This window comes from Arvicanthis niloticus, chromosome 27, assembly GCF_011762505.2.
Source record: "Arvicanthis niloticus isolate mArvNil1 chromosome 27, mArvNil1.pat.X, whole genome shotgun sequence".
In the NCBI taxonomy this organism is placed as follows: Eukaryota; Metazoa; Chordata; class Mammalia; order Rodentia; family Muridae; genus Arvicanthis; species Arvicanthis niloticus.
Window position 1 is genome coordinate 9,605,737 of NC_133435.1, and position 134,607 is coordinate 9,740,343.

The following is a 134,607-nucleotide window of genomic DNA, read 5'->3' on the forward strand; positions in this document are numbered from 1 at the left end:
ATGGGACTGGAAGAACTTGTTATTAAATGAAATAACCTTAGCATTAAAAAATAGACATGTGTCTTCCCTAGACATGTGTGCAAACTGAAATCTGACTCCTAGAAATAGAACGTAGAATAGTGATCACTAGAAAAATGGGAAGGGTAAGTAAAAATAAAGACTATATAAGTCCTAACGGGCAGTTAAGGGGAAAGAATAAGTTCTAATTTTGTATGGCACATAAAAGGTGATTACAGTTTACAAGAATCTGTATGTCCAAAAATAACCAGAATAAATAAATCCAACCATCCCAATACAAAGAGAGAGTAATTATCCTGACTTTAGCATTATATATCCTATGCATATACAAATGCATCCTATTAATATGCACAAACATTAAGAACAGGTAATTAGATAAAGCTTCTATTTTCAATGTTTTCCATAAGTTGTCTCTATATAATGTTATGAAATGTTTACTGTGGAGCTTGAAAAAATAGGATTTATATTTCAGAATGACATACACACAAAAAAATTAACCTAGTAGAAAATGTATTTGTGTACATTTTTAGAAATAATAATGAAGTCAGCATACAAGAATGTAACGATTCTCACAAAATATCAAAAAGATGTACTATCGATATTTTTATAACTCAGAGAAGAGACACCACAAAGAAGAAAGACAAACCTTGTTCTTCCTAGTTTTATACTTACTTTAGAGCTAAAGACACCTAATAGTCCCATCTTCCTTCACTAGTTTCTAACAAAAGCTAGGGCCCTGGAGAGATGAGGCAGGGTAGAGGCACAGGGTTCCATTTGAGGCACCATTAGCAGGAGCCTGGAGGAGGCATCAGCACATACTTAGGATGGATGCTGGAGAGAGTATGGAGCAGGCGATGGTTGCTAGCCAGAATTCGTGCAACTCTCAATGGAGAAAAGAGAATGTCAAGAAGATGACTCCATGCCCATTGTATCTCTGCATGCACCAGTGACAGCTGGATCAATTCCTTCTGAGTCCTGATCATTCTCTCTCAGACACCTACAAAAGTCCATCTTTCTCCCATCACCTTTTCCCCTTCAAAGGGGCAGCTTGAGTATCAGCACTGACAATCCCTTACAATCCCTCCTCCTGGGGACATTTTTATTTTAACTTTACTTTCATTATCCTTATAGCTTCCTTATTTACCACATAGAACTATAATAGAACTATTATATTTATATAATATGTAATATTATATATGGTAGTTTGTCTATCTCTTCAAATTTTTTTATGATAAAGAAAATATTTGGGGGGCTGGAGAATTGGCTTCACAGCTAAAAGCACTCCCTACTCTTGCAGAGACCTTGGGTTTGATCCCTACCACCCACATGATGGCTGTTCACACATCTATAACTTCCATTCCAGGGGAACCCAATGCCTCCTTCTGGCCTCTGCAGGCACAAAGCATATACGTGGTACAGAGATATACATGCAGCTTCAAAGTGCTTTTTTCCAGCACTTTGAAGTGGACACCACACTGGTGGCATGGAGAACTTCATTGCAGTGCAATTATGCTGCTCTTGTCTTTAAAAAAAAAACAGGCCTGTGTCATGGAAGACATAGCTTGGGGCCCTGCAGCCTGGGCTATGCACGCCACTCAGCATCCTGTGTATTACATGAAACAAGAAGTCACCAAACATACACATGAAGCAGTGCACAGAGAGCAAACCAGAGCTCCATGGTTGTTTTGTGTTAATCTCCTGAGTGATGTGGTACGTTTTGTCTCTCATTAGATCCCAGTGTATTCTAAGAGCTGCTGAAAAGTTCTGTATGTAAATTAAAACCTAAGGCTGGAAGGTGTTCTTACACAATGTCATAAATCCCCCAGGACTAGGCACTTGAACGATCTTTGCAAGGTGCTTTCTACTTAAAGGAGCTTTCTGGGTTTTCTGATAAGAAACTAAAATCCATAATAGGTGCTTATTTAAATAGAACACTAATTCTGATTTCTATCCTTGTATTCCCTCTCTTATGCCATCTCAATGAAGCATAGTAAAAGTTACTTGAATGCCTTAAGCATGACCTCTCTGGAGGTTAATAATTTTGCTGTAAAAATCTCCTCCATTACTGTTCCCATCACTGAGAATGTTTTTAATTCTTTTTTTTTTATATTTGAGAACAATCATGTTTGAAAATATAAATTGTAAATACAAAAAATTACAAACACAATTAAAGGCATCTTTTTTTTCCTTCTAAATATTTTGCATAGCGTTCGAAAATACTTTATAAAATGTATTTTTATAATTTTTTTCTTTTTTTCTTTTTCTTCTTTTCTTTTTCTTTTTTTCTTGGATATTTTGTTTATTTATATTCTGTATTTTTAAAAGCCAAGGAGCAAAACCTCTAAATCAGTGACTTGGTTTTTAAAGTACATACATGCACGTGCCTACACCTGTGCAGTAAAACTGTGACATGTGCTTGGGGAGATAGCTCAGGTGTAAGAGCTTCCACTCTGTAAGCATAAGGAACTGAGTGCAGACCCTCAGCACCTACGTAAGATCTGGGTGCGTGCACTGGCTGCTGTGCTGCAGGGTGGCAGACACCATTCTGCTGCCAGACTCACAAAGTTCCAGGTGCAGGGCAGACCCAGATCAAGGGAATGAAGAAGACACTGGTCATTCCCTGGCCTCCTCATACTCACACATGGACTTTCATATCTACATATACATATGTACATGTGATGCACACACTTAAGCCACATTCTCTCTCTCTCTCTCTCTCTCTCTCTCTCTCTCTTTCTCTCTCTCTCTCTCTCTCCATCTCTCTTTCACACACACACAATTCAATTTTTAAAAATGTAGATGTAAATCTTGAAAATGATGGTAGAGATTCTATAGGCACAACAGACCAGAATCCTATGACGGACAGGAGCCAGTTGTATAAATGAGCTTCTGAGTCCACTCCAATCTAAGCTTTATGATTCTGTAGTTAAATCTGTTAATTATAAAAAGCTAGATTTTTGTGGTTAAATATTTCATAATTATAATGGATAAAATGTAACACACATACTATTTTAAACTTCAAAACAGGACTGAGAATAACTTCTATTTATAAGACAATACTAAAATAAACATTTTTACCCTTTCTGGCCTCAGGTCACTGCATTTTGGAACTGAGAGAAAAGAATGAACTTTATCTTATAACAAGCAACAGCATAGCCTAGGTCACAGATGTCCTTGGTGTCTAGGAAGGACCACATCTTCCCTTAGCTCAGTAAACAACATTTTCCAACCGTGGGCATCAAAGGCTGTGTGCCACCTTTTATAGAAATGCTCTTCCAGTTAGTAGTAAACCATTCTCATTTTTCAAAGGCAACAGTACCAGGCACAGTGACGCACATCTGTGGGCCCAGCTACTTCAGAGGTTGATGGAGTATGATCACTTGAGTCCAGCAATTCAGCACAACCCTGGACAGGATACAAGTGAGTGGGAGGGCTGCTGTAATCAATTAGAGTATTTGACAGCGCTAGGATATAAACCAGGATGAAACTAGAGATGCTCCCTCTGCTTTGGGCAAATTGTTCAGGCTTGTCCAGGAGAGGAGGAAGGGCTTGGGGGGCACGGATTGGGAGGAGGAAGGCTTCAATTGGGATGTCAAGTGAATAAATAAATTAATGGAAAAAATAATCTGAAAAAATATATATTCACCTAATGAAGTAAAAAAAATAAAATTTAAAAAATGAAGTAAATTAAAAATGGATATATCTAAGAATGAATTTTTCTATGTTCATATTTTTATTTTGTTTGTCATCTGAAATGATTACATGAGATAAACAAAACCAACACATGATGCAATGGAATCTACAAACTAAATTTTTCTTAACCTTTGCAGACTGGTCTACTAAAATACCACAGACTGGGTGATTTAAATCATAAATATTCCTCACAGTGTGGGTGCTATGGATTCTAAGATAAACATATTGATAGATTTGGCCTCTGAGGAGAACTCACTTCCTGAGCCACAGATGATTGTCTTCTTGTGTCTCCTCAAGACAATGAGAGAGGACTTCCCAGGGTTGTCTTTAATAAGAGAGCCACTCACTCACCCTGTAACTAGTCATCCCCCAAAAGCCTTCTAACCATGTATTAGAAGTTAGAATTTCAACATGTGAACTTAAAAAAAAAAAAAACATGACTTTCATCTTATAACATTCTGTCTTTAACCCCCACAAAGCACATGCAGAGTGCATTGATCTGATCTCCAAAGCCCCAAACTCTCAAACCATTTTTAATGTTTATTCTAAAATCCCAAGTACAATGTATCACCTAAAAACTAACTAAGTCCATGGAAAGATGATGGATAAATAGTATCTACTGTATGGTGCTATGAATAAGCCAAGTCAAGATAGGAAAAAAGAGTCTGCATTCCAAAATAAAGAGAAATGGGAGGTATCAGAAATCACAAGGAGAGTAATAAACGAGCTGGAAAGCAATGCAGCAAAAAGGAGCACACAGCTCCCCTGGTTAAAAAAAGTGAAGGATGGGGGAGACTGACACCCTGTCCTCAAGAAAGGACCGTAGTTCTCACAAGCTTCAAATCCAGTTGGCAGTTAATGAAACAATGACTCCTCCAATGTGATGAGTCACAAGTGGAAAGGACATCTACTTTGTTACAACCCAATTCTCTGGGGGCTGTGGCTTGGTGCTATCCTTAGATGGAACTTATTGTACACTGCACTCCACTGGGGGTTGAATAACAAGGAACAATCTCAAATCAGGGAGCCTAACGTAACCTGCCAGATGTGATCCCAATGTGATCACAAGCCATAGAGGTCAGTCATGGAGAAGTACAAGTCATGATACAGACCCACAGAAAACTGTTTGGTGACTGGAAGCTCAGTGAACCCTCAAGAGTAGGCTAAGATCCCCAAATAAGACTAAAAGAGATATTCAAACCAACAAAAATGAAAATCATAACACAGAAACACAAGAAAAATGAAAAAACAGGATAACACAACTCCTCTGAGGGATTGTAACTCAATTATATAATCCCAGGATACCGATACTTCTAAAACTAATCAGAAACTTCAAAGAGTAAATAGATCTTTAAAAAATGAAGGAAATCAATTTAGGTGGCACATAAGAAAGTTAGCAACATGATAACAAAGTCAGTGATTAAGATCCTGAAAAACAGATGTCAGAAATAAAAGTCAGTCAATCAAATAAAAAATATGGTGAAAGGCATCACCAATGACTAAACAAAGGAAGGATATCAAGACTAAAGAACAGAGACAAGGAAACACTACATCAATATAGGAATACCACAGTATTACCATAACATTCAGTAACTTGGACAAGATCAAGATGCCAAGACTAAGAATTCACTAGGTAGAAGTAGCTAAAATAACAAATTTCAAGGAAATGTATTAAATAAAATTATAGGCGAAATTTTCCCAAATCTAGGGAAAGAAATGTCCATTCAAACACAGAAGGCTTTTAAAACCGCAAAAGACATGAGCAGAGAAGAATTTTCCACAACATTGAAGTCAAAATGTCAGAACTACAAAACAAAGAAATAACAAGAAAAGATGTGAGGGAAACGCCTATACAATCTGCAAAAAGAAACCATCAGAGTAAGGCTGGACCTTCCAGCATGAAGTCTAAACCCAGAAAAGTATGAAATGTCATCAGTCAAGCCCTGAAAACAAGAACACAGCTGCAGTAATCATCAGCAGAGAAGATAAGCACAAGCTAAAGGACCTTGTGACCACCAAGCCAGCACTGCAGAAGATACGTGACGGAATCCTAGCCCCGAGACAGAAAAAAATCATCTCAATCATGGTTGCCCAGGAAGAAATAAATTTCAAGAGAGGAAGATGTGAACACAGAAAAACTAGGAAAGAATAAATCATGTCCAGCTTCGTAAAACAGCAACTCTTAACATGAATAGGGGAGAAAGAAAAAACACAAAAATCATATCCTCAAGGGAAGGTCTGTCAAGCTCTCTCTATCCCCTAAATAAACTGACTAGTGACTGAATTAAAATGTAAGCTCTATTTCTTCTGCATAAGAAATGAACCCTGGCAGAGACATGCATAGACTGGATGTGAATGAATGGTTGTTCATCAGCATATCAAGTAAGTGGAAGCCAAAAGGACTAACTAATAGCCCTGTTTGCATCGGATAAAGCAGACTTCAAGCAAAAATAACTACCTAAGGGTAAAAATACGGCAAAGGATGTCATAAGCAAATGGAACCAAACAGTTGTCACTGTTCTAATATCTGATCTACTCCAACATAAACCAAAAGTAGTGAGAGAGCATAAAGAAGGTAGAATCACACTTGTTAAAGGAACAGTTCATCTAGAGAATACTATAATTCTAAACATACACAATAAGCACAAGTATATCCAACTTCACAAAGACTATCAGATATAAAGCTACAGATTAACTCCTAGCATAATAGTGACTTCAGCACCCCACTCTCACCAGTAAACATGGTACCCAACAATAAATAAACAGATTATCAATAAATTAAGTGATGCACATTGGCTCTAGGACATAGAGCAATCAATGTCAAACTGACCAAGACACTTCCTTCAAGTTAGTTAGCTGACAGGTGCTCTGCAGGGTGCTGGGAGAGAAAAGCCCATCGATGGTCTTAACAAGCACTGGACCCTGCATGCTGCAAGACCAACCTGCCAAGCAAGATGTGCCCACTTGGTCTAATAGCAGCAGCATGGCTGTCGTAGTGTGATGTTAAGACCTACTCTACAAGAGGAAGTGTCTTACCTGATAATGCAATCCAAGTCAAAAAAGTCATAGGCCCTAGATCATGCTGCCACTGTGCGTTCTAAATATTTATGTTTATAACCATGCACCTGGGCTGCTCTTGGTGTTTGTTAGAGAAGCTTATTTTTGCAGTGGAAAGTGGTCAATTGAGAGAATAAGAGGCCTGAATGCTCATTCCTAGGCAGAATACCTATATCAACTCACACCCAAGGCTCAGGGAATATTGAGGAAGAAGGGGAGGAAAAAATGTAAGAGCTGGATGATGTTGGGAGGAACTCTGTCAAATGGTGTCTTCTGGACATGAGGAGGCTACCACACTATGAACTCACAACATCTGGAGTTACCTATACAAGATCAAACCAAAACAAGATGCAAAATTCTGACTATCGTATCATAAGTTTCTATGCTGCCTTATACATGTAAGCTGCACACACACAGACACTTAGAAACACGTTAACCTGAACATAAATGTACACATATACACATTCACACACAAGAAAAGAACACATCAAAAAGATATTCAACGTGACCAAGCTCATTTTATTATTGAGATGCGAAGATAGTTCAACACACTTAAGGAAATAAATGTAACATATCAGATAAGTGACTGGAAGAACAGAAATCACATAATAATTTCAAGAAATGTAAGAAAAGCTTTTGACAAAATCCAACACCCCTTCATGAAAAAAAAGTCCAAAAAAACCAAGAATATAAAGAATCTAATTCAATATAAAAAGCTATATGCCACAAACCTATAGTTTATTAGTTTTCCTCAGTTAATAGAGTAGGGGAAGAAGGGATCCAGGAGTGGGAAGATCATAACAGAGAGTAATGAGGCATGAAGACACTCAAAATACATTGTAAACATATATAAAACTGTGAAGAAAGTTAGTTTTTAAAATGGATATATGTAAAAGAATTGCTGGATTACTGAAAATGTGCAAGCTTTCCTTAACTATCCATAATGATTTAATTCCAGTAATTTTATATAATTTGAGTAAAATAATTTCTAACTCTGACTTTCAACACTAAGAAATACTGTTTGGCCACTTTGCTACCTGTCAACTATTTTGTTCATAGATTGATTCAGCAAATATTTATTCAATACTTTCTTATTATGCCAGCCGTTCATGTATTCAAAGCTTGGCGAAAATGTCCAAACGATGTTGAGGTTATGTATAAAGTTCCTATGGTATTCTCTATCATCACTGTATAATTCAACCAACTGACAACGTGTCTATATACATAATAGATTGAAGGTACGTTTTGCTGGGTCCCTTTATAGAACTATTATACTAAGCCCCTGTGAAGTGATACATTCAAATATGTTTGCAAAAGGTTTATATATGTTTCCAAATACATTTCTGATCTATGGTTTTAAAAAAAAAGTATTCTGTAATAAAAATTAGTACAAACAAGCAAGCAATCAGGAATTTAAGTATTCAAATATTATGTATTTTGACACTGGAACTGCTGGATACTCTGGGAAGAGTCCTAAAAGACAGGCAAGGAAAAGACTGACTAGAGGTTTTCTAAAAAGAATAGGACAGGAAAAAAATCTTCAGATTGTGATACAGTTTTGAAACTTGAAAATCAGGAAAAAGGAGGGACACTGTGTAGTAAAAGCTATCGAGATGCAGAAAGCCTCACACTGCCTCTCAGCTCTGCAGCCAGGATTCCTGATGAAGACTAGGCTGACAGGGCCATGCTCTGTTGTTGTCCTCACAGGGCTCATTGCTATGGCTGCCTAATAAAACAGAATGCCCATGTGTCCTACCCGCTTCTCACCTGTGTTATAAATATCAAAGCTTCCAAACTGAGAATAATACAAATCGCACCATTTCTTTGTCAACAAATTCAACCACAGTTCTTTCAGGATAGATTAGCAAGTCTTTATCACACTATAAAATGCCTGTGTGACTTGACTTTCAATTCTTTCCACTCTTCTCATGAAACAGCTCAAATGTTGTCAGTGGCAGCCTTTGACAATGCGCAGGAACAGTGACTGGGGTGGCAAGACACACGCATCATCTGGAATCCTGGAGCACATGTAACTGCATGTAGCCATTTCACTATGTCCTCTTTTCGTGGGGCAGACAGGAACTTGCCCCATTTATGAAGACACAAATGGACATACTTTATCAAATCAGGGCTTGCCATGAAGATAAAAAGGAATATGAAAGGTAAATCTGATCAAGGGAGTTTTCCAAGGAAGAAAGAAAAACAGAATCATGATGAAACTCAGCTTCCGGCTTTAATCTTGATACTGGAAGAGGAAGCGCCGTGAGAGGCACTTTGAAGGTCAACAGGAGGAGAGCCAACTGTCCATGAGGTGATTTTCACAGAGCACAGATTAGTCCTTGTTAGTTCGGGGCAGGATTTCCACAACTGGAACCAGTGGGGTGACTTTCCAACCAGGAAGGAAAGTGTCAAACCTGGTTGATCAACTTGTGGCCAAGTGCAAGGTCACTACTGAGAAACAAACACCTCCAGTGTAATCTTGGGCACCACTAACCTATAGAAATTCTGGGTATCTTGATCAGCCATTTTCAGCTGTGATATACATCAGGATCACCTGGTGTAGGGATAGTACGTGAAAGGTTCTCTAAAGTACAGTAGGGTGTGAGCTAGTTTTGACCAATTAGTGCAGATGATACATGAACAATTTATTTTAGTTGGACTTTCTTTTAATCGAAAAATAGACTTTTCCATACAATATAAGCTGATTACATTTCCCCTCCCTCTTCCACTTCCAATCCCTCCTACCTCTCCTCCCATTCAGATCCACCCCCTCCTTCTACCTCATATTGGAAAATAAAGAAACATCTAAAGGATACAGATAAGATTAAATTAAACAAAAACCAATAGAAGTAACAGAGCCCAAGAAAAGGCACAAGAAACAGATACAGATGCAAAGACCTACTAGTTCACACACTCAGAAATCTCAAGGACCTGTGTGGGAGAAAGAAAGGGGGGAGGAAGGAGGGAGAAATAAAAATAAAAAAAATACATAAAATTTCAAAAGTAAAAGTTTAAAATTTTTTTTTTAAAAAGAAAAGGTCCTGATATTACATTATGAACAAGAACTTCCAAAGATGCCATTGAGATCACTGTTGACGGCCATCAACTTCTGGGCACGCAGCCTACTCTTAAGAGTAGTTTGTTACCCAGTGGTGGTGGTGCACATCTTTAATCCCAGCACTAGAAAGGCAGAGGCAGTCATATCTCTGTAAGTTCTAGGAAAGCCAGGGCTACACAGGTAAGCCGTGAAAAAAAAAAAAAAAAAAAAAAAAAAAAACAAAAAAAAAAAAAAAAAAAAAAAAACCAAAAAGCAAAACCAGAAAAAGTTCTTTGTTTCCTCGGGGAGACTCTCTGAAGAAAACTAAATTTTCATTTGCAAGTGGTTATCACTTGAAGATAGCTTCAGGGTTGGGGACAGGGACATGTGTCCACTTCTTTCAATTCTAGGACCCCATCTGCTGTAGACTTGTGCAGGACCTATACATGCTAGCTACTTCCAATTCTGTGACTTCAGATGAACTTTGACCCTGTTGTATCTAGATGTCCTTGTTTTCTTGGTGTCCTCCATCCCCTCTGGCTCTTACACCCTTTCCTTCTCCTCTTTCATAGGGTTGCCAGGGCTCTGAGAGGAAGAATTTGATGAAGACATTTTATTTAGAGCTGTGTGTTCCAAGGACTCTCATTCTGCATATTGTCTGGCTGTGGATCTCTCTGTATCTCTTCCCATTTACTACAGAAGGAAACTTCCCTGATGATGGCTGAGCAAGACACTGATCTATGAGTATAGCAGAAAGTCATTTTATTGCTATGTTTTTGGTTTGGTTTGGTTTGGTTTGGTTTGGTTTGGTTTGGTTTGGTTTGGTTTGGTTTGGTTTAACTGTAGTATTTGGGTTTACCTTGGGTCTCTGAGCTATCTAGTCTTGGGTTCCTAGTCACCCAAGCAGTGTCAGGTATCCATCTCATGAAGTGGTCCTTAAATCAAATCAGATATTTACTTCCACAAGCTATGTCCCACCGTTACGTTAGCATATCTTGCAGTCAGGATACCTTTGTGTCAAAGGTTTGTACCTGAGTTGGTGTTTATGTTTCTCCTTTGGTAGCATGCAGTGTACCTTCTGGTACCTAAAACACTTGCATAGAGATGCAGGAATTGTTAAACATATGTAAATTGATGAGTGGTGTTGCAGGTATAGCTGCTATGTCGAATGTCAGTAGATGGCAGAAAGGGAAAAGCAGTGTCTATACTCAATGCTCTGGCCTGTCAACATCTGAGCAATCTGAGATGACCACCAGTCCTGTACCAGGCAGGCCCAAACAGGCTCCCAGGATGGGGAGCAAGCTGGAGACTAGAAGAACCCTGCCTGTAGAGGCCACTCAGGTTGGCCAGGCAAGGAAGGAGCCCAAGAAGACCACCAGACTGGTACCATGAGGTTCAGACAGGGAGCTAGCCTGAGATGACCAGCAGTCCAGCACTGTGCAAGTGGGCAGATAACGCATGAGTGGGACATAAAACTCCTGAGATGAACCCAGACACTCAGACACCTGGGCACCACTACTAAGAGGAGCAAGTACGTGATAGAGAAATGGTAGAGAAAGACACAATGAAAAGAGGCAGAACTAGAAACTTGAGGGTAGTGAGAAACAGCCTGATGTGAGTAGCCAGTGATGCCACCCGGGACCACATCTGGATCCATGGCCCTGTAGCACCTGTCTGTTACCACCAAAGGCCAGCCAGATGTCCCTGGTCTAAGCTGATACCCAGAGACATATTGACATCTGAGGAATGCGCAAAACTGACCCCACCCCTCATCAGGGCATCTTGGGCCTTGAAGGCATGAGGGCAGGAGAGCTGCCACAGTACTCAGGAGAACAGGTTCTACACACTGTGGGAGTTGCAGGTAAGCCAACCTAAGGATATGAGCATAGGAGAGATAGCCTTGCCACTCATCTCCCATATGGGGCATAGACAAGAAAGAGATGCTCTCTTCTACTCCTGCCCATCGATACCTGCAGTGGTCGGGAGACCTGGTACTGGGGTTATAAGAGCAGAAGAAGTGACCCTGACCCTCTCCTGGACAGCCCAGTAGAGCTGGCCCTGGACATGTGTGTTTCAGGAGAGCTGGCCCAGAGGGAATGAGCATGGGAGAGTAGACCCTGCCTCCTGTCTGCTGTGCAGTGGCATCAGCAAGGGAGAGATACCCTCCCCTCTCTTTTGCTCTCGCCATTGGTGGGAAGCAAGAGAGTTGGCCCCAATGGGGTCATGAGAGCAGGAGAGCTCGCCCTGCCCCTGACCTGCTGTAGCACTCAGAAGAATAGACCCTGCACCTCACCTGGGCAGCACAGTAAAGAGGACCCTGATGCCAGGGGTGCAGGTGAGCTGCCCTTGAGGGTCAGCTGGCCTCTTAACTTGTCCGCCATGCAGCAGTTGGCAGTGTGCACAAGAAAGAGATGCCATTTTGTACATTATAAGTGTAGCTTACAGGAGGTGGCATTAGAGTTTAAATAATTTAAAATTATATCATAGATGGAAGCTCTTCTGGTTACACAACTGTTCAGGTCTAAAGGCTAGCATCTGCTTGCCAAAAGTCCCTTAGAATGGTTTAACTGCCTAGACAAGGCATAGTTTTAAGATTCCCCTTGCAAATAACATCCTGACAATTAAAAGAATATTTTGAAGCTTATGAATTAGTATTACTTATAGACTATATGTGCATAAGCAGTTTAGTTCAATTTTACTAAATTGTATGTTAATAGTATGAGTTTTCTAAGTTATAATTTTCATTATAGTACTGGAACGTCACGTGAACAAAGCTGCATTTAATCTATGGTGTTAACTATTTCCAGCTGGTGTAAATTATGTCCCATTAGCAGCAATATTTAAGACTGTGATGCCATCTGCTGGTAAACCTTTTAAGAATGTCATTTAATGTAATGCTTATTTTCTTTTAAATTAAACCTTTTGCTACTAATTTCAATGATGCACGTTTCACTTTTTTTATTGCTTAGTTTATTTTTAAACAGAGCCTCACTTAGCCTCAGCAGGCCTCAAGTTCATTACACAGCAGAAGATGACCTTGAATTTCTGATTCTCCTGCCTGAACCACCCCTGTGCTGAGATTAGAGGACTGTTCCACCAGAGCAACCAGAACTAGACTGATCAATCAATTGATAGGTTGATCATATTTCAACTTAAAATTTTAAAACTCATAAAACAAAAACACCTAACCATTAGATAATTCTAGAACAGAGTTAAAGCCTGTGTCAACATAGACTTTGTGGCAATGCCTGTCTTAGGGTTCTGTAAGGAAGGTCACACAACAGATTGAGATTATTCTTTCAAGAAGGCCTTGAAGACAAAGGCAAGCAAGCTCAGCTTTTTTGAGAACCTTAAAATTACCGCAGTAACATAAAAGCAACTGTTTTACCTAGAAAAGAAGAGGTCGACACAAAAATCATTTTAATATATGTATGTATATAAATGTACAATTATACATATGTACATAGAAGGAATATTTAGAAGTTACTTACATTAGTACAAACAGAGCACTCTGCCCTTTTTGGTGTGGTTCAGACACCATTCCTCAGAAACAATAAAGAGAATCCACAGAACTTAAAACATGTCCCAACTTCCAACCATGTGTAAGCTCTTGCTGGCTCTGACATGGTGTTGCTAGCATGGGGGTGTGCAGCCACACTTACACTGGACTGCATCACCTGCTGTGGCTCCAGTGCAATGCTGGATTTACTAACCTCAGACCTGAAACATGGGAACAGGCTTGTGACTATTGCCAGCACGTAGATATATGTTCAAAAAAACAAATTCATAAATGTTGGTTAATAGAAATATCACATCTAATTAGCATAAATTTAACAAAGACAAAACCTCAATAGGCAATGCGCTAAGAAGTGTTACCTCATCAGCTATGGGGGGTGGGTGGGTATTCTTGGTGTTTTTTATTATTGTAATGAATGGGTGTCTGTATGATGTGTGTGTGTTCCTATGGGCATATGTGCGCTTGTCACAGGGTGCGTGTAGAAGTTGCAGGGCAACTTTCAGGAATCAATTCTCTTCTCCTACCTTGTTTTTGAGGCAAGGATGCTCTTCTTATTCCTGTTGGGTTGTAGCTGTCCCATGAGCTTCCAGGAAATCCTGTCTTCACATCTCGTATCACCGTAAGAGTGTTGGGGTTACAGATTCACACCAGCAAATTAATTAATTTCACCTCATGAAAATATCTACCTGGCTGGAGGGATGGCTCAGCTAATTAAATTTTTGCTGCTCAAACAAGAATCTGAGTCCAGTCTCCAGAATGCACGAACAAAGCTCGGTGTGGTGGCGCACACTTTGGATCCCTAGTGCTTGATTTCCAGCAGCTTGGCTTAATTGGGCAAAACCAGGCCAATGAGATAGCCTGTCCCAAATCTGCACCCAACTGATGCCCTCCTGCCTCCACACACATAAACATATGCATATATATGCACATATACCTATACAAACATTCAGACCTGTGAAAACAAATACAAACAAACAAAGACAAAAATTAATAAATAAGAAGGTGAGGGTACCCTGAACCTTGGCAAAATTTTTAAAATAAGTAAATCTGATCCATTTTACAGACCTACCACACGATGGCAGAAGAGGAAACTCTGAGCTTAGCTGTAAAAAGTGAAAATTCATCCAACAAAACAAGGGGAGGAAACATAAACTGCTACTTAAAGTTTAAATACGGGACAGGAGTAAGAGCTGCATCAGAAAATAGCAGGCTGTGAACCCAAGCATGTATTAAGTCTTGACACAAGCTCTATTTGGTGATGGGGTGTAATTACCACATTACAGATTCAACTATAAAAGCAGAAGCAGCTGGAGACACTTTCCTGCAACTCAGCTTCACTTGTAGAGCCTTACACTCAAAGGTGGCCTGAGCTACCTCTGCCTTCTATATTGGAAACAATGACTGTGTCAACCAAGAATTTTTCAAAATAAAAATTGTAGAAGTGGTTTGTCACACTGGAATCAGACCTCCAACTCGGCATACCTTCTTTATCATGGCGGAAGAGAGGCACATCTTTGCAGTACCACAGGGGTGGTTCTCTGGAGATCAGAATACTGTGGGAGGGTGGAAAGTGGATGGCCTCCCTCATATTCATGATAAAATGATTTTGACATCGAGGAGCAAGAATTTAACTGCTCTATAACTCAAACCATTCTGTACTCTGCTCTCCTTTGTAAAATTATGAACCTTCGTCTGCTAACATGCTATTGAAATATGGTATATCTAAGGCAAAAATACATTAACAGTCCACTAATGTGTGACTTTGTAACAAGCATCCTGTATATTGAGGATCTGACCAAAGCCCCTGAGAGCTCCACAAGCCTTTCCTCACCAGATTCCTATGAGAAGTTCTGTTCCTGGGCCAAAGCACTGAAATTTCCTGTTTTACATTATTTGTATTATATTTATTTATTTTCTTGTGGGAGTGGGGTGCACATGTACCAGTGTTTAGAAGTCAGAGGATTTTTTTTTTTTTTTGAGACAGGGTTTCTCTGTGTAGTCCTGGCTATCCTGGAACTCACTCCGTAGACCAGGCTGGCCCGAACTCAGAAATCTGCACCAGGCTGGCCCGAACTCAGAAATCTGCCTGCCTCTGCCTCCCAAGTGCTGGGATTAAAGGTGTGTGCCACCATTGCCCGGCTGTCAGAGGATATTTTATGTGCATTGGTTTGTTTTTTTTTTCCATTCCACCATGTGTATATGCAAGATCAAATTCTTCTTACCAGCCCATTTTTTTCCTAAGATATCATCTTGCTGTGTAGCTCAGGTTACTTCAAACTCACCTTTTAGTAGTAGCTTCAAACTCATAATCCTCTCAGTGCACCCTCCTGAGAGCTACGATTGCTCTGGAGCCACAATACCTAACTAGAACCTATTGGATATAAGAAGACACATACAGATAACCAAATATCATTGCACAGCCTCAGAGAGTATCCCTCACCATTAGGATAAGTTTCCAACACAAAACAACAAAGCACCTGGAGGACTGGGGATTTTCTCACTTGTTCAGAATTAGTGCTGAAATTCAGAAGAACCCATGGAGAACCTCACCTTAGTGTTTCAAGTGGAATGGTGATCTTGGCATTCCATCATGGAAAAATACTGATATGTTCAAGGCTAACTGGATTGGAGAGAGAGAAATGTCCCAACCTTTCAGGGATTGTTAGACCAGATGAGACTCTATCATAGGATCCTCTGGATTTCCTCTGACAGAATCTCCACAAAAAAAGCCTACAGAGTAAAATAATAATCAAACCAGTCTCATCTATATTAGTGCTACATCTCTAAAGCACTGAAGGAATTTCAGTCAAGGATTCAAGGCCCATCCCACTTCATTTTCTCATTTAGCCACAAGACAAGAAGACAAACATTTTAAGCTTACACAAGTGAACATGCCCCTTTTTACTTTTTATATGAAAGCCTAATAGCAAATTAAGATTTTATCTGAGGGATCCCTCTGGGTACCAGAGCACACTGGGTCAAGAACAGAACCCACAACAATGAGAAAAGGCCTAATTTGCCATGGAGCAAACATCAGTTGAACACACTCACAAAAATCCTTGGTTGGAATAACTCTGAAGTGGCCACTTTGCTCCCTTGCAGAGCTTCCAAGAGGAATAGTGACACAGTTGTCCCCAAGAGCAGCATGTCTGGTGGTGTGGTCCCTTTGGGTTTGCTTATCTTCCTTCTGTTACCACCATATCCCCTTGCCAATGCTCCCTGACATTCTTTTCAAAATAAACGCTTTGTAACCACACTGTGTCTCTTTCCAGTTTAAAAAAGAAAAATCCTTCAGTTAGAAATTATGGGTTGTAAACCAGTTGCTCTGCAGTCACAGAAAAGATTCAGGAATAAAATCTCAAGATTTATATCAGAGAATCAATTCATTACAGAACTGCTATAATGGCATCAAGGCAACAAGCATGAAAAGATAGCTCACTCCCCTGAACTTGAAGTCACAGCATATGACTTGTAAGCAACATTCCAAGTGCAGATAGCATGATCTTTTTGGTTACTGTTGTCAATGGGATCACTCCCATTCCCAAATACATCAAGTTCCTACTAAAGCTATCTTGCCAGATGCCTTCCTTGAAAGGCATTTGAATCTCCATCTGGTTATATTTAGTGCTACCTGCACTCACTGTCTCTGACTGGTGACTGTCTTTCCTGTTATCTTGGTTGTGTCAGAACTCCTCAGAGTCCAGCCATCTCTGTGATCCTGTGATCCTGGGTGTTAAGAGCTCCTGGGAGTCAGGATTTGACTCTTACCAAAGTACTACATGGTCCTCACCTTTTCCGTTAGTTGTGCCCCCTTCTATTCTGTCAGAATCCAAACATGCTATATAACACCAGCCACTCCATAACAGGCCACATTCCATTGCCAAGCACAAATGGCTCTAATCCTGATTTTGGAAGCAATTTGAAAGTCTAGGAATTTGTATCCACCCACTCACTACCAGCTCCTCCACGTGGGATAGGAAGATGAATATAAAATATACACACACACTAAACAATTAAAAGATATATCATGTATTAACTTTAACATTAAGAAAAGACTACTGTCCTTCTGGTCCCCACCGGAGCACTGAGCCAATCTTGAGTCTCAGCTCTGCACCCAATCAACAAAACCCAGAGGTGGTTGGACTCCCAGGAGTTCTAACCAACCCAGGATATTTGGTAAAAGGGCAGCAACACCCACCCCAAACAGGGAGTAACTGGGACCCACTGGAACCCAGAAACTCACTTCTGGACAGAAGTACCAGTTCGTTCCAGTCTGCACCTGAGCACCGAATAGATCTTAACAGTCAGCTCTGCAATCAATCCCACAAAACCCAGAGGAGGCTGGACTCCCAGTTGCTCTAACATGCTCAGGAATATAGGATAATAGGATCAATGGATCTAAGGAGACTGGTCACACCAGGATTTCTGGATCCCAGAGGCAGCCTGACTCCCAGGAGCTCTTATACCCAGGATCACAGGATCACAGAGACAGCTGGACTCTGATGAGTTCTGACACAATGAAGATAACAGGAAAGACAGGCATCAGTCAAAGACAGTGAGTGCAAGTAGCACTAAAGATAACCAGATAGCAAAAGGCAAGCACAAGAACATAAGCATCAGCAACCAAGGGTACTTGGTATCATCAGAACCTAGTTCTCTCACCATAGCAAGTCTTAAATACTCCATCACACCAGAAAGGAAAGCTTCATATTTAAAATCACTTCTCATGATGATGATAGAGGATTTTAAGAAGGACATAAATAACACTCTCAAAGAATTTGAGGAGAACACAGGTAAACGGATAGAAGCCCTTAAAAAGGAATCACAAAAATTCCTTAAAGAATTACAAGAAAACACAACCAGACAGGTGAAAGAATTGAACAAAACCATCCAGGACATAAAAATAGAAGTAGAAACAATAAAGAAATCACAAAGGGGGACTACCCTTGAGATAGAAAAACTAAGAAAGAAATCAGTAGTCATAGATGCAAGCATCACCAACAGAACACAAGAGATAGAAGAGAGAATCCCAGGTGCAGAAGATACCATAGAAAATATTGACACAACTGTCAAAGAAAATACAAAGTGCAAAAAGTTCCTAACTCTAAACAACCAGGAAATCCAGGACACAATGAGAAGACCAAACCTAAAGATAATAGCTATGGATGAGCGTGAAGATTCCCAACTTAAAGGGCGATAAATATAAATCTTAAACAAAATTATAGAAAAAAATTCCCTAACCTAAAGAAAAAGATGCCTATAAAAATACAAGAAGCCTATAGAACTCCAAATAGACTAGACCAGAAAAGAAATACCTCCTGTCACATAATAATCAAAACACCAAATGCACAAAACAAAGAAAGAATATTACAAGCAGTAAGAGAAAAAGGCCAAGTAACATAAAAAGGCAGACCTATCAGAGTTACACTAGACTTCTCATAAGAAACTATAAAAGCCAGAAGATCCTGGACAGATGTCATACAGACCATAAGAGAACACAAATGCCAGCCCAGGCTTCTATACCCAACAAAACTCTCAATTACCATAGATGGAGAAACCAAGGTATTCCATGACAAAACCGAATTTACACAATATGTTTCCATAAATCCAGCACTACAAAGGATAATAGAGAAAAAACTCCAATACAAGGAGGGAAATTATGCCCTAGAAAGGTAAATCGGGACCAGATAAATCATCTAAACACTCCCATAACCCTGAAGGGAATAGCTGCAGTCATTAAAAATCTCCCCACCAAAAAAGCCTGGGACCGGATGGTTTTAGTGCAGAGTTCTATCAGACCTTCAAAGAAGACCTAATACCAATTCTCTTTAAACTATTTCACAAAATAGAAACAGAAAGAACATTATCCAATTCATTCTATGAAGCCACAGTTATACTGATACCAAAACCACACAATGACCCAACAAAGAAAAAGAACTTCAGACCAATCTCCCTTATGAATATCAATGCAAAATACTCAGTAAAATTCTCACAAACCAAATCCAAGAACACATCAAAACAATCATCTATCAGGATCAAGTAGGCTTTATCCCAGGAATGCAGGGATGGTTCAATATACAGAAATCTATCAATGTAATGCACTATATAAAATAATTCAAAGGAAAAAATCCACATGATCATATCACTAGATTACTGAGTAAGCATTTGACAAAATTCAACACCCCTTCATGATAAAAAGTTTGGAAAGATCAGGAATCCAAGGCCCATACCTAAACATAGTAAAAGCAACATACAGCAAACCAGTAGCCAACATCAAACTAAATGGAGAGAAACTTGAAGCATTACCACTAAAATCAGGGACTAGACAAGGCTGCCCACTCTCTCCCTACCTATTCAATATAGTACTTGAAGTCATAGCCAGAACAATTAGGCAACAAAAGGAGGTCAAAGGGATACAAGTTGGAAAGGAAGAAGCCAAAATTTCACTATTTGCAGATGATATGATAGTATACTTAAGTGACCCCAAAACTTCCACCAGAGAACTCCTAAACCTGATAAACAACTTCAGTAAAGTGGCTGTATATAAAATTAACTCAATCAAATAAGTAGCATTCTTCTACTCAAATGATAAACAGGCTGAGAAAGAAATTAGGGAAATGACACCCTTTACAATAGTCACAAATAATATAAAATACCTTGGGGTGAATCTAACCAAGAAAGTAAAAGATCTGTATGACAAGAACTTCAAGTCCCTGAAGAAAGAAATCGATGCAGATCTCAGAAGATGGAAAGATCTCCCGCATGCTCCTGGATTGGCAGGATTAATATAGTAAAAATGGCTATCTTGCTGAGAGCAATCTACAGATACAATGCAATCCCCATTAAAACTCCAAATCAATTCTTCACACAGATAGAAAGAGCAATTCTAAATTCATTTGGAATTAACAAAAGACCCAAGATATTGAAAACTATTCTCAACAATAAAAGCACTTCTGTGGCAATTACCATCCCTGACCTCAAGCTGTACTACAGAGCAATAGTGATAAAAACTGCATGGTATTGGTACAGAGACAGACAGGAAGATCAATGGAATAGAATAGAAGACCCAGAAATGAACCCACACACCTATGGTCACTTGATCTCTGACAAAGGAGCTAAAACCATCCAGTGGGGGAAAAAACAGCATTTTCAACAAATGGTGTTGGTTCAACTAGAGGTCAGCATGTAGAAGAATGCAAATTGATCTATATTTAACTCCCTGTATAAAGCTCAAGTCCAAGTAGATCAAGGACCTCCACATAAAACCAGATACACTGAAACTAATAGAAGAGAAAATGGGGGAAAGCCTCAAACACATGAGCACAGGAGAAAAGTTCCACAGAACACCAATGGCTTATGCTCTAAGATCAAGAATTGACAAACAGGACCTCATCAAACTGCAAAACTTCTGTAAAGCAAAGGACACTGTCAATAAGACAATGTGGCAATCAACAGATTGGGAAAAGATCTTTACCAATCCTACATCTGATAGAGGGCTAACATCCAATGTATACAAAGAACTGAAGAAATTAGACTCTAGACAATCAAATAACCTGATTTTAACTAGGTATACTTATACCTAGGTAAAAAGGAAGGATCCACTTACTGGAATATGGCATGATCCCAATCAGGTATTTAACATGGGGAAGAGGGCATGTTTGTGTTTTTTTCTGCAGGATACTGAAGGAGCATGGTGGCTGCCAGAATGATTAGTGAGACATGCTGTTGCTGAGACAAAGGATGCTGACCTATGAGCTGAGTGCCCTGACAAGGGTGACTGGGAAGCTGTATTGGACATGTGTTCCTGACCCATCTTTGTTTGACTATATCCCAGATGGGACAAGCTGCCTTGCCTCAAGATTTTAGACCATGGGGGACACAGAATCAAAAAAAGAAATTATAATGTCTCTTGTATTTTTCTTAAAGGTTACCAGCTATTAGGACTCAATCATGTACTGGTCTAGAAATTAATCCAATATTGGAAATAACTGTCTACATTTGGAAGGCTGGATCTGGACATTTTCAGAGACATATTTGAAAGTTAGCTGTAGTTCACTATGATGTTATGATAGCAAGAGATAAAGTTGGGACAGGATCTGAATTTCAAACAAGAGTTAGTGCATGTTTTAAGGCTCTTTTGATTGTCAAACTAAAATTGGTTCTGTCTCTTCTACAGTATTTATTGTAAGTTGCATTGACTGTATAATTTCCAATTGTGTTAGTGTGTTGAAACCTGGCATGTCTGTTACGGGAGGGGGGGGGGATCTATCAACCAGCTCTTGTCTCACTTCCCTGAGTATTAGAAAACCTTGATTCTCAAAAAAAAAAAAGTGCTGGAAAAAGTGGGTTAGGCTTTAAGCAGAAGCAAGAGGGTAATGGATTGATTATTGCTGGTCTAACAGCTTTAATTACATTAATTGCTAGCACCACTGCTTCTGCAATAGCTTTGGCACAAGAAGTTAAGACAACTACTTTTGTTAATCATCTAGCAAAAAAAAATGTTACTAATGTGTTGAATATACAAGAAGATTTATATAGGTGTTTGGAACAATGGATTGATGCTCTATATCCTATTCAAATTATCTGAAGGAGGTTCAGGGTTTAAAAGTTAGGAACAATCTCAAGTGTCATGACAAATACCATTGGAGTGGTGTTCCTTCTAAAATTTACAATGATAGTCATTATAATTAGAAAAAAGTTTAAAGATACCTGTAGGTTATTTGGCATAATTCTAATACCTCTCTGGATGCTTTAACTTTGCATAGTAAGATTATGAATTTAAACAATGCTGCTCTGTTGAGCTTTGATGCTGCATATAATGCCAATAAAATTATCCATGGTTTGAGGTCACTACTTCCATTTTGGTCAAACCTTGGGATGGCATATATAACTTGATCAGGGTAGCTCCTTTTGTCCTGGGAATACTTTAATTCCTGCCTATTGTGTTAAAGCTTGTCTCTAACTACATCAACAGGATGGCAGCCAAAGTACATGACTTGAAACTGAAAATGGACCCCCCCAGACAGAGTTATTAATTTAACAGACTGGTAAGCCAAGGACGGGTAAGATTCTGCACAGAGCCTTACCAACCTAAGACAGAAGTACATTGCTTTTGATAATGTATATTCCATGATGGGTAAGGAAAGCTTTCTTGTCAGAACAACCTAAGACAGGCTCAGTCTGGTTTATGCAATAAAAAGGGGGGAGATGTGGAGAGCTTTGGGGGCTGCCTGGCAGGAATCTGACATAGGCCAAGGACAAAGAAATGGACTGCAGGCAGGAATCTGACATTAGACTAGAACAAAGAAGTAACTTCAAGCCAATATATAAATCTTAGGCTAGAACAAAGAAGTAATTACCAACAGGAATCTAAATCTTAAGCTAGAACAAAGTAGTAGTTTCAGGCATGAAAATGACTTTGGGCTAGGACAAGGAAGTAGGCTCAGATATTTTGGTTATCCTGATAAGCCCTTAGAAATAGTGATCACAGGAGTGATTACAGGACTCTATTTATTGTCCTGCACATTCTTTGACTATCTGGGTTTATACTCTTGCTTGTTCCTTTACTATTTGCATATATTGTATTGCTTGTTTCTCAACCTAGAACTGACCTTAATAGTTGCATGTAATTTAAACAGTATAAAAGCAAAAAAGGAGGAGGAGGGATAGGGGATTAATAGGGGCAAATGGGAAAGGGGGAAAGGGGATAACATCTAAAATTTAAATAAATAAAATATCAAAAAAGAAGAAAAGACTGCTTTTTACCAGTACATACTATCTGAATAAATCAAATGCCTGTTCTCTACTCCACTGGGGCATAGGAGCGCAGTGGATAATATTGAGGAGTTTTAAATAATGTAATTCAACTATAGAAAACTATAGTCAACTATTTGCTTGGAGGATTAACAATATGAAGGGAAAGACCAGACTCTCTTAAAATTGATGGAATTTTAAGCTCATTCAAACTCAATAAGGCCCTTCCCCTTTAGGCTATATGGATGGGCCCACCATCACAAAATCATACCTTAATATTTGTAAACATGTCCCTGTCACCCCATTTCCACTTAATGAAACAACACTCCTCCAACAAATTGTAACCATAAAGCCTAGACTGATGTTGAAAATTGCCCTTATAAGAAAGCAAATGGAGAACTCATTAATTTCAAACTCCAAGTGTACTGTGCCACACTGAATGCTTTCCATTGCCAAAATAATTTGAAAGAACACAGCAATAAAGAAATTTTTAATTCAATTCAGAGGATAAAAAAGAAAAGAAAGCATCTCAAGGTCAAACTGCCAATGTCTACAATAAACAGCAGGTCTTTGGGAGAGAGGGGGAAGGTCTTAAGACTGTGAGGTATACTGAGACTCTGCAAGAGGGAGCATAAGCAGACTTGTGATAAATTCTGTAAATGACATCTATGCTGAATATTCTGAAGTTATGGGGGCCGAGGGACTACAGACATGGAGGAAGATATTAGATAACAGAGAAAAAGTCATAGAAATGTGAGCTCTGGAGATGAAAGAGAAGGTACAAGAGTAAAGGTTGCAGGTTCACATGATGAAGCTGTTGCTAAGAAGCCAGTGACCATTCTGAAAGCAAACTCTATAAGGATTGCATTGATATTCCCAGTCCTCTGAATCCATTCAAGAAGGAAAAAAATCCATGAAATTTGGGGTCTAGATGTTTAAGGTATTAGAGAGAGTTTTTATAAGTCATGTTTCTTTTCTCAAGAGAGAGGGGAAAGCAACTTTAAATATAGTGGACAGCATATTTAAGAATGCAATACATGATTACTATGAACTGGCTGACCATAATCAGCCATGACACTTCTCTACCCATGGCTTTTAGTCCAGTTCCTTCTAGGCTGCTATTATCTTTGATAGCAATTTGATATTATTTCTGCATATAACCATGGTCCATAGTGTCACACGATTTTTAATTATAACCATAATTTGTAAAGTTGTAGTCTTTACAATAAAAGTCCTTTCTAGATAGCTCTTAGAAAGATTTGGAGAGACGTTTGCTATCCTTCCTTGGGTCCACAGTCTATACAATTAATCCAGTTCTCAGGATCCTTGTTAAGTATTCCTACAGCAGAAGCTTCTGTCTGTGCCCACAGAGCCTAATTCATTGTGAGCCTTAATAGAGAAGATCATTTGGAAGAGAAGATCATTTGTAATCTGACCTAGCATTTCCTCAAATGATATGAGTTTCTAGGGGAGTGGAACTTGGAAATTTAAGACATTACCACCATCAGGGCACTATACAGACAAGGATATGAAAGAGTACAGAGAATATCCTCTACCACACTCAGCACTTTCCCAGCAAGAAATGTGAATGCAATTGTGGGCCAGCAAGAAGGCTCGGCAGATAACAGTGATGTCAAAAAAAAACCCTTCTTGTTCTTTACTAATATTCTCTACTTGGTGGCACATATTCCTTAGGCTTGCCTTTAAGCATGTAGTCTTTCTTATAGGACCTGTAGGTCTTACATGACAGGTCTCCTTATCTTCCTGCATATATCTAAGTAGCCAACTTAAAAAAATCTGTCCCATAAGTCTATTATCTGACTTTGATAGGAACAATTTCTATTCTCTTTCTCTGCTGGCTTTTGACTTTGTTTTCCACAACATTGTAAAGTATATAAAGCCTACAAGAATTAAACTCAAGGCTGCTGCAGTACTGACTGGACAACCCTCCCGGTTTCTAACCTTTGTCTCTGAGTCTTCTTTTCTGTCTTTTCTTTGTCAGTCTGTCTTTATAGAATCATCCTCATTCTCCCCTCAGAGGACTGCTTGACTTTGTACCAGCTAGACCAGTACACTCCTTCATAAAAAAAAAAAATTGTACTAAACTTCAAAACACACATTGAACACCACACAATAGCAGTGGGAGACTTCAACACTCCACTGTCACCAATGGACAGGTCATCGAAACAGAAACTAAACATAGATACAATGAACCTAACAGATCTTATGCAACAAATGGCTTTAACCGATATCTACAGAACCTTCCACCAAAAAACAAAAAATATATATCTCCTTCTCAGCAACTCACAGAATCTTCTCCAAAATTGACCATATAACTGGACACAAAATAAGCCTCAACAGATACAAGATTAAAATAACACATTGCATCAGATAACCACAGATTAAGGCTGAACTTAAACAACAACAGAAATAACAGAAAACCCATATACTCACAGCAACAGAACAACTCTCAGATTTTCTAGAATTCAATGAAAATAAAGGCAGAACATACCCAAATTTATGAGACACAATGAAAGCAATGCTAAAAGGAAAATTCATAGCACTAAGTGCCTTCATAAAGAAATCGCAGAGATCTCGTACTAGTAACTTAACAGCACATATGAAAACTCTAGAACAAAAAAGAAGCAAACACACCCAAGAGGAGTAAACAGGAGGAAATAGTCAAATTCAAGGCTGAAATCAATCAATTAGAAACAAAGAGAACACAAAGAATCAACAAAACCAAGAGCTGGTTCTTTGAGAAAATCAACAAGATAGATAAACCCTTAGACTAACTACATAAAAAGACACAGAGACAGTATCAAAATTAACAATCAGAAATGAAAAGGGAGATATAACAACAGAAACTGAGAAAATTCAGATAATCATCAGGTCTTACTTCAAAAGCCTATACTCAACAAAACTGTAAAATCTAAATGAAATAGATAATTGTCTAGATAAACGTTGAGTCTCAACCAAAAAAACAAAAAAGAAAAGAAAACCAACCCAGGGAGATAGTTTTAGTGATGAATTCTACTAGACTGTCAAAAAAGAGCTAATACCAATACTTCTCAAACTATTCCACAAACCAGAAAGAGAAGAAACACTACCTAATTCATTCTATGAGGCCACAGTTACCCTAATACTTAAACCACACAAGGATCCACCAAAGAAAGAGAACGTCAGACCAATTTCACTTATAAAGATCAAAAAAAAAAAAAAAAACAGTAAAATTCTCACAAACTGAATCCAAAAACACATCAAAACCATCATTCACCACGACCAAGTAGGCTTCATCCTAGGGATGCAGAGATGGTTCAATATACAAAAATCCATCAATTAATCCACTATATAAACAAACTCAAATTAAAAAAAAACACATGATCATCTCATTAGATGCTGAAAAACCCTTTGACAAAATCCAGCTCCCCTTCATGTTAAAAGCCTGTGAGAGATCAGAGACTCAAAGCACATACCTAAACATAATATCTAAACATAATAAAAACAATATGCAGCAAGCCAATAGCCAACATAAAATTAAATGGAGAGAAGCTTGAAGCAGTCCCACTAAAATCAGGGACTAGACAAGACTGCCCACTCTCTCCCTATCTATTAAATATAGTACTTGGAGTTCTAGCTAGAGCAGTAAGACAAAAGGAGATCAAGGGGATACAAATAGGAAAGGAAGAAGTCAAGGTATCACTATTCACAGATGATATGATAGTATACATAAGTGACTCCCAAAGTCTACCAGAAAACTCCTAAACCTGATAAACAACTTCAGCAAAGTGGCTGGATATAAAATTAACTCAAATAAATCAGTGGCCCTTCTTTTTATACATGATAAACGGGCTGAGAAAGAAATTAGGAAAACAACACCCTTCAAGACAACCACAAATAATATAAAATGTCTTGGTGCAACTCTAACCAAACAAGTGAAAGATCTATGTGAGAAAAAACTTCAGGTCCCTGAAGAAAGAAATTGAAGACCTCAGAAGATGTAAAGATCTTCCATGCTCATGGATCGGTAAGATTAACATAGTGAAAATGGCTATCTTACCAAAAGCAATCTACAGATTTAATGCAATTCCCATCGAAATTCCAACATAATTTTTCATAGAACCTGAAAGAGCAATTCTCAAGTTCATATGGAAAAACAAGAAAACCAGAAGAGCCAAAACAATCCTGAACAATAAAAGAGCCTCTAGAGGAATCACCATTCCTGACCTCAGCTGTACTTGTAATTAAAGCAACAGTGATTTTAAAAAAAAAAATGATAATAGTGAAGAAACAGACAAGTTGATCAATGAAATAGAATCAAAGACCCAGAAATAAACCTACACACCTATGAACACTTGACTTTTGACAAAAAAAGATGAAATCATTCAGTAGAAAAAAAAAAGAAAGCATCTGCAACAAATGGTGCTTGTCTAACTGACTGTCTGCATGTGGAAGAATGCAAATAGAGCCATATTTATCACTCTGTACCAAACTCGAGTCCACGTGGACCAAGGACATAAACATAAAACCAGATACACTGAATCTAATAGAAAAGTGGGAATAGCCTTTAACGCATTGGCACAGAGGAAATTGTCCTGAACAGAAGAACATCAATGCCTCAGGCTCTAAGATCAGCAACTAATAAATGGAACCTCATGAAACGGAAAGCCTTCTGTAAGGCAAAGAATACTGTCAATTGACAAAACAGCAGTCTACAGACTGGGAAAAGATCTTCATCAACCCTACATCTGACAAAAGGCTAATATCCAAAATACATAAAGAACACAAGAAGTCAGACTCCACAAAAACAAATAACCCAATTAAAAATGGTGCCCAGAGCTAAACAGAATTTTCAACAAAAGAATCTCCAATGGTCTAAAAGAAATGCTCTTACCTGAGGATCCAGCTATACCACTCCTGGGCATATACCCAGAAGATGCTCCAACATATAACAAGGACATATGCTCCACTATGTTCATAGCAACCTTATTTATAATAGCCAGAAGCTGGAATGAACCCAGATGTCCTTCAACAGCGGAATGGATATAAAAAATGTAGTACATTTACACAATGGAATATTACTCAGCTATTAAAAATAATGAATTCGAGAAACTCTTAGGTAAATGGATGGAACTAGAAATTATCATCCTGAGTGAGTTAACCCAATCACAAAAGAACACACATGGTATTTACTCACTGATAAGTGGATGTTAGCCCAAAAGCTTGGAATAGCCAAGACTCAACACAGAGACCACATAAAGCTCATGAAGAATAAAGACCAAGTGTGGGTGCCTCAGTCCTACTTAGAAGGAGTAACAAAAATACTCAAGGGAGCAAATATGGAAACAAAGTGTGGGACAGAAACTGAAGGAGCCATCTGGAGACCATTCCACCTAGGTCTTCATCCCAGGTACAGTCACCAAAAGCAGACACTGATGTGGATGGCAGGAAGCACATGCTGACAAGAGCCTGATATAGCTGTCTCCTTAAAGTTCTGCCAAAGGCTGACACATTCAGAGGCCGATGCTCACAGCTAACCACTGATCTGATCAAGGAGTTCTCTATGGAGAAGTTAGAGTAAAGACTGAAGGAGCAGAAAGGGTTTGTGGCCCCATGAGGTGGGCCAACCAACCAACCAGAGCTCCCCAAGGTCTAAACCACCAGCCTGGGAGCACATAGGGAGGGACCCATGACTCCATCTGTACATGAAGGGGAGGATGGCCTTGTCTGGCATAGGTGGGAGAGGAGATTCTTGGTCCCATGAAGAATGAACACCGAGTGGAGTGGAGAATTCCAGGGTGGGGAGGTGGGAGTGGGGGGAGTAGGTGGGGGCACATCCTCATAGAAGCATGAGGAGGGGGGATGGGATAGGAGGTTCCTGGGTGGTGGGGGGAAGGGGAGTTAGGGGATAAAATCTGAAATGTAAATATAATATCCACTTTTAAAAAAAAAAAAAAAAAAGAAATGTTCAACATACTTAGTCATCAGGGAAATGCAAATCAAAATGACCCTGAAATTCCACCTTACACCAATCAGAATGGCAAAGACCAAAAACTCAAGTGACAGCACATCCTGGTGAGGATGTGGAGAAAAGGGAACACTCCTCCATTGCTGATGGGATTGCAAATTTGTACAACCACTCTGAAAAGCAATCTGGCAGTTTTTCATAAAACTGGAAATAGATCTACCTGAAGACCCAGCTATACTGCTCCTGGGCATATATCCAAAAGATGCTCCACCATACAAGGATATGTGCTCCACTGTGTTCACAGCAGCCTTATATGTAATAGCCAGAAACTGGAAGCAACCCAGACATCTCTCAGACAAAGAATGGATACAGAAAATGTGGTTCATTTACACAGTGAAATATTATTCAGCTATTAAAAACAAGGACATCATGAATTTTGCAAGCAAGTGGATGAAACTAGAAAATATCTTCCTGGAAAAGGTAACCCAGACCCAAAAGGACATGTCTGGTATGTATTCCCTGATAAGTGGATATTAACCAAAAAGTACAGAATAGTGACACACCCCACAGACCCAAAGAAGGTAAAAAAGAAGGAAGATCCAAGTGAAGATGCTTGAATCCCACTTAGAAGGGGGAACAAAATAGTCATGGGAGGCAGAGGGAAGGAAGAGGGGAACAGGGAGACAAGATCAGTTATGAGGAGAGACAGTTCAGAGGCCCAGAGGGCCAGAAGAATGAATGAAAATATGCAGCTGCCAGGGTTTGGGGCTGGGGAGAATCTCTAAGAAGTCCCACAGACCTAGGATAGAGGAGGCTCCCAGGAGTCACTGAGGGTGACCTTAGCTGAAATGACCAACAATGGGAAGATAGAACCTGGAGAGACCACCTCCAGTAACCAGACAGAACCCCCAGTGGCAGGATGGAGACATCAACCTAGCTACAAAACGTTCAATCCAAAATTGGTCCTTTCTAAAAGAAATGCAGGAACAAAGATGGAGCTAAGACTGAAGGAATGGCCAACCAGAGACCAGCCCAACCCGAGACCCATGTGCAGGCACCAATCCTTGACACTATTAGTGATGATATGTTGTCCTTGCAAGACAGGAGCCTAGCATAGCTGTCCTCTGAGAGGCTCTACCAGCAGCTGACTGAAACAGATGCAGATACTCCAGCCAACCATTGGACTGAGGTTGGGGATTTCTATAGAAGAGTTAGTGGAAGGATTAAAGGGCAACCCCACAGTAAGACCAACAGTGTCAACTAACCTGAACTCCTGGGAGCTCCCAGAGACTGAACTACCAACCAAAGATCACACACAGGCTGGTCTGTGCCCACAGCATATATGCAGCAGAGGGCTGCCTTGTCTGGCCTCAGTGGGAGAGAATGCCTAATCCTGTAGAGACTTGATGCACCAAAGTGGGGGGATACATAGGAGAGTACCCTCAGAGACAAAGGGGGGGCGGGAAGAGAATGGGGAAGGAACTCTGTGAGAGAGGACCAGGAGGGGGCAGTATTTGGGATGTAAATACATAAATATTTTTTTAAATACTAAAAATGTCTTTAAAATTATAATGGCGTTATATAATGCTGCAGTTATACTAAATAACCATTGACTTGTCCTGTTCCTATGAGCACATTGTATGGTGAGTGATTTACTTCTCAGTAAGGCTAGTTTTAACTCATTTTAAAGGGGTTATGATGTACTGCTTCATACTGGAACACAAACATCCCTCCAAAACATTCTGCTAGGTAAAAGACATCAATTATAACACCAGCCAAGAAAGCAGGTGGGCTAACTGTAAATCTTCACCTCTCCCTCCTTTTTTACAAATCTAAGCCCCCAACTTTGCCCCACCCCCCTGCTCTATAGTAGAACATAAGCTGCAACCTCCCCTCATTTCTAGTGGACCACAAAGGTATTCTCCTCCAACCTTTATTCTCTGCACTCCTCACTTTATCGTAGTCCTAACCGCAGCATGCATTACCTGGGAGCCAGGACACAATGGCCACAGAAGCAGGTAGGCTAACTGTAGGTCTTCAACCCCCGCAAAATCCATTCTCCCATTCTCATGCTCAACTGTGTAGCAGAAAACTTTGCAGCCGTTCCCCCACAGAAAGACTACGAAAATCATGGAGGAATACCCTAGTTTCCTACCTCCAATGCACTCTCTAGACCTCAACCCTCCTATCCCATACCCATTCCTAAGTGTCAGCTCCCAATATCTAGAAAGACAATTTACCCAGAACTCTCAAACAAACACACCCAGCAGTATCCCAGAATTCCCTACCAGGCAGCACAGCCAAAATGCTCTCCTAACAACCAGAGGAGGGCAATAGAAACCCAAGTAACAAAACACTCAACAAAGACAAGACCAAGTATCAGCACCTGGAATTAAAATCTTCCCAACCCAGATGCTTTGACACGGATGTAAAAACACAATCAATAATACCCAGGACAATATGTCTCCACTAGGGGCCAGCAGCACATCACAGTAGGCCCTGTATTACAGCATGACAAAGACCTTAAATAGCATTCATGAAATGTTAGAGATTCTTTTAAAAGATATGAACGACTCCTGTAAAGAAATCCATGAAAACAGGAACAAGCAGGTGAAGAAAATGAATAAAAATTGTTCAAGACCTGAAACTTTAAATAAAGTAAGCACAATTTGAAGAAAATTTGAAAATTAAAAATTTAGGAATTGAAGCAAGACTTTCAGAGGCATGCCTCACAAACAGAATAAAAGACATGGAAAAGAGATCTTGGGCATTGAAGACATGATGGGAAAAATGGATACCTTCATCAAAGAAAATGTTAAGTCTAAAACACTCCCAACACAAAACATTCCAGGAATCTAGAACACTATGATAAGACCAAAACTAAGAATAATAGGAATAAAAGAAATAGATGAAACCCAGGTCAAAGGCCCAGAAAATATTGTCAACAAAATCAAAAAAGAAATGTTTCCTGTAGGAAAACAGTCACAATCAAGCAATTTTATCCCCTGCATTAATTTGTGTCTTTTTTTAAACATATACCAAAATTTTAATTTCTTACTTGCAATCCCCATCTATAATACCTGGATGCACAATGAATCCTTGAGAAGTTAATCCACGTCTTCCCAAGATCATCCCTACTGTCTCTGAAGGCAAAGGACCATAAACACCAGTGGTCATTTTATAGCATTGAATTGGGAGAGATTACCTTGTATATCCCTCCTGGACCTGCACTCATTAGTACAATGATGCCCCTTACCACAGCATCTACAAACACCAGTAAGCCTAGGCATTCTTTTAGAGAACCCATTGCCACCAGAAACTGCTTGTTCATAGAGGAAGGTACCATATTCATCAGAGTTAATATACCAACTGTTTTGAATTTTTACATGGCTTCTCCAGAGCCATATATTATCTTAGTAAATGAGGTGGACCTTTTCCCAAGTTCCTCAACCTTGCCCCCCAAGGTCTTATGAGAGAGTGAACTTAAGATTTGTGATATGCTGTCTGGTATTCAGATTCTCCTGGTTGCTTCTACCTAGTAGTAGAACCAAGACAAAGAGAAAAGACCTTTGTGGAAATCCTAAGTACCTTCCCCACCAAAGACTCATCATCACATATTTCTTGGCAATTCAACTTGGATTCAACATACCTTCCTTGCAGAAATCAAGAAGATACAACCTGTGCCTGGAGTTTCTAGGGCTCCGATGCTCCTGCTATACCATATCATTTGCATTAAATGAATACACTCTAGGAGGCTAAGTCTTTCTGCTACCTAACCCAATACATTTGTTTCTTAAATAATGCATACCACACTGCAGCTCTTTTCCACAACAGATAAATGAGCAGCAGGCTCAGAAATCTTATTCCAGCAAGTCTCTCAAACTCTTTCAGTAAACACACAGCAAAGTATAATTCCATCCCTGAGTCATGCCAACATTCCCAGAAGTTTTTCATGAAAAGAGATGCCAACACAGTAGCTGAAAAACAGAACCAACCCAGATTGCACCAACAGATGAACGGATAAAGAAAATGTGGTTCACATGCACAATGGAATCATTCCACCATTAAAAAAAAAAAAAAATGAAGACGGGACATTTGCAAGAAAGTGGATAGAAATTGGAATACATGCTTTTTCTCACAGGTAGAATCTAGCTTTGTGTATGTGTGTGTAATGAAATTAGAAAGGGGATCATGAAAGGGAAGAAGAGGTCATGTGGGGATGACATAAAATCCAGAAGGACTATTTAAGGGGAGGAAGGGAACCAAGGAGAAGAGATAAGGGGGAGCAATAGAGACTGAATAAGAACGAAAATTCTCTGTCTCTCTCTGCCTCTCAGCCTCTATCTCTCTATCTCTGTCTCTCTGTCTCTCTGTGTGTGTGTCTCTGTGTGTGTGTGTGTGTGTGTGTGAGATGTATTTTTGTACATCAAATATCTAGTCAGTGTATCTTTGATTGTATTGTATTAAAACGTTTGATTTTTAAAATGCCCTGACCCTCACTGGCTGCAGCACTCAGAAGGGCAGGCCCTGCACCTCATCCAAGCAGCACAGTAGATCTGACCATGGGAGCAAGGGCACAGGTGAGTTGCTTGAGGACATAAGGTGGGAGAGCTAGCCCAGCAAACCCAGGGCTGCAGCATTCAGAGGAGCAGGCCCTACACCTCACCTGGGCAACACAATAGAGCTGGCCTTACTAGTGTGGGCATGGTTAGCCATCCCCCAGGGCATGACGGCAGGAGCTGGCTCTACCTCTTAACAGCAGTGGCACTGGGTGAGCTGGGGGGCAGGGGAGGAGTGCTAGAGAACTTGCTCTAGTGGTGAGGATGCAGGAGAGACCTTAAACCAGATGAGTGTCTCATTGCAATGAACATGTGGAAGTAAAGAAATGTGGACAAGAGAGTATGCTTTGGCACACACTGTTAAACACTACAGCTTCCACAATGGTATTTTTATTTTGGAGAAGAGGCTGCAAAGGCAGAGGGTGGGTACAAAGGTATGGGGAGATGAGTGGGATTGGGGTACAAGGTATGACAAAGACTCAATGAAAAGGTAAATAAGAAATATTGTTTGAGATACTGGTTTGAGTTTTATACAAGGTCATTGAATGAATTTTGGAATGGGATTAGGACAGAATTTCCAACAATTTCTGAAATGTCTCTAAACATACTACTGCCGTTTGTACTGTGGTTTTGTGCATAGCAGCATTCTTGAGTTTGATGATTAAGAAACCAAAATATTGATCAGCTCTGAAAAAGGTTTAAGGTGTTCTCCAAATATTCAGCCAAGATTTGATTCTTGATGTAAAAATAAACAGTAAATCGTCTCTTTAGTATTTAGTTAGTTTTCTTTAATAAATTACAAAACTATATGTATGCTGAAAAGTGTTTCCAAATAAAAATCCTCTAGTTTTTAGAGGCCATTTTTCTGGTTTTGTATTGGTTTTGTTTGCTTTTGTGAGCCATTATATAACCAAGGATAATCTTGAACTCATGGCATTCTTCCTGCCTCAGCCTCATGAGAACTGAGCTTACAGCTTTTAGCTGTTTGTAAACTGCTTTGCCAAGACCATTGAGCAGTTAGTGTTTCTTCAAGAAGCCAATTTGTCTGATGTTAAGTCCTTATGAACTTCTATGGATAATTCCAAGTAAGACACTGGGTAGATGCTTAAAAATTATTTAGAGTTACTGACTCCAAATACTGGCTATAAAGAAAAGCTCAAGTTGAACAACCTCCACTCCGAACTTCAGTAACCAGAGGAAGACATGAGCTCACAAATTGAGCTGATCTATGTCTTGTCCTGACATACAAATCAAACATGCAGGACAGTTGTGAATCCTTGAATACTGAATATAACTAAATAATGATTCAAACAAAAGCTCATATATAAAAATATTAATAGCTAACAAGTTTATACAGAGATTGAGGGATTATTTTTTTTTAATGAATCTAACCAGTTAAAGAAAAATTCCACTTTGTTTTTGCCTCCAACCCAGTCTTGAAGGTGTTCAGGAAGCAATGTCCGAACTTAAATCCCAAAAAGCACAGAATAAAGTCTAGGGCCTGAAGGCCTGGAATATAAATGAATTATTTGAATTATCACTGAGCAGAGGTCTGTCTTGTGGCTTTAGGTGCAAGAAAAAGAAGGGGGAAAAAAAAAGACTAGGATGCTGTACCCACAGGTAAACTCTGTGTCCTGAAAACCAAACTGCCAAATACATACATATCCACCTTCAGAGCAAATGGTCAGAGATATGGTATTCTGGCTGTAAAACTCTCTAAATAGAACCCCTCAAGTGTCCCAAGGAAAATACTTGGAAATGGCTTCCAAGACTGGAAGAAGCAGTCTGAGTTCTAAGGAGTTGCATCAGCCTTTGTTAGTTCAGAGCCTTTGTAACTGGCAGCCACAAGACTTTCCATCAGCCCTTATTCAGCTCAGTGAGCAAACATCAGTCTTTCCCCTGGAAAAGATGGGTGAAAATATGCCATAGACAAATCATACCTTAGTAGCACAGGGACTTGGAAAGAACAGATCTAATGATTATACCACAGATCTAGCTATTTTAGAACTATGAGGCTAATTCATGGGTTTATAATAAGGATGAGTCCTACAGCTGGGGTCTGTGGTAATTTAAGTAGTCTGAGTTACAACTGAAGGCCATGCAGGTGTACATGAGTGCTGCCCCCTGAATCGATGGTGATGTCCGAGTTCTCGCTGCCACAATGGTCACTTTCTAAGTCCATGGTCCTGCTGCAGCAGGAAGCTATGTCCATGGTCTGTTCTGCAACCAGAAACTATGTGTTAGGCTCATGATCCATACTTCTGGTGACTATAAAAAGCAAGGAGGCTACTTTTGCTATGATATCAGTGACTACAGATGCACAGTTGAGAGGAAGAAGCATGAAAGGCTTCTGTGACAACCCCTACCCCATCCCACTCCCCAAAATAACAGCCTAGACAGGAAACCCCAAAAGAGAACCATAGAAAGTGTAATTGAGACGCTGAAGAGTAGCTCTCCACAACCAATAGCTTCTGGTGGAGGTATGGGAAGAGAAGGCTCAACTCCATCTAAGGGGCAGGCCATTGAGAGGTTAACAGTGCTCTCGTGAGTATAAAGTGGATGGGGTTTTTTATTATTATTATTTTTAGTGTTTACTTCTTTTAGGATGGAAGGTTACAAGGGGTTGGTGGACATGGAAGGACCAGGAAGGAATTGTGATCGAGGTGCATAATGTAAAACTCCCAGAGAATCAATAAAAATGTTATGTGGAAAAAAATTAAAACACAGAATAAAGCTTATCTCATTCCAGAACAGGTGGAAGAGGAAGAGGAGAAGACATAGGGGGAGGAGGAAGATGAGAAAGAGGAGGTGGAGAAAGAGGAGGAAGAGAAAAGGAGGAAGAGCAGGAAGAGTTAGTCATGAGAGGCCACCAGTGAGGCAGTACATTATTTGAGTGCATTGAATAATAGTGGACCCCTTGCCATGGACCTCCTCAGGCACCATCCCAAACATTGAAAGCAAAGAAAATGGGTCCTACCAGTATCTGCCTGAGAACAACAATGCTAAAACAGGGGCTTCACCTACTTTTTGTCAAACACCTTCCATTCATGCAGTACGAAAGCTTACTGTGCTTAAAATCTGACAGGAACTCTTCAAAACCTAGGTGTGTGAGGTTAAGAACTTTCATAGTTAAAATACACACAGGATACTCACAGAAATATTGATTACCATCACCCAGGTTCACTCTCTCCCATCTTTCTTTAAAGCTCTGCTGAACACGAGTCCAAGCCTCTTGACACTTTCCCCTCATGTCTCTGGGGATCATGGCTACTTACTCTGCAAAGAACAACAAGGATGGATAGATTCTCCTCAAACACAAATACAACTGCTTTCAAATTAGAATAGCAGTTAATAGCCATGGGCAGTTTTTGTCATCTACATCACATTTGTTTTTATGACTAAATCTAGGTGCTTTCCATATAGAAGGCTAAAATGGGCATCCTTGTAAGGAATCATCAAGGAGGAGCACCCAAGAGTCACGTATAGGGAAAACTAGGAAGTGGGAGATCCAAAACTTTTAGCTGAACACAGACGAATCCCAAGACCTACCATGTCAAACTTCTCCAGAATCAACAGAAATATAAACCTAACTTTTATTTCAGTGTAAAAATTCCACCTGAAGACAGTAACAGGGGGAGGTAGAGGTCAAGGCTGAAGAAGTGCCAATATAAACAAATTCTGACTCTTCAGAACCGGTTCAGTGTTACAGCAATATAATACAAGGCCTACCTTTCTGTGTTCACCAGCCTGAGCCCCTTAAAGCCAGATTAGAACAGACCCAAGTCATAGAACTCGTTGACCTTCAGAGAAGCTTATCATTATTTGTGTGTGTGGATACTATATAGGCTGCCTATTTGAATGCTGGCTGTTTTTTTTTTTAATGTCCAAGAACTTAAAGCCAATTCTATTGGTATCAGGGGGAATATAAGATACAAAACAATCCGATGAAGCCATTGCCACTGTCCAGGAACATTCTCTAGAAGTCACAGCCAACTCTGTAAAAAACCTACTGGATCTTAGTTGCAAGCAAGTCTTTCTAAAGATACCATAAAATCATAGCAACTAATCTTGAAAAGATCTTAAATGTCTGTAACTTGCCTCTGGAGCTAAGTATATGATGTGCCATACTTGGAGAACAGATGGACCCCTTGATTTTCTTGAAAAAAAAAAAAAAGGAGAAGAAGAAGAGATTGGGCAAGTGTAACTTTGCTGTGGAATAAGACTTGAAATCCAGGCTGAGATTGACAAGTCCTTTTAGCATATCCTGGGATTCTCTATCAAGATCCAACTATATATCCATATAGAGAGAGGTATAGAGCTCTTCCTTGCCCAGTGACCTTAATCACTGATGACTCCTCTTCCCATCCCTTATCTTAAATCTTATAAAAGACTTGTCTAACTCCTCATCATTATAAAAGAGATGTGACATTACCCCCTTTAGAATGCATATAGTCTCAATGAGTGTTCTTCAACTCCACTCTTGAAGCATAAAAGAAGATACAAACAAAAATGAATAGCCATGGCTGCATTCCAGTGAAAGCTTACTGACCAAAACAGCAGTGAATGATTAACCTACAAACACTACTTTAGTATCCCCTGATTTTAACAACTCTCACTTCCAAACTTAGATCTGTCTAGACAGCAGTAGGTCTGGTGTTTGCATTTACATATGTATGGTAGACGTGTGATAAAGTACTTAACTCCCAGGCTATCTATCAGCTTCTCTGGTTCTTCCTGTGTTACTAAGTCTATGATGGGTATTGCTTTGGGCTGTCTGTCAATCATCCATGCTTTTTATAATAACACGTACATACAAGTATGAAATTACAATATTATTAAGGATTAAATGTTTTCAAATTGTGTTTTTAGAAAATGTATATAGCCTTAAAGTAATCAAGGTTTTTATTATGCCATTTATTGCTGTTTCAGAAACCTAGGCTGGCTGAACGAAAACCCTTTCACATTTGTGGAAAATTAAATGTCTATAGTCTCTTCACAGCTGTGTAATGCATTAAATTCTTAAGTGCCCCTGAATGAATATTTGATTTCTTAAATTCAGCATTTACCAAAAGCAAAGGCGTCACTACACTAAACTAAAGGTAGCCTCTTGCATTTTTTTTTTTTTTTTACATTATCAATCTGCTTCTGCAAATCTTCTGAGTGTACTTATTTGAAACTGAGGCACAGGTCCCATGACCCTCTCACATCATTCCACAAATAGTGAGCCACAGGGACCATCAAAGCAAGCCTGATTCAAGTTGATTCCAATCAACTATTACATTAGCACATGCCTTTCTAAACTTTTCCTTCACAACATCATTTAAAAGTTGTTTCATAATGGACTTAAGGATCAATGTATTCTCTATATAGAAGAATACTCAATGAATGATAGCACAGCATAAAGGAAAACATAAAAACAGGACTATACATATGTGAGCATTTACATCACCCGCCTCACAAGAGTTTCAGTGGAAAGGACAAGGAGATGAAATCAATTCCAGATCACTAACATAAGTGATATTGCTGTGTCTACACATAGTTCAGCTGCCTTGATCACCCTAACTTCATAGAACTTTTCTAAGAACTGAGATCCATGCATGCCATGTCAGATACCTAGCACACACTAAATGTCATCTCTGATCAGATATTCGTAACCATGTGTGTAGATGTGACACATAAAATCAAGATAGATAAGCTATTTCCTCTGACTACTCCTTCAGCAAGGATGCATCAATTTATATTACAAAGGTATGAATGATCTCATTTCTCAGCTTCTGTGCAACTATTAGGTAAAACAGGTACACATTTTGTGATAATCAATGACACGATTCTGTTTATTGACTAGTTGTATTATTAGGTTCACTGCTACTCTTGACATGTGCCTATTTTATAAGGAAGTTCTTGTATTGTGTTACATCAAATAAAAAAAAAATAGCCGGGCGGTGGTGGCGCACACCTTTAATCCCAGTACTTGGGAGGCAGAGGCAGGCGGATTTCTGAGTTAGAGGCCAGCCTGGTCTACAGAGTGAGTTCCAGGACAGCCAGGGCTACACAGAGAAACCCTGTCTCGAAAAAAAAAAAAAAAAAAAAAAAAAAAAACAAAGCAAAAAAATAGTTTGCCGTTTTCTACTTTCCCTATACCTACCTCACTTACAACTAACTGATGCCTGGTCCAGAATGTCCCCCGCTGTCTTCTTCACAGTACCTTTCCCATCCATATCCTTTCAACTCAGAATACATGAAGAAATGGGATTTCTCCCAAGCATGTCTAGACTTACCATGTTCTCCATGTACCTCACTTACAGATCACGTGCTTGCTTTAAAAAGAGCCAAGATCCAGATGTGGTGTCTCAGACCTATAATCCTAGCACTCGAGAAGTTGGAACAAGATTGCTCACAAGTTCCAGACCAGCCTGAACTGGATGGTGAGTGATTTCTAAGACAGCATGGGCCATATAGTAGTTCTAGGCATGGCTGAGCTACCAAGTAAATTTTTTTTTAAATATTAAAAATTTAAAAGATTTAAAATACAAGTGTTCTAGAGTGTAACTGATCAGAACATATGTATAGAAAATATACTACAAATAAAAACAAAATTATTATTCATGATAAAATATGAAGGATTTTATTTTAGCAGCAAATTCTTACTAGTTTTAAAATATTGTGTTATCACTTGATAAAAATTTTAACCTTGTGGTGTTGTCTTCAGCAGAGACTATCTGTAAATTACATAAGCAAGCATAGGGATATAGAAGTATTTAAGATTCTCTCCTCAGTTTTCCTAATAGCTTACTATAATTTATATGCTCAAAAGAGAAGGCAATTTCCTTTTAAAACACTATGCAACTTGCAAACAATCACATGATATTAGTATAATCAAATAGGAAATACACCATGATGTGCCATGATTGCTTTTATAAAATGCTACAAAATTGAAGTTTACTAATTAAACCATAACACTAACATGCCATCTATATGCATCTTGTAGCTAAAATATTAAACTCTAGGATAAAAAAAACTATGTAAAAAAATTAACATGTTTTCAAAAATAACTATGGAAATTGTACTACAATTTAAAATACAATTACTTAAAATTTGGATTGTAAGTTCTTCTAATTTTCATTGAAACAGATTTAATCTTGACAGTTGAGCTGTTTTTGATCCATGTGCCCCACTGAATTCCAGTTGCACCCAGTTTGCCAGGACTGCGATGGATGCCATTTAGGTTTGTGAGACCGCATTGGTTGAACCACCAGCCGGTGTCTTTATGCAAGTGACTGCAGCTCTTCACTGACTGACTATTGAGCAGGCAATCAGGGCGACACCCATCATTATCAACATCTGAGGTACTGAAAGGCATTGTGTTCTGATTATCATCTTCTCTGAAGCCCCGGAATGCATCACCTGCATAAAATGAATTATTTTCAAATAATGAATTCAGAGAAATTTTATGATTTTAATCATTACTATACAGTTATACAGAAATACTGTATTTAGAAACAGATTTCAATTATTTTTTACTATTTTTCCTGTTAAAATTTCTCACACTCAATGTGCCAAAACCTTGATATTACCAGTATCTTTAAATGAACAGACCAACAAATATGGAAGTTTGACTATACACACAAAATCAGATTATGGTTCATGTGCCTGTCATACTTGAAGGTGATCTGCATGGTAACTGATCATTTTTTAAAAAACAAAATACACATCATACGTTTTCTGTTTGTTACACAATGGGTTTTTCATGTTTTTAATTTTTTATTTTATGTGTGTAGTTGTTTGGCCTGCATGTATGTCTGTGTATCATATACATAGAGTACTCGTAGAGGGTACAGTGTGTGCTAGATTCCCTGAAACTAGAATAATAGACATTTGAGAACCCCCATGTGAGTTCTGAGCATTGAACCTAGTCTCCTGGAAGAATGGTAAATACTCTTAACCTCTGAGCCATCTCTCCACCCTCTACAGCAGGCTTTCAATTTAGAAAGACAATTATAACTGAAAACAAAAAATTTACCCTTAAGAATATTAGATCTGTAGTTGCAACATGGTCCACTTTCCTTTAGGGGGTAGAGTGTTCCTGTGGCATGCCTCATGTGCGCAGGACAAATTCTGATGTACTACTAAGCTGTACTTTCATCACGGTTCTTGACATTCTGTGTAGACTATTCAGTATCAAAGAGCTTACACTAGACAACTATATGAACAGCATGCCTGATGTTCACTAGATCCCTTCAAAGATTACGTTTCCTGGCCAATACAGTCCAGCTAACAAACTCCAGGATCATGAGTTGTAGTTTACTTTATACTTTCTGTAGCTCCATGAAAGACTCTTATTGGACTCATGCCTATATCCCACCTACAGGAGGGTTTTGACTAATATCTTTAAAGCATAAGCTAAAAGAGAAGTTATGTAAAGGGAGCCAAGACCTGCATTTTGTCATGCACTTCTGAACATTTGAGATCTCTTTACATAAGTATTTTAAGGAGCCTGAAGAGTTCCATTAGTGTGATCTATCTGAAACACAGCTCAACTGGTTAGTGAAGTCTCTGACTCTGCACACTATGGCACACAAAGACACACACTGAAATATGCATCTGCAAGGGCAATATAATTTTCAGCATCCAAGCTATGCAGTACCTTTCAGAATATCATCCAAGAGACTGGAGAAATGGCTCAATAGACAAAGGCACTTGCTCCCAAGCCTGATGACCTGTATTCAGTCTCCAGGACAAACATAAAGAAAGGAGAAAAACGAGTCCCCAAATTGTCCTCTGGGCTAAATGATACACTGTGGCAAGCATGTGTCTGCACACACACACATGTACAAAATAATTTATAAAATGCATTTTTTAGCCTTCTAGTCTACGCCCAAGCATTGAACAGATATTGGGCTTCAGCTCTGCACCCAATCCCATAAAACCCAAAGAAGGCAGGGCTCCCAGGAGCTCTAACCCTGGTAGTATCTTAGGTAAAGAGACAGCAACAACTGCCCCAAATAGGGAGTAACTGGGACCCACTGGGACACAAGAATTCACTCGTGGTCAGGGGCACTGGTTCCTTCCAGTCTGCGCCTGAGCACTGAATGGATCTTAGGCTTCAGCTCTAATTCGAGTAGTAATATCCACCTCAAACAGTTCTTACACAACCAAGACAATAGGAAAGACAGGCACCAGTCAGAGACAGGGCAGGTAGTACTAAGGAGATCCAGATGGCAAAAGGCAAGCACAAGAACATAAACATCAGCAACCAAGGGTACTTAGCATCATCAGAACCTAGTTCTCCCACAATAGAAGGTCCTGAATATGCTATCTGACCAGGAAAGCAAGATTCAGATTTAAAATCACTTCTCATGATGATGATAGAGGATTTTAAGAAGGACATAAATAACACTCTCAAAGAATTTGAGGAGAACACAGGTAAACAGGTAGAAGCCCTTAAATAGGAATCACAAAAATTCCTTAAAGAATTACAAGAAAACACAACCAAACAGGTGAAAGAATTGAACAAAACCATCAAGGACATAAAAATAGAAGTAGAAACAATAAAGAAATCACAAAGGGAGACTATGCTAGAGATAGAAAAACTAAGAAAGAAATCAGGAGTCATAGACACAAGCATCACCAACAGAATACAAGAGATAGAAGACAGAATCCCAGGTGCAGAAGATACCATAGAAAATATTGACACAACTGTCAAAGAAAAATGCAAAGTGCAAAAAGTTTCTAACCCAAAACAACCAGGAAATCCAGGATACAATGAGAAGATCAAACCTAAGGATAACAGGTATAGAAGAGAGTGAAGATTCCCAATTTAAAGAGCAGATAAATATCTTAAACAAAATTATAAAAAAAAAAAAAAACAACTTCACTACTTAAAGAACAAGATACCCATAACACTACAAGAAGCCTACAGAATGCCAAAAAGACTAGACCAGAAAAAAAAAATACCCCCGTTACATAATAATCAAAACACCAAATGCACAAAACAAAGAAAGAATATTAAAAGAAGTAAGGGGAAAAGGCCAAGTAACATATTACACCAGACTTCTCACCAGATACTATAAAAAACAGAAGATCCTGGACAGATGTCATACAGACCCTAAGAGAACACAAACACCAGCCTGGGCTACTATACCCAGCAAAACTCTCAATTACCATAATGGAGAAACCAAAGTATTTCATAATAAAACCAAATTTATACCATATCTTTCCACAAACCCACCACTACAAAACACAATAAAGGGAAAACTCCAATACAAGGAGGGAACTTATATCCTAGAAAGAGCAAGAAAGTAATCTTCCAACAAATCCAAAATAAGATTGACATACAAACAATGCCACCACAAATAACAAAAATAACAGGAAGCAACAAGCTCCTTTTCTTAATATCAATGGATTCAATTCCCCAATAAAAAAGACATAGAATAATGGACTAGATACATAAACAGGACCCAGCATTTTGCTACATACAGGAAACCCACCTCAGTGACAAAGACAGATACTACCTTAGAGTGAAAGGCTGAAAAACAATTTTTCAAGCAAATGGTCCTAAGAAACAAGCTGAAATAGCCATTCTAACATCTAATAAAATCGACATTCAACTTAAAGCTATCAAAACGAATAAAGAAGGGCATTTCATGCTCATCAAAAAAACTCAACCAATATGGACTCTCAATTCTGAACATCTATGCGCCAAATGCAAGAGCACCCACTTTTATAAAAGAAACCTTACTAAAGCGAAAAGCACACATTGCACCTCACACAATAATAGTGGGAGACTTCAAGACCCTACTCTCAGCAATGGACAGACCATGGGAACAGAAACTAAACAGAGATACAGTGAAACTAACAGAAGTTATGAACCAAATGGATTTAAAAGATACCTTTAGAACATTTCATCCTAAAACAAAAGAATATACCTTTTTCTCAGCACCTCATGGTACCTTCTCCAAAATAGACCATATAATTGGTCACAAAACAGAACTCAACAGATACAAGAAGATTTAAATAATCCCATGTATCCTATCAGATCATTATGGACTAAGGCTGGTCTTCCATAATGACAAAAACAATGGAAAGCCCACATACACATGGAAACTGAACAATCCTCTACTCAATGATAACGTGGTAAGGGAAAAAATAAAGAAAGAAATTAAAGACTTTTTAGAATTTAATGAAAATGAAAGCACACCATACCAATGGGACACAATGAAGGCAGTGCTATGAGGAAAACTCATAGCTCTACGTGCCTACAAAAAGAAACTGGAGAGAGCATACACTAACAACTTGACAGCACACCTGAAAGCTCTAGAACAAAAAAAAAAAAAAAAAAAAAAAAAAAAAAAAAAAAAAAAAAAAAAAAAAAAAAGCAAACACACCAAAGAGGAGTAGATGGCAGGAAATAATCAAACTCAGGGCTGATCAACCAAGTAGAAACAAAATGAACTATACAATGAATCAATTAAACCAGGAGTTGGTTCTTAGAGAAAATCAACAAGATAGATAAACCTTGAGCCAGACTCATCAGAGGGCAGAGAAACAGTATCCAAATTAATAAAATCAGAACTGAAAAGGTTAACATAACATCAGAAACAGAAGAAATTTTAAAAAATCATCAGATCCTACTACAAAAGCCTATACTCAACAAAATCTGGATGAAATGGACAAAGTTCTAGACAACTACCAGTTACCAAAGTTAAATCAGGCCCAGATAAACCATACAAACAGGGGTTTCCATAACCCCTAAAGAAATAGAACAGTCATTAAAAGTCTCCCCACCAAAAAGAGTCCAGGACCAGATGGTTTTAGTGTAGAGTTCTATCAGACCTTCCAGGAAGACCTAATACCAACTCTCTTCAAACTATTTCACAAAATAGAAACAGAAGGAACAATACCCAATTCGTTCTATGAAGCCACAGTTATGCTGATACCAAAACCACCAAAGACCCAACAAACAAAGAAAATTTCAGACTAGTCTCCCTTATGAATATCAATGCAAAAATACTCAATAAAATTCTCACAAACACATTAAAACAATCACCTATCATGATCAAGTAGGCTTTATCCCAGGAATGCAGGGATGGTTCAATATACAGAAATCCATCAATGTAATCCACTATATAAAATAACTCAAAGGAAAAAAACCCACATGATCATATCACTAGATGCTGAGAAAGCATTTGACAAAATTCAACACCCCTTCATGATAAAAAGTTTGGAAAGATCAGGAATCCAAGGCCCATACCTAAACATAGTAAAAGCAATATACAGCAAACCAGTAGCCAACATCAAACTAAATGGAGAGTAACTTGAAGCATTACCACTAAAATCAGGGACTAAACAAGGCTGCCCACTCTCTCCCTACCTATTCAATATAGTACTTGAAGTCATAGCCAGAACAATTAGGCAACAAAAGGAGGTCAAAGGGATATAAATTGGAAAGGAAGAAGTCAAAATTTCACCATTTGCAGATAATATGATAGTATACTTAAGTGATCCTAAAACTTCAGGCTTAGACTCTAGACAACCAAATAACCTGATTAAAAATTGGGGTACAGAGCTCAACAAAGATTTCTCAACTTAGGAAACTCAAATGGCCAAGAAGCACCTAAAGAAGTGTTCAACATCCTTAGTCATCAGAGAAATGCAAATCAAAACAACCATGAGATTCCACCTCACACCAGTCAGAGTGGCTAGGATCAAAAACTCAGGTGATAGCAGATGCTGGCAAGGATGTGGATAAAGAGGAACACTCCTCCATTGTTGGGGGGCTTATAAGTTGGTACAGCCAGTATGGAAAGCAGTTTGGGGGTTCCTCAGAAAATTGAACATAGTATTCCCTGAGGACCCAGCTATACCATTCCTTGGCATATACCCAAAAGATGCTTCAACATACAACAGGGACACATGCTCCCCTATGGTCATAGAAGCCTTATTTATAATAGCCAGAAGCTGGAAAGAACCCAGATGTCCTTCAACAGAGAAATGGATATAGAAAATGTGGTACATTTATACAATGAAGTACTACTCAGCTATTAAAAACAGTGAGTTCATGTAATTCTTAGGTAAATGGATGGAACTGAAAAATATCCTGAGTGAGGTAACCCAATCACAAAAGAACACACATGGTATGCACTCACTGATAAGTGAATATTAGCCCAAAAGCTCACAATACCTAAGATACAACGCATAAACCACATGAAGCTCAAGAAGAAAACGGAAGACCAAAGTTGGGCACTTTGGTCCTTCTTAGAAGGAGTATCAAAATACTCAACCAGAGCTCCCAGGGTCTAAACCTCAAGCCTGGGAACACAAAGGGAAAAACTCATGGCTCCATCTGTATAGATAGTTGAGAATAGCCTTATCAGGCATCAGTGGAAGAGGAGGGCCTTGGTCCCTGAAACTTTGGATGCCCTAGTGTTGAAGAATTCTAGAACAAGGAGGCAGGAACGGGTGGATAAGTAGGGCACACCCTCATAGAAGTAGTAGGAGGGGTCATGGGATAAGGGGTTTTGAGGAATGGGAGAGGGGATAACATTGAAAGGTAAATAAGTAAAATATTCAATTTAAAAAACAAATAATGGATCTGGCAATTGTAGTCAAGCACTTGAGATTTTGTCAACAATTTATTACGGGTTTCTGTATAATCCTCAAGGACAAGATATCGTGGAAGAGGCCCATGGAACTTTAAGAAGATTGGTGAGACACGCTGTTGATGAAACAAAGAATGATGCTGACCTATGAGCTTGCTGAGTGCCCTGACAAGGGTGACTGGGAAGCTGTATTGGACATGTGTTCCTGACCCATTTTTGTTTGACTATATCCCAGATGGGACAAGCTGCCTTGCCTCAAGTTTTTAGACCTTGTGGGATGCAGAATCAAAAAGAGAAATTATAATGTCTCTTGTATTTTTCTTAAAGGTGACCAGCTATTAGGACTCAATCATGTACTAGTCTAGAAATCAATCCAATATTGGAAATAACTGTCTACATTTGGAAGGCTGGATCTGGACATTTTCAGAGACATATTTGGAAGTTAGCTGTAGTTCACTATGATGTTATGATAGCAAGAGATAAAGTTGGGACAGGACCTGGATTTCAAACAAGGGTTAGTGCATATTTTAAGACTCTTTTAATTGTCAAACTAAAATTGGTTCTGTCTCTTCTACAGTATTTATTGTAGGTTGCATTGACTGTATAATTTCCAATTGTGTTAGTGTGTTGAAACCTGGCATGTCTGTTATGGGGGTCTATTAACCAGCTTTTGTCTCACTGCCCTGAGTATTAGAAAAACTTGATTCTCTAAAAAAAAAAAAAAGAAAGAAAGAAAGGAAGGAAGGAAGGAAGGAAGGAAGGAAGGAAGGAAGGAAGGAAGGAAAAAGGAAAAAAGAAAGAGAGAAAGAAAGAAAAGAAAAGAAAGAAAAAGCTTGAAAGTGCTGGAAGAAGTGAGTTAGGCTTTAAGCAGAAGCAAGAGGGTAGTGGGATTGATTATTGCTGGTCTAACAGTTTTAATTATATTAATTGCTAGCACCACTGCTTCTGCAATAGCATTGACACAAGAAGTTAAGACAACTATTTTTTTAACCATCTAGCAAAAAAATGTTACTAATGTATTGAGGATACAAAAGGATTTACATAGGTATCTGGAATAATAGACTGATGCTCTATAACCTATTCAAATTATCTGAAGGAGGTTCAGGGTTCAAGAGTTAGGAGCCATCCCAAGTGTCATGACAAATACCACTGAAGTAGTGTTACTTCTAAAATTTATAATGATAGTCATTATAATTAGAAAAAAGTTTAAAGACACCTGTAGGGTATTTGGCATAATCCTAACACCTCTCTGGATGTTTTAGCTTTGCATAGTAAGATTATGAATTTAAACAATGCTGCTCTGCTGAGCTTTGATGCTGCGGATAATGCCAATGAAATTATCCATGGCTTGAGGTCAGTATTTCCATTTTGGTCAAACCTCAGGAATGGCATATATAACTTGATCAGGCTAGCCCTTCTTGTCCTGGGAATACTTTTATTCCTGCCCATTGTGTTAAAGCTTGTCTCTAATTACATCAACAGGTAGACAGCCAAAGTACATGACCTGAAACTGAAAATGGACCCCTCAGACAGAGTTATTAACTTAACAGGCTGGCAAGACAAGGACGGGTAAGATTCTGCACAAAGCCTTATCAACCTAAGACAGATGTGCATTGCTTATGATAATGCATATTCCATGATGGGTAAGGAAGGCTTTCTTGTCAGAAGAACCTAAGACAGGCTCAGTCTGGTTTGTGCAATAAAAAGGGGAGAGATGTGGAGAGCTTTTGGGGCTGCCTGGCAGGAATCTGACATAGGCCAAGGACAAGGAAATGGACTGCAGGCAAGAATATGACATTATGCTGGAACAAAGAAGTAATTTCAAGTTGAAATCTAAATCCTAGGCTAGAACAAAGAAGAAATTTCAGGCAATAATCTAAATCTTAAGCTAGAACAAAGAAGTAGGCCTCAGGCATAAAAATGACTTTGAGCTAGGACAGGGAAATAGGCTCAGATATTTTGTTCAACTTGATAAGCCCTTAGAAATAGTGATCACAGGATTGATCACGGGACTCTGTTTCTTGTCGTGCTTGTTCTTTGATTATTTGGGTTTATTGTCTTCCTTGTTCCTGGAGTATTTGCATCTATTGTATTGCTAGTTCCTCAGCCTAGAACTGACCTTAATACTTGCATGAATTTAAACAGTATAAAGGCAAAAAAGGATAGGAGATAGATGGGTGGGGGGATGGAGAAGAGGGATGGCATCTGAAATGTAAACAAATAAAATATCAAATAAAAAAGATTTTAAAAATGCATTTTTTAAAAAATATGTAACTCATCTAGGAAGCAATGCTAAATTCTAAGACCATGAATAGTCTCCATTGCAACGTCAACATCAGGAGAGTCTACACCAGATGACTTCTCAATGTATTATACCTAATCACTCTTTTTAAATACACACATACACACACACACACATGCACACACACACACACACACATTATTCCTAGAAAAAGTCATTAGAACGTCTCCACCATATTTACTATGAGCGTGGCTCTCAGAATTTAACACTGTGACTGAACACTGACCTTTATTATCTTTAGATATGTGATTAATGAAGCACACTTTTGTGTGTGCCTAGGATGGCATTTCTGGAGAGCCACATCCTGAGGGCTCTGACCTCAGAAATAGGTGGTTCCCTTGGTGGAGCCATCACACAGAGACATTACTGATAGATAGTGAAATAACAAGGAAGTACAGGTGGAAGTAGGTCACTGGCACATGACCTTAGAGATGTCTTGCCTCTGCCCCTTTTTGCATTTCCCTTCTTTATTTAGCCATAAAAATGTAAACTGCTCTCCTCCATCACAACCTCCCTGCCTTAAGGGAATAATAGCGCTGAAGCTGTCAGCCAAAATACTTACAGCCTGCTTTTGTAAGTTGTTTCTGTTACATATTTTAGTCACCCCAATGACAAAGTTACAATGCCACTTTCTTGAGAACCCACAGAAATTTCTGTCAAGCTTTACTATCAGGAATATTTGTACTGTGTTTGTGTGCGTATGTGCATGCACGCATGTATACACATGCATATACCTAAGGTCTCGTTCCTTGATCACTGTCCATCTTTACTTTTTGATTCATTAGGCTAGGCTGTCTGGAACAAGGATCTATCTGTCTCCATGCCTGTCCCCAATGTTCCAAGGCTAGGCTTACAGGCTTGTGCTGTGATACTCAGTTTCCCCCATAGGCTCTAGGAATCTGAACTCACGTTCTTGTGTAGTAAATACTTTGATGACTGAGCAATCTCCCTAGCCCTTTCCTATTTCTTATGAAACAATGTTCTTGCTCAAATGTTCAAGTTAATATTTATATTTTTCCCCAAGCTCAATGTCAAATTTGTGTCTGATCACGTTTTATCTGTATATCTACCTTACACTGTACCTTTTTCCTTCCTTAACTGTATCATTTGATCAACAATTGAAAGCTAATTAATGACCATGAGAAATTTAAGAGCTCTATAATGAAAATAAAGCACCCTCCAACAAAAGCATAGTCATCTTTTGGAAGACTCTACAGAAGCTTCCTGATATGGCATGCTCCATGTTGAGGCAATTCTTTGCACTTTTGGAGGTAAAACACACACACACACACACACACACACACACAAAACTTATATGTAATCCTTTAAGCTTTTGCATATCTATCAATACTTGAATTCTAATTTTCTCCTATTTCAAGGCCAACCCTCCAATATGTCCAGCCACACCATGCAGCCCCCTGCCTGCCATCTCTTCTATGCTGTGACACAAGCTGCACCATTTGCCAATATTCCCTTGCCAAAATCCCATTCTTTCTTCCAAGACCAAGTCAGCAGTTCTCGGGATGCCAGACTGTCCATCTGATCTGAAGTGACTGACCTAGATTCTGAAGAAATGTCCATTTTCAAAAAGCTTTAACATTAGCCTCATTTTGAAGCCTGCCCTTCCTCCCACTACAACCAAATCTCCTGTTTGCAATCACTCCTATGTTCTCTTTAACCTAAAGATCCACAAGTCTTCTGTGTTTTCAATGTCATTTGTGCTTCCCTTTGTACCATAACCAGTTGACAGCCAAGATGTATATAGCATCCATTGTGAATGTCTAGCACTAGTACAGATAGCCAACAAGTATACAATCAGAAACAACAGGAGGATGAACTTAAATGTCTTTAAAAGTTCAGCAGCAAAACACAAATGTATCACCAAGTATTCTAACGTTTTAGTGAGTTGAAATTATGAATATGCACGAATGCATCAAGGAGGAGTGAAAAGAACTCATGTCAGTGTCACTGTGAACTGGGGTTGAGTGGAAGAAGTCACAGGTCAGACACTTCCTCTTTGAGGTTTCTTCACTGACAAAGTTAAAAGGCTCAATGATGACCTCTGACTCCCTGAACATGAACATGAATGCTGCTTACCCAGCCTGACCCCAGGGTCTCCATCCACAGGGCCCCTGGGGTACCAGTCAACCACTTTAGAGGACATAAAACATTTCGGGGTCACTAAGCAAACAGTATCCACAACAGACTTTCAGACTTACACATTATTCTCTAATTTATTGTCATCAGCTATATGTAATCCATGTATGTCTTACACTAATTCTATTTTTGTGTAATACTGGGTTTTTCTATCCTTTTAGTAATTAAAAACTTACCAACATTTCCTGAATATCGTCCTAAGTGTATTTTAAAAAATTTTGTTTCATCCTCTAGCCAAAAATTATCATATGAAGCATAACCAAGGGTGCCATCTTCAGATTCCAGGGCCACATGAAGCATAAAACTTGAATCTTTCTGGTTCACTATGTAAAAAATCTTTTTCAGTCCTAACCAAAATTCTCCTGTAAGAGAAATACTTTGTTTTAATACTTTTAGCTCAGATGAGAACAATCTCTTAATAGTGCATGTCAACGCTCTTCAGTGTTTCCATTACTGAGGAGACTCAGCATTAACTGTGGCACGGGCAACTTGGCCCAACTCATCAACCAGCTGGTATTTAACTTACTTATTTTGCTAATAATTGTTAGTTCACTAGACTGAAAAGAACCAGACTAATTCATTTTTGTCTCCCAAATTCAACTTAAAGGTATATTTAAAGATTAAAGAAAAAAGCAAGTTTTACCATTAGGGCACGTCGACAGAAGACTTGTTGAAATTGTATGGCAACTAACAAATGATACAACCCCATAACTGTAGGAGTTTTAGACCCCAGATCAGCTGCTCCTAAAGAAACATTTCCCAAAAGCATTCAACTAAAGTTGCTTTTTCTACCTTGAAAAATACTTATGAATAAATATGTCTTTGTTTAAAAGCAGCTTGCCATCTACCTATGAGAAGAAACAAAATGTGGCTACAGAGAGGCCTCCCCAGATTTAAGTCAATATTTCTAAGACAACTATAGCTTGAAGGTGGATTACATTAACAGAATGCCCTAACTGTGTTTCTTGCGTGTACATTTCAGCCACTGGCTTTCTATCTCCCCATATCCACCGTGGATTACGGCAAATGTGGACATTCCTGAAATACAACCTACTCAAATTATGAAATTGCAGGATATAAAATTTCAGAGGGCTCGGACATAATGAGACAGACAGTATTGAAACTCAGGAAACTATGACTAAGATATTAAGTTCTTTTCCATGGATATTTTAGCTACCACCCTATTAGAACTAAAACGAATAAGTACAAGAAAAAGTGGACACATTGTAGACTGGGCTCCTACAGGACCTTTTAGGTTTATCACCTTTACATGTTTTAAGCTTCTTTCAGCTTCACTCCAATCTCATGTTTAAGAGTTAACAGCACATTTTATTAAATCCCCAATATAGTTTAATTGTACTAAGCATATAACAGTCTCAGTTTGAAAAAAGTGTCTGCCTGTAGATTTTCTTAGTCAAAACCTTTACCATCTCCCCCTAGGAAATAATCAGGAGGTAAGGTGACATTTAATGTTCTTTGAGTCCAGAGGATGTTCTCAAAGGGAAACCAGAGATTATGCTGACACAAAGCAAATACTTAACTGCCTGAAGCTCAGTGGTTATGTCGCAATTGACCAAATGTCTTCCAAAATCACTGGTATGCCTAAAGCCACAACTGACCAAATCCTTGGATAGCATTATGGGATGTTAGGTATTTAAAATTATAACAAAAACTATAGTTAAAATAGCATAAAAAATATCAAAACAACTTTAGATATTTTAACTAACGTAAAATCTGAAGGGTTCAAAAACATTAGCCCTCCTGTTTGCTATCTTAAGTGATGCTGCTTCATTGCCATAATATAATATGATTTTATAATTCACCCAGGATTTATAATATTCAAATTTAAAGAACAGTGGTGTACTATTACTATTTTATAGTAATAGTTTTATAAAATTACATTCACTTCAAATCAAACCATTTGAAATGAATGTAATTTTATAAAACTATTACTAGAACCAAGGTCATATGCTTTGATTCTACTTGTTTTATTATATTTTAAGTCTATGACTGCCTGGTTTGTTTTTTTTTTTTTTTTCATTCTAAGAACAATTGAGAAGTACCTGCCAGACAACAAATAGACCAACAGGTAATTCTCACTCAAATAACATTTCAATTCATCTCTAAAACAAATTATATCTTTTTTAAATGTGTGTTTATAGGTGTTTTGCATGAATGTGTGTCTGGTGAATTTGTGTCTGTGTACCTTGTATGTGCCTGGTGCTCTTGAAAGCCAGAAACGAATTCTGGACCCCCTAGTGCAGGAGTAACAGACAGTTGTGTCTGCTGGGAATTGAACCCAGGTCATCTGGAAGAACAGCCAGTACTCTTAATTGCTAGGTCTTATCTCCAGCCCAGACTTCTAGGCTGTACCTAAAAAATTTTTTTTAATAATTTGACATAAGAAAATAGAATTTAAATCATATTTTCATGTTCATATAAATTTACCACTATAGATTTACCAATGCTGGTACAATTTAAACATAAGACACCACAAAGGAAGAGAAAAGTAAAGCAGAAATACATAAAGTTAGACCTAAAAGGTCTCCAAATCCATCCAGGTAATCACACCACAGCCTTTGGAAGTTGGTTGTCCCATCGAGCCTTCTCTGAAGTACAGTCCATCCTCCTCCTCTGAAATCCATGTCACATGTCACCTACAATGGGCCAAGAAAACACACCATTGTTTTCATTATCTGACATTATATAACTCATTCATAACCTATAAACAGACAAACACAAGAAAGTTTCAATACCATGCATTCATATTTTTAATTCTCTAGAGATATTACTACTTAGACAAACTCATAATTAACATAACTACAGCCCTGTGTGAGATACTTTTTAAAAGACATAACTGTTTGTAGTAACTGTTTGTAGTATTTATTTTTCCTCAATATGTTCAGGAATAACAGCGCTGCTGTGATATGCCAGAGTGATGGCTCACTCTGCAAATGACCTTGTTCTTTCAGTTACAGTGCTGGTTTTTAATGTGTTAAATATAGGTGCCTGCTTGCCTCCCGTTTCTCATTTCTGAACACTCTAGTGTTTCTCAATCTGGTGTTCAGATCGACATTTTAAGACAGAAAAGCATGATCTGAGCCCAGACAGCAGGTGCTTACAGGTGCCTCGGTTGACATTGTGTGACATGTGCCTGCTGGGTTACATAGAAATGACAGGGGAAGAAACCAAAGTAATTCCCTCGACCGGAAACTTCCCACTCAGCAACAGAAAAGAAAAAGAAAGCCACATGAGGGAAGCAGCACCCGCACGCACGCCCACAGGAGAGGTGGTCATACAGCTCTCCCAAGCTGAGAAGCCCTCCTCCTACCACAGCTCACAGCCAGCAGTGGGCGTGTGGGCAGAGTGACTTAGGTGGTTTTAAGAGTACTTCTTCCCACCTAATTCCCAATTTTTTTTGACATCTTGTTAATAGAATCTTCAAGAGAAATCATGGTAATACCTTCAGGAACAGAAACTGGTTATATCTACTTAGAAAAAAAAAAAAAAAAGGTTGTTGTTGTACAATATAGACTATTGATAAATTCCAAAGGATTATAATTCTTTTATACATTGAGAAAGTACCTAGAAAAAATGATGTACACACACATATATCTTTTCTATTCTTAAGTATCATGTGCAGTAGGTTTCTACTAGAAATACAAGCAAATAAGTTCTAAAGATGAGCAAAATATAATTCATATTATTTAAATTCAGCATGGATCAGTTGTCAACATTCCTCATGCTCAAGTAAAATATTTTTCTATTAATTTTTTTTAATTTTTGAAACAAAGTCTCACTCTGTAAAACCATGTATCATCAAAAGAAAGTATAGCCATGAGTAAAAAGGAAAGCCCTGAGTCATAGGACATCTTTATTGTCTAGTCTCCACAGTCAATTAAAGCAAGGACTTATACTGCATAGTTCTGCCTCCATATGGGTAGCACAAAACCTTGCAACAAATAGATTTACTTTAAATAGTGCAATTATGGAAACTTAGACAGGAAACTGAAGTTCATGGTCTAAGCAGAAAATGTAAATGAAACCAAGCTTTAGAAACTGTAAATATTACTTACTAGCTTGTTTAAAATTTCAAGACAAAGATTAATAACAAAAAATAAATATTAAGACTATTATAATTTTAATATTAATTAAGTTAGATTTATATTTACTTTATTCTGTATAATAAAGGAAAACTTTACCTCAAATGGGTAGCCAGATCCTTCTGGAAAGATTACATATAAACCACTAGGGGTTTTACTGACAGAGCCAATTGAATCTTTAATATCAGTGCAATCCAAACCTAGGAAAATAAAATTTAGTGCACATTCAATTGTACCCAAGAGACTCACTTAACAGCAGAAAATTGACAATGCTTGCTGAAATTGTTGCTACAACTTTTAGTGTGATGTCATGAAAAATTGCCACAGTTTTAGAATTCAAGAGAAAAATATATGAAAAAACAGTAGTTAAAGAATTTAGGCTACAATAAATCCTCACAAAAAGCATCTATTTTAGTGATTAGTGTTTAAAAGTCTCATATTCTGGCGGTGGAGAGATAGCTTAACAGTTAAGAGCCCCGACTGCTCTTACAGAGGATCTAAGTTATGTTCCTAGCCTCCAAGTGGTGGCTCACAACTGTCTGTAACTTCAGTGCCAGAAGATCCAACACTCTGGTCCCCTGCACACATGTGATACACATAAACTCACACCGGCACACACACATACATGTAAATAAAAATCAAACAAATCTTTAAAAGTCACATTTGAGACTTTTAAACTTCCTTATTGTATAATTATGTGTGCTCTTTTCCAGTGGATCTAAGCTAACCCACGTTTCTCTTGACTATAATGAGTAGGGAGGAGAAAACGTAAGGAATAAGTCGGTTAACTATAATTAATACAACATTGTCCTCCAATGCCAATAACAAAAAGATGAAGAAGTCAGTTTCGTCACCAACAAGAAATAAAGTAAGCCCAGTGTATGCTCTATCTACACAGGTTAAAGCTGTAGCGCCCCCCACCAACGCCCAAAGCAGTCATTTCCACAAAGGATTATAAATATATGTATGTGATACCAATGTGCTGAGGAGTAGTGCATCCTATTTGAAGATATTCTAGCATATATTTTATAACTCCAATTCCTTGATCCCAGTTACTTGGGAAACTGAGGCAGGAAGGCTTGCCCTGACTACATAGTTCAAAGCCCTTGAGGAACTTATATAAGACCCTGTCTCAAAACAAGAAGTAAAAAGAGGGCTGGGGGATAACTTACTGATATCTCATTTGCCTACCATGCATAGACCTCTGGGCTCAGTCACAAAAACCACCTCCTCACAAAGCCATTTTCGGAGCATCACTTACTTGGGTGATTTGAGTTTGAGGTTAACTATTTCCTAGCCAGAAACCACTGACTAACCACTAGAAACCTTAAAATGTTTACCTAATATAGGAATGATGACAGTGCTAACTGATTCATAGCATTTTCTGGAGTGTAAAAAAGCAGCCTACCATACATTAACCTGTAGAACACATCTCAACAAAAATCTCGGCATAAAATGTTGTTCCCCTTCCCTTTGTTTCCAGATGTGGTTTTGTTGCTTGATTCTGAACTGTGAAGAGACATTCTTATAATGGAGCCATGCTCAGAGGGGTGGGAGAAGCCCACAGTGAAGGCCAGACCTACAGCACAGCATGTGCTTTCTCATCTCTCCTTAAGTGCGAGCAGACTTCTTGGGTTTGGGGGTTTGTGTGTCATGTTCTCTACCTGATGCTGATGGCATAAGGCAAGTCTCTATGTTTTTCTTGCTGTGCATCACACAAACTTTCTGAACTTTTTGTGATTTATTCATTCACCCCTCACAGCAACTCTGTTAAGACTGCAAAGTTAACTAGCATTTATGGTAACTTGTCTGGCTTTAGAATTACCTGAATTCAACACTTAGGGATGTGTACATGAGATAGTCTCCAGAAGGTTTATGAAAAAGAAAGATGCAGCTGGAAGTTGGGTAACACCATGTTCACATGGACTGGGATCCCAGACTAAATAAAAGGGAGGAGGCCAGCTGAGCCCCAGCACCCCTCTCTCTTCCTGACTGCAGATGCAGTGTGGCCAGCTGCCTCACACTGCAAGCCTCTCCACAACCGTACAGTGGATGTTCCAACTGTGAGCCCTACTATAAACCTTTCCTTCTTTGTTTTCTGTCTGGTATTGTGACTGCAATGAGGAAAGACAAATAAGGACTTTCAACTTATTGATGAGGAAACTAATAGCAACGACTCAGCAGCATGGAGACTCGGGCCAGCCTGACATGAGAGTTTATGCCCTGCTACCCTTTGCTACATTGAGGAGAGGTGTGGTAGAGGAGGTCATTGTAAAGAAACATGTGACAGTGCTTGTCCTCATAACAGAACAAAGAAGAGGCTCAATCCCTGCTGCTCCCTCCCCCTTCTAAGAAAACCTAGGAATATATATTTGAGCCTTAGTAACAATTATTTGCTTGGAATTTTTATATAAATTCATATTTGTAAGACTTACAAAACATTCTTAGAAGCATAAGATGTAGGAATAAAGAAGTTACATTTTAGTATAAAAAGTTAACTTTGTATCTATTTCTGCATTAAATGTCTTTTTCCTTTGTTATATCCCAGTTTGAAACATGTGGGGGAAAAAAATTTTTTTCACAAGTGGGAAGAGCTCTGAAGCTTCTCTTCTGAGTGAAAAGTACTTATTAACAAAAGGTCAGGGCGGGGCACTCAGGATGAAGCACCTACAGTTACTTGATGGTCAACAGATGTGAAATATTACTTTACAGCTATGGCTCCAGACAGTGGAAAAGTACCACGGCCTAGGAAAGGACACGTGGTATAACTGGGTCAATGGCAGATACCAGTCTTCCAGGCTGTTAGGAAACAGTGTGAGTGGTGTGTTCAAACGCTTTTCAATGCACCAAGCTGTCCAGAAATTGTTGAGTATTAAAACAGAAGTGTGAAGGCTGAAATACCAGTACTCTTACCATGTGACTGAACAGCCCTGGGAGGAAAAGGATCCAGCTGTTTTCTAAAAATTTCTGTAGTCAAAAGGAGAACTCGATTCATGAGCTCATTAACCTAAACACAGACACATGAGGCACAGTTATACTTAGCTAAATTATATAAATGCTGTCTCTAAGCCTCTCTAAACCAGCAGAGGGATGCCTTCTCTTCTTCTAAGTTGGATTCTTAGTGTTTTAACACAACAGAGACATAAATAGCAATTGTTCACTCAGTAGTGTTGTCTGCCCCTGTGGCTCTGTTCTTACTGTGTCTGAAGCATTGCTGGGTTTCTTACTCCCTCCCTTTGCTCTTCCGGACTCATCCTCCACACCAGCTGTTAATGGGATGATGTTGTTTCCTTGCTCTTACACTAAATGGCCCATAGTGTAGCAAGACTTAGCTCCTTATTCTTTTAGTCAGAATTCCTTACACATTCCCAACCTCACCAGCCCTCCTACCCTTGTAGCAACACATCAGTACCCTGTGAAGGGAATGTTGTCCTCTCCTTACCCAACCTTGTAATATTTAAAGCATTAATTCATCTCTCACTGCTCAGCTCACAGGCTCTCTCTTGTGAGAGTCTTCCCATGTCATTCTGATGGAATTCATATTATCTCTATTTTTCCATATTTGTTTTCTCATTACCCTTTGAATAAGGCCACTGCTTCATTGCAATGTGTTACACTGCTTCTCAGATCATAGCTGCTGAACATTAATGCATAAAATGAAATGATTGTACTTCCTGACAGCTATGTCAGTGTGCACATGAAATGTAATGAAATGCTAAAAGAATTCCACACCTGGTGAGATAAGTAATCCAAAGATGCTTGTTGTTCATCCATTACATTTCTTATTAGTTTTTTGGTACTTCTTGTATAAGAAACAATAGAATTTTGCAGGTTTCCTTAATGAGAAAAGAGAATGACTGCTAAACTTTACATTGTTGTATAAAATAATTACAGGGAAAATAATGAATTTCATTGATTTGGGATAAATAAAGAATAGTTTCTCAATTTATCTAAGTATATAACTATATATTTTAGTTAGTATATATTTATTAAAATAGGATCAGCCAAAAACAATTGTGTCAACATTCTTAATGAAATTATGCTTCCTGATAATATAGACTTCCTCAAATGATCTATTTATTAAGAAGCAGCATTCTTAATGCCTTCCCTCACTTTTAGAATAAGAAGTTTAGAGGCAGGATATAGGGTTCAATTTAATTTGGGAGTGGAAGACGGGATCTCAGGCTCACTCTGGACTCCTTTCAAATCCTCATGCTTCCATCTCTCAAACTCTCAAAAGCTGGGATTACTACACAGGGGGCCTGTGTCAACTTGCCTAGCCATTAATTAGTATTATACAATAAAGTAAAATGCAATTATAATTTTTTTGCAAACAGGCCAGCTAATTTCAAAAATAAATCTTTGTTTTATTTTTCTAATACTACATTTTATATAGCCAAGTTGCTAACATACACAAACACATCATTAATATTAACCAAAGCTTTGGAGGCCAAAAGATAGCTCAGTAGGTAAAGCACCTGCCAGAAATTTGAAAACCTGAGTTCAATTCCTAGGACCCACATGGTAAAAGGAAAAAACTGACTCCTGAAAATTGTCCTCTGACCTCCATATGTGTGTCCAGGTATGTAGGTGCTCATACACAGACACACATACATACACACACACACACACACACACACACACACACACTAAAAAATAATAAGTAAATAAAAACATTAAAATTCAAGTTAGTTTCTGTCTGAACTGAACTTGTTTATTACATTTCCCTTTGATTGACTGACTGACTGACTGACTGATTACTTTGTCATGTGGTTTTGTCCTTGTGATTGTACACTTTACTTGGGTGACTTTTCTTAACCCTCAGGGTATAAATTGTCTGATGTTCTAAATAAAGTTAACTATCACACACACACACACACACACACACACACACAAAGGAAAGAAAAAATATCCAATATTCCTTATTTTTAAAAAGGCTGCACAAACACTACAAATACTTTCCCTTCAGGCATTTGAGATCACATTGCCATTCTGTCATAGTGCCCTAATATTTTTAACACAAGAAAACATCCTCGGGGCTGGAGAGATGACTCAACTTCTTTTGCAGAGGACTCGGTGGTTTGTAGCCAGATGTAACTTAGGTTCCAAGGGATCTAACAGCTTCTGGCCTCCTCAGGTACTGCATGCATGTGGTACACACAACATACACTCATGTAGACAAAACACACACACATAAAATAAAGATAAAATATTTTAAACATCAACAATAATAAAACTATGATAACCAGGAAATAAACATCAACTACAAACTGCTTCCCAGACTGAGACAGTCTCACCAGTGACAACAACGGTAATGATGTCCTCTTTATCAAAAGGACCCATATTTCACAGACGCATTTTGAAAGGGTGTATATTCCTATGCTTATTCACCCCAGCACTAGAATGGCATTAATAATTTCTAACAGTGCTGAGTCTATTTCATCCAGCTGTATCTCTCATTCGTATTTCCAGTCTCTTGCTTTCTCTTAGTTCTCCCCTGAATTTCCACATCTGTCTTAATAGGACCAACATGAATTCATGGTTAGAGCCTGGGACACTAATGTTATACAGAAACTAAGCACATTTGGTCTTAGTTTTTTTGCACTCCCTCACCTGTGAACGACTGTCCCATAGGAACTGAATCAAATATCAGCTTCCTTACCCCAGTTGTCTTTCTTCCCTGCACTCTGAACCCCATGTACATAGCATAGGAATTACTGCACAGTGACTACAGCACAAGTACAATGACTAAAACCCTAATTGTGACCCTTTTCTACTTCAAATGACTACATTTATACTATATTTATTGCATTCATTATTGTAGTTTTTCAGTCATAATGTGTTTTTAGAAACATCCTCAGTGGGGTGAGTAAATTAAAACAAAAACAACCCCTAAGGTGAAATTTCCAGGGTTCAGATGTAGGAAGTTAAACAGCCCCTAGTAAGTTAGTGTGTCCCTATTATCAGAGCCTTCAGATTTGCCCTTCTTTCGGTAGTGTGTAGATACAACTCCCTGGAAGGAAGATTTCATTGACTTACCAAATATCTATAAATTATTTAATTATTACATAAAACATCTGGCCTTGTGTGACAAGAATATAAAATAACCCTTATAAAACTAAGGCATATTTTTTTCTGTCAAAGTTTGATCTCATTATACCTGAGGTAATTCTTTTCTTTCTTTCTTTTTTTTTTTTTAATTGGATATTTTCTTTATTTACATTTCAAATGTTATCCCCCTTCCCAGTTTCCCCTCTGGAAATCCACTATCCCATCCTCCCTCCCCCTGTTTCTATGAGGATGCCCCCACCCACCCACTCCCACTTCCCCACCCAAGTATTCCCCTACACTAGGGCATCAAGCCCTCCCAGGACCAAGGGCCTCTCCTCCCATTAAAGGCCATCCTCTGCTACATATGCAGCTGGAGCCATGGGTCCTTCCATGTGCACTCTTTGGTTGGTGGTTTAGTCCCTGCGAGCTCTGGGGAATCTGGTTGGTTGATATTGTTGTTCTTCCTATGGGTTGCAAACCCCTTCAGCTCCTTCAGTCCTTTCTCTTACTCCTTCACTGGGGTCCCTGTGCTCAGTTCAATGGTTGGCTGTGAGCATCTGCCACCTGAGTTAATTTTTAATACTTACTGCACATAAAATGTTTTTCTTCTCGAGTTGTTTTGGTCTTAGCATCACATGATTCTCTACAATTCTCCTTGTATACAGTATCATTACTTTGACTTTTCTCTTTGAGTTTAGCTTTATCTTCCACATTGTTACCTACTAAAGAATCCTTCAGGTTATAAAACAGAAACAAGAAAAATGCATGAAACTATGCCGTCCGAGCTTCTACACAGTATGAAGACTGTAGGAAAAGTTAGAATTTGGAATATACAATGAAGACAACCAAAGCGAAACTGATTGTTTTAAATCGCCACAAATAAACCTTACAGGTACAATCTGGTTTGGGTCAATACTTGCATTGTCTCTTTTTCTTTTCTGACTCTAAACATACTTGCTTAGGGTTTGCTTCCACTATGACTTGGCAGTTTTGATCTTTATTTTCAACACACTTGAATGTGACAGGACACACAATCCCTTGGAAAACCCCTCAGGTATATCTCCAGTACTTCTAGCCAAATGAAACTTTTGCTACCAACTGTTTAACATTGTAAGAGGAATGTGTAGAAAGATTTGCTTTCACATAAAATAGTTAAAGATTTGAAAGAATAACATAGATTTTAATATTATCATTAATAAAATTAAAATATGGAATTTTGCTTTGTAAAACTTGGTGATATAACATTAAAAGGATAACACCTCACATTAATAAATACTTCTGTTTGCATGCAATTAGTGTCTTAAATATCAAGACATACTTTGATAAAATTGTGCCTATTTAACAGCCCTACCAGAAGCTGTAACAAGTTTGTCCTGTTCGAGACACTGAGAGACTGATATATAACTAACCATATTACAAAGATATTTGCCCTTATAAAGAACTTATACTTTGCTACACAAACTATTCTAAATTTCTTTCTCTTTCTCTACACCTCTATAATAACTGACATAATTGATGTTGTTTTTAAATGTATTATAAGCCGGGCAGTGGTGGCTCACGCCTTTAATCCCAGCACTTGGGGAGGCAGAGGCAGGTGGGTTTCTGAGTTCGAGGCCAGCCTGGTCTACAGAGTGAGTTCCAGGACAGCCAGGGTTACAGAGAGAAACCCTGTCCTGAAAAACTAAAAATGTATTATAGATATTCTTTTTTTTTCAGTAAGGCCCTTATATTTTAGTATATTAAAAAATTAAATCATTAGTATATATGCAGCTGCTTTAGAATTTTTTCTTGTTTCAACCAGAGAATCTTGGAATTTATTTGGTTATGATATGATGGTAAATACACTATTAACATTTAAAAAAATGTAAACCAATACTTAAATATACAGGCATTCAAATCCTCAGTTATTCATAACATTGCATACCCTATATAAGCTGTCGCTCTGATTTTGTTTTAGATAAGATATTCTTACATCCTGTTTAACTACATGCAGGGCTTAATTTAAAACCTCAAAGTTGACAGATTACCTTTCTTTGTAAAGAGTGATTTTTTTTTATTACCCATCAGATGTCTTATTATCAAACATACTAGGGAAGCTGTCAATTAAAATATATTTAAACAATTGAGAACTTTCTTTAAAAGTTGATCTTAAATTTGATCATATAATTTGTATTTCAAGCTTCTATATATCTTGAAAGCTAAAACAGCTTTCTAAGCTAAAGTAATATTGCTAAATTCTTACCGTAGAATGAGGAACGCAGCTGCCCTGTACAGCTTCTCCACAAATGAGAAGACACACATTTAAGAGCAAGAGTGATTCTTGGGATGTATACATCATCTTTTTCTTGGATTAATAAAAACACTTCCTCAAATATCAGCTCTCTGTGGAAAGAACAGTGCATAGAGTCATCAGTTAAAAATTTCTGGAAGTTGTACAGCACAAACACACGTGATACTAGCTTCCATGCCCTTTCTGGAAGTTATACAGCACAAATACATGGCAGTACTTACTAGCTTCTAAACCCTCATCTGAAACAACATCCCTGCGTAAACCTGAAGGCAGCTCACATATTAACTGACACAAATCCTTTCCATTGCTTCATACCTACAGTGCAAACCTATGTGTCTTATAAGGCCATCTAGTTTTTATTTATTTACTTTATATCTTGATTCCCCCTCCCTCCTCTCCTCCTAATCCCTCCCTCTCACTTCCCCTCAACCATACCACCCTACCTTTATCCTCAGAGAAGGGGAGACCTCCCATGAAGAACAAACAGGCCTGGCATATCAAGTTATAATAAAACTAGGCATATCTTCTCCTACTGAAGCTAGACAAGGCAACCCTATAGGAGGAAAGGGGTCCAATGGCAGGCATTGGAGTCAGACTTCAATCTCTTCTGACAGCCCTTCTCCAGTTGTTAAGGACAACTGTTGAAGACCAAGATGCATATCTGTTACATATATGTAGGAGGCCTATGTCTGTACCATGCATGTTCTTTAGTTGGTGGTTTAGGTTCTGTGAGCCCCAGCGAACCCAGGTTAGTTGAATCTGTAGGTTTCTTGTAGTGTCCTTGAGCCTTCTGGGAAATTAGAGAAAGGGGCTGATGGAGTTGAAGGCTTAAGTTGGGATGGGGGTGGCAGAATGAGAGGTATGGTGGTAGTAGTGCAGTAACAAAATTATGGAAATATAAAACAGTCTTTAGAAACCCACTAGTTTGGAGGCCAATTTAAAAAGAAAAAACATTTAAAATGGGAGTTTGAACAAAGCTATCATCACTGGTTGCATAAAGGTTTCACCCAGAAGACATAGGTTATTAAATGAAAATCTCAATGCCAGGCATGGGAGATACTTCCTATGAGTTATTGATCATGGTAGCCCCAGCCAACAAAACAACATAGGTTATTGCTATTGTTCTTAGTTTCCTACCAAAACTAGATGATAAAACTATATTGCTGAAAATATTTGGTTACAAGGCATAGAAAAATCAAGTTGAAACTGACCTGGGAACATCTCTCCTGCTGGCTAAACTTCATAGAACTAGAATGTGCTCCACTAAGGCAGAAAAGTCCTCAGTGGACCTACCCAGTGTGTACTCTGCATGCTACAACCTTGACCTACCAGACAAGATTTATCCACAGGTACAATAGTGACATGACATTACAGAGGTACACAACTGCTTTGGATTTGAGGCCAGCTCCACAGAAAATTCATACTTGTTACTACAACCTGGTTAAAGCACTGTGTCTGGAGGGGTCTCTAAAGCAGGGGATCTCCTACTTTTCTTTTACTACGTGGACATGCCAAACTGCCTTCAAAAATATCTACGTATATAGCCATAGATCAGTGCTTGTAGCTCAACTTTGGTCAGAGAAGCTTCTTTTTGCAGTAACCGTCAATAAAGAGGCTCATAACTGGCCAAAGTCCTGAGACTCTTACATGCTCAGCTCTAAATGGTACATCTATGTCAATCCTCTCAAGACTCAAAGAACATCACAGAAAAGGGAGCAGAAAGTATGGTAAGAGCCAGAGGATGGGGAAGAATCTGTCAAATTTTGTCTTCTGGACAAAGCATGGCTTTACCGTCATGAATTCACAGCAGCTGTGGTTAGACACGCAGGATCAAGCCAGTCAAAATTCCAGCTGGGATAGGGGACAAACCAATTAGACTCCACCGGTAGCTAAAGAGTCAGCTTCTGGCTATTAATGACTGCTGGAGAACGGGAGTAATTTTTCTTCAGAGATTTGGCTGCTGGTAGTTTATCCATGTTCGTGCAGATAGCAATAACTGAACTGAACTGTTATTTTTTAACAGATGTGAAGGTTCCCACACATTGGGGGATCCCTGAAGGAGCTGATCTGTATACAAGATACATTGTATACATATGTGAAATTGTCAGAGAATGGATTTAGGAGAGTGTGGACAGTTGGCTCAGTGGCTAAGAGCAATTATACTTTGTGACAGACCTGGGTTCAATTCCCAGCACCCACATATAGGCTTACCACTTCCTCAGGAACCAGGCATGCCTGTGGAACACAGACATGTGTGAAGGCAAAGCACTCATGAGAAAAATAAATCTTTTTAAAAAAAAGAAAAAATGAACTTAAATATTTTAAATAAAAAAAAAAAAGATCATTTCCTGAAAGACTCGTGTCTGAATCTTAACTTTTTCCTTTACAATGGCTTTTTCTTTTCATTCTGGAAACATGTTTAAAACTTCACTAGTTTCCAAAATACAAGGCAAAGTAAATTTCCATTGGGCCTTGGCTTCTCATCTGAGATGTTAGCTTCTCCACCTCCTTTTGGAATCAAAGTGGCTCCCTTTGATGGTGGTGGTACAGTAGGTGCCCAAATATTTACTTAATAAAGAAGTATCTTAAACTAATGACCTCTTTTCTGGCTTTATTTTCTCACTACCAACTGTGTAAACCTAAACACTCTTATCTATTGTTTTCTGAAATTACTTTCTCAGGGGTTCCCTACCAGAGCAACGAGAATTTGGAAGTGTGGACTACCTGGTTTACATCTTGACTTCACCGTTCCCTTACTCTTGAGCCGTTAGGAATTTCCCCAATATTGCAATAGCTCAGTTACGTCTTTTGTAAAACTGGAGTCATCATGTGGATTAAGTTAGGAACATAATGTCTCTGCACTTACCACACTATGCTAGAAGCAACAAGCAATCAAACATGTGGCACTGCCACTTTTTTATTCTCATGTTCTCTATACACAGTTCCAACACTATTGACAATCTGACTAGACTCAACATTAGCAGATGAGTATGCACCTTTAGTTTTAAGCCTCTAGTTAAATTACTATGAAATTAAATGAAGAAGAGATGATCTTTAGTATTCTAAATCAGATAGAACTTAAATACTTTGTTCTTTCCAAACCTTCCCAGAGATAAATCCAGGAAAGTCTCGTTTGTGTAAGAAAATACTTCTGCAGAAAAAAAGGGAAAAATATTTTCAGGCAAGATTAAAGTGAAAGCACAAAACCTTGCCCTTCATAGGCTGTCACATGACTTGAAAGTTGGCAACGGCTGGTAGATTAAATAAGCAGGAGCCACTGGTAAGGCTGACTCATACTTTGAGAATTCCTCTGTTTACAATACCATAATCTACCCTCTGTTAGTTTGAGCTCAACTCAGCTTCAGCCAATAGCAAATATCCAACAGATCAAACCATGAGCAATATAACAAATGTCTAGCTAGTACTGGAGAGATAGCTTAGCAGTTAAAAACACTTGTTGCTCTTATAGGGAGCCCAGGTTTTGTTCCCAGAACCCAAGTGTTGGCTTGTAACCATCCATAACACTGTGATCCAATGCCCTCTTCTGGCCTTCATACACACTACTAAACACATGGTGCACATATGTGCAAGCAAAACACTTAAACACATAAAATAAACCTTTCATTTTAACTTGTTTTTAAAATGCCTAGATGTGCAAGTCAGATTTCTCTATTTTGTTTCTGTGTGGAGTGTATAAAAGCCTGTGGCTACATTGCTGCCTGAAGCTCTCTGAGCTGCTCCTGATTCTAAGGGCTGCCTGATTCAAAAATTACTCTTTGCTCAATAAACCCTAAATTTAATTTGTCTAAAATTTTCCTATTAATTAGAACAGTATTCCACTGAGATAGCTTTATAACAATAAAATGGCTTTTGGACCTTTTGTAAGTAGAACATTATTAACAGTTATGAGGTAGTGTTAATGAAGTTGAAGCTTCTTATTACTTTCTTTAACCCTTGTTTCCCTTCGTTCGCAGCAGCTGGACAGCTCACACAGGACTGATCGGCTCAACATTCCAGAATAGATGGGGCTGATAAGGCCCCACCCTTCCCCTACTGTTCTTCCCCATTATAGTAAGTCACAATGCTTATTATTCCAAATCTGAAGGTCATATTTTAATTTTATTACCTCTGTGTGTGTGTGTGTGTGTGTGTGTGTGTGTGTGTGTGTGTGTACACCTACCTATGCAATGCCCTTGTATTCCTAAGGAGGCCAAAAGACAACTTTGAGGACTTGGTTCTCTGCTGCCACCATGTGGATTCCATTCAGGTCCTGGGAAGTGGCAGCAAATGACTTTACCTGCTAGGCCATCATTCATGCCCTGAAGGTCATATGTGACTTTTTCTCACACTTCCTACAACCATCTATCAATACAATTTATTGGCTAAAGCTTCAAGATTTCAAGCTCTTCTTGTCATCTCTCTACTACTGCAATCATAATTCCTAACCCACGTCCACCAGACAGCCTGTGTTCAGGCTATTCCTGTTTGTTTCTAGCTTGTTTTCTTCTGAACTATGGCAACCACGAGGATCCGTTCTAAAAAAGGTAGCTGATATTAACTCAAAACTCTCAAATGGCCTGCCCTCCATAAAAGTTGGCTCTACTTTAGGCCATTGTAAGACCCACCAAATTTGAGTTATGTTTTTCTTTATGCTCATTATCAAGATATCTGAGTCACAATCTCCTTCCTTTATTCAAACCTAATTTCCCATCTTTCAGAGAACATTCTTGAGCAGCCTACCTTACTTAGATACCCATCTCTCTATCTCTGTCTCTGTCTCTGTCTCTATCTATCTCTCTATCTCTGTCTCTATCTCTCTATCTCTCTATCTCTATCTCTCTATCTCTCTCCACAACTACTTTTTTTTTCTAAAGTAGTTTTGGGTACCTAATATATTCTACTGGGGAAGAAAAGTCAATGAAATCTTCAGACCCATAGCATTTTCAAGGTTTTTTTTTTCTTTTACTTTTTTAATTTTGTGGATTCTGTGCTGATGCCTGCACAGAATAAGACCTCCCTTGAACTGGAGTTACAGGGGCCTATAAACCACCAGGAGTGGATGCGGGGAATCAAATTCTGGTTCTCTTCAAGAGCAGTATGTGGTCTCCACCACTGAGGCATTTCTCAAGGCCTTTTTAAAGTTTTATTCACTGCTAAATCCCCAGTAACTATAAAGTATTTGACATATAGAAGATTAGATGTGAGAGATAGATACATAGATAGACACAGTTACATACAAACACACAGAACCTTAATAAGTGACTTGTATTGCTAGGAAATATAAAAGAATTAAATATTATATTTAATGTATGTCTTTTATGGCAAAATACTGGTGTTTTAGTTTTATTCTTTATGTGTGGGTTTGGCGTGTGTTTGTTTATGCACAAATGCAGGTGCACAGAAATGTTTGCAGTAGCCAGAGGTTAATATCAGGTCCAGTACTTGCAACCTTAGTTTTTGAAACAAGCATTTCTAATTGAACCTGGAGTTTGCAAATTCAGCTAGATTGGCTGGTGAGCAAACCCTACCTGTCTCCACTTTCTCAACACCAGCACTTCCCCAGTACCAGGACTATAGCACATCACACCCGGCTTTTTTCTGTGGGTGATCATAATCACCTTTCCTGGCAAAATATAAACATCCTAAATATAATATAAAAAAACATAAAAATATAAAAATCCTAAAATTATCAATTATCCAAATATTTCAACTTTAAGTTGCTTCCCAACTCCATGGTTTTTAGAATCTAGGATTAAATCTGTTAAATAGGATGTAGAAAACTTGCTTAATATTTTTAAGATAGGGCTGGAGAGACAGCTCAGCGGTTAAGAGCACTGACTGCTCTTCCAGAGGTCCTGAGTTCAATTCCCAGCAACCACATGGTGGCTCACAACCATCTGTAATGGGATCTGATGCCCTCTTCTGGTGTGTCTGAAGACAACTACATATACATAAAATAAATAAGTAAATCTTTTTTAAAATTTTTTGAAAATAAAGAATTGGAAGTCAACAAACCTGTAATTTTTAAAAATAGATTAATAACCTTAATTTAAATCTTTCTTTTCTTTTTGGTTAGCTTTGTAAAGCAAAATTTAAATGAAAAATAATTACATAAGCAAGCATTTGTAAATGATTAACAAGTCATGCCTCTTTTTTCTTTGTGGGTTTTTTAGACAGGCTCTCGGGTAGCACAGGCCAGTGTCAACTTTACTATGTAGCCGGAGATGATCTTAAATTACTGATCCTCCTGGCCCCATCTCCCAAGTGCTGGGATTACAGGAATAACACCATTTTAATATGAAGCCATGGCTTTTAATATTAATTGCTATATCATGCAGAAATACAGTACTATGGCTAGGGTTTTCCATTTACTAAATAATACAGTCTAAGCAGAACTTTGAGGAAGGCTAAAATGCACATATTGCACATAACAACTACAAACTTCTCAGTTTTCTTTGCCTTTTGCAGTGCCTGCCCTACTTTGCTCAGGTTCAAGCTAGTCCTGGTGAGACCGAGTTCTAATGATAGCATTGGGAATAGAATCAAGGCCGACGCTTAGGGCTAGGACATTCGAAAAGGTGCCAAGACAGCTAGCTGTCCAAACGTAATTGTCCTTTCTTCATCAGGATTATGTTTTGCTTTGTCCTCGTGCCATGATATTGAGTAAGACAAGCACTTTACATTTAAAATCAAAACTGGACTTGTAGCACAATAAAAAGTTCAGTCCCCTGAACACATTCCAATTTGAATCACTATATCTCCATTTTTAAAATGGCTGCTTTTAAATAGTTTCAATTGGAAAGTTTATTATTTTAATTGCTACAAGTTCACAAAGTTGAAGGGTGAACGGGTGATCTTTCTTTGGTCTGTACATTCTGCTGGCAATTTGTAAATTTTTATACACAAAAATATAATTAAAATGTAAATCTAAGGTCCAGTCCAATTTTATGTTTTTACACTGAGATCCAACAAAAAGGCCCAGCTTTGTTCCAGATTTTCATTTATATATAGCCATTAACCTAGTGGCTCAAAACTGTTTAATTTTCCATACAGAAACCATTAGAATACACGGATCTCTTTTGGCATATCTTCCCAGGAGATTATTAAGCTAAATCTGGACTTCTTTTCAGGCCACTTTTGCTGTGATGGTCCATTTGCTGACTCTGGCAGCCAAGCAAGGACCGTAAGGATCTTTTGAAGTGAAGTAGGACAGCAGAGAGAGAATGGCCCAAGTATCAAGAATGGATGGGCGCAAGGAGGAAAGAAATTTTCCACTTTGCAAAGCTTTTTTTTTTTTCTTTTCCTCCTCCCTCTCCTCCTCCCCCCTCCTCCTCCTCTTCAAGGGAAGGTGATTTTGAAAAGAGTGATAATGGGAAAGGTCTCATCCTCTAAAAGTTCACCACAGGATTCCATACCTAACAAATTATGCCCCGAATAATCATTTCCAGACTGTCTGTAATATTTGCCCATATCTAGGAATTTTCCGCTCACTGTCTTTCATCTGTTAATACTCTCAAGAAAACACTCATAAAAGGGGAGAGCAGAATCAAGCGCTAAAGTATAGTTCAGCTGTGCTCTCTCACGGCTGTGAGTCATCTGCCCAACTCAACTTGCCTTAACTTGCCTCAGTTTACTTCAGTTCTACCCCAGCTTGCTTCAGTACATCTCAGTTTAACCTCAACCCACCTCAGGTTACCTTAGTCAAACCAGTTTAACTCAGCTAGTATCTCATTTGACCTTGGTAAATGGTAACTTGCTTTAACCTCCGCTTGGGTTAGTTTGTCTCTGCTCAATTAGGTGTAATCTCAGTTTGCTTCAGCTTGACTGTAATTCAGTTAAACCTCAGATGGCCTCAGTTTACCCCATCACACCTCGGTGTATCTCAGTTTACCCCATCACACCTCGGTGTATCTCAGTTTACCTCCGCTTTCCTCCGCTTAATTAGGTTTAATCGGAGCTTGCCTCAGTTTACCTCATCTCATCTCAGTATACCTGTTTAATTCCGCTTGCCTCGGTTTATTTCAACTTTCTTCCGTTTACCGCAGTCTCCCTCGGCTTACTTTATCTCACCTCCGTGTGCTTCAGTGTACTCCGGTTTACCTTCGCTTGCCTCCACCTAACTCGGTTTAACCTCGGCTCGCTGCAGTTTACCCTCCACTTGCCTCGGCGGCCTTTGAGCGAGCCGGCCTCTCATTGGCCGCTTCCCCCCGCAGCCCCGCCCCGCGTTCCGCCTGGTTTCCGTCGCGAAGGACGCGGCGTCGGTTGGTTGCCAAGATGGCTGCGGCGGGGTCGCGGCCGCCACCTCCGTCGACGCCCCGCGAGGTCGCCGCCCTCGCCGCTGCCGTCGCCACAGTCGCCGGGGCCGCTGCGAAGCCAGGACTGCCGCAGCCGAGCCTGCGACGCCCGTGACGCGGGGCCTGGGAGACGCGGGGCCCGGAGCGCCGAGGAGAGGACGAGGGAGGCCGAGCGGCCATGCGGGCGGCGATGCGGTGAAGGATGCTGGCGGGCAGGCCCGGAGCCCAGAGCGCAGGCGCGGGCGTGGACGCAGGACCCCCGGCCGCGCTGGGCGCCCGGGACGGCGGCGGGCGTCCGCGACCCGGCGCTTACTTGTATCCTTTCCACGCCCTCCCCCCCGGAGCACGCACGCAGGGGCATGGAAACTGGCAAGTCATTTCCAGTGCGGATATTTGCTTTAGCATCCGCCACCCTACCCCATCCCACCCCGATACACTTTGGTCTCCTTACTTTGTGACCTCTTCCCCCGCCTCCCTGCCTTCCCACGCCCGTACTTCGACTTGTCCGGCAGATTTTTGTAGATTTTTAAATGCACCGGTCCTGTATTGGAATTACAGCGTTATACCCTTTACTTACAGAAATGTAAGTGTTAGTCGGGCTCCTTAGAAAACAGAAATTGCCCAGAGTCTTAAATCTTGGGCTGTTCCGTTTTAGTTGTTAGCCGCACACCCTTTCCAGGGCTGCAGAACCCTAGCACGTTCTGATCATTTTGTCTCCCATCTCCGCCCACTGTTGTCAAACAGACGAAAGGAAAAGCAGGGAACCCGAACCTTGACAATTTGGATTATTTCTGATTTTTTCCCTAAGAAATCGTTGAACTCCCTCCCATTTGATGTTACTGTTGGTAATACTGTGGAAATGTCGATAAGCTGTGTTTTTTAAGTACCTAAAGCAGTTTTATTCTTCCAGAGAACATTATGATAATTAGAATTTACCCTTTGTGTTCTCCGAAGACTGGCTGGTAGTGATGATGACGTTTGGGCATCTGTTTTTCTCAGAAAATGGAGTCCCTTCTCTTTCCTCAAACGAGGGTCCCTTCCACCACTCCCACCCTCCCTCCAGTTCCTTAGCCGTAGGTCCCACCTTCTGCTGGAATATGCTCTTACAGTTTTAACAGCAAATCGTCAGTTTTCTCCTCTTCTGCTGATCGTGCTCTGGGTTCTAAGTATGCAGATATGTTCGGGCTACATTAATGCCCAAAACACTCTCTCCCCAGGGATGCGTCTCCAAGCTTCCATCCCTGGGTCTTTCTGAGTTCTGGATAATAGCCTACAGTAGCAGCTGCTAGCTTATCTGACACTGAGTCTTCTTATACATTGAACTCTTACTACGTTATCCTAATTTGTTTCTAAATCGGGGTACAAGGAAATGGCTTGTTGACAAAGCATCCATCTCTCCAGTTATTTTCATTAATGACATATCATTTTTTAATTTATGTGATAAGAACATTGAACCCAGCAAGTAGGAGTAAGGAGACAAAATTTAGAAATACGGCTGTAGTCGAAGTTCTAAGAGACTGAAAGAGTTTTAAGTGGAGGCAGTAGGAAGAGGCTTGACTAGATCTGGCAAGGAAAATGAATTGTACGATAGTTATTTGTGTTGATAACCTAATTGGAGAAAGACTAAACAAGGAAGTGAATGCCCATAGTATTCTTCACTTTGTAATGTTAACTTTATAAAAATTATATTCTTTGGAATAGATGTTAGGGTGAATTGTTTTGATAATGCATACAAAAAATATTAAGCGTCTATCTAAAAACTTCTTTACCATTTTTTAGATGATAGAAAGAAACATTTAGTGTAGTAAGCAAGATCACATTGTACTATTATATATGCCATATAGTATATATCCTAATGTAGGAACTAGATTTCATGAGTAGTAGGATTACCTGGATAAATTTAGGAATCTATAGGTGTCAGGACATTACACTTGTAATCTTCCTGTATGTTCTTGTTAAACATACTGAAGAAAATAATTCCCATCTGATGCATTCTCCCCTGTCCTTGTCAGCTGACCCACAGTAACTTAAGCTTGTCCTTCCTACAGTGTTCTCTTGAACGGAAAATGTTGTATTTTCCTCTACTGATGACTTTTGACTTTTAAAAGCTAATCATCTTCTTGAAGTCTGATCCTAATAAAGTATTCAACTAGAGAAGAAAAAGATATAGATAGCTAGACTTGTAGGCGGGTGGTGGTGGCGCACGCCTTTAATCCCAGCACTTGGGAGGCAGAGGCAGGTGGATTTCTGAGTTCGAGGCCAGCCTGGTCTACAGAGTGAGGTCCAGGACAGCCAGGGCTACATAGAGAAACCCTGTCTCAAAATAGCTAGACTTGTTTTTACACTGTTAAAACCATACTTCCTCCCCTTTTATACTATGTTTACAAATCCTTCAGAAGACACCTTTAAAAATATTACATATATGCCTTTGAGTTTGTATTGATGTGGTACTGGATTTTAGTTGAAATGAAGGCAAAATGAACTCTAGCCTGTGAAGGAAGAAAGTTTTTAAATGACAAAACTGTTACAAACAAACTCCCTTGGTAAAGCTCAGACAAGAGTTTATATACATTTGATTATTCTGAAATATATAATAGAGTTTCTTTATAATATTGATGCAAAAGATTATAAGACCTTAAAATTAACAAATCATATATACCCTAACATTATTGCATGTATTTGTTGTAAGTCTATATTATGCAAACCAACTTTGGCCCTTAGCTTTTCCCCCCAAAAAATAGAGAAGTATTCACACTCTACAATCTGTAACTTTGATGTAATTTCACTCATTTCTAGGTCTCATGTGGGGTGCTAGACAGTTAAGTCAGTGGTTCTCAGCTTGTGGGTCGTGCTTCCTTTGGGGGTCAAATGACCCTCACAGAGGTTGCAAATCAGATATCCTGCATATCAGATATTTACATTACAATTCATAACACTAAAAAAAATTTAATTATGAAGTATAACAAAAATAATTTTATCATTGGGATCACCACAACATAAGGAATTATATTTAAAAATTGCAACATTATGAAGGTTAAGAACCACTGAGTTAAGTAGTAATTAACTGATCATTTATTAAATTTCAAAGTCATGAAAAATATAAAAATATTGTGATAAATTTGATAACAGTCAAAACACAAATAAATTGGAAAAACCAATTAATCTTGTCAGTGCTGGTTAAGCAATGGCTAGTTATATGTAAACTTCAAATTATTAGGGTCACCAAAATACCCAATTTCCTTCAGAAAATTTTTATTATCGCATAATGACATATAGCTGTCCTTATGTCTTTTCATAAGCCATCAACAGGGATCTTTGGAGAGAAAGACTATATTCATAAACATTATAATTTATTGTTTATATTTGAATATAAATTTTATTCTGTAGACTAAAGGGTCCATTGAAGCATTTGATTCATCTACCTGTGTTACTAAAATCTTTCATTTTCTTATGTATAAACCTAGTAACTATCCAAATATCTGTATAATGAACAAAAATATGTATTTTCAGTATCTTAAGTTTGTGATTTTGTTTTGTTTTGTTTTGTTTCTTTTTGTTTTGTTTCTTTTTGGTTTTTGGTTTTCGAGACAGGGTTTCTCTGTATAGCCTTGGCTGTCCTGGAACTTACTCCGTAGACCAGGCTGGCCTCAAACTCAGAAATCCACCTGCCTCTGCCTCCCAAGTGCTGGGATTAAAGGTGTGCGCCACCACTGCCCGGCCCAAGTTTGTGATTTCTAAAAGTAATTTATTTTCCCCTCATGGAAAGTGAAAGATACCTTAAATCCATATACCAAGTCTAAACGTGTATGTGTGTGTGCTTGGAGAGATTAACCTCACATTTGCTGGACATATACTAACACTAATGTGTACACAGATCGTGTATGTGTCCCACAAGAGCCTTATGATGTTATTACCATCAGACAGCCTTGACATGCACTAAATATGTAAACTGTTGTTCTTAACTAAATGGCATCACTAGAGATATGAAAATCCATCTCGAGAAAAATTTAGAAGAAGAACGCCAGATACTACTACAGCAACAAAAACTATGTCGGAATCGAGCACGCAAATATTTCATGGAGTCAAACCGAAGAAGAAAGTAAGTAATTGTATTTTGTTCAGAAGTATAGAACTGCAAAGTCATTCGAAGCTAACAGTTGCTCTACTTTAAGGTACTTCATAGACTTGAGTCATGACCATGGTTTGTTTATAGAACATAACATATAGAACATAGTAGCCTCATAATTTTGTAAATTTTATTTTTCTAAACTACAATATAGAACCAAGTCTATATTCTAGTTTATAGATTGTGACCGTCAGTTTTTTTGATACACAACAAGAAATTTAATTACAAATAGACTATGATTTGACTTTAATTTACTATTCAACGTATATAATTTTTATCTGCTACCCTCCTCCATTCGATTATAAAAGAGGGGGGAGATGAATACTGATATAAATCAAATTTTATAAATCATTACCAAAAAAGCTGTCTGTGGAAACTAGAAAACATAAAGTGAAGTAAAATTAAAAGTATCCAACCACTTCTTAATCATTTTTAGGATTTTAGTTATTAAATTTTTAAAGATAGTGGTTTTGTTGTTGTTTTGTATTTAGTGTGTGTAAGTGTTTGCCTGGATGTATGTAGGAACACTACATGCATACCTGGCACTCACAAAGACCTGAGGGAGCTGCCGGAGTCCCCGAAACTGAAGTTACAGATGGTTGTGAGCCACCCCGTCTCCAGTCCTCAGCAAGTGTTCTTGATCACTGTGCTATCTCTAGCAACTGATGAAGTTTTTTTATTCAACTTTTTTAGGCTGAGTTGTTACCCATTCATTATTTAAAATGTTTGCTTATAGCCTGTCCATATTCTTGTAATCTGTGGTAGTAAAAGATCCCTGGGGCTCATTAACTCCATCATTGGGCATATGCTGCAAATCCCATTTGGGGAATACAAAATTATTTACCTGTAATTTTTTTTTCTGACAGCTTAATCCTTGAGCTTAATCCTTTCTTTCTCTAACAATGTTTAAATTATTTAATGAAGTTTATTTTGGTTTTGTTCATATGCTTCTGCTTTTCTGTTACTTTCTGACTCCTGAAGACATTATAAGGCACATGACAAGAATTAGTAAAGATAATTAGAGATTTTATGTAGTTATGCTGTCTACTCAAGGTGAAGTCAGAGGATTGTAGGTTTTTTTAGTATTTAACATTTTTCCCTTCAGACAAGGAAAAGTACCCACCCATTTTTTGTTTGTTTGTTTGTTTTTTCAGTTATCTTAGTAAGTTATCTTTAACAGTTTAACATATCACAGAGTAGGAAATCTCTAGAAATTCATATTCTAGAAGGTTAAAAATTTAAAAAAATGTAGGGGGTGCTAGAGAAGTGGTGTGGGAGTAGGTGGGAGAGCACACTTAGAGGCAAGGGGAGGGGATGGGATTGGGGAGTTTGCAGAGGGGACACTGGGAAGGGGGACACCATTTGAAATGTAAATAAATAAAATAGTAAAAAAAAAAAAAAAGGAAGAAAGAAAAAGAAAAGACATTCTTACTCTCAAATCATTAATAATGTAATAATGAAAAATAACAGTGAATACTATGGCTGAATCTCCTATGAAGTAGGACAGAAGCACATCTCATGGACTGTAGTACAAGAAAGGGTTCTTGGAAGAACAGTTAGACACATGTTAGCCAAGGAACATGAAAGGAATCGTGCTTTATGTAAGCAGAATAGAAGAAAAGTCTAGTATTATAAAATATGACAGAAAATGTATGTGGGTGTTATATGGGAAAATCTGGGTGAGTATCAGATGACAGGAGTTAGTTTATGAAATATGTATACCAATCTAAAGAAAGTCTAGAGACTTTTCCCATGCTAGATTATAAAGGCATTATCTTTAGGTTGTAATGGAGGAACAAAATTAGAGATGTTCAGTGATCAAATGTATATCTTGGCTCATTATACCAAAGAAGCAGCAGATGAAAACAACACAGACAAAAAGGTAGAAAACTATTAGACTCTCTAGGTAAGTGAGTGAGCATGGATTAGGGCTTGGAGCTGAGTAGAAGTCAGGCTCACTTACAAAGACAGTTGTCAGAATTCTTACAGATTAGGGAAACTCTAATATTTTATGTAAATCTTTCTGGAATAACATTTTAAGCTTTTATATGCATTGTACACATCAATAAAGGGAGTTTTATCTTCTACCTTAAACTCACTGGTATAGTTTGAAATCTCCTATACTGCTATATTACTGTATTGATTGTACTTGTGGTATTCTGTTTTACTGTCCTCTTTTAATTGTCAACTGTTTCCACATTGATTTATTCCTTGGGTTTTTTTTCTCATTAACACATTCAGTGTACAGTAAGTGGCATCTGATAGGTAAATTGGTGAATTCTTCTGTTGAAGATTTTCTAAACTTCTCCACTGTTCACTACAATAACTTTTTAGAAATTCAAAAGATTGATTTATTTATGTATATGAGTACAATTATAGCTGTCTTCAGACACACCAGAAGAGGGCATCAGCTCCCATTACAAATGGTTGTGAGCCACCATGTGGTTGCTGGAAATTGAATTCAAGACCTGTGGAAGAATAGTCAGTGCTCTTAACCACTGAGCCATCTCTCCAGCCTAGTAATACAGTTTTAACTTCAGGAATGTAAAATGCTGAAATGGAAAATAAGAATATCAAATACAACTTGTCTTCGTCCATAACATTGGTGTAAGATACTTAAAGATGCACTCAACACTTTCTTATGAAGCAATCGCAAATTTATTAGCAATTGTGAGTTTTCCATATGTCTTTAACCCAGTTTCCTCCAATGACAGCATTTTACATAACTATAGAATATCAAAAACAGAATAGTGACATTCACCTGGCCAATTCACAAAGGTCACTCTTGTATCACTTTCATAGCTACAACCCTTCCTACTCCTGATCTATTGGTCCTCATTTCTGGTTTTGTTTTGTTCATTTTTTGCACTATTAACAAATAAAATTGTAATATACAATAAAATTTTAATGGGGAGTTATGTTTTTCCCTCTCAGAACAGTTCTGTGGTATTCACTGTTATTGCTGGGTAGTATTCCACAGTACACATGTACCAGGAACGTGTTGGGTTCAAGTTGTTAAGAGGTTGTTATTGCTGCTGCTGGTGGTAGTGATGATGGTTGGTTGAGTTTTTGTGGTTGTAGTTTTGTTTGTTTATTGCAGCACTTCTACCACTGAGTCTTCCCCTGAGCCACATCCCCAGCCCTACAACTAAAAGTTTTTAAACTGTTTCCATATTGATAGACATCTGAGTCATTTCTGGTTGGGGGTGGTGTAGATAGAAACTGTAAATTCATATATAGTTTTCATGTAAACATAAGCTTTTATTTCTCTGGAATATATGGCAAGGAGTACATCACTGACTCGAATGTACGGCCTCTACATACTTACAGCCTTCCTCCAGAGTGGCTCACTGCACCCACAGCAGTGTGCATCCAGAGTTTCTATGTAGCTCCTTGTTTGCTGCTCTCAGTGTTTCTATGTTAGCCATTCTGTATGGCGTTTAGGAAGATCTTACTGTGTTTTCAGTTTGCAGCTACCTAGTGGCTAGTTGTGTAGAATATTCTTTGGGAATATACTTGGCAAACAAATATACTTGTTTGCCATGTGTCTGTCCTTTTCATGTTTTTTCTCTAATTCTTTTAACTGTTAACTGTTTTCACATTGATTTAGTCACATTGGGTTCCGTTTCTTCACACATACCTGCAGCTTGCAATGGTTGGTCGTGTTCATCCCCCTACTTCATCTTCTACCACCAATCACACCTCTATCTCCCTCACTCACATCCCAGGCCCTGGTATCATTACCAGTTCTTGTTATAGTTTATTCTTCTACTAGAGCAAGATGGCATTTCATTGTAGCTTTGACCTCTATTCCCCTGATGGCTAATAATATTGAGTATTTTCTCATGTATTTATTGGATATTTGTACTCCACATTTTGTGAGGTGTATAGTCAGATCATTTTCTAAAGTTGTTTACTGAATTACTTGGGCTTTCATAAGTTTTTAAGTTCTTTATACATTCTAGAACATATCACCATGTTGTTCTTAGGTCTCAAAGTCCTAGCCAATCAACTTCTTCTTTATCTCTCAGACTCTTCCTGTAAGATAAATACATAGATGGATGATAGATAGATAGATAGATAGATAGATAGATAGATAGATAGATAGATAGATAGATAGAGCAAGCACCACTCAACAGTGGGAGCATGTTCTCAGAAGTGTTTCATTGGGTGATTTCACTGCTATATGAATATCAGTACTTAACTAAGCCTTATGTGCCCAGAGTAGCATCTCTCCGGTGTTAGTATGCCTCCTATGGAAGTGCCATTGCCCTTTTTTAATACATTATAGGAGATTTTTGCTAGAATTGAGCCTAAGAATAAAAGTAACTAGGACTTAAGGAATCTTAGGATTAAGAAATTTTAGGATTAAAAGCTATGAACTTTAGTTAACTGATAGTTACACTATCAGTTAAAATAGTTTTCCAGCCAAGTGAAGAAAAACCCATTGAAAAGATAGGAATTTCAGTATAGATTTGGGGATTTCAAATAATTTTCTATCTTAACAAGAACAGGATTAGTAATATGAAACATGTGCTTCTTCACATGTAGAAAACTCAAGATAGCTTCTTGACTTCCTCGCAAGTTAATACCATCATTTGATATATTTTATCCTTGAAAAGTATCTTTTCCAATTTCATTTTCATCCCTAGGTTTTCATTTCTAACACTTCAAAATATGGTTGAGTTTTAAATTATCATATTTGAAAGGTGTAACTATCCACATCTGAATAGGGTTTTGTCCAGGAAAAAGAAAGGTATTGCAAGGCAACCTCTTCAGTTCCACATGCTATCTCTTGGGGCCTCAGGTACTCTTACTGCTACTGCTTATTATGTTGCTACAGAAGACTGTCACCATGGCATGTTATTTGTTCCTAGGAATACTTCCATCAGGAGTAAATGATACTGCACAGTGGTATACTCCTGGGAAAGCAAAACAAACAGCTTGGCATGTGGTTATACTTAATGAGGTCGCTCACTTTGAGCTGAGATGCTGTACACATTTCATGAGACAAAGCTGCACACGTTGAGTGGACCGTACAAAAGTCACCAAGGCAGACTGTGTCTTCTGAAAACTGCTCAGCCCAGAGGCAGTGGATAATGACAACACACCTTCTGAATCTAAATTCTATAGAACCTTCTTTCTTGCTTTCACCACCTGTTTCTTCATTCCCACTGCATTTATCTGAGTTCCTGACACATCACCAGATGAAAGAAACTGCAACTCTTGATGGAGTAAGGAGAGAACTGTAGTGTAAACATTGCTATACTTAATTACTAAAACTTTATCATCAGGCCTATCACAGAGCTCAAGAGCAAAAGCATTGGCTTGCTGGTCATACGTATTCTGTCAGTGCTTTAATTTGACACATTTAGTTCAGACTATATATTGTATAGTCTTGGATGTGAAATTCTTTTCTGGGCACATTTTAATACAGAGAACAGGACCACTATGGAACAATATAAAGTAGTAGAGATGGTATTTTTGCTATTAGAATAACTTTATATTACAGCAAGGAGCATACCACCTCTTGCCTTCAGAATCTACCATTCCTCGTTACTAAGTTGGCTGTGTTTTCTCAGCTTACTCATGCAGCTAGTCTGTCTGATCTGAGCATCTGTTTGCTGTTACTTATGCTAGAGCGCTTTCTTTCTCCATAATTTTCATGACTAGCCCCTGTCTAGCTTAAATGTCAGGTCTCCAGGGAGAAATGTAATACGACTTTCTAATTAGTGTTGTTTGTTTTAATCAGAATGTCACATAGAACTAATGAGTGTGAGTTTTCATTTTTAAATGTACAAAGAAGTAAATAGGACCAGGTGTGCTGAGTAGATCACTGAGTTATAAGCCAGACATGTCACATAGCAAGTACCAGGCCAGCCAGGGTACATAGTGAGAACTCCTCTCCAAAAGCAAAAACAAATGAAACAAAAGTAGTAAATAATTTGTATTAAATCTTTATCCCCAGATCAAATAAATAACAGCTAAGTGGTTTCAAGACGATCAGCTTGGACTTCCTCCATGACTCATTTGCTGCTGTATAACGCCCCTAAAACTTGCTAACATAAACAGTGTATCCTCGTGCTCTGTGTTGACTGTGTAGCTGTTGATTCTCCCTGCGAGAATGCTGTTGCACTCAGATTTCATCTGTGGTTCTGAAGTTTGTCTGCAGTGATCTAAAAGTTCTGTTGAATTTAAAATTCATCATGCTTCTTCAGACACATGCTTTGTGCTAGGGCTTGATTAGCCAGTATTGCTGGAAGCTACTCAGGCAGTTCTCTGCCTTTAGCTCTTTCTCTCTTTAGCTAGCTGGGCTGCATCTCAACATGGTGATCTTAAGATCATGGAAAATAATGTTTGCATCCTGGCATTTCCTAGAATACCGGTGTTCTCAAGGAATAGGTTAAATGCTATAAAACGTCAAATGTAGCCTGAGAAGTCACACAGCATCACTGTCATAGAAGTCCATCAGTTTATAAGAGCGACAGGACCAGAATCATTAAAGAGGAGCTACATAATCACAGTAGAGAATGGCTAGAATCTGTAAATAGCAGTGCTGACATCTCAATAGTATGTGGGCTTCCAGTCCATGAAGGTAGATAGCCTTCCTGTGGAATTCTTTCATCTGTATTTTATAGTTCTTGATATATAAGTAATTTTTGCCTCTTTGGTTGAGTTTATCCCTAAAATGTATGTGTGTGTGTGTGTGTGTGTGTGTGTGTGTGTGTGTGTGTGTGTGTGTGTGTATGGAAAGGCTTTCTTAACATTTTTTTTGGTTGTTCATTATATAATGATATGCATAGAAATGTGTTTTTTAAAGATGGCTATGTCTTTTTAAGATTTATTTATTTATGTATATGAGTGGTTTATTTGCATGCTTACATGACAGAAGAGGGCATCAGACCCCATTATAGATGGTCGTAAGCTATCCCTTGAAAATGTAAAGCTCTGTCCTCCAGTACTGTATCTCTCTAGATGACCAGTTACATAGACAAGGCAGGCCTTTAACAGTGGCCTGTGGTAACCTGGAGCAGGAAGAACCTTTAAAAAGTTCAACCAGCTGTCCCCCAAGTTCCTACACAAAGAACACTTTCCTATCTGTGTCAGGCTGCCATTGCAGTCCTGCTTCTTATCAAACACTTCTTGAATAATGCAAACACACTTTGTAAGAACAAAATTTAACTGTTTAAAGTAGTAAAACTAAAACAGAGAAAATAAAGTGCCTAGAAGCAATTATAAATAAAGGGGAAAGTTAAGAACAGTGGGGACATGAGGCAGACAAGCTAGCTTAGTAGGTAAAGATGCTTGTCTCACAAGCCTAAAGCCTGAGTTTGACCTCCTAGCACTCCATACGGGTGGACGGAAAAAGCCCAGGGCCACAAAGTTAGCCTCTGACTTCCACAAATAGCTGTAGCACATGCACCCCTACACACACACACACACACACACTAATAATACTTTTTAAAACTGGAAATTATGAGGCAGATATTTGTAACTTTGTCATCTGAAAACCAACTTTTTAATAACAATTGTATTTTTAGTGCAAGTAAGACTTATATGCCAGCCAATTTTAAACTTTTGATGTAAAGTGGGAAGAAGTCATTTCCTTGCCTTTCCCATAATTTGCAAAGCTGCTTCTCTCACTAGTGAATACTAGAAACAGCAGGTGGGGGACATTGGCTGTCCTGACAAAAGTCAGAAAAGACCCCCCTGTAGGGCCTTCTCTTAGTTACAAAAGATCTGAATGATGATCTGAAACTCCATTTTATAAGTACATGAAAACTGTTTAAAAAAAAAAATCTGAAATTTGCTGTGTCTGAGTCAAATGAAAGTGCTGTTATTTCATTAGTGGTAGTGTTTTCAGACCATCTGGTCTGCTTTATTCAGCTGCTTGTCTTTCGCTCCTGTGTCCTTTATATGTTAAATCTAGAGCTTTCGAAGAAAAACGCCAAAAACAAGAGGAAAAAGAATATCAAATTAGAGAACGGATCCTGCGGCAGAGGAAACAAAAGTTTGAAGAAGTTACTGAAAAATTTCAGCGTGCCCATGTTCCTGTTTCTCAGAGAAGGAGAGCAGGTATCTTCATTTCTGGAACAATTCTAAGAACAAAAAATGGGAGTTGTAATCAATTTTAAGTCAAGTAAGCAGTGAAATTATACATTTAAAAAAAAAAAAGTAGAAACAGCCTGGTGTGCTGTGTGAGTAGCAAGCACTTTATCCAAATGAAAAACAGGAATTTTGATTTATATTGAATTTGGAGAATATTGTGTTGACTCCATTGATAAATTCTCTATTCACTCACAAGTTTCTTTCAACTTCATGCTAGCTCACAATGTTTTGTCTTTTTAAAATCGATTTTGTAAGTAACTTAACAGAAAATTTAGCAGTTGGGTTCAGGAAATTAGTGGCACAGTCCTTCTGGCATTTTACTCCTGGTTTGCTTCAAATTTTTATTTGAGAAATTGGCAAACAAAAAGTCTACAAAGTAATACAATCCAAAGATTCTCAACCAATTTAGAATTTAAATATAATTGGAACAAGAGGATGGCTGCATGGATAAAGAAAGCTTTTGTGAGGCATGAGGCTAGAGTCCACATACCTAGAACCAACCACGTAAAAGTCAGGCAGCCGTGCCAGCAGCCTGTACGCACAGCACTTAGGAAGCATAGGCAGGGGATCCCTAGAGCGAGCTGCTAGCTAGTCTTGGTGAGCTCTGGGTTCAATTGAGAGACCCTGTCTGAGTAAACCAAGTGGAGAGAGATTGAAGCAGACACCCACCATCAACCTCCAACCTCCACTCACACCCACAGACTTCAGCACATGCACACACCCGCACTCACGTACTTGAGCAGGCATACACACATGCATATTAAATTTAATATGTTAAATTTGTTGATAGTAAATTTTGTTCATTTAAATAATTATTTTTTATATATTTAAAAAGAATTTTAAGTGTGAAAATGGTTGATGCTTTCATATCACATCCACATTTTTAGACCTTAAATAGCAAGGCAGAAATTACAATATGTCAAAAGTCACTAAAGAAAGAGCTGACAGTACCATTGTGTACCCAGCTATCATATGCTGCACTGTGTTACACTCTGTCTCCAGTATACTGAACTACAGAACTATGAAATTGTCCTCTTAATACTAAAACCTACGGCCTATATTGGATAAGAATTTAAACAGTATCATTGGTACAATAGCAGAATGTACAACTACTGGGAAAACATAGGGAAGAATGCTAAACCTATGTCAAGATGCTAGGTCATTGTTTCTAGAAAAATAATATTCATGACTCTTGAATCAGTATCTTACCAAGCAAAGAGAACAATAAAGGGTAGCCCAGACAGAAGGAACAGCCCATACTAACGAAATGTGTCTTTCAATGTATCTGACACATAAGTTAGGGTGGTAAGAAGAGAAAAATATTAACTTGAAACTTAAAAAAGTAAGCTGGAGCCAACTCCTGAAAAATTATGTATGCCATACTAAAAAAGTTCATCTCTAGACAAAATGCCATTTTCTAACTGGAAAGTCAGTCATTTCTGGGTCAGTAAGGAATCTTAATATAAACAGGAGCTGCAGAGAACACTGACATAATCAGAAGACACCAAAACATACTAGGGATTTTTGTTCTCTTATAGAATGAATCCTGAAGTCAGGGTCAAGAGCTGGTTGCATGGTTGTAAAGTTTCAGAACAAAGACTCTGCTTCCGTTCAGCTACCAATTTCTAGACGGTTTCTATCTTTACTCTTGAAAAATGGTAGCTGCTAGATCATGAACTATGAGATTGGTGGTCTAGACAGAAAAAAAGAGGAAAATATGTTATGCCAATGAATCCCCCTTGTTCATGTGCTTTTACCTGTTTGGCTCTATTTGTAAGGAGGCTGGAACTTCCTTAATGGGTATGTTTCTACTCCTAACAATCTTTTCTTACTAAGAAAAGGAAATGGGTAGCAGAGGGGCCTCTCACACTGAGATATGCTTGTAAGAAGGGCAGCTATAGTGACAATATGGAATGTGGAAGAAAGCAGAAATATACCGAAGATTAGGCTAGAAGGAGACTTAACGTTGGGAAGAGGTATTAAATTTCTCAGTTAACCTGTAACTGTATATAGACATAAGAGGTAATCTACTCAGATATCATAATCGATAGGATTATGAAATGTAGGAGAAGAAAAGCTACAAGGAAAACAGTGCCTTGGAAACGTGGCAGAGAGCACTACATATAATATGCATTAATAAATAGCAATATGCTGCTAGATATGGTAGTATACTAGCAAATTTTATTATATGTCATTAATTTATTTTGATATTTTCAGACATGTATATAATAATATATTATTATCATATTCACCTCCATTACCCTCTCTTGTATCTGGAGTTCAAGTTTGAATTAACTCCTGTGTAATAGTATACTGGCTTTGTTTAAACATTTTGGAAAAGAGTACAAACAATAGAATAGTGGGGAAGTAATTGACATGAATGTTTTAAAGTAAAAAGGGTTTTTTTTTTTTTTTTTTTTTTTAAGTGTTAGGTTTCCATGAAGAGTTAGAGCTAGAAAATCATCTGCTCTACCTCTAGGCTTGGAGAACTATGTATAGAATTTGATGAGTGGAACATAATGTCTCCATATGCAATGGATTCAAGACCGGCAGCATTTTTGAAAAACAGTGAGGGGAACATTAGAAGTAAGGAAAAGAGAATATGTTGATTACCAAAGTGCACATTTGAAGGCTTTGAAAGTGGATGTATACAGAAAGCAAAATGGAGGAGAGTTTTACTGAGCAGTGTAGGGTAGTGTCTGTATAACATATGACTGTGAGGACATCACTTGCCTTCTTCTTACCTTAGTTTCTCAGCTGTAAAATTCAAACAGCACCTGTGTCAGACAGGATGAGCATACTTTCCGGAAAAGTGCTTAAAATAAGCTCTGTAACTGCTCATATTAGTTGACTTTGTAAATTTTATTCATGTGAATATTCTAAAATTTGTCATAAAATTTTGAGACAATGAGATCAAATATGAAGGAGTTTGTGTGTGTGTGTTTGTGTGTGTGTGTGTGTATGCCTATACATTTTTCAAAGTTCCATATTTTGAAATAAATGTTGTCATAGAATTGATGATGAAAATCTCAAAGTAACAGTTGTTTTTACGACTTACATGTCAAATTTAAAATATTTATTCTATTGTAAATATATTATACAAGAGCTTTGAAATATTTTATTGGCCAATAAAATTATATATCAAGAAACCACCATTGATAGAATGATTCTTTATTGATTTTTTCTTTGTTTTTTACTGTTCTGTTAGTTTTTCAAAATCCAGTTCCTCCATTAGAAGAAGCCTTGAAACAAATTCAAGAATCCAACTTAAAATCAGAAGTAAACATTCCTCTTTCCCACAGGACAGCAACAAACTGGCGGTGAGTAATTTATTATAACTACATTAATGTTGTTAGACTGTTATCTCTTTTATATAATAATCAAATGGCTTTATACTTGATGAATTTGTCATCTTTTTTATTGGTTACATCTTATCTTTGTTTTAGAATTTGTTTAGTTTTTTTCACAAATTATTAAGTCAGAATTGTAATTTGGTGTCTTACACTCTGGTAGTACAAATACTGCCAATAGTGAATCATTTTCTATGAAAAGTATCAACACTTAATATATTGGTGTTTATTGTCTATACTAAAGAGATACAATTGTTTAAATTGTATTTAGTTTAAAAAATAATTTTGTAGTTGTAGTGGTATTTTTTCTTCACTCAGAATTTTGTTGTTATCTCAATAAAAACTACAGTTTTTATTTCTGGTTCTCTCCAGCTTTTCCTAACTAAAGCATATAAAAGGGACAGCATGGACTAAGCTTCCTCCAGTAAATGTATTTTTCATTTTTTCCAAATATTTTTTGTTATTACATTCAGAGAACTAGATGAAGCATTGGAAAGCAATGTGGAATAGACTGTTAAAAATGCAATCCCTAGGGGCTGGAGAAGTGGCTCCGTGGTTAAGAGCACTAGCTACTCTTCCAGAGGACCTACGTTCAACTCCCAGCACTATATGGCAGCTCACAACTGTCTGTAACTCCAGCTCCAGGGGATCTGATGCCCTCTTACAAATAAATGCAAAACACCAGTGCATATGATATAAAAATAAATCATTTTTAAATTAAAATACATATATAATCCGTAGTATATAACCTCAAAGAGAAGTAAAATGACATTGTAGAAAGCACTGAGACTGTGGGTGTAGCTCAGTGGAGAGCATTTGCTTCACCTGTGTAAGGCCTGGGATGGAGCACCAGCACCACGTAAAATACATAGATTTACATCAAATGAGTAGTAATAATCAGAATACTTACTTGTAGGAAGTTGATAGTTTCAGGCTGTAAATTTTGTTAATATTTTACCTATACAAAATATTATTTTATTTTTAGAATTTCTCTGGTCAGAAATTCTTTTGATTAGAGCTTAAACATAATTTAATCCTTTCAGTATTCATTAGAAAAGAACTACTCTCTGTTTTGAAGAATCTCATTTAAAAAGGAATGCTTCAGCCAAGCTTTGAAGAAAATATGAGTTAATCAGGACAAGTGGTGAATGGCACTGTAGACATAATGGTGAGCACACGTGACAAAGCGATGATATATTCAGGGTAAAGTGTAGTTGAATCCACGGTAACTCGGTGGGAAAATGCTTAGCATGCACCAGACCCAGGCTTGACCACCCCCCCAGAACTACAGAGAGAGGGGGGAGGAGGCAAGAGACGAAGAGAGACCCATATTTTGAGACAGGAATGGAGGTGCATGTCTTTAATCCCAGAGCTCATGATGTGGAGGCAAGAAGATAAAAGTTCAGGACCATGAGGCCCTGTCAAAAACAACAACAACAATAATATAGGTGAGTCAGAGAATACAAATACTAAGAGCTTACCTAGATATGAGATTAGAGAGAGAGGTGTATATTAAGAAATATAAACGTTGCGGCCATCAAAAAGGCTTAGCAGGAGCCGGGCAGTGGTAGCACACACCTTTAATCCCAGCACTTGGGAGACAAAGGCGGGTGGATTTCTGAGTTCGAGGTCAGCCTGGTCTACAGAGTGAGCTCCAGGACAGCCAGGGCTACACAGAGAAACCCTGTCTTGAAAAACAAAACAAAACAAAGGCTTAGTGGGTAAATACACCTGCCACCAAGCTTGTCAACCTGCATTTGATTCCCCAGGACCCACATGGTCAAAGGAGAGAACCAACTTATGTAGCTGCCCTCTGACTTCCACATGCATTCTCTAGTATGTATGTATATACACACAAAGTACAAAGAAGGATTTTAAAAGAAATAGAATATGCACTTATTCCTGAATTTTTAAGAGAATTTTAAGCAAACAAAATCATCTTTAAACATACTATTATAATCATTATAGACTATTGTGTATAATAAAGAGAGAATAGATAATGGAGAAAGGAAGAAAGGAAAAAAACAATATTTCATGAAAAAATACATTATAAGTTTGGTGTGATAGCATAAAGAAAATAAAAACAGTCAAGGTAAAGGTGAGAATATGTTGAGTAGAAGTTTAGAGACTTCTCAAAAAAGTAAAAAATGAACTACCATATAACTCAGCTATTTCACTCCTGGATATATATATATATATATATATATATATATATATATATATATATACACACACACATATATATATATATATACATATACAAGATATATGTATATATGGTATATACACATGAGATATGTTTGTGCACATATATATGTATATAAACACATGAACACTACTCAACTATAAAGAAAAGTGAAGTTAAAAATGTACATGGATGGATGTGTACATTATCAAATAAGGTCATAAACCATATGTCCTCTCTTATATGTCTCTCTAGCCAATATATACATGTATATATGTAAACAAATATACTGAGGGTACAGTATAACAAGAAAACAGCTAAATATAATAAGATGATAAGGAAGGAGTGAATATAAGAATGGATATGAGTTATGAAAGGATATAATAAAACTGTTTCTCTAGTGCTAATTTCATCATGAAAGTTTTGGTTTGATGGTGGATATGTGCATAAAATATTCAGTACTAAAATGTAAATTTTCATGTGAAGCTTCACAATTTCCATTTCAAATGGCAATTCTAATGGATATGTTCATTAAGTTGTGTAGACTTAATTAACTTATAGAGTCTGATTAATTTTGAAGTGTAATGTTTTTATTTATTTGCAAGGTTTTTACAGTGAACTTCACTGAAAGGGAGAATATGTTGATTTTTAATTTTTTTTTATTTAAGCTTTTTTCATCAGAAGATAGGAGTCCAATTATAAATGTTAAATTTTTAATCAAAATTGAGACAAAGATGACTAGGAAGAGATGAAGGATGTGATTCTATTGTTACTTAATTTTTTGAGTATTTTTGTTTCCCAAACCAGGTTATAGTTTTGTTCAGTATACTGAATTCTAGTGCTATACATGTTAGAAGAATTCCAGAAATAAGGGAGGATACCAGAAATAAGAGAAAATACCATAGATGTCAATTAACTCTCTGAGGGCAGAACCTGACCTGAAGCTATGAGTACAAATGAGTAAGATAGTCATCAAAAACAAGTACTTTTTGTAGTTAAGCAATCAATCAGAATGTCATGTGGTAACATGACAGTGTCCTTGGATAGGAACATCGTTCAGGGAAGGCCACAAAGCATTTGAAAGCTAGTCTTTGCTGAGTTCATAGCTCCTACAAATGACAGCACCACTGTAGAACAATGCAATCACAGTGGATAAACCATTCCCAAAGAACCAACTTAGAAAGGTACCCCAGTACTGATCTATCCTGAGAAGGCTAAAAGGATAACTTTAACCCTTTACAGACATATACAGATACAGACAATATCACAATCAGTTTACACAAGACTCCATGAGGAGTTCTGGTAGAGTAAGAAGAGGGTCTCCAAATTCAAAACTTCAAAAACGCTGGCCTCAAGAGTGAGCTTAAAAGGGGGCAACCAGAGAACTATAAAAAGATGAGAGCTAGAAAACAAAGGCCATTAAAGACAGTGGTCACATTTCTATTTTTACAGTAATTGGCTAAGTAAGTAGTTCATCAAAGCAACACATTGAAGTAAAGCAAGCTAGAAATGCATTAAAAACCAAAGTCAGAGACATGAAGGCAGTATGACTTTAGAATAGTATGGAAAAGCTTGTCTGGACAAAAGATGGCAGCACACAGTAGCCAAGGCAGTTGAGTTCACAGGGAACTCTGACTTTAAAACTTCTAAACTACTTAGCAGTTTTATACAGAGACTTTTCACTTTCCAGGGTTTTTTTTTTTTTTCTGTGTTCAATTAGTATTTTGTGCTAATCAGATATTCTTCATTTTAAAAACACCTCTTTTGTACAATGAATGAAAGCATGGTTGTTTTTCTTGCTCAGCAATGTGCAGTTGCTTACAATCTTAGAAGGGTTAAACTGTCAAAATAATTTCAATTCTTCTGAGGCATTATGTTATTATTTTAGCAAATCTATACTAAAATAACTAAGTATTATTTATTGTGTTTCTGAGAAATAATCTTCATTCTGTGTCAAAATACCTAGTTTTGTGTTTTTATAATATACTTTGACTGTGTCTTTATGATCGCCTACATATGTAGCATAAGTCTTCATTTGAAAAGCAAATATATGTAATCTATGAGAGAAAATACTATGGTTAACTAATAAAAAGTTGAATTGTTCTCCCCAAATAGCTGATAGTGTTAAATATTATATATTAAGTATTTTACAAACTATAAATACTATATATATAAGTATGAAATTTTAGACTATTAATGATCACTTATTGGCTTTTTGTAAATAAATTAATTGCAAGTGTTTTTACAAAGATTAATAAGCTATTGTCATGTTAGAAATACATTTCAGTGGAATATAAACCTAAAGTAGGTTCAGAAATAAAGTGATACCAAGAAGCAGTTCCTGAGAGGCAGATTAGAGCAGGAGTCGTGGTGCTGGGGACTGAGAAGGCCTTTGCGCAAGTCTACCACTTAGCCTCGACCCAAGAGGTGGTTCTAAACATAGAAATGCTAGTTGTAAATTAAGATATTTTGAGATGCTAATGTTATAATCTAAAACAGAAATTTGTTTGGAAAAGTGGAGACTAATGCTTAAGCCTCAATTTAAACATAAGAATCAGTTTTAGGAACTACTTCAGGTAATAATGAGGTATATTAATAAGGTACTAACTTTTAAAATATGAGAAATAATCAACCTTTCATCACAAACAATTTATCACAAAGCTAATCTGTTTGGCATTTCTGGTGGATAAACTCTCTAACAAAATGATTTTGTTAGATATCTATCTATCTCCAATATCCATGTATTTGTGATGAAATGGCCCTTCTGAACCACTAATACCCTGAGATGTCTGCCTTTGATCCTCACACTAGTGGTTTAAACTAGATGTTACAGCCCATATCTGTGTATCAGACTTGGAAAGGAGAAGACAGGTGAACTTGAATCATCCATGTACATGTTTCAGTCAGTCAGGGTGAGGGCTGTGGCTGACCAATGGAAGATCAAGCAGGACCCCCAAAGAATAAAATCAGTCAACACTCACTGGCAGCCCAGTAAGAGTTCTTAAAATCTTAATGAGGTTCTTTCTACTTGCCTGTCCAAATACTTTGCCACCTATGCAGATCCATTCCTGCTTGTCCAGCTATCTCCAATCCTGATCCCTACTCCTCGGGCCAGCTGTCTGCCTCACGGGCCCCATTGCTGTCCCATCATCCTGAAAGTCTTCCTAGCTATCCAGTTTTTCCTACCCCCAAGACCTGTGTCCTTCCGTCTGTCCCCTCTACTCTTCCAAAGACCTTTGTACAAGCCCCATTACTATCTTATCCTATCAGATACCTCCCTCACCCTCCAACCCCAGTTACTTCTAGCTTTTCTAACAATTTCCATAATCTACCAGACCCTATTCCTTCTGGGCCACCTGTCCTTCGACCTCCCCCATCCCGAAGTTCTCCCAACATTCCTGATCCTGACTCACAGAACAGATTATTTTATAAAACTTTCAGACCCAAACAGTTCCTTGCAGCACAGAATTCTACCCAAGCAACTCTAATGCCTGCGCTTATCCGCCGTTCCCTTCCAACTCGACTGGTTGTTTCTCCAACCCCCTTGGAACCTCTCCCTGTTTTGAAGCCTTCCAGTTTATCCAGACATCCAAATCAACCAGCCCCACCCCTCTCTTGTATCACTCCTTTGCCTGAACATTCTTGTAGGTTTGATGCTTGTCAGTCAGTTCAGAAATCTGTTCCACAAGCCACAGCATTGTCAAATCAGTGTCAGGCCTTTGTAGACCATCTGCCTGCCTTAATTCTCTCCCACCCACCTCCCTGTCATTCTCCATCCTCTTCTTTGCCATCGTCACCTTCTACTTCCACATCCTCTCCATCCTTGGGAGCAGTCTCTTCCTCTTCATCCATACGTTCTTCTCCTTCACCACCTCCTTCCACCTCCCCTCCCTTACCTGCTTCATCTGTCCCTCTTTTGCCCTCTCCCTTGAATTCATCTTCCTCTCCCTGTTTGCCTCCAGCTTATCTGGCTTTTCCCTCTCCAGTGCCACCTCCTTCCTCCTCTTTTATGATTTCGTCTTCCTTTCCTCCCATGCTTCACTCTATCTCGATCTCAACTTCCCCATCTCCTTTGATTCCTATCCATCCCTTCAATCCTCCTCACTGGGGGAAGAAAGTAGAGAAGAGGAAAGAAGAAAGTGGAGTAGAGAAGAAAGAAATAGAGAAGAAAAAGTTGAGAGACGACAACTTTAAAGGTAAATAAATTCAGTTTATTAGACATTGGTAGATTTAGCTCCTATTTTGTTTGGGAAGGGTGACTAAAGGGGAAAGATGATGTAAAAGTAGAAAAGTGTTTAAAAAAAAAAACCGACAAACATGCCATCACTGTTCAAGAATGTGTACTAAATCCCTTCTCACTAGCCCTGATCTCCTGGTGATAACAAAGGAATAATTAGGAATGTAGTAAATCATTGACCTCAACAATTCTGGTCTGTCTAAATAAAGACATATATGGGTATTGGAGATAGTTATATGTCACATGTGGCAGTATGCCACCTTCAAACTGTTTATCCTGATTTAATTGGAAAGAACTGAGTTGGTGATAAATGTCCTTGGGATTCATGCAGCTGGCCTTAGTACAGGACTCATTCTCTGTGTCCTTCATCATCACCTTATCCTTGGAGGAACTGGAGTTTTCACTTAGTGTATATACTAAAATGGAACAAACTATGAGTTTCCAGGAAGCACAAAAGAATCTAGTAGAAGAGGTGCCCTGAGTTTCCAGACAGTACAACATTGTTAAAGAAGGTAATGTCCTGATTGGACACACTAAAGTAGACGACATTGAAGACACTCCTTCAGTAGCATAAAAAAATATATATATATGTTTGTATTTCTGATTATATTCCTGAAACAAACTGAAAATAATGGTTTATGTTCACGGTTGAGGAAGAGCCACAATCCCATATAGGGAAAACATTCATACCTACCCTGACAAAGCATTCATAACTTCTATCTGCTTAAATCTCAGCCAACTCTCTCAGGGATACAGGAATCCCCACCATGACACCTTGGCCATGACACCAAGAACAGAAGCTAGTAAATATTAAAATATATATCTAGAGAAAGGAAAACTGGCTACAAATTCACAGGATTTCTACCCTAGCCCAAGTGATAAACAAAATGGAATCTAGTAATCAAAGTCATGAAGGAATGAGCATCCTTCTGTGATGCTCTTCTTTACTGGCACGCTGGTCTCACTGCCTTTAAGTCCCATTATAATGTTCTATATATTTCTCCAATATCCTTATATGTAATTATCTAGACACATGCACATAGTACACAATTGTGTCATTTTATATATACTTACAGAAATAAGTTCATTTCAATTAAATGTACTAAATTTTTTTATATCTTGTTCACAGAGCTATAGATTCTACCTTGCGTTCAACGTTGTCAAAAAATGATCACAAACATCAAAAACATCTCGTACGCAGAATTAACCATAATAAAGAAATGAAGGAAAACAACATAGCAAACCTAGCTACTAGCAAAAATATGTTCCAGCTTAAACTGGAGGAGACACAGAAACTCCTAGAGGATCAACATTTAAGCGATTTGCAAGTATGAACTATAACTATTTTACTAGTGTTTTAATCTGTAGTAATAATTCTGCCCTGTTTCTCAGTGTTTGTCAAAAGGGGGCCAAAAAAAAAAAAAATGCTGCCGATGAGTCAGCACAACTTCATCACAGGTGCTAAAAGAAAACTTGGGGTTGTTCTTGACCTTTTCCCATTTTTCTTTCTGCTTCTTCTTTTTCCATCTATTTAATATATATATATATGCTTTGTGAATGTTATTTTCTGACAAACATAAGAGGTGTTTGAAGGTATAGTATAATATAAGTATTCTTATTTGAGAGTATAGTACAAAAAATGACCTAAAATTATAACGCATATAGACATTAGGTTATTAATTAAAAGAACAGTAAGTGCTCTTTACCACTGAGCCATCTCTCCAGCCCCTAAAACCGATAGTTTTTGAACGTAAATCCACATACTTCAATAAGAAAATGTAAAATAAGTTTAAGACCACTCGATGGATCTCATTTGGGAATTGAACCTGCTGGAACCTGCTGGTTCAATTCCCAAGTGAGATCCATGGAGTGGATTTTGTTTTGACACAGGATCTAATTTAGCCCAGCCTGGCCTCAAACTCACTATCTAACCAGGGCAAGCAATCTTTGAACTTCTGGTCCTCCCTCGCTTGTTTGTCTTTATGAAGATCTTCATCTCTTACATGAAGCCACAGTTGAAAGCCTCACTCCAGTCCTTTATACAAAGAATATATTTCCTACCAACAGAAAGTTCACATTAGGGTCATAAAAGTTCATTTTCTTTTCTTTCTTTTTTCTTTTTCTTTTTTATTTCTTCTTTATTGTTTGAGACTTTAATGAATACTCATAATCCTGTCCTTCTATTCCTGGTAACCACCACTTTTCTTTCCAACCTGGTATGCTTTGTTGTTTAAACCCACGGACTGCACTTAGTACGGCCTATGTGGGCATCTGTATAAAATAACCAATTGGACTATTGGTAGCCTCTCCAGGGTCACCACAATCTCAGCATGAAAGGCAGAAGGATTCATGAAGACACATTCTAGCCAAAGAGCTACTGGTATTCGATGGCTGCTGTGTCAAAAAACTTTTAAGAGTCTCTTTAAGTCTAATGAAGGTTTCGGGAAGAATATATAATTTATAAACAAATATTTTTTCAGAATTAACTTAGTATTAAGAAACTTCATACCCAAGTGGAATAGTAGTTATTTCTAAGTGATCCTGGTGGCCAGAAGTTGAAATGGAAGGAAGTATTAGGATTTTGTTACTTTTTTACTGTTTGCCATGAGCTGGGCTGCTTATGTTATACCTATACTGTTTCATTCACATTATTTTCTGTTTCAAGGAGAATTAAAATCAGTAATAATACTGTTAGTCTACAGCACAAAACAGTGGTTTTCTTTTTTCCCCCTCAGAAATTTTGTGATGAAGTTAATCAGATAACCAATTCTGAAACTCTCTCAAGTATAGACAGTCTTGAGGCTGGAGAGCGTGAAGGAATATACATCACACTTAGTATGGAACCTTCCACGTCAGTCCAGCAGAACTCTGCTCCCCTCAAGTCTGCAAATCTACAATCAGCTCATTTAAACTGCTTTGATGAAGATAAACTGTCATTCTCTAAAACTCAGCATATAAACAATTGGCTTACAAACTTAGATGCTCAAAATACTCAGCCTGTTGCATCTTTTTCAGATATTTTAATTAAATCTAATGTTGTGCCCTCGTGGGAATGTTTGAATAGTAAAGAACAAAATCCACCTGCTTTGAGCAGAGCAGTGGGAAGAACCACAAGAACTACTAGTGACCCAGTGGTCTTTGTGTGCAGTCCGTCTGTAGTTGCACGAGATAGAAAAGGAGAAAGCACTGCTGAAAGCAATGCTGTGAGGACAGGTACTCCCACTGATGGAGCGTTCCAAAGGGAGAGGCCCCTGCATACTGAGAGCCCAGCATTCAGAGTTGGTCGAGCCTGGACTACCCCAGAATCTCTGATCCAGGAAGTAGCTTCATTTTCTGTCCAAGAGACACCTTCCAAGATAACTTGGGAAAGCAAAACTGTTTCAGTTCCTGCTTCATCTGTACTAATTTTGTCACCTAATTCACAGTCAGGTGGGCCTTTAGCAGAGAACAACACACAAATAAAAGAAGTTGACCCTGTGCAGTGTTCTGATAAGTTAGATGAGTTGGAAAATGTGAAACATGAAAAGATAAAACATCTCAACTGCAATAAAGAAAAGTCTTTATTTCCAGACAATTTTCAGACTACCTGTGCCCTTGAAAATTCTAATTCAGATGATAGAAAACAAAAAGAGAGTGGCCCATCAGCAACACTATGTAACAACCCTTCTGACTGTGACTTGCCAGACCAGCACAGCATGAAACACAGCATCCATGAACAAAATGGGGTGCGGCTGCTTAAGAGTATATTAAAGAAAGAATCCAGATATGAACATAATTATTTGAGAGCATTAGTTATGAATCAAGGTTTTAAGTTTAGACACCAAAAGGCAGAAACTATTAGAGATAGTATAGAATTAACAAAACAGAAAGCGAAAGGTACAGAAATATCAAAGACTAGTAAAAAACTGCGGTGGTTTGATGAAAGCACTAACATAGAAAATGGTGTAAATGATGGCCACCCAGTGAGGAACAGAGCAGGAATGGCTCCACAGTGGTTACAGCACTGTCACACCAACAGTGGCTCCTGCAACCTGGCAAGTTTTCCTGAATGTCCTGTACATTCTGGTGGTGGAAAGAGTGCCAAGGCTGATTCTGTCTCAGAAAATGTTACTAATTTAGGAGAATATGAAATGGACAGTGTGCCTTTGAACTCTTCTGTATCTTTTGGCTATAGCTTTGCCAAACAAGCCTGGTCAGCCTGCAGAAGGGAAGAAAGCAAAGCCCCTGTACCTGCTAGTGACTCTAAGACTCATAAGGCTAAGGCTCAGAGAGGAACAAAATTCACTAGAAGAACAGGGTCTTCAAAGGTCCAGAAAGGCCTTGTACAGAACAGAAAACCCCCTGTCAGACAACCACAGTCTTCAAGCAAAGCCAACACACTGGCCCAAACTCAGGACAAACCAGTTATACCTCAGCCTTCACCTAAACCACTAACAAACATTAAAAGTGGTAAAAATATGCAAATGACTCCATGTCAATCAGCCATACCTGAACATTCTCAAAATGTCATGACACATAGCTGTTTAAGTTCAGCATCTGTGCTTCCAACAGAGTACCATTTGAACCAGGGGACTCAAGAAAGTAGTCTCCCATCCTCAGACACTTGTTCTAACTTCCCTGCTGTGAGCCCAGCTCTACCAAGTCCTTACTCTTCTGAGTGCCAAACCTCAGCAAAAGCCAATTCAAATGGCCCAGCTTTCCAGAAAGACGGAGCAGTATATTGTACCCAAAGAAATCCTGTTTGTGAAGAAACCTACCAGTCTTTGACTCATAGGAATACTGAAGAAGAATCAGTTCTCCCATGGAGAAGAAGAATCAGTGGACGCCAAAATGACAGGACCACTGGTAAGTATAAAATTTAAAATTTATACCTTCTTTTTTTTGATGGGGATGTGGGGTGTGGAGGGAAGGTGGTTTTAAGATGGGGTTTCTCTGTATAGCCCTGGCTGTCCTGGAACAGAAGAGGGTGTCAGATCCCCATGCAACTTAAGTTACAGATTCTTGTTAGCCACTAACCATAAGTGCCAGCAAACTCCGGTCCTCTGTAATAGAGACAAGGGCTCTAAACTAATGAGTCATCTCTCCAGCCGCAAGACTTTCATCAATTAGATGAATACAAACTATATTAGTAGATAGAAAATCAAATGTAAAGAATGTAACCTAAATCTGTTCAGTACTTCTCTACAAAAATCTAGGTTTTAAATTTCTTTGACTGAAACTGTCTCATGATTTAACATTAATTTTGCAATATCTCTAAAAAACTGAATGTATCAAATTAGATAATATAAAATAAATAATGATGGATTTCTTTTTCATGTTCTAAGTCTCTAATCATCAGTGATATTTTAATTCAAATCTCAGTGGCTCTAAATCCTCTATTTCTTTTTTTAACTAAAACCCTATGATAAACAGTTGTTAAAATATGATATACCAGACTCTACAGTAATCAAGAAGAGTAAGAGTTGTTCAGATGGCTTATACATTAAAGGGTGTTATTTTTCTTGTATGGGAATTTATTCATTTGCTTCTATTCTGCTGAGATCATTTCTGTCCTCACCACATGGGCCTAAATGGATAGTGTAAACTTCGTTCTTTTGAGATAACAGTGAACTGAGAGAGGGGGGTGGGGGGGATTGGGAGCGGAGTAGGAAAGAATTGGGAGGGCTGCATGGCTTCTGCCTTGTCAATTGAGTGTTAGGAGGGTGATTATGGAAGCAAGACTGAAGGCTGTGAATAATGAAGAGAGACTGAGGAAAACACTAAAAAGATTAGTAAAATGATTGTAGAAGTTAAAAGGCCAAGAAGCACATTACATGGGGTCATATTCTAAAGCACAGACTAATTCCTTACAGTGAAATAATTGTATCTATCCTCATCTGAACATGAAAAAACTTTTATAATGAATAAGCCTACTTAGAAGGGCCTCAGACAAAGGTCAAAGTAAACCTCAGAGGCAAAGGATGTCAGCCAAAAGAAACCTAGTGGGAAGAGGCAGCGGCAGAGAAAGCGGTGTTGCCTGCTACTGAGGAGCACAACATGCTTTACTAGGCAGACAGGACAGGATCCCAGACTGAATGCAAAGCCGGGTGGAAATGGCAATTTAAACAAAGTTAGAATAATAATCAAAATGTTTTAGGATTTCAAAGGGTCAGACCTAGAAATTTTAATAATGGTATGTCTTAAATAACATTTAAAATATAAGCCTATGAGAATAATTGACTGTAAAGATTTTAATGACTCCTATAGAGAAGACTAAAAATACCATAAAGAGAAATGAAAGAAGATTTGAGTGGAGAAGAAAATGCATACATGTTGAGGCCATGTAGTTGCAACAGGCTCTGTGAAAATTGCCAGACTCTAATATTTACATTATTAAATGCACATACCAAGAATAGCTGAGGTAATCTCAAGAACAAAGTTTAAAACTTTCATTACTAGATAGTGTATCTAAATCTACAATAATTAGCACAGTGTAGCATCTGCAGAATGATATTTATATCAATATAATACAGGCTCACATAATTAATTGCTTAATTTTTAACAAAGTTGGCAATGCATACCTGGGAAAGGAGGTTCATTTTATCATTCAGTTGGGTTACTATATACAATCAGTAAAAGTAACCCTTCATTTACTCATATAAAAAATAAATTCCATGTAAATTGTAGATTTAAATTTGAAAAATAAAAAAGCTGTAGATATAATATTTTAGAATAATATGAGATTTGTTTTACTCTATGTAAAAACTATAAGCAATTAAGAATGATACTTGTACATTAAAATTGGAGATCTTTTTTTTTATACAAAAAAAATCAACAGGTTGAAGTGGCATAACACCAAGTGGGAAGATATTTGTGATGCACTGATCTAATCAAGACTCATAGGCAAAATGTATAAAAGACTACAATAAATATAAAACTGTAGACCAGTTCTATCAGCCAGGTCTAAGCCAGAGAAGCTGTACCAAGGAAAGAAGCATAAAGAGGTCTGTTGCAAAGCATTGATTTAAGTTAACATGGTGCTCAGGCAGGCAAATGTAACATCTGTAGGACAAGTTATAAGAACAGACTGACTGCACAACAGCTAGCACCAGTATCCACAGTGGTTGAATCAAAGCCCATCCTAATTATCTAGATTGTCTGCCTTAAAGAAATTCCATGTGCAAAATACTGTCACAGCAATATTGATAGTGGTCTTTAATTGAACAACTGCAGACTACAGATAGCTCCTCAAAAAGATCATCACTGGACTAGGAAGATAATGCATTCAGTAAGGAGCTTGAGTTACAAACCTGAGGACCTGAGTTCATTTTCTAAAACCCATGTTAATAAAAAATTAAGGTTGGAGAGATGACTTGTCAATTGAAAGCACTGGTTGCTCTTATAAAGGACCTGGGTTCAATTCCCAGCACCCACATGGTGGTTCACAAATACCTGGAACTCAAGTTCTTGAGGATCCAGTGTCCTTTTCTGACCTCCATGGGCAGCAAGTACACAGGTGATACTTACATGTAGGCAAAACATCAGAAAATAAAATGAATAAATCTAATTTTTTAAAAAAAAGTTGCAACAAATATGATGTCATATGCTTTTAATCCTTATCTTAGTTAGGGTTTTACTGCTGTGAACAGACACCATGACCAAGGCAAGGCAACTCTTATAACGGATAACATTTAATTGGGGCTGGCTTACAGGTTCAGAGGTTCAGTCCAGTATCATCAAGGTAGGAACATGGCAGCATTCAGGCAGGCATGGTACAGGAGGAGCTGAGAGTTCTACATCTTCATCTGAAGGCTGCTAGCAGAATACTGACTTCCAGAAAGCTAAAGTGAGGGTTGAGGTTAGGGTTAGCCCACACCCACAGTGACAGACCTATTCCAACAAGGCCACATCACCTAGTAGTGCCACTTCCTAGACCAACTATATACAAACCATCACAATCCTTATAAAGTTGTCCTCTGACCTACACACATACACACAAAACCACAAAGCAAAATACTAGAATAAGCTTTTCATAAATAAAAGCCATCAAATGGACAATAAACATGCAAATGTACACTTAGACTTTAAGATACAGCTGCATGCATCTTGAGTAACCAAAATTAGGCACATTTCCAATGATTGGTAAAGATTTACGTGGACTAAAAATTCTTATATCTACAAAATTTGAGCATATATATATATATCCTATGACCCAACAATTCCAGACTAACAAGTTGTGTATGTGTATATATCAGTTATATAACAATATATTTTAGATAACTGTAAATATCATTTTATTTTGAACTATAATATGGTTTTGCTTTCACGTTATTAATCATGTTTCAATGCACAGTTTTCTTTTTTTTTTTTTTTTTTTTTTTTTTTTTTGGTTTTTCGAGACAGGGTTTCTCTGTGTAGCCCTGGCTGTCCTGGAACTCACTCTGTAGACCAGGCTAGCCTCGAACTCAGAAATCTGCCTGCCTCTGCCTCCCAAGTGCTGGGATTAAAGGCGTGCACCACCACCGCCCGGCTCAATGCACAGTTTTCAACTGTCTTACCAATTATGAGGATGCTAGTAAAATATTATCACCTCCTATCTCATAGCAAAGTATACTTTAAGGTAGATTTACTCTTCTACTTTTTTATAATTTCTAAATTTGTGACATGAAATCTGAAGTAGACACAGTAGCATTACACTGTCAAGACTGGTGAGGAAACTATACAAGAATAAAGGGTGTGTCAGCTATGTGTGACTCTTACTCACCTGCGCTTAAATTATTTGCATCATCTTTGGGGATTGGCATTGTAAGAATGAGGTCTTGGTTAAACAGTCTTACAAAAAGCACAGGAAAACGATGTGAGAAGCACCCATGTACCCACACCTCACCCTAAATACAATGTGAGGAGCACCCATGTACCCACACCTCACCAAGTACTAAGACATCACAAATGAGAACCTGTTCAGGTATGACTTGAGATGCACCAGTCCACTTCCCTGGGCACACTAATACACTGCTAAAATAGAGCACAGAAGAAGGTCAGTGCCATTGACAACCTCTTGCCCTGGGGACTTGTTTCAAGGTAATTAAACTTACTACACACTATACCTCTGCCTTGCTGACAAATAGTGGTGCCATGAGGAAAGTTTTATTTCTGATTTTTTGAAAATGTAAATTGGAATCCTACAATGCTCTTCCTACATGCCAATAACATGTCCTGTGTATCTTCATGGAATTCCTCATATTTTGCTCCTTAGTAGGAACTGTGTTGAATGCATTCTTGCAAATGTCTCGTGTATAGAACTTAGAGAAGCTTAATAAAATCTGCTGGCCACATAGAGGAGATATAGATATAGACATAGATGATATAGATATAGATGATATATAGATGATATAGATATACATATAGATATAGATATAGATGATGTAAATGATATACATATAGATGATATAGATATAGATGATATAGATATACATATAGATATAGATGATATAGATACACACATAACTTTCTATATTGACAGTAACTTGAAATTTTGAGTGGATATTACTCAATTTTCATAATTTCTTATATTAACATTTGTTTAAGATTCTACTGTTACAAAAAGAAAGCAAATTGTTGAAAATAAATGGAAAAAACTGTTAGAGCAGAAAAGGAAAACCTCTGGCTCTGCAGGAGTGAAGTACACCGAGCAGACAACTGTAAGTATGCTCTTAGCAAAATCCTTTCTTAGAAGTAGAAAACTACTTAAAAGTCAGATGCTCATGGTATAAGCTATAACTCAACATAAATGTGAACATAGCCAAAGCCATTCATGCCACAGTTTTGGAATCTTAATGCTAGCAGCTTCTTGTACTCATTATATTTGACTAAGTCCATATGATCAGTTACCAGTGAAGGCTTTTAACAACCTTTAAGTAGTTATTGCTGGAGCTAGAGAGAGGTTAAGAGAACTGACTTCTTCTTCTAGAGGGGGAGGTTGGTTTGCTCTGTGTGGCCTTGACTGTCCTGGAACTCACTCTGTAGACCAGGATATCCTGAAACTCAGAGATTCCCTCTGCCTCCCTAGTGCTGAAATTTAAAAAGGTGTGCGCTACTCCAGTATTCCTGTACTGTTTTATAGAACTGAAATGGGCGCGCTGTAAAGAATGTACATTTTGAGGCAGAGGTTGCTGATCTTGCCATTCATATAGGGAGTGTTTTACACACTTCTTCCCAGTACTGGGGATCAAGCTCAGAGCTTCTTACATGCAAGGCAAACACTGAGCCACACCCACAACCTAAGAGGTATTAATTTTCATAAGCATAAGATGATTAATATAGATAATATTATGATCTAACCTTATCAGCAAAGCAAGCCATTTAGTTTATGTTTGTATAAATTATGGTCTCATTATCAATATATTCTTATACATTAGTAATAAATATGAATATACCTTCCAGATTACAAATATAGTAACAACTAGTAAATGTTTTCTCTTTGAATTTCCATATTATTCCCACTAATCATATCAAAATATATAAAGGGAATATATTATCCTTTTTTAAATTTTTATTAAGCTATATCAGATTTGTTGGGTATATCACACACCTATAATCTTAGTACATGGGAGGCAGAGGGAGATGGATCTCTGTGAGTTCCAGTCCAGCTAGAGCTACATAGAGTGAGATGCTGTCTCAAAAAGAAAAAAGACTCTCAAATTTAAAAATAATAAATAGTTGTTAAAAATGACAAAGCAATGAACAAATTTTAAATGCCTGAAGTTAGTGCCCTCTGGGTTGTTTTTACTGTTCTGGGTGCTATATTATATTCATTCTTGCTTTTACATCCTACCTTACTGTCTTGCAAGGTATTGTTATTTTCTCCTCCATCCCACAAAGCTTCACTTCCCATTTCACATGCTTGTCGCTATGCCTTGCCTTAAACACTTCACATGGTCTAGCCACCCTTCCACTACATGAGTGTTCTGGATCTAAATCAGTTTAAAATTGAAAATTGTTATTATCATTATTTTGTTTGGTTTTGTTCTTTATTCTAGAGGCTGGTGAAATAGTTGCTGCAGCAATGGTCCTTGTCACCATGTCTTAGGAAATATGTTTTAGCATCTCATCTTTTGCCTCTGTGTGCAAAGAATGTAAAAAAAAGATGAAATTGAAATATCACACTTGCATTTACAGCAGGTTTTTCAATCCTAGTTGTATCTAGCATAAAATGGAGCTCAGACAGGGAGCCTGTGGCAGCCATCTGTGTCACATAGTCTTCAGACAGACAGACAGACAAAGCTAAGTAAGTCACAAGTCACAGGCAGACTGTAATGCAGACTGCTTTCAGGAGACAGGTGGGTTTTTTCAGGTCATGTAGAATGTCGCGCTTTCTGATGGTGCACTCAGATTCTCTGCAGCATAGAAGTGGCTGCTTCTGCTTCCAGGCTATAGAGACTCTCCTGTTGTCAGCATCAGCCACACTCAGAAGGTCTGCGGGGGGGTGGGGGGGGGGGAGAAAGAGGGGTATCACTTACAACTCTGGCTCAGCTATACAGTATGGTGTGATTCTTAACAGTTCTTTATTTCAGACACTTGCTTGCCACCCAGTGCTCTTTACTCTTCTTGTTATCCAAGAGAACACTACAAGCTGAAATTTTATACTGACGTAATACATTTGAAAATATTCATTCCCCATGAAAAGCCTTTAACCCAGTAGGTCTTGATTTCTCCTCCAAAACAAAAGAGACTGGCAACTTATATGAACAGTGATAACTAAAAATACCAACAATTAAAAGTTCCTTAAAGACCATGAACATATAATGAATTTTAAATGTGGAATTATATTTTTATTTAAACTATTTTTATAGCATTTTGGGCAAAATGTCCCGCCAAGTACAAGTACAAGTGAACCAATACAAGCTACAAGAGGCGTCAAGACTGAAGAAGGTAGGTCTTACTGTACACCTTTTCTTTTCTTTTCTTTTTTTTCATTTTATTGTAAATAGATTTTTGTCTCACATAATATTTCCTGATTACAGTTTCCTCCCTCTACTTCTCCCAGTTCCTCCCCACTTACTCTCCCATCTGGACCTATGCCCTTTCTGTGTCACATTAAGAAACAAACAGACTTCAGATGGAGAATAATAAAATGTAACAAAATACAAAATAATAAGATAAAACAAAAACTAACATATTAGAATAGGACAAAACAAACAGAAAGAAAAGCCCAAGAAAAGGTAAAAGGAACAGAGACCCTCTCATGTGCAAACTCAAGAATAAAAAAAAAAAAAAAAAAAAAAACTAGAAGCCAAAATATATACTCAAAAGACCTTTAGGTTAAAAAGAAAACAAAATATAAGTAATAAGATAGATTTTTTGAAAAAAGGAAAAGCCTGCTAGAAGGTGGTGACATACACCATTAAACCCAGCACTTGGGAGGCAGAGGCAGGCAGATTTCTGAGTTCAAGGCCAACCTGGTCTACAGAGTGAGTTCCAGGACAGCTACACTAAGAAAACCTGTCTTGGAAAAACAAATAGACCATAGGCAGGCAGGCAGGCAGGCACACAAGCACGCAAGCAACACACACACACACACACACACACACACACATACACACACACACATACACACACACACACACATACACACACACACACACACACACATACACACACATACACACACACACACACACACACACACACACACACACACACACGAAGGAAGGAAGGAAAAGCCCTGCCACAACATTATAAGACAAGGACTCTCCTAAGATCCCATTGAGTTTGTTTTCTATTAGCCTTCTACACCTGGCCATGCAGAACACTCTTAAAAGAGTGGTTGGTTTCCCCAGAGACTCCCTTGAAGGAAACTAAATTTTCCTTTGCCAATTGGAGGCAGCTTTTGGGCTAAGGATGAGAGTATGTATACTCACTGCGTCCACTCTAGGATCCCACCCGGTGCAAACCCTGCACATGCTGCCTCTGAGTCTCCGAGTTCTTGTCTGTCAAGCTTGTGGGTTCAGAGCTCCTTGTTTGCTTGCTGTCCTTTGTCCCTTCTGGATCCTTCGCTCTTTCCTCTTCCTCTTTGAGGGTTTCCTGATCCCTGAGGGGAGGGATTTGATTGAGACCTCTCATTTAGAGCTGAGTGTTCCAAGGTCTCACTCTGCATATTGTCTGGCTGTGGGTATCTATTCCTTCCATCTGCTGCAGGTGGAAGCTTCTCTGATGATAGCTGAGAAAGCCCTGATCTGTGACTATTGCAGAATATTATTAGGAATCATTTTATTGCTACATGTTAATTTGTTTGTTTTTGTTTTGTTTTAGAACAGTAGTAGTGGTTTTATCAAAGGTCCCAGGGCAATCTAGTCTCAAGTTCTTGATCACCAAAGCAGTGTTGAGTAGACTGTAAGCTTTGAGCCACCATTGCACTAGCATATCTTACAGACAGGACACCATTGTTACTCATAACGTTGGGCTTGTATTTACATTTCTCCTCTGATAGTGTGCCAAAACATGTTAGCTGGACTTCTCCATATTCAATGAGTTGTGTAGATGTCATCTTTGGCAGTGAGGCTTGCTGTCAGTATGTAGACAAGCACCAGTACTCTTGCCAACAGCATGGGTTGTTTAGGGGTTCCCATGGGACCGCTTTGGACAGCATCTCAATTAGATAAAATCCAACACCAGTACTGGAAGCATCATTTGGTGACAAGATGCCCAATTGGGACTCAGTCTCCCCCATTGTTTGGTAATTTCATTTCTATCGCCTTCATTCATATATATATATATATATATATATATATATATATATATATATATATATTACATATATAGAAACGTCTACTATATTAGGTTTCCATCCAACCTCTCAATTTTTGCCATCTCTCTAAGTGATCCTTCTCTCCCTCTTCTTTCCTGCTCTCTACTTGATCCTCCCCATTCCAGTCCTCCCCTCCACGCCCCCATCCATCCATAGCTATCTATTCTAGTCTCTTTCTCTAGGGAGATCTATCTTCCCTACTTACTCTATACCTAACACCTTCACTTACTCTATACTTCCTTCACTTACTCTATACCTAACACCTGTGGTTATATCTTGGTTATCATTGACTTAACATCTGGTAGCCACATATAAGTAAATACATGCCTTATTTTTGTTTCTGAGGAGGGGTTACCTCATTCAAGATGATTTTTTTTCTAGATCCTTCATTTACCTGTGAGTTTCATTATTTTATTTTTTGATGGCTATATATATACCACTTTTATTTATCTATTTATTTTTAATTTAATTAATTTTATTTACATTCCAAATGTTGCCCCCCTTCTGATCCCCCCTCCCAGAGTTCTTCACCCCATTTCCCTCTGAGAAAGTACACACCCACCCACACCTATCCCATCCCTAGGCATCCCCCTTCCCTGGGGCATCAAGTCTCTACAGGATTAGGCTCATTCTCTCTCACTGAGGCCAGACAAGGCAGTCCCGTGCTACATATGTGCTGGGGGCCATGGACTAGCCCATGTATGCTCTTTGGTTGGTGACTTAGTCTCTGCGAGCTCTTGGGGGTCCAGGTTAGTTGATATTGTTCTTCCTATTGAGTTGCCATCCCCTTTAGCTCCTTCAATTCTTCCCCTGACTCTTCCATAGGGGTTCCTTACCTCTATCCAATGGTTGTCTATAAGTATCTGCATCTGTCTCAGTCAGCTGCTAGTGGTGCCTCTTAGAGAACAGCCATGCTAGGCTTCTGTCTGCAAGCACAACATGGCATCAGTAATAGTGTCAGGGTTTTGTGCCCAACAGTAGGGAGATGGAACCTGAAGAGACCACCTCCAGTAGATAGACATGGCCCTCAGTGGAGGGATGGGGTCACCAGCCCACCTTCCAAATTTTTGACACAGAATTTTTCCTGTCTAAAAGAAATACAGGGACAAAAATAGAGCAGAAACTGAAGGAAAGGCCATCCAGTGACTGACCTATCTTAGATCTATCCCATGGGCAGGCACCAAACCCTGACACGATTATCCATTTATTTTTTATTTATTTATTTATTTATGACTCAAAATTTATTTTATAATTCATCTGTTGGGGGACATCTAGGTTATTTCCAATTTCTGGTTCTTATGAATAGAGTAGCAATGAATATGGTTGAGCAAGTGTCTCTATAGTAGAATGAAGCATCCTTTGGGTTTATGCCCAAGAATAGTATAGCCAGATGTTAAGGTAGAAAGATTGCAAGCTTCCTAAGGAACTACCACACTGATTTCCACAGTGGCTATACAAGTTTGCACTTCAACCAGCAATGTATGAATGTTTCCCTTACTTCATATCTTTACCAGCATGAAGCTGTCACTTGTATTAGCGACCTTAACCATTCTGACAGGTTTAAGATGAAACCTCAAAATAGTTTTGATTTGCATTTTCCTAATGACTAAGTATGTTGGACATTTTCTTGTTCCTAAGCAATTTGAGTTTCCTCTTTTGAAAGTTGTCTGTTTAGATCTGTACCCCATTTTCCTCCCACTGGGTTATTTGCTTTCTTGATATCTAACTTTTTGAGTTCTTTATATATTTTGGATATTAGCCCTCTGTCAGATGTGGATTTAATAAAAAAAAAAAAAAAAATCTTTCCATTCTGTAAGCTGCCACTTTGTCCAAATGATGGTATCTTTTGTTGTTGAGAAGCTTCTCATGAAGTCCCATTTGTTAACTGTTGATCTTAGTGCCTGTGCTGACAGTGTATGCTGAAGAGTCTTTTCTGAGTCCCGGGCTGCTCTTTACTTTCTCTTCTCTCAGCTTCAGTATATCTGGTTTTATGTTGAGGTCCATGATCCATTTGGAGTTGAGTTTTACGCAGGGTGATAAGTATGGATCTATTTGCATTCTACATGCAGACATCCAGTTTGACCTGCACCATTTGGTGAAGATGCTGTCTTTTTTCCCATGGGTATGTGGATTTGTGGGTGTTCAATTTGATTCCATTGATCAATATGTCTATTGTTGTGCCAATACCATGTAGCTTTTATTACTATAGTTCTGCAGTCCAACTTGAAATCTGGAATAGTGATACCTCCAGCAGTTCTTTTATTGATCAGAATTATTTTAGCTATCCTGGGTTTTTTTTTTTTTTTTTCTATATGAAGAAGAAAATTGTCCTTTCAAGATTTGTGAAGAATTGTGTTGGTATTTTTATGGAGATTGCATCAAATTTTTTGACAGGATGGCTATTTTAATCTTACTGATCCATGAGCATGGGAGATCTTTCCATCTTCTGATACCTTCCTCAATTTTTTTCTTCAATGTCATAAAGTTTTTATCACAGAACTCTCACTTACTTGGCTAGAGTTACCGCAAGGTATTTTATATTAGGTTGGCTGTGGGCTTGCTCTAAACTGTCTTTATGATGTTGAGGTATGCTGCTTGTATCCTGAGTCTCTCCAGGACTTTGATCATCAAGGGTTGGATATGTCTGAAATCTTATCCACACCTAATGAGATGATCATGCGATTTCTCTTTCAGTCTGTTTATACAATGGATTACATTGACTGATTTCCGTATGTTGAGCAATTCCTGCATCTCTGGGATGATACCTACCTGACCATGGTGAATCAGTCCTCCTGATGTGATCTTGGATTCTGTTTCCGTGTATTTTATTGAGAATTTTGCATCCATATTCATAAGGGAAATTAGTCTGTAATTTTCTGTGTTGGGTTTTTATGTTGGATATCAGAGTAATTGTGGCCTTGTAAAACAAATTGTGCAGTGTTCTTTTGCTTCTGTTTTGTAGAATAATTTGAGAACTATCGACACTAACTCTCCTTTGAAAGTCTGACAGAATGCTACACTAAAACCATGGCCCTTGGCTTTTTTTTTTTTTTTTTTTTTTTTTGCTAATTACTGACTCTTATTTTACTAGGTGATATAGGATAGTTTAAATTGCTTATCTGATCCTGATTCAACATTTGCTAAGTGGTATGTACTAAGACAAATCATCCATTTCTTTTAGATTTTCCAGTTTAGTATAGTGCAAGTTTTTAAAGTATGTCCTTTTGATTCTCTGGATTTCTCCGATGTCTGTTGTTAAGCCCCCCTTTTCACTTCTAGTTTTGTTAATTTGTATATTCTCTTTCCACCTTTTAGTTAATTGGATAAGGGTGTGTCAGTCTTACTGATCAAAGAACCGACTCATTTTATTGATACTTTACATTGTTTTGTTTTTCTTTGATTGATTTCAGCCATGAGTTGGACTATTTCTTGCAATCTACCCCCTTTGGTTATGATGTCTTCTTTTTGTACAGAGCTTTCAGCTGTGCTAGTAAGTTACTAGTATGAGATTTCTATAAATTTTTATGTAGGCACTTAGTGCTGTGTACTTGCCTCTTAGAACCACTACATGTACTTAAGTTTGACTAAGAAACAGTTTGTTTCTTAGTCTCATTTACTTGTAATATCTTTTCCAACCCTTTATCCTGCATTCTTGTTTGTCTTTCATGTTAAGGTGTGTTTCTTGGATGCTGTGGAAAGATGGATCTTGTTTTGGGGCCCATTTTGTTAGTCTGTGTCTTTTTATTGGAGAATTGAGACCATTGATATTGAGAGATAGCAGTGAACATTGTTGATTCCTGTTATTTTGGTGGTGATGGTGGCAGTGGTGGCAACGGTGGCATCTAGAACTTAAAATGTTGGCCAAGAAGGCTTCAAACTTATAGAGATCTGCCTACTTCTGCTTCCCAAGTGCTGGGATTAAAAGTGTGTGCCAATATGCTTGACTTAGATACTTTCATAACTTGGGGTGGAAAATATCAAATATAGAGAATCCTGAAAATTAAATTGCACACTGGGCCAGAGAGATAGTTCAGTGATTAGAAATTCTGGCTGCCCTTTCAGAGGATCCAGGTTCAATTCTAGCACCTATATGAAGACTCACTATCAGATGTAACACCAGTCCCAACCAGTAACACCAGTCTTGACCAGGCCCTCTTCTGGCCTCGTCAAGAACTCCATGAATGTGGTATACAGATAGACATGCAGGCAAAACGCTCATACACATAAAAAAATAAATATTATCCCAACAATATAGCTGCATAAGACTTGGACAGGGACACCACCAACAAACAGGTTAACATGGAAGACTGAAAGTCTCACAGGACCCCAGCCCTAACCAAAGGACAGGCAACTAGGAAGTGCTGAGAGGGAAAAGTTGGCCTTCCTTAAGATGAGACAGTACTTGACTTTCCAATACCAAGTGGCCAGCCCTGAAAAGCAACACTAAGTGGATTTACATGATTGTATTAACGTGTGTTTGGGGGGAGGGGGAGAAGAAACAGAGACAGAGACAGAGACTAACAAAAACAGGCCATGCATGGGGGCAGTGCATGGGAGGGATTGAGGAAAGAAAGGGAAGGAGGAAAGTGATACAATTATAATTTAATTTAAAAGTAAAATAAGTTTTATTCCTAGAAAAAAGTAATAAATAATTAAAAAGCAGTAACAGAATATTTGTTGACTTCTGTGTGTGACATTATACATGTAGATGTAATTCCAATAAGTCGATATTAGGGCTTTTTTATCCCAAAGATAAAAAAGAGTCAAAAAATAACCATTGGTTTCTGTAGTTTCAGATAGTACTTCTGAGTTTTTGGTGACAGAAAGCCTCGTGAATTCTTCAGTGTCTGGAGATGAAATTCTGACTGCTATAAAAAGCAAGCAGCTACAGAAACCAAATCTGCCCCAATCATCCAATATCTGTGCCCTATCAGCTGAAGAGCAGAAGATCTTACAGTCTCTCCATCACCTCGATGAAAGGCTATACTGTAAGTGTGGAAGGGCAGCTCCTATAAGAAATGGTACTTTATTCTTAAGCTTATATCTATTTATTCTTACATTTCTATTTATAATATTTTATTATTAAGTTTTTAAAACTCTGAAGTAAAAATAAATGCATCTAGATTACCACCTTAATAAATCATCTAAAAGTATTGCTAATATTTCAGATTACTGCAGATACACTGTATCATTTATGATGATACCAATTTCTGTACTTTACTGACTTTGAGAAGTATATGACATGGTGGTAGAGGCCTTTTGATAGTCCATGTGGCTATATCCTTATTTCCCTAGTTAAGAAATATTTCTATCTTTTGTCTTTTTCCTAGAGACAGGGTTAATCATGCCACCTAGCTGGTCTGGAAGTGGCTTGGTTACCCAGGCCAGCCTGCAGCTTTTCACCATTCACAAGCTGATGTTATAGGCAGTGTCTCATGCTCCTGTACAAGAGCTTTCCTCCTTAACTTTAGGAATTTTGTGTGTGTGTATCCAACATTGAGATTTTCAAAAACAACTTAATAAAGTTATTTTCATGGTAGTCGGTATAGACTATTTTCATGCATTTCACCACAAAAAGTGGAGAGATTTAAAATAAAAAGTTTAAATTTTTTAAACTTCAACATTGAGCTGCTGAGGGAAGGGAGGAAAACATCTCTGGTACTTTGGAAATGTGTGCCTCACAGTAATCACAGCTCATGTTCATTCTACCTGGGTGGGCTATAAAACCGCAAGCAAAAAACTTAGTTGAAAATTATCTCAAACTTCTAATACCCTCAAATAATTGAGAAAAAGTATATTAACATCTCTTTTGGAGATATGGCCTATATTCCAGTCCTCAAAGAATTATCACAAATGAAATCTAAGGCAAATTAATAGTCAATAATCATAAAAGAAACCTAATCCATAAAGAAAATAATTACATTAAAACATCAAAAGAATTCACAGTACAGCATACTAAATAGAAGATTTTATAGAACAAAATAATCAGATGCAAAAAACTATAAAATAACTACTTTATATATTTTTTAATAAATTTTTTATTTATTTTTTACTTATTCACTTTAAATCCCACTCACTGCCCCCTCCCAGTCACCCCCTCCCTCAGTTCTTCCCTCATACCCCCCTCTCCTCCTCCTGGAGGTCCCCCTGGTGGAGGTCCCCCTGGGAATCCCACCATTCTGACTCGACTTTAAGTCTTTGTGAAGCTAGGCACTTCCTCTCCTGCTGAGGCCAGACAAGGCAGCCCAGCTAGAAGAACATATCGCACATACAGGCAACAACTTTTGGGATAGCCTTCCTCCCCCCCCATCCCCACTCTAGTTATTCAGGACCCACTTAAAAACCAAGCTGTACATCTCCTACAAATGTTCCAGGAGGCCTAAGTTCAGCCCATGGATGTTCTTTAGTTCAGACTCTGAGAGCCCCAAGGGTCCAGGTTACTTGATTTTGTTGGTCTTCCTGTGTAATTCCTAGCCCCTAAGAGACCCACAATCCTTCCCTCAACTCTTCCATAAGACTCCCCAAGATCCACCCACTGTTTGGGTGTCTACATCTGTCTGAGTCAGTTAGTGAGTTGGAGCCTTTCAGAGGACAGCCAGGCTGTCTGCACGCATAACAGAGTATCATTACTAGTATCAGGGATTGGTGCTTGCCCATGGGATAGGTCTCAAGTTGGGCTGGTTATTGGTTGACTGTTCCCTCCATCTCTGCTCCATCCCTAATCCCTGCATTTCTTGTAGACAGGATAAGTTTAGGGTCAAAAGTTTTATGGGTGGGTTGATATTCTGTTGCTCCACCAAGTTCCTGACTGGCCACAGGAGGCAGCCTTCCCAGGCTCCATATCCCCAATGCTGTGAGTCACAGCTAAAGACACCCCCATTGATTCTTGGGTACCTCCCCTATCTTAGGTCTCTATCTCTTCCTAGAGATGTCCCCCTATTTCCTCCCCACACCTTATCCCCTTGCCCCACCCCCTATCAGTTGCAGAATTTTAATTCATTCTCATGGCCATCCAGCCATCCTCCCCCCACTGCCATCCCTTCCAACAGTCCACCCTGAACTCCCCAACTCCCCTCTCAATCCCCTCTCCCACCCTGTTTCCTCCCTCTATCTACCTTCCATGACCATTCCATTTCTTCTTCCAAGTGAGACTCAATGCCCTTCTTCCTGCCCAGCCTCCTTGGGTGGGGGGAGTGTAGCATGGTCGCCCTGTATTTTATGGCTAATATCTACTTATAAGTGAATATATATCATACATGTCCTTTTGGATCTGGGTTACCTCACTCAGGATGATATGCTCAAGATCCATCTATTTGCCTGCAACATTATGATGTCTTGGTTTTCTATAGCAAAATTATCAGATGCAAAGAAAACTAGAAAATAACTACTTTATATATTCTTAAATATCAAAAATATGTTTCAAAATCCAATAAGGAAATATGCAATATAAAATATCTTAGCCTCTTTGGAAAATAATGATGCCTATGAATGGAAGATATGAATAAATTTAAAATTCAGCTGATTGTTTAGAAACAACAGATTATAGACATCGGAAGAGAAGGTTAATAACCTAGAATAGAAATCGGAAAAACCTATCCAGAGTGCAGTACAAAAAGGTGAGAGTAGTGCAGTGAAGCTTAAATGACAAAGATATACAACCTGAGTCTCATAAGGTGATCATGTATGCTGCACTGACAATCTAGTGAGTACTGCCAACATAGAGAGGGACGAGCCCAGCACATTTCAAAAGAAATAAAAAGAAATGCTCTTAGTGTGAGAAAGGTTCTAAGTTCAAGTCCCAGCACAGGAAAAGGGGTTGGGCCTCATTGCATAAGACTGGCTGACTGACCTGGAACTCATGCCCCTCCCTTCTCACTATTAGCATTAAGGACATAAGCCGCAAAACCACAAAAAAAAAAAAAAAAAAAAAAAAAAAAGAAAAAGAAAGAAAGAAAAAAAAGGAATGTTTTCACTTTTAAAAAAAAAGAAGAAAACAAAAGGAAAGTATAACATATTTTCAAGATACTACAGATTCCCTCTTATCAGCTTCAGTTTTATATAATTATTCCTAGTCAAATTGCTCTTAATTTTGGACCTAAATATACATATTGTAGAGTTATGAGACCCACTCTGTTCTGCCACAGGGCTTGGCCACTTGGGGAGGCAGGCTAGGGGAAGTTGTCCATGCTTACCCCATGCTGTCACATGGTGGGTGTTGGGCTGTAGAGAAGCCCCAGGACACCTCTCTAGGGGTGGGGAAGCACAGTCTGAAGTGCAGGAGTGCCTGAGCCAGCTCAGGGGTCCCTGGGCCTGTGATGAGGCTGGGCTGTCTAGTTCTCAGGCTCCTAAACATCCAGGCTCCACTGGATGCCACACAGAGAGCTGGGGGAGTGGGGGGGGCGCGTGCAGGCTGGGTCTAGCCTGGGGCAGAGGGGAGGGGGGTGTGCTCTGGCTTGTCCTGTGGGGGAGAGCCCTTGGATTGATGGCAGTGGTTTGGGCTTGGGCTTGGTGTCAGCTGTGGCTGGGAGCACACAGAAGTCTTCTACTAGAGATTCGACAGTAGCTCTGTAGGTGAAGTCCTCCCTGGGTCCCCACAGCCCATCCCAATGAACAGATGCAGTCCATGGTTTTAAGACATTATTGTCATGGCAGAAAGTGGATGAGTAAAACCATACCCCACTTTTCAGGGTGGGCCTGAGGTTAAATACCGTTTACAGGGAGGAGTGTCTGGGAAGGAAAGCTTATTGGCTAAGCCTTCCAGGCTTTTAGATACCTCATTAAAATGGAGATCTGTCTTGAGCCTATGTGACCATAGGTCACATCTTGCATATGTGAAGGGGCTTGGGGCATTGCCCTTATGTGACTGATGGCCACAAATCAATGATGGGCTGTGGCTAGTGACAGGGGCTTGGTGCCTGGGAACAGGCGAAGCGCCTACCATCCCTTCAGGGATTCCAGGGCTTCAAGCCTTAACTCAACTGGGGACCAAGCTACCTTTCACAGTCCCACAACATATAAAAACAATTTCTGGGTTCAATAGGAAAAGAGTCCTATAATCAATTTTCAATATTTTGACACATCAGAATTTCATTACTAATTCTTCAGTGATTTTCTGTACATAAGTAATTACTTTTGTGTCATGGTATGATTTTTCAGATGTACAAGAAGCAATTCGCAAAAATCCTTCCATCAAAAATACTTTACAATTAATACCACTTCTGGTAAGTATTTCATAAGTTCTTTCTTTGGTTGGACATTAATAGAAATAAGAACCTTCAGAGTCAGGCTGGAGACAGCTCAGCAGTCAAGGACACTTCTTTTTGCAAAGGATTGAAATTTGACTCCTATCACCTACATGGTGGTTCACAGTCAATGAGTAATTCTAGTTCCTGGGGGAACTAGTGCCCTCTTCTGACCTCACAGGAACATGAGTGCACATACATGTGTGCAGGCAAAACACTAAGTCACATAGAATACAATAAATAAAACTTTTGCACATGTAAGAACCATTGGAGGTTTTTTTGAGTGGAGAATAAAATTGAGTGCCCTCGGTACTGAAATCTTGATAGGAAGGATTAAAGTTGTGCAAAATCTCTATTCCCCAATACTGCCTCTTGTGTACAGTGCACCTCTGAGCCAGGCCTACAGTGAGCAGCAGTGAGGAGAGGAGGCCACCGCTGCCCTCACCTCACTGTGCACCCTAAGCACAGCTCGGGAACAGATTTGGTGGCAATCGCTTGGTCCCTACTAGCTTGTGTTTTCCATAACTTTTTTTTGTAGTTACCTAATTTGATATTTCCAGTGATATTTTTTCCTTCCTAATAAAAATTTAATGGATCCAATTTGAAAATTCTGAGTATCTGCCAGGCAATGGTGGCGCACGCCTTTAATCCCAGCACTTGGGAGGCAGAGGCAGGCGGATTTCTGAGTTCAAGGCCAGCCTGGTCTACAGAGTGAGTTCCAGGACAGCCAGGGCTACACAGAGAAACCCTGTCTCAAAAAAAAAAAGGGGGGGGGGAGTGGGGGGGAATGAAAAAAGAAAAAGAAAATTCTAAGTATCTTTACTTCGGTTCATTCGTTATAAGACATTGTTTATTTTGCATTTTAAGTACTTTTTTTTCTCAAAGGATCTGGCTCCATGGAGAAATGTCAGTTAATGACCTAAAAGAACAAATCCATGACCCAGATGGTTAAGTTGTTAGCATTTACCCCAGCCTAATTGCAGTGACCTGCGAGCACTCTCCTGATGGATCCAGTCCACTAACAATGGGTGACCACCTGCCTACATTATTAGGCCCAAATATTGCTTCACCCCACCCCACCCCCATTTTTTGAGACAGGGTTATACTATGTAGCCCTTGCTGTCCTAAAACTCTGTCGACCAGGGTGGCCTCAAACTCAGATCTACCTGTCTCTAAATCGAGAATGCTAGGACTAAAGGCATGAGCCACCGCCACCATGTGGCTAATATTTTTTCATTGAAAATAGATGCTTTTCTCATACAGTACATCCTGACCATAGTTTCCCCTCCCTCTACTTCTCCCAGCTCCTCCCCTCCCACCTCCTCTCTCCTTCAGATCCATTCCCCCACTGTCTCCCTTCAGAAAAGACGAGGCCTCCAAGAGACAACAACCAAACACGACAAAAGAAGATACAATAAGACAAGGCAAAGGCCCTCACACCAATGCTGGACAAGGCAGCCCAGTAGGAGGAAGCATCCCAGGAGCAGGCAAAACTGTAATTGTTTTTTAATGCCAGAAAGAAGCCTTCTGGTCTTTGCAGCTTCACCTTGTTGCTCCCTGGGAACTTGTCCTCTATCCTGGCACTCTTTGGGGTCCTCTTGTTCTTGCCACCTTACCTGCCTTTTTCCTGGTTATTCTTCAGGACATGACTGCAAGCTTCCATCTGGGAAGGCTATTTCATCCCAAGCTTTCTCCATGTTGGCCCCTCTTCAGTCTTACCAACTCTGGTTCTTCCTGTGCATCTGGCACTCTGATAGGCCACAGCTAGAAAAGAAGAAGGTAGCTCCTGAGGCAGCAGGTGAACTGTGCAACGTAACAGAGTTGCCATGAGACTACCAAGGCCCTACAATTGCTTAGGTGTAAATTAACAAAGCAAAAAACCCTACAAATCTTAGAATTTTCATTTTAGAGTATCTTATATAGTTTTAAAATAAAATAAATTTAATGAATTTTTAAGAAGCAAGTTATTTCTTCGGCCTAAAATATATGTTAAACATCCCCAGAATCTTACATGGCTTCCTATAAAAAACAAGGAAGGAAGGAAGGAAGGAAGGAAGGAAGGAAGGAAGGAAGGAAGGAAGGAAGGAGAGAAAGAAAGAAGGGAAGGAGGAAGGGATACACTTGGCCATTTCCACAACAGATGCCAAAAAGTTCCTCTGCATTGCAATGTGGTTTTTGACACAGGATATCATATAGCTAGCCATGTACACTTAGTCCTCCTGCCTCTTACCTCCCAAGAGCTGAGATTATAGGGGTGCACACCACACCTGGCTATAGAAAGCTACTTTTAAGGATCTGGAGAGGTGCCTCAGTGGCTCAGTAATGAAGTACTGCTTCACAGCATGAGGACCTGGGTTCAGATCCCTAACACCCACCTGAAAAAGGATATACAGTCTGTAGGTCAGCCCTTAGACACAGAAACAGTCAGATCTCAGGGCTCCGATGGCCAGTCAGCCAAAATGATGATCTTCAGGCTCAGCGAAGAAACCCTGTCTCAAAAAAGTAATAATAATAAAATAAGTTGAAGAGAGAAAAAAAATGCCTAAAGATAACCTCTGGCCTGCAAGTGCACATGCAAATGAGCACATCTGCCCACGCACAGCCATGCCCCCCCCCACACACACACTCAAAGGAAATTCCTTCAAAGCACATATTACCAATAGTAAAATATGAAGACTGTGAATTATTACTGTCCATACAATGCCCTACAAAGAGTGGGGTACAGCATCGTTGAAATTGATGTATGTGCTATTTTGATTTGAGTTTTAGTCTTCTTAAAAGCCATGATCTGAAAAGAGAATGACCTGTGAACATCTGCAAACATGACAGTTAAGACACCCTCTGAACTCTCTTACAGAGCGGCCAGCCAAGGGCCAGTCTGTCTCCTGATGTTGGATCCACAGTGCAAAGAAAATACTGATGAGCTGTGATAGTCACTACTTAGTGGAATCATTATTTTTGAGAATTCCTGTAAATAAGTTCTGTATTTCTGCATTTATTAATGATTTAAAATACTAGACTTTTATGTTTATAAAAGTAAATCATAATGTACTTAATGGAAATGAATTTACTAGCTTATATTTATGCTACAAATGATACTTTATTATGTATTTTCTTGATACATTTTTAATGAATGAAATATTTCATTGTTTTCAATAAGCATGCTACTGGATATAAATTTTCTCAATTTAAAAATAAAACAGAGACTATTTTATTATTCAAATTATGTATTAGGTATGATAATGATCTTTGTTCTCTGAAGTTCTAATAAAGTTTTGTATAAGTATACTAGAAGCTTATTAGTAATAACACCCTTATAAATAATAAAGCTATTTGTTTAATACTTTTCAGGATTTCTGCTTTTTATGTTACCAGGAGGTTGTTAAGTTACTAGCTTGCATGTTCATTTCATTTTATTCAAGGATTATTAGTCTCCCAAAAAACTGACATAAAAATTCAAAGTAGGATCTAGAGAGATGGCATTTGGCATTTAAGAGTGCTTGCTGTTCTTCCAGAGGATGGGGGTTCAATTTCCAGCACCCACCTTTGGTGATTCACAACACTCTGCAACCAACTCAAGATCCCAGGGCTCTGGGTCTTCTAGCTAGGTGCATACACGCACACAAGCACATACCTAGCACATACACGTAAATAGCATATCTTTTTAAATACAAAGAGGTCAGATGGTCAACATGAAAACTAAAGTGTGCTGGATAATTTTTCTCTACTCAATACTTTTTTTTTCTGTTAGAAATATCTGTCTGGTGGTGGCGCACGCCTTTAATCCTAGCACTTGGGAGGCAGAGGCAGACGGATTTCTGAGTTCAAGGCCAGCCTGGTCTACAGAGTGAGTTCCAGGAGAGCCAGGGCTACACAGAGAAACCCTGTCTTGAAAAACAAACAAACAAAAAAATATCTGCCTGTATAACCAGACTTATATTAGAGATTTGTTTCCTAAACAAATGAAGCACCTGGGCATGGTGCCACACACCTTTAATCCCAGCACTGGGGAGGCAGAGGCAGGCAGATCTCTGAGCTCAAGACCAGCCTGGTCTGTAAAACAAGTTCCAGGACAGCCAGAGCTACACAGAGAAACCCTTTCTTAAAAAAACTGATAGACGATAGATAGATAGATAGATAGATAGATAGATAGATAGATAGATAGATAGATAGATAGATAGATAGATAGATAGATAGATGGAGGCAAAGGCAGGTGTGTGTCTGTGAATTTGAGGCCAGCCTGGTCTACATAGGAAGTTCTAGGCAAGCCAAAGCTATATAGTAAGACCTTGTCTGTCAGGATCCAGGAATCTTGACCAACTTGTAAACTTAAGTATTTACAATGCTGACCTTTTTTAATAAATGCTGCTGCTCCCATATTGGAAGACCCTGCAGTGCCCGTGCGTACCAGGAGAGGAGCTACTGGAGCTGCCTGGCCATCTGGGTAGAAGTCCTGGGTGTTGCCAGCCTCCCTCTCCAGAATAATATGCCTGAGACAATGTATGCACAAGTACAATAGTGACCTAAAGAGTGCAGGTACCTCAGTTTCTTCTGTTCCTAAGAGGAAAGGAAGAACTCTTGGGGTAGAAGGAAAGGTGACCAAGGTTGGGGAGAGGCCTGTTGGCCATGTGATAGCAGAAAGAAAGATTGCCGGGTGGTTTGCTCTTGCTTAGGGGCTGTCTTTCTTAGGTCAGAAAGATGGTTTCATACTTTGTTGGAACCAATCATGTCTAAGGTCCTGTCACTGGTGTCCTGGAATCTCTGGATGGTGAATATCATCCCAGGGTCACTACCAGATGCATAAAGACCAAGTCCCCAAGTCTTTTCCTGTATCTCATACATTAGTTACATCATTTTTTATCTTAATTTGAATGGGGTTAAATTTTTGTAAGTTTTTTTTTTAAGACTGGCTCTTCATCCTCTGTAACTGAATATAATTATCCTTATCGGTGACTGAGGGAGCTAATGTTTTACAGCCCCATGAAGCACAAAAGGACACATCTTATCCCCCCACAGTCAGAGTCTTCATCTGAGGGACAGGCATATACCTGAAGGGTGGCCAAACTATTTTCCATACTCTGGATCCCACATCCAAAAGACCTAGAGAATGAGGGAACATATATGTTTGCAGTCTTTGGGCACCTATTCCATTTTGGCCAACACAATTTACATAAGCCAAAGGTGAGGGTGGGGGGAACCATAGGCAGTAATATTAATAATTAGGCTTCCATCTGTAGTTCTAATCAAAGTTCATAATGTGTTGTACTGGAGCATGTGCCTCAGCAGCTCAAGGCAACACAAAATAGAAAAGTAGTCTCCAGAGTCTTTTACCTGTTTTATTTTTTAATAAGTCCTGCAGGTGTTGTATGACAACCCCATTGATGATCCAGGTCCTGATGTTTCCAGGGGCTGAACTTCAGATGAGAGATGAATCCAGGGCTGGATCCCGTTTACTTTCATAGTCATTGGGGTGGTCAGGATCACAAAGTGGAGTCCTTTTCAGTATGGGTCTAGGATTCCTTTCTGACTTAGCATTTCAGCCTGTTAAGCAGGACAATGGACAACATTAGGCTATTGTCATAGGGGCCCAAGAAGGCTGAAAAGCTAGTCGACAGTGGAACATTTCAGCAGTTCCAAAGGTGATCCCTAGATGGAGTCTGTCAGCCAGGTGAAAGTCTACTAAGTCAAATATAGACTAGGGACAGAAGGTAAAATTGTGTAGTGATTGAGGACGGTAAGGAATCCCAAGATCAAGGGGAAAATCCCATTTTTAAGAACAGGCATGCCAGGCAGTGGTGGCACACACCTTTAATCCCAGCATTTGGGAGGCAGAGGCAGGTGGATTTCTGAGTTCTAGGCCAGCCTGGTCTACAGAGTGAGTTCCAGAACAGCCAGGGCTACACAGAGAACCGCTGTCTCAAAAAACAACAAAGCAGGCAGATATATTTATCTGGAGTCAATTTGATCTGTGGCAGGTGGATCCAAATCCGACAACTTTTTGATTCCTTGAAGCTTGTGTGAATTTTAATTTTCAGAAGAATATACAGTAGTATTCCCATTGTATTGAAATCTATATTTTAGAAAAAGTAGTTAACAGTTGTCTATAAGCCAACAGAGTAGACTAATGCCTTTGAGACCTAGTTAAAAGCTGTATGTTTGGGTCAAAGGACACAGAACACTCTTTTTTTAGTCCACAGGGCTAGATAGACAGATTGAACAGAGATCTGAGTGAAGGAAGATAGCCAGCTTAGTGGTGGTGAGAGAATAGAGGAGGTGACATCAAAGGACCAGACACATGGACCTTTCAGAGCCCTCTTGTTACAGAAGAGAGAAGTCTGCGGTCTGAGCTTACGCAGGGCTCAGTAAAAGCTCTTTCAAGAGTCAGTGAGTTCAGGGTTGGGATCTAGTTAAGAGCAGCAGTGGTAATAAGCAGGCGGTAATGAATAGTTTTTAATTCTTTTCTAATAAATTGGTCTTAAAGTATAGGGTGGAGAGAAGAAATAAAGGATGGTTCCGTGGGTGTCTGTGGTCAGGTTAGCTGTGTGAATGCTTGAAGTCCTGAGATGAGGGAGCCAAAAGGTAGGTGTTAAAAAAAAAAGCAAAGACAGTTCTGACATTTTGATTTTCCTATTAGTTGTCTCATGGTGACTTGGCTAGTAGAATGTAACCACCTGAGGCTGTGGTGATATCCATGCTGGGCTGCCACCAAGGGCCATGTCTGGGTCCATGGCCATACTGCATCTGGGGTTTATGCTGATGTCTGTGGTCTAGGTTGTCACCAAAGGCCATCTGGATGTCAGTGGACTGAGCTCCTGTCAGAGACCATGTTGCAGTCTGGAGAGCATGCCAACTCTACTGAGGGGTGGGGGGGACACAGGACAACACAGACTGATCTGGGTGACCTATACTGCCACCTGAAGCCATGGTGACATCCTGGTCTGGGCTGCCACTGAGAGCCATGTTCTGGGTCCATGGTCCTATCACAGCCAGGGTCTGTAGTAATGTCCAAGGACCATGTTACCACAAAAGTCTATGTGGATGTCTCTAGTCTTCTGCATGAGCATTGTGCTGAGGCAGCCCTGCCCATTAATGGCCACCACACTCAAGAGAGCTGGCCTTTTCCCTTGCCTGGGCAAAGGCGTGGCAGGCAGACCAACTCAGCTTCCCCAGGCCCAGATCCAGGTCTCTGAGTTGTCACACCCCAACTGTGAACTACCTGGAGCAGGTGAAGGGACTGTTCCTACAAATCCAAAGCTCCAGGATCTCCATGACACGGGAAAAATGGGATGAAGAAATTGGCTTATGGACTCAGAGACAAAAGAGCTCAGTGAGGATGCAGTATTGATAGTGTAACAGAACCCAGAGACTCATTGCAATGAGCATTTGCCAATAAAGCTGTTTGGGCAAATGGCGTCCTGTGTGACACACTGCAGCTTCCATAATGAGACGGCTTTTGTTGTTGTTTTTGTTGTTATTTGGGGGCAGAGGGCTGATATGAAGGAACGGGAGATGAATGGGTATTTTGTGCATGATGTGAAATTCACAAGGAATCAATAGAAAGAGAGAGGGGAGGAGGGGAGAGGAAGGAAAAGGGTGGAAGAAAAAGGGAGGGAGGGAGGGAGGGAGGGAGGAAGGGAGGAAGGAAGGAAGGAAGGAAGGAAGGAAGGAAGGAAGGAAGGAAGGAAGGAAGTTGCATGTATTTCTCTGACTACTTGCTTCTGTGCCCTGTACTTTTACTAAGGAATTCTTTTTTCCACAGTAGATTTTTTAAATTTTTATTATTTCTGTGTGTGAGGGGCAGAGATGAGAGGGAGAGAATGCAATTATGCAGATCTGATGATGTTCACATGAAAGTCAAAGTTCAGGAGCTGGTCTTCACCTCCTACCTACTGAGACAGGATCTCATCTGTTGTCTCTGCTACTTCCCAGCAGACTAGCTTCCATGTAGGCTTCCAGCTGATTGCCCCATCTGTCTCCCTGTGGTGGTTTGAATTTGCTTGGCCCAGGGAGTGGCACTATTAGGAGGTGTGGCCTTGTTGGAGTAGGTGTGACCTTGGAGGAAATGTATCACTGTGGAGGTGGGCTTAGAAACCCTCCTCCTAGCTGCATGGGAGCCAGTCTTCTCCTGGCTGCCTTCCATTCAAGATGTAGAACTCTTGGATCCTTCCAAACCATGACTGCCTAAACACTGTCATGCTTCCTGCCTTGATGATAATGGGCTGAACCTCTGAACCTGTAAGCCAGCCCCAATTAAATGTTGTCCTTATAAGAGTTGCCTTGGTCATGGTGTCTCTTCCCAGCAATGGAAACCCTAACTAAGACATTCTCTATAGGAGGGCTGAGATCACATATGCACACAACCACTGCATGTGGATTCTCACCTACATGCAGGGATTAAACTCGGGTTGTCAGGCCTTTGCTTTCAGGTACCTTACCACGGAGCCATCTCAATGGCCCTCTTACCACTGTATTCTGCAAACAGCAGTATCTACACTCCCTGCAAATAGAACCTTGGCTTCCACCTCTACATGAGCCTGGAATTCTGGACAAAATTGTTTAACATGAATTATTTTCTTAGTCTTCCCAGGAGATGAAAGAGGTGCCCCAAATTGGTCGGTCATTCAGAAACAGAGCTGAAGCCCAAGGTCTCTGTTCAAGATCATAAGCCAATTTCTTCATCCTTATATAGTTCAAACTTGTAGAGATTTTATCAGACACTCTAGGGTTCTCTTTGTGCACTATTACTGGGACAGGAGTTTCATGAACATCTGAGGTCATTATTTGCTCTTATATATTGTGATCTAACAGAAAGGCCTCGAATGCAGGCCTAAGGGGAGCATGATAGCTTTTTTATTTTATTTGTTTGTTTCTTTGTTTATTAGTCTAGAAAGAGCAATTAGAATATGATACATGAGGCAGTTTGAAATGAATTTTTTATTACATATTTTCACTTATTTAGTAGGGGGTGGGAAGGAAAGGCGAGGAAAAGAGAGAGCTTTCCATAGCGCACACGTTGACAGAGGACAGCTCGCAGGAGTCAGTTCTCTCCGTCCATCGTGCCTGCTTCAGGGATGGATCTCTGGTGAGTTTCGGGCTAGTTCTCAGCCCCATGTAGGGCGGCTCACAACCGCCTGTACCTCCAGCTGCAGCATCTGTGTCCTCTCCTGACTGCCACAGATACACACCCAAACATTATTTATACACACGGATGTACATAAATGAAAATTTTTAGAAAGTCTTTGATTTAAAAAACTGAAGAGGATGCTTGTGTCCTCTCTAGACCTAGGATTGCTTTTATCCTGGACCTGGACTGAAACACTCCTGTTTCACGGTGCCATGGTGCCGCCATGCCTCCACCCCAGTCACTGGCCTGCCGGGGAACAGGTACTGATTGCACACAAGGAATGACGGAGCCAGGTGACACTGATGACCATGATGGCAGTATAATAATAGTTAATATTTTTTTAAGCATAAACTAGTTTACCATCCTAAACATTTCTGGAGCTTTTTCATTCAATTCTCTAAAAATTATTTTTGTAGATACAAAGCCTAAGGTGCTTTCATGGGAGACAGCCTCTTACATTCAACATAAAAACTACAAAAGCTACAAAGGAAGTATCAACCAAATACTTAGTTTCTCTCTCTCTCTCTCTCTCTCTCTCTCTCTCTCTCTCTCTCTCTCCCTCCCTCCCTCCCTCCCTCCTCCTCCTCCTCCTCCTCCTTCCTCCTCCTCCTCCTCCTCCTCCTCCTTCTTCTTCTTCCTTCTCTCTCTCTCTCTCTCTCTCTCTCTCTCTCTCTCTCTCTCTCTCTCTCTCTCTCTCTCTGTGTAAAACCTACTCTTAACCTAGCAGCAGTGTAGAGGTCAGAGGACAATCTGTAGAGTTCAAGCTCTCCTTCCACCTTTATGTGAGCTCTAGGGAATGAGCTCAGGCTTGTGTAGCAAACACTTCATCTGCTGAGCCATCTCTCTGGGTGAAAGAAGTTTCCTCTGGAAATCCCTTGCTCTGGGCTCTGGGATGTTCCCACTATAAACTGCTCTATCTCTCCCATGCTCTTCTATCTCTTTGGTTCATTTGGGGCAGCTGAAAATATGCCCTCAATCCCACATTCATGTCTAGCTTTTTTTATACTAACATCAGCTCAAATACTTAATGAATTTGGAAGGGTGCCTGGAGTTGAAAGCAATCATGTACTTCTGCAGCCACTTCAAGAACTGCCTGGAACTTATAATTTCCCAATGGACAAACCAGAAAAAGACTGATTTTTTTTTTTTTTTTTTTTTTTTTTTTTTGGTGTCTTGAAAGAATAGTTTAACTATGGATTTTTTTTTTAAAGATTATGAGTATTCTGTCTTCTTATATATCTACATGATAGAAGAGGACATCAGACTCCATTACAGATGGTTGTGAGCTGCCATGTAGTTGCTGGGAATTGAACTCAGGATCTCTAGAAGAACAGCCAGTGCTTTTAACCACTGAGCCATCTCTCCAATCCCGCAACTCTGAATTTTTAACTTAGTTGATCAGATTAGTCTAGATTCCGACAGGTCTTTGTCATCAGAGATCATTTCCCTTGTCTCTCTGGGTTTTGGTTTTTTATATTTGTTTGTTTGGAAATTCATCTTTATTACCTAAAATGGCCCCTCCTTATCTGTCTGTCTACCAGGGAGTCTAGTCTCTTTCCAGAGCTCACCCTAGCTGCTCTTAGGTCTTAACTGCTTTGAAATGATGGAAAGGCAGCTCACACAATACCTCAAAGAAGGGTCTATCTAAAGACCCACAATAAGACTTACCTGATGGCAGTGATCCAGACAGCCATTTGCCAATGGTCTGTATCTCTGGAGCTTGTCATCTGAGTGAAGTAGCGTCCTGGTAAGTCAGTGATCCTCAGAAGAAATCCTGAGGTGACATCCCACATTGTTACCGTCTTCAGAAGAAATCCAAGATGAGGACCCAAAGTCATACAGTCCAATTAAAGAATTAAAAGGCAGGAAAAAATCTAGATTACAAGAGGTGGCAGCAGAGAAATCTCAAGCACCAAGACAACAGCAGACAGAATAAGCAGTTGGAGAAAGGTGTGTGAGGGGTAAGGAACCATGTGCATACATACAGCAGGCACACAGAACAAAAGTGCTTCTGGAGAGGGAAGGGGGACTCAGAAAGCAGAAAAGTTTCTGGGTTTTGCATTAGTTTTACTTTCTAGTGATGATGGTAATATCTGTTCTGTTTCTGGACCCTTTAACTTGGAGTTCACACTGGCTTCCTGAAGATCAGGTCCTGCCCTTTTGACTTTGGTGTTCCTGTGGCCGGGTGAACAAACCGTCACTTCAGAATGCTGGTGGTGGTGGGCAGGGAGCATATGCACAAGAAGCAAACCACAAGAACGGAAGTGTTAGCCTGGCGGGGGGAGGGTTGAGGTTTAAATTGGAGTTCTTTTATTTAATTTTTCTCTTGAGTCATAAGGAAGATGAAATCTTCAACTTGTTGACTCCTTCAAGAGTCTACTTCGCACTCTAGGGCTTACCAGGATGAATTACTGTGGAAAACAACATACATTTTTTTTTTAACATGTATGAGTGTTTTGCCTGAATGCAGTCTATGTGTACCACATGGACGCCTACTGTTGTGGGTTATTTTGATATTGTTTGTATATTGATGTTAATTTTGTTTCCTCAAGAGGAGCTGGCTCTGCCAAGCAGCCCATCATGTATTCAGATGATCTCGTGTGTTATCTTCTCTTCTTTTTAATTGGCTAGAGCCCATGATTGGGCAATGGAGGGGAAACTGGAGGTTTGAGAGTCGGGGCAGGTAGAGAGAGAGAAGAGGGGAAGGAGAAAGGACTGAAGAGGAGGAAGGGGAAGCTGAGATGGACCAAAAACCACATGGCCAGGAGAAACTGCAAGTAGCAAGGGGTCTTATATCTGGGGAATAAGTTAGTAGAGTGTTAGATCTGCCCAATCTAGGTTTATAGCTTATAATAACTGGATTGTAATTTTTTTTTGTTTTTTGTTTTTGTTTTTTTTTCGAGACAGGGTTTCTCTGTGTAGCCCTGGCTGTCCTGGAACTCACTCTGTAGACCAGGCTGGCCTCGAACTCAGAAATCCCCCTGCCTCTGCCTCCCAAGTGCTGGGATTAAAGGCGTGCGCCACCACCGCCCGGCTGGATTGTATATTTTTATATGGGCTTATTGCGGTTGGAAATTCCAACAACAGCCTACTATCCCAAAAGCTCAAAAAAAAGGGGTGGCGGGAGGTGTTGGGTCCCCTGAAACTAGAATAGCAGTTGATTGTGAGCCACCATGTGGGTGCTGGAAACTGAATCTGGGTCCTCTGCAAGAGCAGCAAGTAGGCAGCCACAGAAACCTCTCTCCAGCCCCCACATTCATCATTCAAAGGTATATATTCCTGGCCTGAGTCTTGGTTAGTGGAATGCTTACCTAGTAAGCACAAGGTCTTATGCTCTATCCCCACACAGCACCAAACAAAATTGGATATGATAGCACATGCCTGGAAGCCCAGCACTAAGAAGGGGTAAGGAGGAGGAGACAGAAAGAGCCTAAGTTCAAGATCATCCTTGGCTACATAATGAATCTGAAGCCAACTTATGCTACCTGAGATCCTTTCTACAAATATTTTTGCAAAGTATTTATTCCTGAACTTGTTGGGGTTCTCCATTTCCTTGTGTTTGAGGATAGTTAAGTTACATGTTTGTTAGAAGCTTACTGTGGCTCACAGTTTGGAGGTGTCATGCCATGACTGCAGACACACAATTTATTGGGCCTCTGGTAGCTGGTGAGCAGCACACCACAGCAAGAACATTACACAGCAAAGCAGTATGCCTCATGGCCAGGGTGTGAAAGGGAGGGAGGGGGAGCTGAGGTCCCACTGTTTCCTTTAAGAATATGCCCCTAGCCGGGCGGTGGTGGCGCACGCCTTTAATCCCAGCACTTGGGAGGCAGAGGCAGGCGGATTTCTGAGTTCGAGGCCAGCCTGGTCTACAGAGTGAGTTCCAGGACAGCCCGGGCTATACAGAGAAACCCTGTTTCAAAAAAACCACACACACAAAAAAAAAAAAAAAAAAAAGGTGGGAGGTCTTCCTAGTAACAGGAAGACCTCCCACCATGCACTGCTTCTAAAGGTTCTTTCACTTCCCACTAGCACCAAGATAATGAATAATCCTTTAGCATATGGACCCCTAAAGAACATTCTATATCCAAACAAAAGCAAACTGCTTTCTATTTGGTTCCGTAAGCATACCTTCTTCAACTTCATACAAGTCATTGATGAAAATGTTGAGTGGGATAGAACTTAAATACAAAGTCCTCTGGGAGAGCAGGGGAGAGAGCTCAGAGTCAATGAGGTTACTATCGCTATCATGAAACACCACAATCAAAGCAACTCGGGGAGGAAAGAGTTTATTTGGCTTACACTTCCATATAGTCGTTCATCAACAATGGGAGTCAGGACAGGAACCCAAACAAAGCAGGAACCTGAGGCAGGAGCTGATGTAGAAGCCATGGAGGGGTGCTGCTTACTGGCTTGATGTCTTTGGCTTGCTCAGCCTGATTTTTTTTTTTTATAGAACTGAGGACTATCAGCCCTGAAATGACCCCATCCACAATGGGCTGGGCACTCCCCAACGAATCACTAATTAAGGAAACGCCCAACAGGCTTGTCCACACCTTGGTCTTACAAAGGTATTTTCTCTATTGAGGCTCCCTCCTCTCTGATGACTCTAGCTTATGTCAAGTTGACATGAACTATCAGGTATTTTCAGTTAGTAGACTACCTCACAAGCAAGAGAACCTGAGTTTGGACCTCCACCATCCTCACAGAAAGCTGGACATTGTGGTGATGCCTATAACCTCAAGACTAGGAAAGCAAAGACAGGAAGATCCCTGGGTTCACTGGCAAGCCAGTCTAGCCAGTGAGTGAGCCAGGTGAAGAAAGGCTAAGGAGATGTCTCAGTGAGCAAACTGTTTGCTCTGCAGGCATGGAAATTGGAGTTCAGATCCATGTAGATCAAGTGGCTGTGGTGACCTACCTCTAATCCAAGAACTGAGGAAGCAGATATGGGATCTCCAGAGCAAGCTGAGTGCCTGGACTAGCTGATGGGCAAGCTCTAGGTTCAGATGAGAGATCCTGACTCTAAATATATACAATAAAGCACAGTTGAAAAAAACACCCAAGATCAACTTCTGGCCTCTACATGAATACTATACATGTACAGAAGCACAAGCATGCAAACACATACTTGTTATTGCTTCCAGTTTGGAGCAGTTGGGAGCCAACCAAGAACATTCAATATAAAGCATTGGATAGTGTCTTCTAAAAAGACAGTGTTAGCTTTTCATTAACAACCTTTCTCTTTATATGCTTTATGGTTTAGGGCCTTATCTAAGATATTTTTGCTAACTCAAAATTTTTTTCTCATATTTTTTTACAGAAGTTTCATAATTTTAGATTTTACATCTAAATCTAGTTAATTTTGAGCTTGTTTTGTATATGACACAGTATACCTCAAAGCTATCTATTATTTATTCACATTTAATCAATCTATTTGTTTGAAAAAAAACATCTTTTTTTTTTTTTCACTGAACTGCCTAACACATTTAAGCCTATGGTTTAGTAAGACACTTCAACCAGCGATGTGACAAGGTCCTTTAATAGGATCATGTATCTGTGATAAGGAGATTCTGTTATAATAAACACAAAAATAGAAGAGAAAACCCAGTGCTTAGGAGGCTGAGGCAGGGGGATTGCTGAAAATTCAAGGTGAGCCTGGGCTACTACAGTTGTGGTGGTGGAAGGAGCATTGCTCAGCTGATGAAGGCACTTACCACCAAGCTTGGCCAGAGTTCAATCCCTAGAACCCAGTCAGGAGAACAGAAACCAATTCCCACAAGTTGTCCTCTGACTCCACATGTGAGTGCATTACACACACACACACACACACACACACACACACACACACACACACAATACATAACAAAATATTTTCTAAAGGAAAACAAAAAAGAATCAAATAATCGGCAGCTGGTGGGGGTGGGGGCATCTGTAGGAAGTGGCAGAGACCTGGAATGAGGTGACTAGCTAGAAGATACCTAGCACTGGGGATATGGAACCTGTATCAGGCAGGAAACCCAGTGGAGGGATAAGGACACCAACCCCACAAAACTTTTGACCCAAAATTTGTCCTGTCTACAAGAAATGCAGGGGCAAAGATGGAGTTCAGACTAAGGGAATAACCAACCAATAACCAGCCCAACTAGAGACCCATCCAAGGGCAAGCACAGTCCCTGATACTATTAATGATACTCTGTTATGCTTGAAGACAGGAAGCCTAGCATAACTGTCCTCTGAGAGGCTCCATCCCAGTAATTGAAACAGATGCACAGGCCCCACCACCAAACATTGGATGGAGCACGGGAAGCCTTATGGAAGAGTTGGGGGAGGAATTGAGGGGCCCCAGAGAAGATAGGAACTCTACAGGAAGACCAACAGAGTCAACTAACCTAAGTCTTTGGTGACTCTCAGAGACTGAGCCACCAACCAAAGAGCATACAAGGGCCAGACCTAGCCCTAACTCATTTATATATATGTCAGATGTACAGCTCAATCTTCATGTGTGTCCCCCAACAACTGGTGCAGAGGTTGTCCCTAAAAACTGTTGCCTGTCTGTGCATCCTGTTCCTTTAACTGAGAGGCCTTGTCTGGCCCTAGTGGGAGAGGATACTTCTAGACCTTCAGAGACTTGATGTGCCAGGAGGGTATGGGAGGGTGGACTCCATGCCCTCTGATAAGAAGGGGATTTGGGGGACAACTGTATGACAGAAGTGGGACAGCAATTAGGATATAAAATAAATAATTAATAGAAAAAGAGGGGAAAAAAAAAAACAGAACAAAAACAACAAGAGAGAGAATGTAGATTGTAGTCCAGGTCAGAATGATGAAAGGTTGGACCAATGGTACGCAGTATAATGATGCAACTTGTTTTAATTGGCATTTCCCCAGTGACTAAAGGTGTTAGCTCTCTTTATGTGCTGTTTTCCTTCCATTTAGCCTCTGGGCTGAGTGTCTTTTCAAACCACCAAGCCACTGGTCCTCACCTTTCTTCTTGACACTTGGATCTAATGTTCGCTGGACATATAAAACAATGGAGCAACCAGGAATCTCATGGTGGCTTGGGGCTTAACGTCCAATGATCGTGATCTGTTGATGGGTTATTTCCCAGCCATTTATATTTTCACGACGCATCTGTTCTAATCGCTCATCCAGTCTATGTGCATTGGTGTTTTGCCTGCATGTATGTCTGTGAGAGGATGTCAGATACCCTGAAACTGGAGTTACAGACAGTCGGGAGCTGCCATGGTGCTGGAGATGGGACTCTGGTCCTTTGGAAGAGCAGCCTATGCTCTAACCACTAAGCCATCTCCTCAGCTCGTGCTTCTTTTTTCAAATAGTTTAGTTCTCTGATCCTTAGGGGAATTTTAAACAGAGCGACAAGATTTTAGCAGGTATTTGAGACTGCTCTGAGCAGAGAGGTGGCTGTGAAATAAATGTAGAATGAGGGATCAGTCAGATCATCCTTCACGGGGCGAATACCTGAGGCTTGTTCTAGATCAGAGTGGAAGAAGGCAGGAGAAGGGAGCAGACTCGGAATATTCTAGAAACAGATAAAAATCTAAAGTAACTTGGTTCTTATATGCTTATTTCTCACTCATTTCTTTAAGTTACATTTCCGTTTGTGTATGAGTATGGACCCATATGAGCACTCATGCCACAGCACATGTCTAGTGATCAGAGCATCAGGAGCCCGTACCTGCTAAGCGACCTCACCAGCCCTAAACATACACATCTGGAGACGGCTTCTTGCTGCATAGCTCTACTTGGCCTAGCACTCCCTGTGTAGATCAGGACTAGCCTAAAACTTGTGGTGATCCCCTGCGTCTGCGTCCCCAAATGCTGTAATCAGAGGTTTGGGACACCATGCCCAGCTTTTGTTGTTGTATCGTTGTTTTTGAGAATGTTTCCTCCATTCAGCACGGACCTGAATATGCACCAGTCTCTTGCCCTGGCTTCTGAGTAGTGGGATTACAAATGTGAACCACTATGCCTAGCTTTTGGGGTGTTTGGTTTAGTTTTGGACATGGTCTTTCAGCACAGGCTGTGCCCCC

General features: G+C 39.0%; 2 protein-coding genes across 15 annotated transcripts; one reads left to right on the forward strand and one right to left on the reverse strand.

Annotated features, from left to right (window-relative positions):
* Positions 1-40,211: 40,211 nt before the first annotated feature.
* Angptl5 (angiopoietin like 5) lies at positions 40,212-73,595 on the reverse strand. 10 transcript variants are annotated; one of them, XM_076926103.1, is made up of 9 exons: positions 73,482-73,595; positions 64,056-64,195; positions 62,401-62,545; positions 59,495-59,598; positions 58,676-58,769; positions 55,862-55,962; positions 54,196-54,316; positions 51,836-52,021; positions 40,212-41,006 (listed from the first exon to the last, which is right to left on the reverse strand). In XM_076926103.1, exons 2-9 carry the CDS (start codon positions 64,149-64,151, stop codon positions 40,687-40,689), a joined length of 1,167 nt encoding a protein of 388 aa, XP_076782218.1. In that variant the 5' UTR covers positions 64,152-64,195; positions 73,482-73,595; the 3' UTR covers positions 40,212-40,686. The 10 variants fall into 10 exon arrangements, with proteins under 10 accessions (XP_076782218.1, XP_076782219.1, XP_076782216.1 ...); XM_076926104.1 differs by having other exon boundaries at positions 73,505-73,594; XM_076926101.1 differs by lacking the exon at positions 73,482-73,595 and adding an exon at positions 73,334-73,472 and having other exon boundaries at positions 62,401-62,535.
* Cep126 (centrosomal protein 126) lies at positions 72,444-120,775 on the forward strand. 5 transcript variants are annotated; one of them, XR_013107772.1, is made up of 12 exons: positions 72,444-72,712; positions 76,377-76,496; positions 84,454-84,599; positions 87,841-87,952; positions 95,534-95,732; positions 97,140-99,249; positions 103,972-104,084; positions 106,236-106,314; positions 112,981-113,178; positions 117,347-117,411; positions 118,737-118,927; positions 120,290-120,757. XR_013107772.1 is itself a non-coding variant. In XM_076926097.1 (11 exons), exons 1-11 carry the CDS (start codon positions 72,600-72,602, stop codon positions 120,350-120,352), a joined length of 3,318 nt encoding a protein of 1,105 aa, XP_076782212.1. In that variant the 5' UTR covers positions 72,444-72,599; the 3' UTR covers positions 120,353-120,775. The 5 variants fall into 5 exon arrangements, 4 of the variants coding, with proteins under 4 accessions (XP_076782212.1, XP_076782211.1, XP_076782213.1 ...); XM_076926097.1 differs by lacking the exon at positions 118,737-118,927 and having other exon boundaries at positions 120,290-120,775; XM_076926096.1 differs by having other exon boundaries at positions 118,737-120,758.
* Positions 120,776-134,607: the final 13,832 nt, after the last annotated feature.

Coding starts and splice junctions, on each gene's coding strand:
- Cep126 (XM_076926096.1), top strand. CDS start 72,600: ATGCTGGCGGGCAGGCCCGGAGCCCAGAGCGCAGGCGCGGGCGTGGAC. Junction 72,713..76,376: donor CCGCGACCCGGCGCTTACTT/GTATCCTTTCCA, acceptor TGGCATCACTAG/AGATATGAAAATCCATCTCG. Junction 99,250..103,971: donor CCAAAATGACAGGACCACTG/GTAAGTATAAAA, acceptor CATTTGTTTAAG/ATTCTACTGTTACAAAAAGA.
- Angptl5 (XM_076926101.1), bottom strand. CDS start 73,383: ATGCCCAAACGTCATCATCACTACCAGCCAGTCTTCGGAGAACACAAA. Junction 64,196..73,333: donor GTCTTCGGAGAACACAAAGG/GTAAATTCTAAT, acceptor TTCTTTCCACAG/AGAGCTGATATTTGAGGAAG. Junction 59,599..62,400: donor AGAAAAACATTTTATGTGCA/GTAAGTATTAAA, acceptor TTTCTCATTAAG/GAAACCTGCAAAATTCTATT.